This window comes from Hylobates moloch, unplaced genomic scaffold, assembly GCF_009828535.3.
Source record: "Hylobates moloch isolate HMO894 unplaced genomic scaffold, HMol_V3 SCAFFOLD_6, whole genome shotgun sequence".
Classification (NCBI taxonomy): Eukaryota; Metazoa; Chordata; class Mammalia; order Primates; family Hylobatidae; genus Hylobates; species Hylobates moloch.
In genome coordinates, this window is record NW_026652281.1 from 112876853 (window position 1) to 113001383 (window position 124531).

A 124531-nucleotide genomic window follows, 5' to 3' on the forward strand; every position below is an offset into this window, starting at 1 on the left:
GGGGAGGGTGTGTCAAAATGATACCTTACACTGGCACAGTGTTTTATAGTTCTTAAAATGTAATTCTATCCATGGTCTTACTGGGAGGCACAACATATCTTTATTGTTATTATGACTATTACTAATCATCATTTATCAGGTCTGCTTATGAGAACCATTTTATGGCTGAATGAGAGAGGGTAGAAGGTATTAATGTCACTGGATGGCTGTGGCTGTTTCTACGATCTGAATCCCACTGGAGAAGCCTCTGGAGGGTGGACCAGAATAATTCTCCACTGTCTCCACTGTTAACACTGCTTCCATTTGTGGCATCAATCTCAACCCTCCATTGACCCGACCGTGCCTGCAGATAACATACATGACAGAATGAAAATGGATAAACTACTATTGGTTTAATCAGTATTGACCAAGGAATGGGGTGGGAGGAGGGCGGGGGGCAGAGAGTTCTGGGAATGAGGAGAACTCTAATATATGGAAAAGAGTCAGACCTTATAAAGGCATTTTACGGTGTGGCAAGGACCAAAATTGTTGCATCACATGTTTATTGGGCCCCCAGGATCTGCTCTCGCTGCAAAGTCCCAATCCCAATCTCACCTTTTGCTAACTGGCATTCTTGCTGACTTAGCAATTCCTGAGAAATCACCCTGATCCCTCTTGGCATGTTGCAGTTCTATATTTACAGGTGGGATAAGGAATACATTTCTTAAAGTAAGATCTTGGCTAGTTGGAGTGGCAGGAATTCTGATTTGGAGGGAGCATCTAGAAAAGCACACCCCTAAGTATGTGCTGACTAGCTGGGTGGTCAGCAGCACCAAGGCACTCAAGGCCAGGCTTTTGGACAGCTTCCTAGGAATGGACCTGATAGGAGGGTTATCCCACCATCGTCAAAGTGCCCATGACAAAAGGACAAATATACCTTACAGTTTCTAGTCCTTCTAATGGAATGTGGGTTAACACTGAGCACCTGAGGTTCTTTCAGGTGCCTGGACTTTGGGAACAACCCCATGGAGCACCCAGGAGTGGATGCCCTGCGGGAATCATTCCCCATTCCCAGCTTAGCTTGGATCTAGAATGTCCCTGTGAGTTTTGAAATGGACAAGAAGTAGCATTCTCCCTGAAATGTCAGCAGGCCATGTGGTAAACATGAGCTCTGGTTTCATTGCTGTGATTTTAGGATTTCAGCCTGGCAGAGACTTCATGCTGAATGCTGATGATATCTAAGGGCTGGAAGAGAACCATTCGGTTTTCTTGAACATCTTCCACCTTCACTTTTTAAAAGCATTGTTACTATTTAAATGTATTTTTAATAGGTAACGTATGTTCATGATATAAATTTCAAAAACACAAAATGAAAAATCCATGAGCAGTTTTCCTCCTTCTCCTGACTCCCAACCACTCGGTTCTCAGAATTAATCAATAGCCCAGATTCTTGCATGTCTTTCTAGGTGTATTCTTTACACAACTGACAGGTATGTCAGTGTGCAATTCTTTAATTTTTACTCCCTTCTCCCCCTTTTTTGTCCTCCACAAATGGTAGAGATAGCAGGTTAGTTCTAGGGACCTAGACTCGGAGATGGAGATTTGCAGGACAGGAATTTTCCTGGGGAGTGCCTTCGGGATGAACATCTGCAAGGAAGAGAAGGAAGCAGGATTGAGCAGAAAGAGGGAGTAAACTGTATTGCAGTCTCGACAGAGGCCTCCACCAGCCCTGTGGGGAGCTAGGATAGCCTTTAGAGTTGTCTCAATTTGGGTTGGAGGGGAGCAGGCCATTGAATGTGGGAATAATTTTCCAAAGGCCACTCTCTTCAGCCATGGGTAACTCCTGGAGAAGGACTTGACTGTCAGCCACCAACACTCACAGCAGCTGGGGGCTCTGGTTGGGCCCAGCACAGCATCCCCTCCAGCAGCACATGTATGTTGCTTTTTTCACTTTACAGTAGATGTTGAAATTTGTTTCACATAACTGCATAAACTTCTTTATTCCATTTCTAATGGCTGCAGAGAGTTCCATTGTGTGGGTATAGCATATTTTACATAGTCAGTTTCCCATTGACAGACATTTGGTTTATTACCATTCTTTTGCAATTATATCCAGTTCTGCAGTGTAGATTTATCTCTTCATACACATGCAAGTAGTCAACTTACAGGGCCAAAAACTAGGTACACTTTTCATTTGGAAGCTATTATCCAATCCATCCACTGAGGCTGTATCAGTTTACACTCTCGCGAGCAGTGTATGAGCTTGACTGTTTTCCTGACCTTTGCCTGCATTATATTATGAAAAATTTTAATTTTTCCCAATCTGAAAGGTTAAAAATGGTATCTTGTGGTAGTTTCAGTTTGAATTTCTCTTTTTTATGTGTGAGATTGAGGATCTTTTTGTTATGTCTAAAGCAATTTGCATCTCTTTTTTTTCTGCAAACTTTTTGATTATAGCCTTTGTCCACTTATCTTTTACGTTTTTGGCCATTCTCTTGTGGATTTTGTAGAAACTCTTTATATATTATTTTATATATTATGAAATTTTATATATTTTGAAAAATGTTATATATTAAGAAAATTCGACTCTTGTAATAGAAATTGACAAGTTAGCTCTTTATCTTAGGTAGGAAGAAGAAGCTGTTTTAGATGTAAGGACTTTTTTTTTTTTTTTTTTTTTTTTGAGACAGAGTTTTGCTCTTGTTGCCCAGGCTGTAGTGCAATGGTGCAATCTTGGCTCACTGCAACCTCTGCCTTCCAGGTTCAAGCAATTCTCATACCTCAGCCTCCCTAGTAGCTGGCCAGCTAATTTTTGTATTTTTAGTAGAGATGCGGTTTCACCATGTTGGCCAGGCTGGTTTCTAACTCCTAACCTCAGGTGATCCACCCACCTCAGCCTCCCAAAGTGCTGGAATTACAGGTGTGAGCCACCACACCCAGCCTATGTAAGGACCTTTTAAAGAGTAGGTTCTGTGGCATTTCTGATTCCTATACATGACCTGTGTTCTTCCATCCACCACTGAATCCACATGCTGGGATTGAAGCCAGTTGCACCTGTTCCTCTTTCAGTGGTGTGTCCCCTACTTTAGCAGCCCAGCAGGTCCTGCAGATTCCCTGGGGATTTTTGACCCGGAGTCCCTGTTCAGTGGACTTGGTGCCCCAGGCACAACAACCCCTCCCATCTCCCATCTTCTGTCTCTCAGGGTGACTGCTGCAGGAGCTGTAACACATTCTGTGACTTGGTTCATATGAGGCCAGAGCAAGATGAACTTGAATGGAGCTTGTCAGAAAGTATCCTCTCTATTATCATGGTATTGCAGTTGGGCAGCCCTGGGTTCAAATCTTCTCATCACCACTTAACCATCTCATTTTGGACACATCAGTTAATCTCTCTGAGGTGCAATTCCTGATCTCTATAATGGGAAAATTAACAGGTGTTTCTGTGGGTTGTAGAGAGGATTAAATTTAATTAAACAGGTATTTCTGTGGGTTGTAGAGAGGATTAAATTATGTCCAAACTGCTAGGCATGGCTCATAAGGCCCTCAGAAGCAAGCTCCTCTTTGTTCCTCAGCTCCCTGACCCCTACCTTGCTGTTTGCACTCCAGCCACTCTGAGTCTCTTCCAGTTCCTTGGATAACTGTACTTGGGCTAATGCCCATTTATCTTGTATGTCTCAGGGTAGTCTCCTCATTGAAGCCTTCTCTGACTCTGCTGCTCCCTGTTTGGTGGAGCTTCCATGCTACACCCTGGCACGCTATAGTACTTCATGCTTCTCATTTGCTGTGAACCTGTCTCCGCAGACTGAACATGCCATGAGGGCAGGGGCACTGCATCTCTCCCTTGGGCTCAGTCCAGAACCTCACATATATTTAGCAGGCACTAGTGAAGTTTTACTGGACGACAGATGTACGGTTGGATGGACAGCTAGATAGAAGAATGAATGAATGGAAAAAGGGAAGGAAGGATGGGAAGGGATGGATAGAGGGAATGAAAGGATAGAAGGATATAAGTATGGAAGGATGGATGGATGAAAGGATGAATAGATGAACTGATAGATAGATAAGGTGTTTAGGTTATCATCTGACATTCTGGGAAGAGCTTCATTTATTTCTGAAGGCTATGACTTGCTAACTTCAAAGAAAGGGAAAGGGTTGTTTTTTTTTTTTCCACAGAGCAGCAGAATCCTGATATGACAACCTAATGCCCTCTCAGCACAATCCACACCAAGACAATTTTTAAAACAATCCATTAAGTGGCTTATTGGCTTGACTCATCCAGGATTTTCATGCCCAAAGAGCATGAAGTTGTGTGCTCTTCTGTGTCTTGATATCTTCACTCTGATTGGGAACCAGGGAGACTGAAAGAATTCTAACATTAAGGAATCTTATTTACTCTGACATTAAAGAATCTTAGGTACTCTTCAAAAAGGTTACCTACAGATTGAGTGAGAAGGTGAGCACTTTACCACCTATATATTTGGAAAATCATTAGGTAATTTTTGGAAAAGCCAGTCATAATGTATCAGAAGCTTAATCCTCTATGATTTTACAGTGGCACTTAGAATTGCAGTATTTATACATGCAAAATGCTCCATTTATCTGCCAAGAAACATGGTGTTCCATACAAATGAGATTTCTGTGTAACTGAGATTTCTGTGTAACTGAGGCTTGATATTTAAATATTCATTTTATTTTTCTAACACTATCGTTATGACTCAAAGTATTTTTGAAATCTTTTATAATTTCCTTTATGTCAATTCAGGTCAAGTCTTTTTTTAATGTTGCTGTTTTAATAAAGATATGTTCCCTTTCCTCCTTAGTAAATAGCACCTTAGACACAAGTCACAATTTCATAAAGACTTAGAGTTATCATTGTAAACAGACATTGTTTTCCTGGATTCTTGTATTTGGTAATGTTCTCAGGGCTCTTACAGAGTGAAATGGCCTCTGACTGTTCTGTTTTTACTGCAATTCTTCTCCTCTCCGTGTTTATTGCATGGATTTACTTTTGTCTGTCTTTGTCCTGAGTGTAGCTTATTGCATATGGGCTTTCTGATAACTACTTACTTTTCTGTAGCCTTTTTTCCTAATTATTTTGAAATGGTGGTAAAATGCACATAATATAAAACCATATTAACCATTTTAAGTGTACAGCTCAGTGGTATTAAATACTTGACACTCATTAACGTTGTGCAGCCATCTCCCCTATCCATCTTCAGAACTCATTCATCTTGTAAAACTGAAGCTCTGTACCCATTAAACAATAGCTCCCCATTCACCCCTCCCCCAGCCCCAGCAACCACCAAGTCTAGTTTCTGTCTGTTTGATTTTCACTACTCTAAGTACCTCATACAAGTGCAATCATACCGTATTTGTCTTTTTGTGACTGGCTTATTTCACTTAGTATTATGCCCACAAGATTCATCCAAGTCGTAGCCTGTGTCAGGAGTTCCTCCCTTTTTAAGGCTGAGTAATATTCCATCGTATGTCTATATCACATTTTGCTTATCCATTCATCCACCAATGGATATTTGGATTGCTTCCATGTTTCTCTCAGGCTTTTTTTTAACAGCCTCTGTGGATACAGTTGAGTAGTTGACTTTATTGGTGTTCTGATCTCTAGATAATCCAGATATTCCAGCAAGAGATTTTGACTTAGGATCCAAAGTGCTCCTTGTGTTTCACTGCATGAATGTCTATGAAGAAGTTCAGCAACACTGAAGAAGTCACAGAATGATTTATTGCAGCTTAAACACACACACACACACACACACACACACACCATGGAAAGAAATTGCAAAATAACTTATTCCATGAGGGAACATTGCTATCCAGGGAATATTGATTTGAGCATTCACATTCCCTGTAAACATGCTGAAAAAACAAAGGCTAAAACACCAACTGTCTGTGAAAAGCCAACATTCATCCCCTGCAATGGGATTCAGTGGAAAAGCAGGCCCTGAAGGCTGGGTTGGGCATGAGTTCATCGAGATGCAATTCTAGCTGCCACTGGTGCAGAGGCAAGTGGTAAATGGGACAGTGGAGAGATGCTTTCACCAGCAGCTGCCCCCACTCCAGCCTGGCTGAACCCTCACTGGGAGTCAATGTCAATGGGAGCCAATGGGACCATGTCCAACCATATAATCAAATAATAATAATAGCTATCATTCTTTGAATGCTTATTGTGTTTCAGCTCTTTACATATGTTTCTGAGTGCATCCTCACAATAGTCTTATAAGACAATATTATCATTTCTGCCTTACAGATGAGGAAACTGAGACTTAGATTAATTAATAAGATCAAGTCTCCATAGCTAGTAAGTTCATACAGCTTCAGAGTCTGTGAGCCTAACCACCATGCTTTGCTGCTTCTGATCATTGGTTTGCATGAAATCAATGAGATGAGCCAAATACTCTCCTGATGGCCTTTGGCAGCAAGGAACTGGGTGCCTCAGACCCTCTTGGACCTATCAGTCCCTTCTGTTTCATAGGGAGGCCTCATCCAAGTCTTAACAGGGAATCTACAGGCACAGGCATTCTCTTAACTGTAATCCCTGGGAACAGGAGCACCTGCTGTGATTCTCCATACAACAGACCCTCCTTCTACTCCCCATGGTTATGGGGAAGGAATCAGATAATTGGCCAATTGAGGTTTGTGCTCAATATGGATCATCCCAAGCAAGGCAACACCGGCACCTGGTGACAGGATACATACATTATTGAATAAGTGTCTAAAGTAAAAGAAAAGGCCTTGAGAGCTGAAGAGCTGGATGTGCAAGCTCAAACGCTATATCACACAGTCCTACGGTAACAGAGGTGCCTTTTCAAAGATCTATTTTGTGCATTCATGCATTTGGATCTACACAGATTGAGGATTCCAGGTGGTTCTTGCTTAGAAACCTGAAGGTCCTAAAACTCCATTGTGCAGACTCATTTCCTTGTTGGTAAAAGAGGAGAGATGAGCTTGAAAGTGCCTGTCTCTGTAATGCTGAATTGTGCAAGACATTTCCCGAAAATAGCTTACAAGAGCAACCCAGCTATGCTATTAGAGGAAAAGTGATCTTCCCATCATGGAAATGAAGATACGATTTTATTCAAATTGGCAAATATGAACCCACTCCCATTCTATTCCAGGTTATTTTATACAAAAATGCTTTAAGACATAGTTGCTGTCCTTGAGAAGTTTGTGTCTGCCCAGGGACTTGGGGACGAGGATCGGGTAAGGAGAGGAGCAAGGGGCGCTGAGGAAAGAGCACTTATTTGGGTCAGCCAGACATGTGCATTCGAACTAGGATGACCCACTGCCTCGGTTTGCTTGGGGCTGGGGGGTTTCCTAGGATGCAAGACTTTCAGTGCTAAAACCAGGATGGTCCCAGACAAGCCAAGACAAGTTGATCACCCCAAAAATTAGTAAACCTCCCTATGCCTCCATCTTCTTATCTGCAAAATGGAGATAACAACAAATTCTTCAAGCTCATGTATGGGAGAAGTGAATGTGGGAAGACTCATAATGCATGTGGCATTGAGAGCATGGGTATAGGAATCCTTTAATATATTATGGAGGGATGAAAATCACATAGAGCAGTGGAATGTTCAGGAAAGGACAAAGCCAGCATAAGCCAAAGAGAGTTGGGGAAGGCTGCATGAAGGTAAGAGTGCTCCAGAGGGGCCTTGAAGAACTAACAAGGCTGAGTCTGAGATTGTACGAGGAGATTTGATTATCTTGGAATAACACATGAGTGATTCTAGAAATAACTTCTTCCCTGCTACAAGCCACTTGTGTTTTGCAGGGTTTAGCTACTGCTCTGCTATGATTTGCAACCCCAACCTGTCCCTGCTTTTCCTTGGGATTCTCTTATGCTGTGCCATCAGCTGAGCCCTCCCTTCCCAAAACACCTGCTCATTAACAGGCCACCCGCCCCCTCCCCATGAGAGGTGTCTGGTGAGCCAGGATTAGGGAAACTTAAGCTCAGAGAGGTTGAGTGACTTGCCAAGAATCACCCAGCAGATCAATTTTGGATCCAGAAACAGGAACCAGATGTCCACACCTTACTCAGTGATGGCTTTGGAAGGCGGAGTGTGGGGCCCAAGAGGTCCCAACAGAAAGGGTGAGCTCCTCTGGGAGAGACCAAGAATTCCAAAGCTATCCTGTAATTCATGGTCAGAATTTCTCCCAAAGTGTGTCTTCAGGGAAGGCATTTTTTTTTTTTTTAATAAAAATCAGCTTTGAGGATCCCCCACTGAGTTTGGAAGTTTTACATAGAATTTCTGACTTGCCATTTAATAAAAGATGCCACGAGTGAAATCAATGAATTAAGGATTTGGCACAAGCTGTATCAAGTATCAAGTAAGGAGCTTTCCGTTTCCCGTCACACATTCAGTGCTTCTTGATTCAGCCCAAATTGGCAAGAGTCAAGCTGGTTATTAAAGCAAAACCTGGAAGAGCCAATTAAGCACTCCCAGGGTTAAAAGGTTGGATCCAGTGGAAACAAGAGTCATAAATTTTACTCACAGATAGACTTGCTATTCAGAGGCTGTGGCTCTCAAACACAGACAGACATGAGGAGGAGGGCTTCTTGCTCAGGGCTGGGTGATAAAAGGCACGGGTTGTGTGGGAGTCCTTCCTGGGAACCCAGTCCCGTGCTCTGCCCACCTTCAGCAGGAGGAGGGAAGGTGGGAAAGAGTCAGGGTCTCCAGAGCAGCTTGGTATTGCTCTACATGCTTCCCTGGAGGAGCCAGGCACTGCATGGGGCATCTTGTATGTGCCTCTTCTTGGGCATTTAGAAATAGTCTGAGACACCATCTCTACTTGCCCAGGACAGAGGGGTATCCTGGGATGAAGGGCTTTCCATACTATCACTAGAAGAGTCCCAGGCAAACCGGGACAAGTTGGTTACTCTATAAATGACCCTGCTCTTTTTGCAAGATTCCTTATTACCTGCCCCCAAATCTTGCAAGATGTCTAAACCAAAGATGCTGGATTTAGAATTTGTGCCCGCACCTCTAGAGCTGTAAAGTGGAAATCACATATTCCACCTGGGGTTGTGTAAGGCTTAAGTGAGATTAGGTAGATGAGTGCTGAGCACAGGGCACGGACTCTGACACAGTTGCTGAACAGCTGCAGAGTCCATGTATCATCTGGCCCTTGCCCAAGTGTGGTTGGTGTCAGGAGCCTTCCACTCAACCGTGCAGCAGCCCAGAAACATGGCTCAGAGAAGTCCAGAGTCCTGCCCAAGAGCTACGTGAGTTGTGTTCTTCAAGCTAAGAAAATCTTTAAAAAAGAGGTAGGCAGGCTGGGCACAGTGGCTCATGCCTGTAATCCCAGCACTTTGGGAGGCCGAGGCAGGCGGATCCTGAGGTCAGGAGATCGAGACCATCCTGGCTAACACAGTGAATCCCCGTCTCTACTAAAAATACAAAAAAATTAGCCAGGTGTGGTGGCATGCACCTGTAGTCCCACCTACTCGGGAGGCTGAGGCAGGAGAATTGCTTGAACCCAGGAGGCAGGGGGTTGCAGTGAGCCGAGATTGCACCACTGCACTCCAGCCTGAGTGACAGAGCAAGACTCCGTCTCAAAAAAAAAAAAAAAAAAAAAAAAAAAAAAAAAAAGAAAAGAAAAGGTAGGCAGTAGCTTGTGCTAGTTCTTTGTCTGGCAGTGGGATTCTTTTCGGAGGAGCCAACAAGGAGGGCCAGTGTTTCACAGAGAATCAAATGTGCTGCCCTGAGATCGGCTTCATCAGTTTTCTAATTAAACTTATTTTGAATAATCTGCATCATGCAGGTGGAAAAATAGACAATCCAGATGGGTTATAGATTTAAGGAGGCTCTTTTAGTGTTCAAGAATTTGATCCCACTTCGTCCTCTCAGAGGGCTATTTGCTATTCAAAAGTGCCTCAGACAGGGAAGGCATGGGGAAGGTAGGAAATGCTGTCTTTGAGAGCTTAGAGGAGCTGTCCTCTTGCATGTCCTAATCTCTTTGGAAAAAGTTACATAGCAGAGTATCTCACTTCAAATTTACATGCAATGCAGTCATCCATGGTGATGCTGTTTCTGCTAATAATCTAGCAATTAAAATAGAATGTGGCTGCTAATTAAACCTGCCACTCAACTAAGAGATGAATATTTGTTTTCCAATGGAGCTGGATTTGATCCTGCCTGCCTTCCACTGAGCTGAAGACTGAAGATTTGGATTAGAGTATAAGGTCCAACGAGTAAAGGTCCTCTAAGTGCTTTAAATTTTCCTCCTTTGAAGATGAAACCTTAATACCAGTTAACATCAAATTAAATGCTCAAAACAAATTATCTTAAATTTCAAAAGTATTTGTGTTTGGGATGCATTTTCATTGGTTCCCTCGTTCAGTGTACTTTTTCCTTGTTTGATTCTATTTGTGAGTGGAATTTTAATAACTTAAGATGTTCATGGTTTTATAAAAATTTAAACTGTCTTCATATTTATATTTAATGAAAACTTCTACATTTGGCTTGGTATATTAGCAGGGATCTAAAAGCTGCATGGCCTACTGTGGTAAATGTCGACAAGAGGACTCTGGGTTGGAAACCTGTTTCAGTTGCTACACAGTTAGTGAATTTTGCATGAGGTCAAAGAGAGGAATGGGTCAGGCCTGAGTAGGCTGAGCAGTTCTCCTTGGTAGGGGTTGCCCTGTGAGCCCCATGCTGAGGGGAACTGATTGGAATATGGGGACTGGTTCTGCCTAGTGACTCAGTAGCCTCTGAGAGGCTCAGCTACAAAGGAGAGGAAGATGTGGTGGTACACCAGGTCTCTCTAATGTGTCCAGACTTGCCAGCCTTGGGTAGGATTGACACGTGTACCTCCACAATCTTCTCCTGTGCTCAGGGCAGAGATCACTAATCCATCACTTCACTCTTTCCTGTTGCGGCAAGACAGGCTCTGAAGCCCTGTTACCACCTGACACCACCCGTGTCAAGCAGCCACTACCAACTGAATGGAATTGACACCAGAGTGGAACATAGCTGCCCTCCTGGCTTTGCAGCAACCTGTCTGGGCACCTGCCATGGGAGAAAGGAGGGAGTCTGAGGGAATAGAGGAGGAAGGGCTGTTGGGGAGCAACTGTCCACAACCTGAATGAGGCCTGCCGGGTCCCTGCCTCTCACAGTGTGAGGGCGTGTGGGGGGATGGGCCTCCCCAGCCTCCCAGACAAGCCATAAGCCTCTCAGACCCTTTGTCCTGCAGGTTTCTGGGGTCAGCAGAATGAAACATTCTGGAGAAAAAAAAGCATTTCCTTACCAAGTTGTTTAGGAGATACGCTTGAAAGGCTGCGATGAGGGTGTGCCTGGTGAGCTCCGGGCGCCGAGCCCACCTTTTCCACCCTGCCAGGGGTGTCTTCCTAGGCAGAATATCTCACAGGAAGCCAAACAGCCACATGGTGGGCAGGAATGAATGGCTGGGCCTGCACAGAGACTGGGAGGGACTTTAAAGAAGACTCTTGGCTTCTGGATGAAACACCACGGGTCTCCTGGGTGGCCTGGTGTGCTGTATTAACTATTTTTATTGAACCGCTGAGTACACAGATGTGTCCCGCCCACACAGGCTTCCAGAGGCCGCATCCTAGCCACAGGCTCTGTGGAGGGAGGGCTGCAGAGGTTAAAGCCATTTGAACAGTTTTCACCTTGAGGTACATGGAGATGAAACCAGCTCCCCGTTAGAAATATCTAAGCATCCTTTATATATTTACATATTTAGGGATGTAAAATGGCTCCCCAGAAGCGGCTACAAACAATAATGTTAAAATAAGAAGTCTGTCAGCTCCCATTACTCTACTTTGCCTTTTGCTCCCTGGAAATTCATTAGCCACGTGGAAGCCACATTGATGATTTTATTTATTTATTTATTTATTTTTATTTTTATTTATTTATTTTTTTGAGACAGAATCTTGCCTGTCACCCAGGCTGGAGAGCGGTGGCATGATCTTGGCTCACTGCAACCTCCAGTTCCCAGGTTCAAGCAATTCTACTGCTCAGCCGCCTGAGTAGCTGGGACTACAGGTGCATGCCACCATGCCTGGCTAATTTTTGTATTTTTAGTAGAGACGAGGTTTCACCATATTGACCAGGCTGGTCTTGAACTCCTGACTTCAGGTGATCCACCCACCTTGACCTCCCAAAGTGCTGAGATTACAGGCGTGAGCCACCACGCCCAGCCCAGATGGATGATTTTAGAATTTAATTCTTCAAAGGCTTCCCAAGCCACTGAGTGTGAAATCCCAGCTCCTCACTGAGACAACATACAGGCTGGGCATGAGCCAGCCACTCAGGCCCATCACCCACCTCTCGTCCTGGTAGCCCTCAGCTTTGCATTTGCATCTTCCTGCTCCTCAAAGCACCAATCTTGTTCCCGCCTCGCCTCGGGCAGCTGCGCTAGCTGGTCCCTCTGCCTGTACCTCTCTTCCCTGGATACTTGCGGGGTGGCTGCTCCTTGTCATTCATGACACAACTCCAAGTCCCCTCTGCAGAGACCGTCCCTGTCCATCCAGTCTAAGGTAGTGGCCTTCCCTTCCTCCAAAGCCCTTCCGTGCTATTGCCCTGCTCTGTCTTCGCAGCCATCTGAAATTCTTGTGCTTTTTATGTTTTTCTTGCTTATTGTCAATCTCCTCTACAAGAATGTAAGATCTATGAGAGCAAATCTGGTGCCTGGCACCGAGTCTGTTCTCAATAAGAATTTGACAACAAAAAAATTTGCTGGGTTTCCTGGGATCAGATAAATGTTTTCTTTCCCCGTATTTTCCCAGCATGCTTTGCAGGTGGCGGGTTGCAATGGGCACAGCCCCAGCCCTCCTGCCCCTGGTATGCCAAAATGATGCATGCACAGGCCTTGGTGGCCCTTCTCCCTTCAGCCCCTGCTCAACACTGAGAATGCACTGCCTCCCACCCACAGGGGCCTCTCTCTGGCCAGCCCCCCACCTCGGGCAGATGTGCTGGCACTTTCCTCCCATCCCCTGTGCTGGAGGCGGCTGTGTTTCTTCTTGGACCCCAGCCGGAGGACAGAGGCTCCTGGGAGTCTCTCCTCTGATGCTGGCCACATGTTTTTGCTCCTGCCCCGACCTTCTCTCCAGAATATAGGCCCTTGGGTTCAGAAGTAAACAAATTCCCAGCAGCTCTGGGATGGGAGGGAGGTCAGCTCTTAATCTTAGTCACTTGGCAAGAGAGAAAATGCAAAAGTCTCTCCAAAAGCAGGATGTTTGCCCCATCACAACTGAGACAGCCCGTCCTAACCCAAGAGGACACAAGTCTGCAGTCTCTGCCATCTGCCATGACATAGGGCAAATCCTGCTGCACATTGACCTCTCTGAACCTCAGTGTCGTCACCCACAAATGGGTATGGCAATAGCATTAAAGCCCAAGGGTGACTGTGGAAAGTAAACTGTGCAACACATGCACAGCAAGTGCCTGGCTCAAGCTCAGTGTCAAATATCTGGGAATGTAAGGAAGTGTCAGCAGAATGCATTGCAGCAAGACCACCAGGTAGGGACCAGATTGACTTGGTGCGCAGGGGATGAGCCAAAGACGGGTGAGGCAGAGCCCTCCCTTCTGCTACCAGTTGAGGGCAAGCTGGGGACATGGGTCATCTAGGGACCACTTTAATGCAAAACTTGATAGTACTGTCAGGATGTTAGGTGCTCTGAGTGAGAAAGATCACTTATCTTGGATCACCGGTGCCAAATTCTGTGCCAGATACACAGTAGGTGTGAAGGAAGAGAGAGACAGTCCTGGCAGTGAATTCCAGAAGGGCAGGGATGCTCAGTGAATGCTGGGTGAGTGAATGAATGAATGAATGATTAAATCTAGAATCATGGTCTCCTTGGGTCCCTGTGCTCTCTCTGCTGGGCCGTTCCCTACCTGCCAAAGCAAATCCACACAATGGAACTAGGACAGGTCCTGGATTGTCACTGGAGGCAAGTTCTAACCTTGGAGGAGACCCATCTGGGAAACTCTGCCACATTGTCCCAGTTCCTATTGAGGCTTCATTCACTCATTCCCTGTACACCTGTGGGAGGCCTCCAGGTATGCTCAGGGCTGGCCTGGGTCTTCCATACTGGGGAGCAGCTCCAGCCAAGCCTTTCCCTTCCTGCCAATCACTATGCCCAGTGCAGCCACAGGGGAGCTGGGTATGAACTGAAGGAGCAGGGAGATGGGGCTGGGAAAGGGTCCCTGGGGATGAGGCATTGGACAATTAAAATTTCATCTCCCAGTGTTTACCTCAAGGAGAAAAGAAAGGTAACAGAAGGATAATTGAATTTTTTAAGAAGAGAAAGAAGCAGAATGCCTAAGTGTTTAAAAAGCTCTATTTAAATTTCTTGTCTGTGGCATGTACTCTAACCTATAATTATGGTTTTGAAAAAAAGGATAATTATGAAAATTTCTGGGCTCGTTAAAGACATACAATTGACATCCAAAATTATTTGAGTTAGAAATGATGCTGGAATGTGTCTCTTTTAAGAGACTCAGAGGAAGGAACTTTGCTTTTTAAAACTCTAAGTTCCAGATTAACCCTGAGTGTCACAGGTCACCTTAGGTAATGGTTCCCTCCAAAGGAGAGAGGCGACACAGAGGCTGCCCCTCCACAGTGCCAGCTTGGCTTGGCTCAGCTCAGCTCTGCTCAGCTCAGCTCTGCTCAGCTCTGCAAGGGTTGTTGGGCTTGGTAGGTGGTGATTTTCTGGTGCTGCCCACACAGGGTGGTCACAGCTCCTTGAGTCAAGGGCTGTCTGAGAGCTATGCTGGCTGCATGTTTTGCTGGCTCATGACCTTGGCACATCTTTTCCCTTTTTGAGGAGTTAGACAAGTGGGAGTGTGCCCAGCTGGAAAACCTCCTTTGCCAGAGACTGGACCCTGTCCTTCTGTGAGCCCCAACTGCACCCTCTCATCCCCTGTGCCAGTGCCATGATAAGAGTATCAGGTCCTACATAACGGGAAGGTAGACAAGTTGTATGTCAGATGTGCCAGCAGAGCCAGTGGCATTGAGGTTGCAGGCAAATGCTTCCTGGAGACACAGGACGTGCCAGCAGCCTTCTCCCAGGGCCTGAAAGAGAGCTATTCCTGGTGTATCTCCAGAGTGATAGGAATACATCAGCAGGCTCCTGGCTGCCGGGTGAGCTGCCAGGGTTAGGCTCTCAAAAACTGGGCCGCAGGCATTTGTTCCCAAGATCACAACCTCCAAAGGCCTCTCTTCCTGGCCTCATGAGAAACCCATCCCCTCACGGCTTCCCACTGCCTCTGACCCAGGCTCCCACCTCACCTTGCCCTGGACCTGCCACCCCAACTGTCCAGATTGTCACTGGGCCATGCCAGGGACTCTGGTGTTCACAGCAATCAGGCCTCGCCACCTTTAGGTCTGCATCTACCTGTGAGGAGCTGCCTAAATCACATTATCTACCCAGTTGTCAGTGCAGGGAGGCCTCTAACAACCAGCTGGGCTTCAAGGGGGTGAGGGTCACCTGACACCCTCAGTGCTGTCTCCTAATGGTCACCATAAGGCCCTAGGCTGGGACTTGCTATGGTTCTCATGGTCACTGTAAGGTCACATTGTGGTGACTTGAGTTAGTAACAATCAGCTTAGTGCCCCATGGTTGGACACAGGGAAATCAACTTAGCTTTTTCTTTGGCTGGTGGTTCTTAAGCCAGCTCTCTGTGGCCTGTTGTCAGTCAGCAGAACTATGTGGATGGGTCAAAGCCATGACTCTAACAAAAGTCCTTTCTTAGAACTGATACTATCTTCAGCCTGAAGCTTAAGAAAAGTCTGATCCTATAAAGAACTTGAGTGATTCCTTATGGCTCTGAGCAACCACTACAGTTTAAAAAAATAATAATAATTTGAGATGGATCATAAGCCTAAATGTAAAACCTGGAATCAAAAAGCTTCTTGAAGGCCGGGCGTGGTGGCTCACGCTTGTAATCCCAGCACTTTGGGAGGCCGAGGCGGGCGGATCACGAGGTCAGGAGATCGAGACCACGGTGAAACCTCGTCTCTACTAAAAATACAAAAAATTAGCCGGGCGTGGTGGCGGGCGCCTGTAGTCCCAGCTACTTGGAGAGGCTGAGGCAGGAGAATGGCGTGAACCTGGGAGACGGAGCTTGCAGTGAGCCGAGATTGCGCCACTGCACTCCAGCCTGGGCGACAGAGCCAGACACCGTCTCAAAAAAAAAAAAAAAAAAAGCTTCTTGAAAAAAAGAAAGATATTGGAAAGAATATCTTTATAATCTTGGGGTAAGCAAAGATTTTTTAGATAGAATGCAAAGGACACTAGCCATAAAAAGAAACAAGAATAAATTGGTCATCAACAGTAAAAGTTTCTGGTTTTCATCCTCAGAAGATACCAATAAAGAAATGAATAAGTCATTTGAAATACATATATTTGAAATACATACATCTGATCAAGGAATTATATCCAGAATATGTATTTTAAAACTTCTATAGATCAGGAAAAAGGACAAACAAGTTAATTTTTAAAATGAGAATGGAGATCTCACAAAGGAAGATATGTGAATGGCCAATGCACACATGAAAACATGCTCAAGATCATTAGTCATCAGGGAAATGCAAATCAAATCCATCATAAAATATTAATTCACACCCAATAGAATGATGAAAATAAAAAGGATGGATAACACCCAATGCTGGTGAGGATATGGAATGAATGGAACTCTCATACAATACTGGTAAGAACATAAATGATAAAACCACTTTGGAAACGGTTTGTCAGAATATCTATAATATGACCCAGTGATTTGATTTCTAATTATTTACCGTAGGGAAGTAAAAACATATGTCCGTACAGAGACTTGTACAGGAATGTTTATAGCGAACTTATTTATAATAGCCAGAAGCTGGAAACAAACCAAGTGTTCATCAACAGGAGAATAGATTTTTAAATGTGATGTATACATTACAATGGGATATTATTCATCAAGGAGAAAGAACAGACTACTGACACCTGCAACAATATGGATGAATCCCCCAAAAACATCACGCTGGGAAAAAAAAAAAAGCCAGACATGGAATAATGAGGCCAAGAGACTCATGACATGATTCCATTTACATGAAGTACTAGAATAAGCACAACTTGTCTATGATGATGGAAAAGGTTGCCTCTGGGAGCAAGGAGGCAGAGCGTGACTGAAAAAGGGCATGAGGGAACTTCCAGGGTGACTGGAAATTGGGTCTGTACAATTGTCAGCACTCATCAACTGGAACACTTGAGATCTGTGCATTTTATTTTATATAACATGTTCTATATTTCATAACTTGATTTTAAAAGCAACGGTAATAGCCAGCATGGACTGAAGACTCCCTCTGTGCAGCACAGTGATAGACTGCCTAGTGAGGGTCTCAGCAATGCTCACAGCCACCTGATCAGCAGGTGTTGAGAGAGGAGCTTCTTAGTCATGCAGCATGCATTAATATCTGGTTCTTTAATATCCAGTCTCTTATTACACTTTCCAGTGCTCCCTGAAAGCTTGTATCAAAAGCTATCCTGACACCCTGTTTTTACCAATGAGGAGATGGAGTCTCTGAGGGGTTACAAAGCCACTGAATGGTGGAGACAGAATCTCAACTCCATGGCCTGAAGCCTTATTCCCTTTAATTCTGTCTGCCCCTCATTTTGTTATCTCTGAGTCCCCACCAGCATTCGACACATGGCCTTGCAGTCCTGCACTTAGAAAATGGTGTTGGGCTGAGCACTGTGGCTCATGCCTGTAATCCCAGCACTTCGGGAGGCCAACTCCTGAGGTCAGGAGTTCGAGACCAACCTGGCCAACATAGTGAAACCCTGTCTCTACTAAAAATACAAAAATCAGCCCGGCCTAGTGGCGTGCGCCTGTAATCCCAGCTACTTGGGAGGCTGAGGCAGGAGAATTGCTTGAACCCAGGAGGGGGAGGTTGCAGTGAGCCGAGATCATGCCACTGCACTCTAGCCTGGGTGACAGAGCGAGACTGTCTCAAAAAAGAAAGAAAGAAAAGAAAAAGAAAATGGTATTGGACTGAAAATGTGAATTTTAGTCAGCCAAATATTGAGTGAATGCCTGCTAAACATCAAACTCTATGCTAGGGGCTGAGGACAGCAGTAAAGGAGGGTGCCCAGCCTCTAGAGCCCACCTCCGGGAGAGGCCCCCGTGGGCAGATGTCTGGTGGCCCCTGCGTGTTTGCTGTTCCTTGTGCTCCTCCCTGGCGGTCTCCAGCCCTAAGGCCCAGGCTTAGGTTTTATATTTTGTGGCCCAGGTTGTAAATACTGTTCTCAATGGTGCAGGCACACTCCTGTCTTCATAGGCCCCCTGTCTGAGGGAGAGTTCTGCAGTCCCCTCAGGCTCTGGGTGCCTACCTGGGCCTCTGCATGGCTCCCCGTATCTGCAGCTCTAGCAGGGGTGCACCTGCCAGTAACAACACAGTGGATGCCACTGGTGCACGTGCTCCGAGGCCCGCCAGGCCTGCCTCTGCTCCCAGCTGCTAAGGCAGATTTGGTGCAGGTTGAGGCATGACAGGGTCTCATAAATCACAGGGGGCCTGGGACCTGGGGGAGCTCACTTTCCTGCCTTGGAATCAGGAGGCAGCTCTGCTGGGCTCCATCCTGCCTATAGATCGGGCAATGGGCCATCCTCCACTGTCATCTGCACAGAGTGACCTGGGGACACGCAGCTCTCCCCACTCCTAGAGTATTGTTAGCCACCAGTTCCAGTGGTAATGGGCCGAGTAGCACCCATCTTCCTCAGAGTGTGGGCTGTCAGGCCTCCAGTCAAGAACCCCCAGGGACTGATGCTCAGCCTGCCTGCCCTGGTCCACTTGGCCCAGGCTGTGTACCACTCTGCTCTCCCCTCATCATCTCTGATTACTGGGAACCAAATCTTCAGTGACATGGCTGGTGATGGCTCCATCTAGGTCACATCCTGAGGTTCAACACCTTCACATCTTGGGAGTTTTTTTCTGATAATCACCCCTACCCTGTTGTCACCGTCCTTGTTACCAAAGTTAGCCAGACTGCCTATGCCTAAGCGGGGTACCTGGTGACCTGCTGGGAGCAGTATTTTGAGGAACATAACCACCCCCTGCCGCCCCCTGCCACATATACACCCTGAACACTGAATTGCATATTGCAAAGCTTTTGCTGTGCATTTTCTCATTCATTCCCAATGTCATCCTTTAAGGTACACAATAAAGGACTGTCCCACCCACTTTTAAAGGAGACAGGCCCCAAAACTCTTGGTAGCATAGGCCATGGCCTTTGGTAGTGTCTGAGCCAGCAGACTAATAGGCAGCCCATGCTCCATGTTCCCTTGGCAGGTCCTCATGTGGTCCAGATCTGGGCATTCCTCATATGCGGCTGGATGGGCTATATGGAGTGTATCCTTGGGTGAACTCGAGATGGAACCCAGCAAGATCAAAAGAGAAGCTGTCTTGCCCCTGCCAACCTGTCCTCCACATGGAAACAAGAGTGATTATTTCCTTCTAAAAAATTAATCTAACCATGTCACTCTTTTGCTTAACATCCTTATTGTGTGCCCAGGCACTGGGCTCCATGCTTTATATATTTATCTCTTTAATCTTGCAACAATTCTAAGAGGTAGGTGTTAGGATGTTTACATACGGATGAGAAAGATGAGCCTGGAGATACTGCATTTACTAACTTGCTGGAAATCATAGCAATTGCAGGGGTGGGAATTTGGGTACAAAGTCTATACATTGAGCCACCTCATGCACTGCTTCCTGCATTTTCATTTTTCTCTAACTTATCTCTAGCGGGTTCCATAATATCCTCCCAAAAGATGTGTCCATGTCCTAATGCCTGGTACCTGTAAATGTGACCTTATTTGCAAATGGGTCTTTGCAGGTGTAACCAAGTTAAGATGAGGTCATGCTGGGTTAGGGTAGGCCCTATATCCAATGACCAGTGTCCTTATCAGCAGGCCATGTGAAGACACAGAGACACAGGGAGGATGCCATGTGATGACAGAGGCAGGGATGGGAGTGATGCGTCTATAAGCCAAGGAAGGCTGAGGATTGCCAGCACCCACCAGAAGGTGGGAAGAGGCAAGAGTGGATTCTTCCCTGGGACCTTCGGAGTGAACACGGCCCTGCCAATCCCTTGATTTTGGATTCCTGGCCTCCAAACTATGCGATAACAAATTTCTATTGTTTTAAGCCACAGGCAAAGTTTGTGGTACTTTGTTATGACATCTGTAGAAAAGCAATGGACCATTTTATTCTTACAGTCAGGAGAGTCCGGACCATGCCTGGTGCTGTGTCCTTCTCCTGGAGATTTCCAATGCCCAGCCACATAGGAAAGGCTCTGAGAAGTACCAAAGCCAGGAAGCCTGTACAATATTGTTAAATCATGCATTTCCCAAACAAATTTGACCTTGGGATCCCATTCTCACAAAACACGTCTTAGCGTGGCGTGAAGCTGGTGACCAGGAGCACCCTTTGAGAAAGACTATTCAACACCAAACCAGCCTCCTTCGTGGCTCACACAGGGCCAGAATGGAGTCACACACAGGACCCTCTTCGGGAAAACACCTTCTTTTTGACTGAATGTACTTGAGCTTATTCATCATCTCCGACAGCCCCTTCACACTCTCATCAGTGCTGGAAAATAAAAGGCCTCAAGAAATTTAATAATTATAGAAATGGCTATGAAAATGCCATTCACTGTGAGCAGTGAACAAGATGGTAATATGTAATACTGGACAAGGGCCCACAGGCAAATAGCAGAGGCAGATGCACAGGCTTGTGTTGTTTTGTCTAAAGTGTGAAAGACAGAAGTCTGAAATGTGGAGCTGCTCTGTGAGAACTCCACATTAGCTTCTGCAGAGGAATTGCCCCAAAGGCAAACCTGAAATATTCAATCACTACTCAGGGATGCTTCAGCATGCCTCCATCTCTGAGCCAAGAATGCCTCAGAGACAACCCCACAAGGCAGCCCAGTGAGGCCTCCCTTTTGTTTGCAGACAAAGGGTGAGAAGCTGCCTTTTCTTACCCTCTGAGGTTGCAGATACCAAGGCCATACACTTGCTTAGTTTGCAAGGAGCTGTTTCCACACCTGGCCCTGCTGTGTTGTAACAGGGTGGGCATTTTAAAACAAGCTCTGGTAACATACCTGGCATCCTACCACCCACAGTTTTCCCCACAACCCGTCTCTGCCTGGTTAACCTCTCAGCAAAAATATCACTTCCTCCGGGAAGCCTTCCTTGACTCTCCAGTCTACTCCATTCTCCTGCTTTACTCTCTCCCCAGGAACCCTGTGAGTGCCTCCTCCTTTGAGGCACTGACTGACACCACACAGTGACTTGTTCAGTGACTGGCCCTGCCAGACCGTGGGCTCTGTGAGGACTGGATGGTCATGTTCACCACTGTGTGCCCAGCACTCAGCATGAATACACATCTGCCCTCTTCTCCAGGGCCCACTCAATCTCCACTGCCTCACCCATTAGCATCCTTTTTCTGCGTGCTGTGCCCCTAAGATCTGGGGGGAAAGGACCGCAGAGTCATGAGCACCCTCTCGGTTCTCCTTGCACAATGCCAGACTCAGTGTTTGGTGTTTGCAGCAGCCTCACATTCTTGCAAAGATTTCCACCATGAGGTGCAGCAAATATCTGTGTCAATTTGGACCATTCAGTTAGTGTTCTGGCTGTCACATTCCATTTTGGACCTGGCTTGAAGTTACTAAGAAGGCAAAGGTTTCAGTGATGGGTTCACACACTGTTCTGGGCTGCAGAAGCTCAGCGGGAGAGAGGAGCCTCTAGCTGGAGGATGTCGGGACCAGGAGGAAGTCTCTTTGCTATGGAGCGAATTCCCTGAATGTGCATACTGGTGGCAAATCAGACTAAAAACAAGGCTGTTTTCTTCACCAGTTCGGCTTCTCAGTTATATCAGATGCCCCAGCCCCGGGTCCGTCTTTAACCCAGGCTTTGAGGCTTCAGACTTTTCAAAGATCTTTCTTATGCATCAGCAGCATAGATACTTTTGTTAAATATTGACTAGGGAGGGTGACAACATCTCCATCTTAAAGGAGAGAAAGCTGAGGCCCAGAGATGTGTGGTCTTTTGGCTAAACTCAGACTTGAGATTTCTGACTTCCAGACCAGTGCTATTTGGCCAGTTACTTTATGGGACACGTGTAAGGGTCAGATTGGATCAAAATTAACTGGCTTTGTTATTTGTTTGTTTAATATTTACTGTGTTCCAGGAAGTATGTTAAGAACCTTACATGTGTGATCTCATTTAATCTCTCTAGTAAGTCTTGGGGGTAGATATTATTATTATTCCCATTTTACAGACAAGGAAACTGAGGGACAGAGAGGTTAAATAACTTGGCCAGCAAAACACGTTAATAAGTGACAGAGCCAGGATTCAAATCCTGTACTGGCTGATGGCCAGTGATAAAGCTGTGTTCTTGACTGACTTTTCTGGAAGCTTCTACAAATGTCTAGGTAGCTTCCTGGCGTTAGGCAGACTGCAGTGTGTGGTCTGGGTTGATAGTACAAATCCAGCAGTGTCTCTCTGACTGCCATTCAGGTGTTGGGGCTGAGAGGACTGCTGAGCACAGCCTCTGATATAGGTGGGCATGGTGAGGATGGCTAAATGGGGTGCCAGGAGACCTCTTGGCCGAGCAAAGATGACCTGGGACAGGGAGGGATTGGTCACTGTCTCTTGGGTCCTGACTCTTGCTTGCTAGGCTCCGAAATCCCCTGTTGACATAACCCCTGTCCTCCCTGCAGGCCTGTGCTCAGAGCTCTCAGTCCTGGACCCCTTGATTCAGAGCTCCATTCAGGCCTGCATTTTTGAGATTGACTCACAGAGAGCAGCAGCCCTTGTGGCCTCTCTAGCTCAGCGCAGAGCAAGCAGCTGCCGTCATGGCAGTCCCAGTGCTGCTGTCACTGTTGATAAATGGGAAGGCTGGCTCTGCCACCTAGTCATGTGAGGCTTTGGGCATGTTCTGGAGCTTATCAGAGCTTTGATTTATTCATCTATTAAAGTGGGGATAGTAACATTTGTCTCATGAGTCATTGTGAGGTGACAGTGAAATAATATATGCAAGGTGATTAGCACACCGTAAATATTCCATAAGTATTAAATGATGGCAACAATGATGATGACAAAGCATGAGGTATGTTTCCAGCAAGTTTCAATTCGTGCTAGATCATGCACTAACATTATTTAGTGCCTACATAAGTGGTAACCTTGCTTGGAAGAACAGATGACAACATAAAACTACCTGTATATAGTTGGCTGGAGTCAACCTTGTGGTTTGTTATATCTGGGCTCTGGCTCTTAAAAACAGTGCAAGTTTGAGCAAGTTACTCAGCCTCTCTGAGCCCATCCACTCAGAAGAAATTTCACCTGCGGCATGAGGACTGGGCCTTTGTTCCCAGGAGATGGAACTAAGCCTTCCCAGGGTATCGGGGATGTCCTGCTCCTGAGGGGTGGCTGGTCCCCATGGCAAAGTCTCCCACCTGGCCACACTGGCAGGGTGGCAGAGGCTGTTCTTGAGGGTGAGCTGGCCTGGCTAGAACACAGGCTGGTTTGTATGCAGCTGTCCCACCTTTGTTCTCAAGAGTCTCTCACCTGTAACTGCTTTCTTTGAACTGGGCTGTCTCTTCCAGGCTGCCCTTCTGGTCATCAGCCCAACCTTTTGTTTTCAAAGAAAGCCTCTTCTCTGTGAGAAGGTGCTCAGCCTTTGAGGCCGCCCCACCCCACCCTTTACACCTGGCACCTGAGTAAACATGGCCTTTCTGCTGGCCACTTCCGCAGAACAGGGCCTGACTGTGGGCTGGGCAGCCAGGAGGGAGATGTTTGTCATGAGCCTCCAGGACTCCTGGGGACTTGTGCCAGGCCCTGGGTTACAAAAGTGATTTACACTTTCTCTGCCCTTGAGTTGGGTGTGGGAGGTACCATACAGCAAGAGCAGGATCTCAGTGCTCAGGCAAGCTTCGAATCAAATTCTGGCTCTGCTGGTCATTGCTGTTTGTTTTGGTAAAACACTTTTAGCCTCAGGTCCCCCATCTTTAAGCTGGTTAACAATATTACCCACCTCAAAGGATTGATGGGATAAGATGCACTTAGTACAGGGCCTAGCACATAAGAAATACTCAATATAGGCCGGGCGCGGTGGCTCACGCTTGTAATCCTAGCACTTTGGGAGGCCGAGGCGGGCGGATCACGAGGTCAGGAGACCGAGACCACGGTGAAACCCTGTCTCTACTAAAAACACAAAAAAATTAACCGGGCGTGGTGGCGGGCGCCTGTAGTCCCAGGTCCCAGCTACTCGGAGAGGCTGAGGCAGGAGAATGGCGTGAACCCAGGAGGCGGAGCTTGCAGTGAGCCGAGATTGCGCCACTGCACTCCAGCCTGGGCGACAGAGCAAGACTCCAACTCAAAAAAAAAGAAATACTCAATATTTGTCAGCCATCATCAGCACGTTGCCATTCTTTCTTGAGAAGCTCCCAGTTGTTACGGTGGCATGAGACCAGTGCTCTAGCATGGCAAGTACTGGATGTGGTGTGAGCATGGAGAAGGGGCACCTAGAGCTGCCTGGATGCCCAGAAGCTACCACCAAGATGAAGTGTGAAGAGGGAGCCCCTTGGGAGGACCAGAGGGGTAAGGGGCACAGTTCCCTCCCTCGAGCCACTGATGTGCAGACAGGTCTCATCTTCCCGATTGGGTCTGCATGACAGGCAGGTCATGACACATGTCACGAAAGAGATGAGGAACACTGTCAGGCAGTGGTGGGTGAGGGTAGCAACCCCTCTTCACTTCAATAATTGGGAAAATCTTCATGGGACAACTAGAATTCATGACGGAGTCTAAGAACAGCTACTTATTGACCAAATAGGCCAGGTAGAGGAAAGCACAAAGAAGACATGGAAAATGCAGGAGGTGAGGGCCATGGGTGTGCAGGAGTGGATGAGTGGGCTTTGAGAGGGGGCCCTTCCAGTGAGGCGTGACGAAGCCAGGGCTGGGGATATGGGCGGCAGGGGCCCCCATGTGCCGCAGGAGAAGTGGGGTGGGGTGGGAAGCTGTCCAGGGAGGCTCCCAGCGTCCTTTATTCGCTTCTGTTGGGCATGGCCCTGTGTTTGGAGACTGAACTCATGGCCTGTGGACTGCTGAAGGAGGGCGTCACTAGAGCCTGACCCCATGTGATAAGCCAGCTCTGCAGCCCAAAATGGAGGCCCTGTGCACTCTTGCTCCTGAATGTCTCCTCTCTTCAATGAAAACCAAAGTGTCTGTGGCATTTCTTCCGCTCCACTCAGAGTAAATCCAAACTCCTACTGAGTCTGCAAGCGCCTTTGTGATCTGCCGTGCCCAGATCCCTCCCTAAGTTAGTTCCTACTCCTCCCTCCTGCTTAATGCACTTCAGCCACTTTGGCCTCCTTGCTGTTCTTTTCAGACTGCCACCACCCCCGCCCCTGGGCCCCCGCAGCCCACCAAGCACACTGCTGCCCTGGAGCCTTTGCACCTGCTGTTCCCTCTGCCTGGAACACTTTCCAGCTACTTTGTCACAGACTCCCTTTGCTCAGGTCCTTGCTCCAACATCACTCTTCAGAGAGGCCACCTGTGACCCCCTTAGCAGAAGCAGCCCCCCGTTTCCTACCCTCCTGTTTATTTCCTTATGCCCCTCATCGGTCTGAAATGACTTCAAGTATTTGTTCATGTGTTCTTTTGTTCATGTGTTGATTGTCTCTTTCCCTCAGCTTGTCTGCGAGGGCATGTAGCCAGGGAGCATGACTGTCTTGTTGATTGCTGCACTCTGGTGCCTGGCATGGAGTAGGCTTTGAGGTAGGAGAACAGTAAATACATATTTATGAGTTGATGGATGGATGGATGGATGGATGGATTGATTGGCTAGTTGAGGCCTCAGTGCCTGGAGCTGAGTGTGACAGAAGATGAAGTGGCCTGGGCAGCTGGGTGCCTGGGGCTGGGACATCCTTTCCGTGTTGGCTCTATGCCACTGTGACACGCACCCTCCAGCCTTCCAGGCAGCAGGGGCCTGGGATAGGGATATAGATTCTATCCATGAGCCCCTTTTTGTTTCCTAACTTTTTATTATAGAAACGTTTAAACACCTGCAAAAATAGAATAGCATAAACCACACCTATGTACCCATCACTCAGCTTCAACAATGAGCAGCTCCTGGAAAATCTTGTTCATCTGTTCTACACCCCACTTCACCTTGCAAAAGTTATTCCAAAGCAAATCTATGGGCCCCTCTTTCATGTAGAGAGCTCAGAAATACTTCCCAGCAAGTTTTTTTCTGCAGGCTCCCAGTGTCTCTCTCTTCCCCATGTATCCTGAGTCCTCAGGTGCTTTGTCTTCTCCCTGAGTTAAACTAGCTCTCAATAAGAGATCTGTTAAATATATTCCCATTAAACTATAAATGTCTGAGATTTGCATGGTCACTGTGATGGTGCATTCATCCAAATTCTCTATGTTAATGTGGAGTGTCAGGCCCCACCCCGGTCAGGCAGAGATGACCCAGCTATCCCAGGGCAACCTTGGACCACAGCTGGGTTCGAGTCTACAACATTGCTGCTGTGGTGCCCTGCAGAGAATGGGGTGAGGGCAATGGAAGAAGTAATTGCTGTGAGCCAGTCAAGACCTGAGCTGGGCCTGGTTTGGGGAGAGCCCAGGTGTCTTCAGAATCATTCTTCATGACTTCTGGTGGAAGAACATGTTTGAGAGAGAGTGAGTGAGTGAGTACCACGAATCCTAGTGGGGCAGGGCAGAGCAGGCACTGCTTTTGAGAAGCGGGCTGGCTCTCATCACAATCATGGCTTGATGGGCCCCCTTTCCTTGTAGAATATCACATTTGCTTTGCTTATAGTTAGTAAAATACCATTTTATTGGTAGTGTTTTTATTTAGGTTGCTTGACTGTCCCGCCAAGGTGATTTTATTATTACAGAATGTGGAAAACTCCATTCAAAGAAGAAAATAATACAAAACAGATTTTGGTTCACATACTAAAATTCACTGGAAAATTGAGATCTCAACCCACAACTATTCATGACAGTAAAACAAAGACCCCCGACAGCTCCCAAGGTATCCAGCCCGTGAGCCCACACCAGCTCTCTGCACTGCATTGTCCTGCTGCCCACTGAGTGGCAGAACCTGAGAACTGGCCTGCCTCTGGGAAGGAACTGGAATTGGCCTGGACTCCCTAGCCTTGGGCTCTTGGGCCAATTCCTCCAACCCCACCCAAGTCCTAGACTGACTCTCTGGCCAGATTCCCCCTGAATTTTGTGGAAAGCTGTGGGAAGAGCCCTATTGGAAGCCAGTTCTTAACCCACAGGTCCTGGCTTACAACCATTAGGGAGCAGAATCAGCCAGAGAGCCTGACACAAATCTAAATTCTTACACCCCAAACCAAAGGTTCGGACTCAGTACAGAAAGGGCAAGGCCCTGGAATCTGCATTTTAGTAAGCTAACTCTGGTGCTTTTGAAGCAGGGTGCCGTGGACCACATCCCAGAGGCACTGCTACGCCAAGAAGCATAGCGTGGTGTTTAAAGGGCAGGGTTATTGGAGTTTGAAATCCTGTGTTTGAATCTTGGCTTGCTGACTATGTTACTTAACCTTTCTGAACTCTAGTTTTCTCCTTTTAAATGTAGATAATAATAATATCTACATCATATGATTCCTATGGTTTGTATAAGATAATGCCTTATGAGTTCAGCACAGTGCCAGGAACATTGTAAGTACTTGGTTCATGTTGACTGCTTTATTACTATTTTTTCCATCATTCCTCAACTGCACATCTGTCCCCTACCCCCACCTTTCTCAAGAATATTATCACCTAGGTCGTTGGGTTTTTAAAAAGGCTCAGAACTGAAGGAAATAGAGACACAAAAAACCCTTCAAAAAATTAATGAATCCAGGAGTTGGTTTTTTGAAAAGATCAACAAAATTCATAGACCACTAGCAAGACTAATAAAGAAGAAAAGAGAGAAGAATCAAACAGACACAATAAAAAATGACAAAGGGGATATCACCACCGATCCCACAGAAATACAAACTACAATGAGAGAATACTACAAACACCTCTACGCAAATAAACTTGAAAATCTAGAAGAAATGGATAAATTCCTCAACACATACACCCTCCCAAGACTAAACCAGGAAGAAGTTGAAGCTCTGAATAGACCAATAACAGGCTCTGAAATTGTGGCAATAATCAATAGCTTACCAACCAAAAAGAGTCCAGGACCAGATGGATTCACAGCCGAATTCTACCAGAGGTACAAGGAGGAACTGGTACCATTCCTTCTGAAACTATTCCAATCAATAGAAAAAGAGGGAGTCCTCCCTAACTCATTTTATGAGGCCAGCATCATCCTGATACCAAAGCCGGGCAGAGACATCTAGACCAATATCCTTGATGAACACTGATGCAAAAATCCTCAATAAAATACTGGCAAACCGAATCCAGCAGCACATCAAAAAGCTTATCCACCATGATCAAGTGGGCTTCATCCCTGGGATGCAAGGCTGGTTCAACATACGCAAATCAATAAATGTAATCCAGCATATAAACAGAACCAAAGACAAAAACCACATGATTATCTCAATAGATGCAGAAAAGGCCTTTGACAAAATTCAACAACCCTTCATGCTAAAAACTCTCAATAAATTAGGTATTGATGGGACGTATCTCAAAATAGTAAGAGCTATTTATGACAAACCCACAGCCAATATCATACTGAATGGGCAAAAACTGGAAGCATTCCCTTTGAAAACTGGCACAAGGCAGGGATGCCCTCTCTCACCACTCCTATTCAACATAGTGCTGGAAGTTCTGGCCAGGGCAATCAGGCAGGAGAAGGAAATAAAGGGTATTCAATTAGGAAAAGAGGAAGTCAAATTGTCCCTGTTTGCAGATGACATGATTGTATATCTAGAAAACCCCATTGTCTCAGCCCAAAATCTCCTTAAGCTGATAAACAACTTCAGCAAAGTCTCAGGATACAAAATCAATGTACAAAAATCACAAGCATTCTTATACACCAATAACAGACAAACAGAGAGCCAAATCATGAGTGAACTCCCATTCACAATTGCTTCAAAGAGAATAAAATACCTAGGAATCCAACTTACAGGGGACATGAAGGACCTCTTCAAAGAGAACTACAAACCACTGCTCAATGAAATAAAAGAGGTTACAAACAAATGGAAGAACATTCCATGCTCGTGGGATGGAAGAATCAATATCGTGAAAATGGCCATACTGCCCAAGGTAATTTATAGATTCAATGCCATCCCCATCAAGGTACCAATGACTTTCTTCACAGAAATGGAAAAAACTACTTTAAAGTTCATATGGAACCAAAAAAGAGCCCACATTGGCAAGCCAATCCTAAGCCAAAAGAACAAAGCTGGAGGCATCATGCTACCTGACTTCAAACTATACTACAAGGCTACAGTAACCAAAACAGCATGGAACTGGTACCAAAACAGAGATATAGACCAATGGAACAGAACAGAGCCCTCAGAAATAATGCCACATATCTACAACTATCTGATCTTTGACAAACCTGACAAAAACAAGCAATGGGGAAAGGATTCCCTATTTAATAAATGGTGCTGGGAAAACTGGCTAGCCATATGTAGAAAGCTGAAACTGGATCCCTTCCTTACACCTTATACAAAAATTAATTCAAGATGGATTAAACACTTAAATGTTAGACCTAAAACCATAAAAACCCTAGAAAACCTAGGCAATACCGTTCAGGACGTAGGCATGGGCAAGGACTTCATGACTAAAACACCAGAAGCAATGGCAACAAAAGCCAAAATTGACAATGGGATCTAATTCAACTAAAGAGCTTCTGCACAGCAAAAGAAACTACCATCAGAGTGAACAGGCAACCTACAAAATGGGAGAAAATTTTCGCAACCTACTCATCTGACAAAGGGCTAATATCCAGAATCTACAATGAACTCAAACAAATTTACAAGAAAAAAACAACCCCATCAAAAAGTGGGCAAAGGACATGAACAGACACTTCTCAAAAGAAGACATTTATGCAGCCAAAAAACACATGAAAAAATGCTCAGCATCACTCGCCATCAGAGAAATGCAAATCAAAACCACAATGAGATACCATCTCACACCAGTTAGAATGGCCATCATTAAAAAGTCGGGAAACAACAGGTGCTGGAGAGGATGTGGAGAAATAGGAACACTTTTACACTGTTGGTGGGACTGTAAACTAGTTCAACCATGTGGAAGTCTAGTTCTAGATCCCTGAGGAATCGCCACACTGACTTCCACAAAAAAAAAAAAAAAAAAAAAAAAAAAAAAAAAAACAAAGGACTATAAATCATGCTGCTATAAAGACACATGCACACGTATGTTTATTGCGGCACTGTTCACAATAGCAAAGACTTGGAACCAACCCAAATGTCCAACAACGATAGACTGGATTAAGAAAATGTGGTACATATACACCATGGAATACTATGCAGCCATAAAAAATGACGAATTCATGTCCTTTGTAGGGACATGGATGAAACTGGAAATCATCATTCTCAGTAAACTATTGCAAGGACAAAAAACCAAACACCGCATGTTCTCACTCATAGGTGGGAATTGAACAATGAGAACACATGGACACAGGAAGGGGAACATCACACTCTGAGACTGTTGTGGGGTGGGGGGAGGGGGGAGGGATAGCATTAGGAGATATATCTAATGCTAAATGGCGAGTTAATGGGTGCAGCACACCAACATGGCACATGTATACATATGTAACAAACCTGCACATTGTGCGCATGTACCCTAAAACTTAAAGTATAATAATAAGACAATAAAATTTAAAAAAAAAGACTCAGACAATATTTACCAATTCCTGTGGGGTAAATTCTCCCACCATGGTCATTTTAAAGCTCACATGATGACATTGAACACCAAGTTGGGAAGAGATGTGCACAGTTGGCCAATATAAGCTGGTAAAAGCTGGCTCTGGCACACCAACAGGAAATCTCCTTTCACTGTGAGGCCCCAAGTGTGTCACTGCTGCCTTGGTTGGAGCTGGTAAATGCAGAGAGGGCTGCGAGCAGAGAGTCTGATGTAACTCTACCTCCTGCTGCAAAGGGCAGCTGGTTTTCGCACAGCTTTGCAGTCTGTATGTACTCATAGCTGATGCAGGAAATGGGAATTATAGCTTCAATTACTGTCATTGGGAACCTAGAGCAGAAATTATTATCAAAGGGGTGAGATGGCTCCAGCTCACTAATATTTACCATTTGCCATGGATTGCATGAAAGGGTGTGATGCCTCTGAAGCCACTGCCGTCTCTTTTGCTGGTTCTTGTTTTGTTCCATCTTGTTTTGATCACTGACAAAGGCAGGCTTATGTCATGAAACAAGTGTGGGTCTTGGAGCCAGACTGTCTGGGATCAAATCCCAGCACTGCTACATAACAAGATCTTTGTGACTTTGAGCAAGTTGCCTTACCTAGGTTATGTGCATAGGAAAGGACCTGGAAGAGAAAAGAAGCTCAGTGAATGTAACCTCAACCTGTGACTTCCTGGGAAGAAGGCACTGGCCAAATGGTTTTTCTGAAGCCTTTTATCCAGGTGTTTAGATGCTCACTGATAACCTAGCCTCATTTGTACAGGAGAGAAGAGTGGACAGTTTCATAACACCAAGTTTCAAAAGTTTATTTCCTCCTCAAAGTATTTTTTTTCTGCATAAAGAAATATTAAGTTCTTTCCCAAAAATCCATCATGTGGATTTTTTAAATCAAATTTGGAGGATATATTTGGGAAGCTTTGATTTGAAATATGAGTTGAATGGTTACATGGCACTTAGAAGCCTGGCCATAAAATAGGAAAAGCTGCAAGATGGCAGAGCCACAAAAATGGCCAAGTTCCCATTTGAGGGAAATGCCCAAGTTCCCATTTGAGGAGAGCAGTGCAAGAGTTGCCTGACCAGAAATATTCACCGTGGACTTTCTGTGAGAGAGAAATAAGCCTCTTCTGCCTGAAGCCATTGAGATTTGAGATATTTCTGTTAAATGAGCTAACATTAGGCAACCTTGATTAATACATCACACAAGCAACATGCACTTTGGGAAGCTTGGGAGCCAGTCAAAGAGATAGTCGGTCATATTCCAGAGCAGCTCAACCAAGGCACAAGAGGTGTCCCCAAGTTACTGCATTTGTCTTAGGCATACCAGCAGCATCGAGAAGACAGGGGAAACCATTCGTAGCTTCAAATATGAACCCCAGCCTGTGGGAGAAGAATTACAAGCCTCTCCAGGGGCTGCTTCACAAGTTGCTTTTGGCCTCATGGGTATGCTGGTGGGTTCCCAGGAGTGCCATGTGATCTGCTAGATTCATGTTATTTGGAGGCAAGGAAAGCTTCAGTGCTAAGACCATTAGACAATACTCTTTTAATTCACTTCATCTTTCTCCCATCTTTCTCCCAGGAACATATAGGACCTGCTTGTGCATAAAAAATGGAAGACTACTTTCAAGTTGCTATGACCCCAAAGTCTTTCCAGCACATTAAAATCTGTCCCTCCTTTTGTGCCCTCTCCTCAGTGCCTGGACTGTATTCTTCAGTTACTGGGGTTGGCACCCCATGATTGCTGATGTCTCCTGCACCCTCATTCTCCTCCGTTTATTGATTACCCAGCCCTGCTGGCTCTTCCTATGCAGGTTTTCACCTGGATCCCTCTTCCTAAGGGCCACAGCTGCCACTTCCATAGACCTCAGAACTTTTTCACCTGGACTTCTGTAGCCACCCCTTCACTGGCCCTCCTGCCTCTAGCGTCCCGCTCCCACCCAGGCATCCTGCAGGCTGCATTCTTCAGTCCCTCTGAGGCACAGTTCTCCCAACTTCTCGCAAATCTGCTTGAAAACTTCCCACGTCTTTGTTGGCCTTGACCCTGAATTGTCGATGATTTTCTAATGGAATCAGAGCATCTTTTGTTCCAAAGTTTTCTCATTGTTTTCTTTCAGTGGGATTGTATCTCCCGCCAGGCACACCCTACTGTTTTTGTGAAAATTATAGGCTGCAAATAACTGCTTAAGTAAACTGCCAGACGAGGTACATTCTTCACATGGAAAATTCCAGCTGTTGAACAAGTTTATGGGCTTTATTTTTGGAGCAAAGAATTCATCAAGTGAAGAACAGAATCTTCCAGGTGCTCCACCTCTACTCCTATCATAAAGTGGGAGTATGTCTCTGAGTTGTCTGTGTCTTTCAAGGTCAAATTTATGGCCCTAATACTTATTAACTCTCTCTTTCTGGTGACTTCCTTGGGCCCTTTCTGCAGCCTTACAGTAGACACTTTGGAGAATACACAATGAGAAACAAGTACAAGAGACAAGAGAGAGGGCCTGAGGAAGAGATCAGTCTCCAGCCGGCTTTCCCTGAGACTTGACTGTGTTCACTGCCTCAGGCTCCAAGAGTTGATACCTCATCATGAGGATACTTCTGGCTTATGCCTGGTTATTCCCTCAACCCAAACAGTTTCAACTGAGCCTCACCAAGAGATCAGCTTCTTCCCCTTGAATGCTTGTGGGGAGGAGAGGGTATTCCAAAAGAAGTATCCAAGGTTTGTGCTCAGACTGCATCTGCCCCTTGCACTTGGGGCAAACCTGCCTTTCCACAAAGCATTCTAGACATGACTGAGGAGCACAGGAAGTGTGTTTACCTGTTCCCTTCTTCAGACTCTGTTTCCCTCCAATGCCCCTGTGTCTCACTCTGCAAAGCAACTACACATGCATAGACCATCCTCCGTAGCCACCATTCAGGGAGGCCCTGTATGCCAGAACTTGCCCAGTCTCAGGCACCCCCACCATCAGAACTTATCCATCCTATGTTCCCCTTCTGCCAAATTCTGCAATCAGCTGATCTGATAAACCAACTTATATTTTGGGTTTAACGAACAGTGATCGCTCAGCATTAACCTAAGAACTTGCTATGCAATATATGTTCCCTAGGTTAGTAGCAGTGCCATCACCTGAGAGCTTGTTGGAAATGCAGAATCTCGGGCCCAGCCCAGACCTTCTGAATTGCAACCTGCATTTTAACAAGATCCCCGGGAGATTCAAATGCACATTAAATTCTGAGAAGTACTCACCTAATATATATTTTGCTCTTTTCAGCAGTATAATGGCTTTCAACGCTAGGCATTTCATGTTAATGATGCTATTAGTTTGGTATTTCATACTTTTATGAAACTTTTTCACAACTATGAGCTTGTATGGTTATCAGAGCGGCTAGACTGAGTTCTCAGAGGCACCAGGGGCCCTTCTGAGGCCTCCCAGCAGCCCTGGTGAGGCTTGGCATTGGAAAATTGTTTAGCAGCTGAACAAATGAATAAACGTAGAACCCCCAAAAGAGACAGGACACGGGACATTATATATTTTGCACATGAAGAAACTAAGGCTCAAATAGGTCAAGACTGGCTCTGTATAGCTTATAAGTGGCAGTACTGATGCTCCAACCCCAGGCTTCCAACTTTGCGTCTCCAAGTGACTGAAGTTAGTTCTGAGGGTGAGGAGGAGTTTTGAAGCTCTGTAGCAGACAGATTTGAGCGTTCCTCCCTCCCCCATCATATTTCAAATTCTACAGTGAGTCTTGAATTTGTGTGGAATGACCCTCCTGCTCTGGTGGGGCAGAGAATCCCATGCACTTTGCACAGCCTCACCGGGAGCCTCCCTCCTGCACTGGTGGCAGGCCTTCTGTCCACAGGATGTCTTCCCCTCGAGGAGCCTCCGTTGGGTTGGTCGTGGTGGGAAACCATGCAGGGAGCTGTTCCAGGAGATGGGAACACTTGCTTCTCATCCCCTGCGAGCGAAAGGAAGCAGCCCCAAAGGCTGGAGCAGGAGTGCAGGCGAGATGCAAGGCAGGGCTTATTGATAATGGTCTCCCGGTTGTGAGGCTGATGAAGTTAGAACCTTCTATGCCTGCCCGCCCCACCCCTGCCATTCCCTGGGGGCGCTGGGCTCCAGCTATCCACCTGGAGCTGGTGAGGTGTGGCCAGAGTGCAGAGAGGCGCATCGGCTGAGGGGTTGGCATGCCCCTGTTGGGAGGCCAACGGATGGACAGTGTAAAGGAAGGGCAGGGAGGTCTGAGTGCGGAAACCCTGGACCACAGGAATGCACCTAGTCTCCCTGGGGACCAGACAGAAGCAGATGAGGGCTTTGTGGTCCACAAATTCCTCCAGCCCCAGCCCTCAACTTGGAAAAGACGTGCTCCAGATGTCTCTCCCCATGCAGTGCCCTCTCTGCCCTGTTCCACAGTCCTGGCCCATCCTCCAGAGATGTCCTGCAATCCATTCAGTGTGGTGCCCGCTGGAAGCTCCACCGACCGTATCGGTCTTGCAATGGAAGCCAACAGCGGTGAGGCTGCTCAGGACATGTGCGGTTTGGTGGATATGGGGTCCAGGGTGTATTACCTTCCCTTGAACCTTCACCCACGCTTTGACTTAGGTGCCCTGGCTGCAAAAAGCAAATGGACAAAGTTCATAATTGTTAGTGCTACTTAACACTGAGCATTTCCTATTCCAGGCACTGTTCTAAACGCTTTACAGGCATTACATCATTTGACCTCCAGCCCGACCCTGGGAGACAGGAAGGCCATTATTATCCTATTCTATAGATGGAGCAAAGGAAGCACAAAATGGCCAAGTACTTGCCCAAAGTCACTGGTGAGTGGAAGAGCCCTATGGCCCTGGCAGAGCAGTAAGAAGACCTGTGCAAAGGTGACACACAGACCATTCTGTTCAGTGCCCTGAGCTCAGGCCTGGGGTCTGTGGGCGATGACATGGAGAAAGGATGCTGAAGGCAGACTAGTGAGTCGGAGCTTCACCCTGTAACAAAGGGGAGTCCCTGGAGGGGAGGAAAGAATCTGCCCCATGGTTCAGGTCAGCATTTCTGGGGCCACATTGGAGAGGCAGGAGACAGGAGGCCTGGAGGCCCCAAGAAGGCTATTGCAGCAGGGCAAATATGAGGAGGTGAGGGCTGAACTGGGGCAGAGATAGTGAGGCTGATGAGCCACTTTGGAAAAAACAGCAGAGGTGCAATGGATAGAATTTGGCTGCTGATTTGATATTTACAATGGGTTCCTTGTCTAGGCTGGGGTTTCTGGTGCAGAAGGGGCACATTTCTGTCTCTTCCCTGCATGAGCTGTGAGTCATTATAGCAGGGGATGAAGTGAGTGGGGACTTCATTCAGGTTTCTGGGGTTTGACCCAGTGGCCCTAGTCCTAGTCAGGGTGGTATAGCTCTCCCCAGCAAGCCTGATGACACAGTGGGTGTGCCTTGTGCCTTGGGATGGCTCCTATTGACTTTTGTGGCCTTTCCCACCCCACCACTCTCCCAGCATTGTCCCTTTGTGGGCTGTTACAGACACTTGTAGCTGCTGGGTGAACTGCTGCCCAGGAGCAAGTTGGGAGGCTGTGACTGGTCAGAGGTGACTTCACCTTACAGAACTCTCTCCAAAGCCCCAGGAAATGAATGGGATGTTTGGGCACTAGAGTGTTGGCATGCCAAAGGGCATTTGTAGGAGAAAACAAATTTCTTAAATTACTAATCCGTCAGCTCTATGCTAATGCCTCCTGAAAGAAAACCTTCAACCTGGATAACGCTGCCTTTTCTCTCTTGGATCCACTTGTGCCTATAATTAGGCAGCAGTGCCTCATTAAAGCCATTTCCTGTATTATAAAACTGAAGACCTGGCTTGACCAAGGTGTGGCTTTCTGAGGCTAAAATCAGCTTGACATGCCTGTGCTGTGATGTAATCCTGTTTCTCTGGGCTGTGGGGCTCCACTTTGTACTTCCTGGCTTTTACTTGGAATAAGTAAGTTCCTGTGAGATTTGATTCTTTATTCCTAGCACTAATAACTGCCAGTTATCCAGAAGTGCAGTTTCCAAGGGTTTCAAGGCTTTGTGGTGCCTGTAGCTTGGACCCCTTGTCACCTGGTGGTGTATTCCTACATTGTGAAAAATTCTCACTGTTGACAAGGCATTTTGGCTGAACTATCCTCTTTTCCTCAAGATGGAGGCTGCTTCCTACAGGAAAAAGTGAACCTCATGCTTACCTGGTCTGGGACAGCCAGCAAGATCTCCATCAGGGGAGAGAAGCAAAACTTAGCACAATTACTGAGAAAACTGGGAGAGAACTGCTCCACTCCACCACCCGCTCCACTGTGCACATGGCTGCTGCATTGGCTTAGACAGTTGGGTTTTTTATCAACTCATTTATATGGGCCAGCAGGTGCATGGTAATCTGGGTTTCAAGAAGAGGGTGAGCCTATTGCTGACTTAAGCTCTCTGAGAATCTCTTAGGCTTCCCAAGAGATTGGGGTAGATAAATCTCCTCAGAGGGACCAGACATTCTCTGCTCTCACTGCGGATCATTTCCTGCACCTTAGTGTGAACGAGTTTGCCTCTTCTCCACCTCCCTTAGTAGATGCCCGGCCTTGTTTCCTCTTCAAGAGGTTACAGGCATCTGTCAGCCAGTATCAGGTAAAGAAAGGACTCTTGTCCAACAAGGAGTCTTCTGAATAAAAAGGCAGTCCCTGATTCTATCTATGTAAAAGGCAATTAGGGCAAGGCATTGGGTCTGAGGCCTTAAATTCCAAACATAGGATTTGGGTTGTGGAAAGCTCTGGACTAGGAAGGATGGCCTTTGAGACCACTTATCTCCAGCTCCGGCCAGCATAGCCTTCCCTCCGTAGCAGCGTCTCTCAGCCTTTTTTCTTTATTGCTCCTGAAGGAGCCTATTTAGAAATGTTTCCCCTAATCACTCCTTCCCATAAAATTTTAACACCACAAAAACATTGTATACCTGTTTATGTACTATGGGCCTTTGGAGGGCATAACCATTATAATAGCTAAGATTCTTTGCAACCCCCAAGCATGATGTTTTGCCCTGTTGGGGCTAATCTCACCCTCCTTGAGAAAGTGTGCCTGCTAGCATATCCCTGATCAGTAGCTGTCCACCTCCGGGCAGATGTCACTAGCATCAGGGAGCTCACTACCTGCTCTTCCTCAGGGCAGCCAGGTCCATTCACAGGTGGCCAGCTCTGGCAAGAAACTGGTCTCCTGCAGGTCCTGCCCACTAGTCCTCTTTCTGCTTCTTGCGGTCACAGAGAGCACATTGCCTACTCCCTCTGCCCTGTCAACCCATGAGCAGATTGTGAGAAATCGCCACAGGCCACATCTGTGCCCTGCTTGAAGGTGTCACTCCAGGCTGTCTTGTACCAGGGCCAGTCCACCCCAGAGCAGATGCTGAGATATTTGTGGGCAATGTGGTGGGCTGAATTTGCCCCCAAAAGATATGAAATATTAACCCCAGTACCTGTGAATGGAACTTTGTTTGGAAATAAGATCTTTGCAGATGTAATTAGTTAAAATTGGTCATATTGGATCAGGGTGGATTCTAACTCCAATAACTGGTGTCCTTTTATTAGAGAAAGGAGAGGGAGACTCAAACATGGCTACACAACGCACAGGGAAAAGCGTCGTATGATGAGGGATGCACAGGTTGGTGTAGATACAAGCCAGTAACTCCAAGGCTGCTGGGAGCCATCAGAGGTGGGATGAGAAAAGGGAGGGCTCTTCCCAGGACCTTGAGAGGGAGCACAGCCCTGCTGATACCACAATTCGATTTCAGACTTCTTGCCATCAGAACCGAGAGAATACAGTTCTGTTCTTTGAATGTTCTCAGTTCTGGTCCTTTGCTGCAGATCTAAGAAATGAATATGAACAGGTAAAAGGAACGTCAGGTAAAGGGCGTCTCTCCTCTCTGCCTGTCTCTCAGCATATGGCCACATAAGTCAAATTTAAAAAGTCAATTTTCTGGAAATGAATTGTGGGCTTGAGACTCTTTTTTTGCTGTTGTTGTTGAGAGGGAGTCTTGCTCTGTCGGCTGGGGTGTAGTGGCATGATCTCTGCTCACTGCAACCTCTGCCTGCCAGGTTCCAGTGATTCTCCTGCCTCAGCCTCCTGGGTTGGACTCCTTGTCACCTGGTGGTGTATTCCTACATTGTGAAAAATTCTCACTGTTGGGACTACAGGCGCGCACCACCACGCCCGGCTAATTACAAGGAGTGACCTCAGGCTTTGGTGAGGGGTGAGGCAAGCTGAGTCCCCTTGGCTCACCAGCAGGCTTTACTTCATGGAACCCTGTGGAAACTTTGCTGCCTCTATCCTTCATGAAAAGTAATAGCCAGGCACCAGACTCACATGACAAAGCCTTTTCCTTGCATCAAGCCTGTGAGTCACTGGTGAGGACTGTGGTAAAGATGTGACATAGCTCATCTCAAACCATGTAGGTTGCAACAACCTAGGAAGAATCTCTCTCTTTGAGGATCACCTTGTTAATCTCTTTGCACCTCATCTGTTTCTTCTGTAAAATGGGAATAACAATAATATGGATCTCTATGCTGAAATGAGAATTATAGAAGAATTTAGCACCATGACTGGCACACAGTAATAATGAATATAAGTGTTTTTTTATTATTATGATGATTCTAATTGTAAAAAGAGAAATCCCTTTATTAAAAAGAACGGCCTTGGAATAGTACCCAGCAATTAAAAGAACAAACTATTCATACATCCAACAACTTGAATGAACCTCCAGAGAAATATGCTGCTTGAAGAAAAACCAATCCCCAAGGGTTACTTACTGTATGATTCCATTTATGTAATGTTTTTGAAGTGATGAAATCTTAGAGCACAGATGAATAGTTGCCAGAGGTGAGGGGTGGGAGGGAAGTGGATGTGGTTATCAAAGGGCAAGGGGGGCCCTGTGGCTTCGGAGCTGCCCTGTGTCTTGACTGTAGTTGTGAGTACACAAACCTATATGTGTGATAAAACTATTGAACACACACATAAATGAGTACAACGGGAGAGGTTTGAAGATTATCCTGGTTGTGATTTTATACCATGGTTTTACAAGATGTTGTCACTGAGGAAAACTGGGTAAAGGGTACACAGGATTTCTCTGTGTTATTCCTTACAAGTGCATGTGAATCTGCAATTACCTCAAAATCAAACATTTAATTTAAAAGAAGGGCTAACTCTAAAAATAGAAATGTAAACACAATAAGTTGAAGAGCCTGTGTTTACATCTTACAAATCTGGGATATATTTTTCTCTTTGAGATTTTCCTAGAACTCACTCTCTCATTGCATTCAGTCAAATTGACTTGAAAGTTGTGTGTTTGGGCTCACTTGTGTACCGGAGGCAGTAGGTGTGTATGGGTATGTGTCAGTGTCTCAGGAGTGGGCTGGGGATGCTGAGCAGGCATGCCGGAGAAGCAGAAGTTGGGGAGAAGCACAAAGAGTGGAATCCTGGCTTCCACCCCTCCCCATGGAGCCCGAGGGAAGGGATGGGGAGAGGTAGTGGGGGGACACCAGGAGAGGATGCTCCCTATGCCAGGGAGAGAAGGCACCCTCATGCTGCTACATGAAGAGAGAGCCTGAAGAACCTTCACCCAGGGGACCTGAGCCCAGCCCTGCTCAGGAATGTGTCCTGGAGTGTGGGACAGGAAGGGGAGGACTGGGAGAAAGGAGGAGAGTGCAGAGCTGTTTGTGGCTGGTCTTGATTGCCAGCTGAGGGTACGGCCTCTCTCCCTGAGGTGGGCTGAGAAGGGGCTCGGGTCAGCATCCCTGTGGATTGCATCTGCATTGACCCAGTGCCTTCCTGCAGTCCATCCCTGGAGGTGGCACCAACCACCTGCCCCTTGCTGCCATCTCCTGCAGTAGAGATGACACCACCTTCCACACTGACTTGGTGGGAGGTCAGGGTTCAGAGGCACTGTCTAGCTGCCGCCAGGGCATGGCTGCAGTCCACCCAGCAAAGCTTTCTTTGAAGCAAGTTCTGAAGGGGCTTGTAGATGAGCTGGATCAGTAGTCTCCCCAAAACCATTTATTTTATAAGCCAAGTATAAGCCTTTCAATATTTCATTTTTCATTTAGTCAGCTAAAGGCTGAAAAATGCGGTAGCTCAAAGTCACTCCACCTCCTGCTCGTTGTAGCAGTGGAGCGCCTGACTATGGGGTGGGATTTCCCTCCAAGGGTTCTCTTCCACCCTGAGTGATTCAGTTGACTCAGACCCATTTCTTGGGTCCAGGGCAGCTGAGATAAGACAGCTGCTGGGACCCACAGGAGGGGTCTGTGTTGCCATGGCCCAGAAGGGTGCTTTTGAAGCAAATGTGGAAGCCCCAGTTGGCACAGAAGCACTGGCTGGGCCCAGGCCCTTTGTGAAAGGAGGATGTGGAGTTGGTGATGGGCACCAGGCCATGTGACGCATGCAGCTGCCTCTACTTAGGTGTCCTTCCACCTAAACTCTGCCACCCCTTTGGTGACCCGGCCAGCCTGTGTGACAGGACACATTTAGGAGTCAGGAGTAAAGTGACTTTTCGTGAGAATCAATGACCCTGTGAATCCAATGTTCACTGTTACTGATATTAAAGAACCATGGGTTCCCCAGAATGGGTTGATGCTGTGGTTCCTGATATCCATCTGCCCCATGCATAGCCCAGTCCTGGCAAAATCATGGTGGATCCTGGTCACATGATCATCTCCCCCAATCCATTGCACAGAGATACCAGGGTAGAAAAAAAGGGAAGAGAGGAACATAAGCCAGGCCTGGAAACCACTGAACAAAAATGGGGAGTGGAGAAGGGTGGTGTAGGGAAGGGAGAAGCGTGCACTTTGGAGTTCTCCTGGTGGTGGAGTGGGGTGGATGTGGTTGAAGTCTCTGGCTGGACCTGGTAACCCTGGGTTCTGGCCCTCCCTCTGACACTGGCATGTGAAATCCTAGCATTCTTGAGTATATCAGGAGCACAAATGATGCTTAAAGAATGGGGTGCTCTTAGGGTAGGTAGCGGAGGGAGACCTGGCTAGAGGGGCTCTGAGTTCCCATTCCCTTTTTTATTTTTATTTTTATTTATTTGAGGAGGAGTCTCTCTCTGTCACCCAGGCTGGAGTGTAGTGGCCCGATTTCAGCTCACTGCAACCTCTGCCTCCTGGGTTCAAGCAATTCTCCTGCCTTAGCCTCCAGAGTAGCTGGGACACCATACCTGGCCTTTTTTTTTTTTTTTTTTTTTTTTTTTTTTTTGACAGAGTCTTGCTCTGTCGCCCAGGCTGGAGTGCAATGGCGTGATCTTGGCTCGCTGAAACCTCCACCTCCCGGTTCAAGCAATTCTCCTGCCTTAGCCTCCCAAGTAGCTGAGATTACAGGTGCCCACCACCACGCCTGGCCAGTTTTTTGTATTTTTAGTAGAGATGGCGTTTCCCCATGTTGGCCAGGCTGGTCTCGAAATCCTGACCTCAAATGACCTGTCCGCCTAGGTCTCCCAAAGTGCTGGGATTACAGGTGTGAACCACCGCACCCAGCCTCCCACTCACATTTTAACTGGAGTTGTTCCACTTGTGTCTCATTACACTTTGGGACCCGTATAAGATTGATTTCCAAAGGATTCCACAGCTGAAGCTGTGTAAAAGCTACCAGCTGGATGGTCTGAGCACTGCATAATTGAAACAAATCCCTGCTCTCCAAAAGCAAGTGTAAGAGCTGGGAGGGCTAGAGGGCGACAGTTCCTGCAGAAGGAGGAGACTTCTCAAGGGGTGCAGGTGAAGCGGAGGGAGAGGGCAGCAAAGAAGAACCGTGTGTCCACAGCAGACTGCTGACAGCCCTGCTCACTGACTGGGAGGGTGCCAGAGCTCTGGGAAGATGAACCTGGCCACAGTCCAAGGAGGATGGGGTTGTGATGCCCTGGAATTCTTCTTTATTATAAGATGTGCTTTGGTGACAAACATGTTGCTGAAAACCAGAAATGACCCTCAGAGAAGGCACTGAGTCCAGGTATGTGGGGCCTGGGGCCCCGTGTCTGCTTCCCCAAGACTGTTCCAAAGCAATCCTCAGAGTTTAGTCTAAAGGGCTCTCTGGACTCCATGTTGTTGTGAAATTGTATACTGTGGTTTTGCCGTTGTTGTCAACAATATCAGCAGGCCTAGAACAGAAATAATTTAAAATGAAGTATCTTCTGAATCTATGTAGAAACATGCTAACTGAGCAGCCATGGGTCAGGAATCTGTTCTCTTCTCTTTCTTCGAAATATCTCACATTTACTTGTGCTTGCTCTATCTGAAAGCAGCACTTTGCCAGGCTGTTTGGGTATTTGTCTCTCTGATGGTTCAACTATCTGAGGTTCCATACTACCTGCCCCAAGCTTCTTACACTATTAGCAGCACTTTGGGCAAACTGCTAGGCAGTTTGATTGTGTAACCTGACTGGCTGAGGGACCTATGAATTTGTGTGTTTGTAGCAAAAGGTATTTGCCTGCGATTTTTATTTTCTTTCTCTTTTCAGACATCTTGCCACATGTTTACATTTTTTATTATGGTGAACAGGCAGGAACATGGTGTGGAATTGAATCTCATTCTGTAATCTACTAGGATGTGTGGCCTTGGATCTTAGGCAAGTTACTAGTCTCTTCGGAGACTGTTTCCTCACTGGTGAAAGGGAATTTACTAATGGTGCTTTCTTTACAGTATTATGAGGGTTGAATTGAATAACGCATGTAAAGCTTTCAGAACAGTGTCAGGCCTGTAGTGAGGTCTCATGATTGAAACAACAGCAGCAATGACCTCATCATTGTCCGGACAGTCAGGTGATCTTAGAGGGTGCTCTGGAATGCCAGCTTTGTCCTCCTTGTCCCTGGTGTCCAGTCAGGTTGACCTCAGCTCAGCTGTGATGGGCTCAGGCTTTTCACCTCATTTAGCTTTTCCCAGGCAGAGTCCATAGGCCATCTAGAGGGAATGAAACTCTCCACGCTGGCTGCCCATGAGGGGGTCACCCCCAGATAGGGCCAGACCACATGGTCTGATGTTCCTGCATGACCGCTTTGCTCAATACAGAGCCCCTGCCCCTCTTTGGAGAGGCCCGCATGGCTAGGTATCTTCTTGCTGAAGAAGGAGCTAGCCCCTGTGGGCCCCTACCTGAGGGCTCAAAGCTTCCTGACACGAGGCTTTTAGCAAGCTCAATTCCATAGTCTGGCGCCCCAGACTGTGTATTTGCTCTTAAGTCTCTTTAACTCCCCAGTGCGCTGATAAGCTTGAAGACAAAGCCCAACAGTGGGTTTTCATTGGCTAATCAATTCACTATTCATTCAGCTGCTAGAAATTTGCAAAAATCCCCATTCAATGGGAGCTGAAACCATTCCGAATAGTACGAGTGGAAGGGAGTCTGTCTCTCTCTCTCTCACACACACACACACACACACACACACACACACACACACACACACACTCACAGAATGGGGAGGGGGACAGCTCTGATGCATTCCCCTGCAATCCTTTTTCTCTTTTTTTAATTTAAAAAAGGCACAAACCATAGTGCGACAACTGCAATCCTCTTTTTTTTTTTTCACTAAAAAAAAAAAAAAAGACACAAACCACACTGTAAAACCATAACAGAAATGTTGCTTTAATCACTCCTAATCCCATCACTGAAGCAAATCAACTGTTTTTAATCTTCCCTTCCAGGGCCTGCCTGTAAGCAGACATGTTTCTAAACAACTGTAATCATAACACAGTTTTGCATTCTGTTTCTCCCTTATATCTTAACCCTTGCCCTGCAGTCTTCATAGACATCGTTTTTAATGGCTCACTCAATTCCATCAAGTGGGGCTTCTGGAATTTACTTATCAGCCGCCTAGCTGACTATTACATCATTTCCTGAAAGAGTCCAAATTAGCTGGGAAACAAACATCTAGGTGATTTCTATAATTTCTCAATGTTATTGAGCTCTAGAAATACCTGGCCTTAAAAAGCTTCCTTGGGAAAGATATATTATTGACCCAAGACTGGAGCTCTTCTCTGCTTATTTAAATAAATGTCTTTGTTTTCTAAGGAGGCTCAAGCCCAGATCCCTTATACACATGGTTTTGTCTTTTTCAGCAGCACAACCAGAGACTGTCTCTTTCAATGGCTTTTCTCAACGGGAATTCAATTTGTGCTCCATTATCGTCACCACCACCATTATGATCATTTTTCTAAGAGCTGCCATTTATTGAGCATTTTCCCTGTGCCAGGCACTCTAAATATTATTTTTGCATCATTATTTTGTTTAATCCCATTAGTTGCCACTGTTATTGTCCTCAGTTACAAATGAGGAAACTGAGGCTCAAGATGTTGAAGTGGCTTGTCCAAAGTCTAATGGCTCTTAAATGTCAGAGGCTGCCTGCCTCATCCCATCCCACACCTCCTTGGAGCCCCCTCAGGTAGGCGTGAGCCTCTGCGCCACCCAGCTCCTTGAGTGAGGGCCTTTCCTGCAGGGTTGAGTTTGGTCTAAAGCTCCCAAGATGGGCTGCTAAGCCCAAGGTGCTTCCCCACAGTGCATCTCTCTTTGGGTAGAAAAGCCAGCCTTCCTCCACTCCACATGAACGCTGGACAGGACAGTGTGTGCCTGGCTGACAGGGGGACTTGGAGGCCTGTGTCTGGCAGAAGTTGGGGCCCAGAGACAGGAAAAGCCTTGCCTAAGGTCACAGGGTGAGTCATTGGCCCTGATAGGCTATAATCTTGGTCTCTTGACCTATGACCAGGGTTCTGTTCTCCTCGTTGGGAGATGATTTCAATAGACTGCATCTGAAATTGAAGGAGAGGCTTTAGAGTTGGCCAATAGCTCTGCCCTTGGAACAGGCTGGTGCCATCATGTAACCAGACAGCCCAGGGCAGAAACTGGAAAGAAGGCAGTGACTGGCCAGTGTGGTGAACAGAGGTGGAGAAACAGCACAGACTCGGGTGTGTGAGGAACACAGAACAGGGCCCAGCCCGGCCTTGGCTACTGGCCTGCCTGATCAGGCTTATCACAAGAGCTCCTGCCAAAGGGATTTCCTAAAAGGAAAAGGCTTTTTGCTCTTTTGAGTCTTCCACAAATAGTAAAAATCCGAAAGGGACCTTATGATGACCATACCTTTCCTGGGCAGAAGCAGAGACTGCTACAGGAACAGGGACAGCTTTTGCTACTCATTCTTTCAACAGGTATTTATTGAGGCTTTCTGTGTCAGATAATGGGGTTAACTGAGGGAATAAGACAGACAAGCTTTCTATCTTTATGAAACATCTATCTTAGCACAGATAATAAACTAGTCAACAAGCAAGATACTTCCTGAAGACAAGTGACGTAAAGGAGACAGTCTAGGAGGTGTGGCAGAGACTGTGACTGGAGTGGGGGCTGGTGGAGTGGTCAGGGATGGCCCTTCTGAGGAAGTGCAGATCTGGGGCAGAGCACTCAGGCAGGGGAAACAATGCGTGCAAAGGTCCTGAGGTGGGAAACAGCTCAGCAAGTTTCAGGAACAGAAAGGAGGCTGAAGGGACATATTTTATTCTAGGTTCAGCATTAGTGCCATTTAGAGTAAGAGGATTCCTAATCTGCATCTCTCAAATGGCCTCCCTCTCCTTCCTCAAGTTAGCTGTTTGGGCTGTATTCCTCCTTTGCGTCTATAGTCATTACTGTTTCCCCTTCGTGGGCTCCTGTGTTGGCATTCAGCAGTGAGAGGTGTTAGCTATAGCTCTAGGGCAAGCAGTAGCTGTTCTAAATGTCATGCTTCCTCCAAACTTTCAGACCTCTCCATCTGATGGCACGTTTATATCTCAGATAGCTGTGTCCTCATCAGAGGCAGTTAACAGATCAAAATAGCATTTCTTGGACCTTGCAAAGTGACAAATCATGTTATGTTTACCTTTTGGTTACTAGGAGGAATGCTAGGGTTTGCAAAAAAACTCCCCTGTGGTTATTTAATTGGAGAAAGCTACTCTTGTTAATGGCTCTTAGCTAAACACACCATTAGTGCCAGGGGAGATAGCACTGACAAGCTGCGCCTACTCATTGGCTGGTTGCTGATGGACACTGACTGACTCGAGGATCTCCCTGTGAAGCGACAGTGTAACTGTTGCAGGGTTGATCCAGGTGTGCACCACACTTACGACTATAGCCAGAGTCTGGCCCTACCAGGCCGGCAGTGCCTGACTGCACACTGGAGGCCTCTGATGAAGCCCCAGCAGTGTAGTAGCAGGGCCATGTCTGCCAGTTTTCTGGGGACAGTCTCATGCTATGTCCTTTTTATTTTAATTAAGCTTTTAATTTTGAGACCATTGTAGGTTCACATGCAGTTGTAAGAAGTAATACAGAATCTACATACCCTTTACCGAGTTTCTTCCAATGGTAACATCTTGCAAAAGTATAGTACAATATGAGAATCAGAATATTGACCTCCATACAGTCAAATAGAGACATTTCCATTTCCATAATCACAAGGATCCCTCATGTTGCCCTTTTTGGCCTCACCCACCTCCCTCTTGCCTCCATCCCTTCTTAACCATTTGCAGCCATGAAACTATTCTCCATGTCTATAATTTTGTCATTTCACGAATGTTGCATAAATGGAATCTTATGTTATGTAACTCTTTGGATTGGCTTTTCTCACTCAGCATAATGCTCTGGAGCTCCATCCAGGTTGTTGCATGTGTCAATAGTGTGTTCCTTTTTATTGCTGAGTAGTACTCCATGGTATGTGTGTACCACAGTCTGTTTAACCATTCACCCACTGAAGGACGTCTGGGTTATATCCAGTTTTTGGCTACTATGAATAAAGTTGCTATAAATATTCATGTACAGATTTTGGTGTGAACATCTTCACTTCTCTGGAATAAATACCCAGAAGTGCAGTTGCTGGGTTCTCTGATAGTTGCATGTTTGGTTTTTTGAGAAACTGTTTTCCAGAGTGGTTGTCCTATTTTATATTTTCACCAGCAGTGTATGAGTGATCCAGTTTCTATAGATCCTCGCCAGCATTTGGTGTCACTATTTTCAGTTTTAGCCTTTCTGACAGGTGTGTAGTGACATCTCTTTGTGATTTTAATTTGCATTTCCCCAATGGCTAAAGACGTTGAACATCTTTTCATGTGTGTATTGTTCATCTGTATATCCTCTTTGGAGAAATGGGTCTTCTTGTCTTTTGTCCATTTTTAAATTGGATTTTTTTTACTGTTTTTTACATATATAGCCACAGGCTATATATATATGTGTGTGTATGGTAAAAATAATATAGATATCTATGTATGTGTGATAGTAAAAAAAAAACACTCTAAAATACATATATGTGTGTGTACACACACACACATAGAGTCTAAATTCTAGTCTTTTGTCAGATATGTGGTTTGCAAATATTTTCTCCTGCTCTATAGCTTGCTTTTTAATCCTCCTAGCAGCGTATTTTTCAGAGCAAAAGTTTTTAATTTTGATGAAGTCCAATTTATCAGTTTTTCCTTTTAATGATCGTGCTTTTGATGTCAAGTTGAAGGACTCTGCCTTACCCTAGGAAAAGATTTTCTCCTATTTTTTTTCTAAAAGTTTTATAGTGTTTCGTTTTACATTTAGGTTTATGAGCCATTTTTAGTTAATTTACAAATAAAGAGTGAGATTTGGGTCAAGGGTTTTTTTGGCTCATATATTGTCAATTGTTCCAACATCATTTATTGAAAAGACTATCTTCTCTCTATTGATCTGTGTTTGCACTTTTACCAAAAGTCAGTTGGACATATTTGTGTGAGTCCCATTTTTGGGTTCCCTTTTCTATTTCATTGTGTGTCTCTCTGCTAATACCACAGTCTTTATTGCTGTAGCTATAAAAGTAAGTCTTAAAATCAGGGAGAGTGACTCCATTTTATTTTAGCAATTCCAGTTTCTTGCTTCTTTGCCTTTCCAAATTTTAGAATAATCTTGCCTATATCTACAAAACAATTTGCTGGGATTTTGATAGAAATTTTGTGTTCTGTCTTTTAAGGGAATGTGACTGGCCATGCACGGTGGCTCACACCTGTAAACCCAGCACTTTGGGAGGCCGAGGCAGGTGGATCACCTGAAGTCAGGAGTTTGAGACCAGCCTGGCCAACCTGGTGAAACCCCATCTCTACTAAAACACAATTAGCTGGACGTGGTGGTGGGCGCCTGTAATCCTAGCTACTCAGGAGGCCGAGGCATGAGAATAAGTTGAACCCAGGAGGCGGAGGTTGCAGTGGGCTGAGATCGCGCCACTGCACTCCAGCATGGGCGACAGAGGGAGACTCTGTCTCAAAAAAAAAAAAAAAAAAAAGAGAATGTGGCCTTCTATAGCTAGCATGTATTTTGTATTTTTAATAGGTTGAACATTTAAAAATAGCAAAAAAGAACTAAAAACTTCTGTAAATCTATCACAGTGTATACAACCTATATAGACCGCTTTATAATCATCTTTCACCCAACAATATAAGTAAATATGATGACCCTTTTTCCGTGGTGATAATTGTAATTTTAAATCATTTCATACTATTCTCTTGTGTGGATACAGCATCATTTATATGGCTAATCCCTCACTGTTGCATACTTAAGGGTGTTTCTTTTTTAAATTTCTTGTTTGTGTATTTAATTTTTCCTGTCATAGACAAACTGTGATAAATATCTTTAAACCATGTCTCTGAAAACATACTCAATTATTTCCTCAGGAAAAACTTCTTTGAGTGAAATTGCTGGTGCTTTCTTGATTCTTCTGTTTTTCTGATGTCAGATGAAGATCCAGTTCTTTGAAGTGAAACTAGCATTTAGTTATCAGCTCAGGCCACTTTCTACCTCTGACTTGCCTTTCACCTCAATTTCATCCTCTTGGAATTTCCCCTGAACACACACACAAATACACACACACACACACACACACACCCACACACACCCCAAGGCTTCGATAGAGGAGTTACAAGAGATGAGAGCTCCACATTCTCTAAACTCTCTGTTCTTAACATCTTCTTTGAGGCTCTTCCTGTAGTTCAGAGCTCTGTGTCCTACTGCTAACCCCAGATGCAAAACAGATGCGAAATGGGTCCTGTGCTTTACTCTTTTTAGAAGATTTCCCCACACCCTTTCCATGTGCCTAGTAATTCTCTGGGAGCTGCTCTTCCTTTCTGAAAGGAGGTACATGGGGACTTCTGGGGCCCTACTGTAGAGCTTCGACTCCCATTGCCACTTAGGCCCTCTCCACACCCTGAGTAGCATGTGACTATTTTAAGAAAATTCCTTAAGGGCTTCAAAGAGTAATAGGATAGTTTTCTGGGAAGCTTGTTAAAATTCTTGAATGTTTAAGGGATATACACTTTCAAAGAGAGAATGTTTTGTTTGATGTTGAGGAAAGATTTTTTTTTTTTTGTCCCTGGGAATTTAAATAATTTGCTTGACTTTCTAGTGGAAAGACCTCAGTGTTCTTACATTCTGAATGTGGCATTTGTTAGAATCCTCCATGATTGATTGCAGGGAAAATGTGTGTAAATGATTTTGCAATACATTTTTAAACCAAGGGTCATCTGTGAGTTGTCAGCCTAAAAAAGTGGCATCTTGCTTGCATAGGGAAATTTTATTTCTTGGAAGGAAACAGTTACTTAAAATGAGAAATATCAGTTTTAAATGATCATTAATGATGACCCCATGGATACCTTCCAGAAGAAATGGAATCAGTCTACCCCCTTGTGGATAGCTCGGAAAGTACCTCATTTTCCTCACTAAAAGTTACATGTGAGAGTTCTGAGGGAACCACAGGCTATATGAGTTTCCTTCTCATCTAAAAGTAATAGGAAGTACATTTTATATAAAATTTGTGTTAAAGTAACTAGACATATCTTTGTAATAGCTAATTGGCCTTATGACTGGTATTTTTAAATAACACAATAAAAATAAAATGGTGATGTTATACATTCATTATATGTAATATATATTATTTAGTGTTTCCTGTCTCATGTGCTCAGAGCAATGGGCAACTTCATCAGGTAAATCATTCTTCATGTCCCTGCCCAAAGCTCATAAACTGACAGGTGTAAGGTATATAAGGAGGTTGCAGGAAAGAAGCTTTGGGGCTCAGACAGAAGGGGTGATAAATAAAAATCACCATAATCTTGGGGGAGATTACTAGAGTCCAAGTGCTATTCTTATTCTTTATGACTATTCTCTAAATTAATTCCCATAACAAACCTATGCTGTTACTGTTCCAATTTGATATGGTTTGGCTGTGTCTCCACCCAGATATCATCTTGAATTCCCACATGTTATGGGAGGAACTTGGTGGAAGGTAATTGAATCATGGGGGCCAAGTCTTTCCCATGCTGTTCTCATGATAGTGAATAAGTTTCACAAGATCTGATGGTTTTAAAAAGAGGCATTCCCCTGTACAAGCTCTCTCATTTTTTGCCTGCCGCCATCCACTTAAGATGTGACTTGTTCCTCCTTGCCTTCTGCCATGATTGTGAGGATTCCCCAGCCACATAGACCTGTAAGTCCAATTAAACCTCTTTCTTTTGTAAATTGCTCAGTCTTGGGTATGTCTTAGTCAACACCATGAAAATGAACTAATACAGATTTTGGTACTAGTAGAGTGGAGTGCTGCTGAAAAGATACCTGAAAATGTGGAAGCAACTTTGGAATTGGGTAACAGGCAGAGGTTGGAATAGTTTGGAGAGCTCAGAAGAAGACAGGAAAATGTGGGAAAGTTTGAAACTTCCTAGAGACTTGTTGAATGGCCTTAACCAAAATGCTGATAATGACATGGACAATGAAATCCAGGCTGAGGTGGTCTTAGATGGAGATGAGGAACTTGTTGGGTACTGGAGCAAAGGTGACATGTGCCTACAAGGTGAGTATCATTATCTCTGGTTTACAGAGGAGGAAACTGAGGTTCAGAGGGGACCAGTTCAATAAGTGGGGAATAGAGCTGGGACATAAACTGAGATCTTCCGGCCCCAACCAGGGCTCTTTCCAGTACACCACAGGGCCTGCTGTGGAGTTTCACTCACGTCCACGTGAAGAGACCACAAAACAGGCTTTGTGTGAGCAACAAGGCTGTTTATTTCACCTGGGTGCAGGTGGGCTGAGTCCGAAAAGAGAGTCAGTGAAGGGAGATGGGGTGGGGCCATTTTATAAGATTTGGGTAGGTAGTGGAAAATTACAGTCAAAGGGGATTGTTCTCTGGCTGGCAGGGGTGGGGGTCATAAGGTGCTCAGTGGGGGAGATTTTGAGCCAGAAGGAATTTCACAAGGTAATGTCATCAGTTAAGGCAGGAACAGGTCATTTTCACTTCTTTTGTGATTCTTCAGTTACTTCAGGCCATCTGGATGTACACGTGCAGGTCACAGGGGATATGATAGCTTAGCTTGGGCTCAGAGGCCTGACATTCCTGTCTTCTTATATTAATAAGAAAAATAAAACGAAATAGTGGTAAAGTGTTGGGGCAGCGAAAATTTTTGGGGGTGGTATGGAGGGATAATGGGCGATGTTTCTCAGGGCTACTTCAAGCAGGATTAGGGGGCGACGTGGGAACCTAGAGTGGGAGAGATTAAGCTGAAGGAAGATTTTGTGGTAAGGGGCAATATTGTGGGGTTGTTAAAAGGAGCATTTGTCATATAGAATGATTGGTGATGGCCTGGATGCAGTTTTGTATGAATTGAGAGACTAAACGGAAGACACAAGGTCCAAATAAGAGAAGGAGAAAAACAGGTATCAAAGGACTAAGAATTGGGAGGGCCCAGGCCATCCAATTAGAGAGTGCCCAAGGAGGTTCAGCATGGCCCTGCCAGCAAAGATTATTTATTTACTTTGAAAGGGAGTTAAGAGTGGCGGTTTGGGGATAGCACCAGGAGATATCAGCTGTGATGGCTTGGAGAAACAGTGTAAACCAGCAGTGTAAACAAGAGTAGGGCATTTATGAGTAGTTGAGTACAGTGAATAGGAGTATGACTAGACAGAAGATAGTAGGGATGACAAGTTTTTGGGGTGCAGTCCAAGTTGTGCTGGTGTCTGGAATAAGACTGGGGCCTAATAAAAAGGAACATCCATACAGGAGCTCAAATGGGCTGTACCCTGTAGCATCCCAAGGACAGGCCCGAATTCTGAGAAGGGCAAGTAGTAAAAGTATTGTCCAGTCCTTTTTAAGTTGGTGGCTGAGCTTGGTGAGGTGTGTTTTTAAAAGACCATTACTCCGTTCTACCTTTCCTGAAGATTGAGGACCGTAAGGGGTATGAAGGTTTCACTGAATACCAAGAGCCTAAGAAACTGCTTGGGGGATTTGACTAATAAAGGCCGGTCCATCATCGGACTGTATAGAGGTGGGAAGGCCAAACCGAGGAATTATGTCTGGCAAAATGGGAGAAATGACCTCAGTGGCCTTCTGAGACCCTGTGGGAAAGGCTCTACCCATCCAGTGAAAGTGTCTACCCAGACCAGAGGTATTTTAGTTTCCTGACTCGAGGCATGTGAGTAAAGTCAATTTGCCAGTCCTGGGCGGGGGCAAATCCCCGAGCTTGATGTGTAGGAAATGGAGGGAGGCCTGAAAAATCCCTGAGTGGTAGTAGAATAGCAGATGGAACACTGAGAAGTGATTTCCTTAAGGATAGATTTCCACGATGGAAAGGAAATGAGAGGTTCTAAGAGGTGGGCTAGCGGCCTGTAACCTACATGGAAGAGGTTATGAAATGATGACAGAATAGAATGGGCCTGTGAGGCTGCAAGGAGATATTTTCCTTGGTGCAAGAACCATTTGCCTTATGTGGGAAGAGATTGATAGGTGGAAGTTTCAGTGGGGGAGTAGGTGGGAGTGACCAGAGGAGAAGGAGAAAAACTGCCGTGAGGGATACAAGTTGGAAAGCTAGCTGCTTTTTAGCTACCTTATCAGCATAAGCATTGTCCCAGCGATGGGATCTGATGCCTTTTGATGGCCCTTGCAGTGAATGACTCCAGCTTCCTTTGGAAGTAAAGCGGCTTCGGGGAGAGTTTTTATTAAAGAGGCATTAATGATGGAGGACCCATGCATAGTGAGGAAATTTCTTTCTGCCCATATAACAGCATGATGGTGCAGGATATGGAAGGCATATTTAGAGTCAGTATAAATATTGACGCGTAGTCCTTTTGCAAGAGCAAGGGCTCGAGTTAAGGCAATGAGTTTGGCTTGTTGAGAGGTAGTGGAGGGGGGCAGAGTGGTAGCCTCAATGATAGGTGTGGAAGATACTGTAGCATAGCCTGCCTTTGCTGGTGAGTGGCGATTAGGCCTGGTGGAGCTGCCATCAATAAACCAATGTGATCAGGGTGAGAAACAGGAAAGAAGGAAATGTGGGGAAATAGGGTGAATGTCAGGTGGACAAGAGAGATACAGTCATGGGGGTCAGGTGTGGTATCTGGAATAATGTGGGACGCCGGATTGAAGTCTGGGCCAGGAACAATGGTAATTGTGGGAGATTCAACAAAGAGTGAGTATAGCTGAAGGAGCTGGGGAGCAGAAAGTATATGCATCAGGTGGGAGGAAGAAAATAGATTTTGGAAGTTATGAGAACTGTAGAGAGTGAGTTGAGCATAGTTTGTGATTTTGAGGGCCTCTAAAAGTATTAAGGCAGTGGCAGCCGCCACATACAGACATGAGGCTAAAACAGTAAGGTCAAGTTGTTTGGATAAAAAGGCTACAGGGTGCGGTCCCGGCTTTTGTCTAAGAACTCTGACCACACAGCCCTGCACTTCGGCTGTGTGTAATGAAAAGATTGGGATGAGTTAGGGAGAGCTAGTGTGGGAGCAGCTTTTAGGGCTGTTTTTTAAGGAATGGAAAGGGGAGTGGGGAAAGGATTTAGCATTTATGGGGTCAGCTAGGTTTATCTAGGACAGAATGGGTTGTGGAGGGAGGTATTGAGGATAGGAGAGTATATGGGTTTGGCACCATGGGGTGGATAGGCAAAACAATTTGGTTGATAAGGTGCAGATCCTGAACTAACTGGTAAGGCTTGTCTGGTTTTAGGACAGGTAAAATGGCGGAATTGTAAGGAGAGTTTTTAGGCTTTAAAAGGCCATGCTGTAACAGGTGAATAACAGGCTTCAATCCCTTTAAAGCCTGTTGTGGGATGGGATACTGGCATTGAGCAGGGTAAGGGTGATTAGGTTTTAATGGGATAGTAATGGGCATGTGATCAGTTGCCAGGGAGGGAGTGGAGGTGTCCCATACTTGTGGCTTAAGGTGGGGGGATATGAGAGGAAAATGCAAAGGAGGCTTTGGGTTGGGAAGAACGGTGGCAATGAGGTGTGGCCGTAGCCTAGGAATAGTCAGGGAAGCAGATAATTTAGTTAAAATGTCTTGGCCTAATAAGGGAACTGGGCAGGTGCGGATAACTAAAAAAGAGTGCATAAAAGAATGTTGTCCAAGTTGGCACCAGAGTGGGGGAGTTTTAAGGGGTTTTGAAGCTTGGCCGTCAATACCCACAACAGTTATGGAGGCAAAGGAAACAGGCCCTTGAAAAGAAGGTAATATGGAGTTGGTAGCCTCTGTATTGATTAAGAAGGGGATGGACTTACCCTCCACTGTAAGAGTTACCCAAAGCGTCTGTGATGGTCCAGGAAGATTCTGAGGCGATTGGGCAGCGTCAGTCTTCAGCCAACAAGCCAAGAAGATCTGGGAAGGAGTCAGTCAGAGAGCCTTGGGCCACAGTTCCAGGGGCTCTGGGAGTGGCTGCCAGGCGAGTTAGACAGTCTGATTTCCAGTGGGGTCCCGCACACATGGGACACGGCTGAGGAGGAATCCCAGGCTGCGGGCATTCCTTGGCCCAGTGGCCAGATTTCCAGCACTTGAAGCAAGTTCCTTGGGGAGGCAGTCCTGGAGGAACACCTGGCCGCTGCAGTTTAGGCGTTTGGAAGTTCTTATGTGCTGGAGATGTGGCTAGGATTTTGTCTCACAGTGGAGGCAAGTAATTGTAACTTTTCTCTATTATTGTACACCTTGAAGGCAAGGTTGATTAATTCCTGTTGTGGGGTTTGAGGGCCGGATTCTAATTTTTGAAGTTTTTTTCTAATGTCAGGAGCTGACTGGGTGATAAAATGCATATTTAGAATGAGACGGTCAGAAGGCCTAGGCCTTCAGGGTCTAGGGGTGTAAGGTGTCTCAGGGTTGCTGCCAAACGAGCCATGAACTGGGCTGAGTTTTCATCTTTACCTTGGGTAGTTTCTTTAAGTTTGTCATAATTAACAGCTTTGTAAGCTGCCTTTTTAAGCCCTTCAACTAGGCAGGAAATCATGTAATCTCACCTAGCTATACCTGGGGAATCTGCCTGATAGTTCCATTGGGGATCCTCTCAGGGAACTGCACTAATGCCTTCCTGGAGGTCTGGTTCATGGAGCCGGTGGTTGTCAGTGTGAGATTGGGCCAGAGAAAAAACTCTTTCCCATTCATCTGAGGAGAGGGTAGAAGTTAGGATGACATTTAAATCACTCCAGGTTAAACTGTAGGACAGAGTTAGATATTGGAATGCCTGTATGTGTTTAGTGGGGTCTGATGAGAAAGAGCCTAAATGCTGACTGATCTGAGAGAGGTCCGATAGAGAAAAAGGCACATGTACCCTGACTGTGCCTTCAGCTCCAGCCACCTAAGAGGAAATTGTTGGGCAGCTGGGGAAGAGCTAGTCATGGAACCAAACTGTAAGACAGACTGTGTGTGAGGAGGGGAGGTGATAGAAGGATTATAGAGTGGAGGAGCGGAGGCTGAGGAAGAATTGGGACCTGGCTTAGCCTGGCAATGGGCAGCCTGGGGAGGAGGGGAGAGGTCAGATAGGTCTGTAGAAAAGGAAGATTGGAAAGACTCAGTGATACTTGGGGTTGGGACTGAGGAGACAGGAGGGAGGGAAAGAAGGAAGATTTGGGAGGAATTGCATTGGGAACAGAGACTAGGGAGGAAACAAAGTGTGAAAAATGCTTGGATGTAAGGCATCTCAGACCATTTGCCCATTTTTTGACAAAAATTATCTAGGTCTTGTAGTGTGGAGAAATTGAAAGTGCCATTTTTCTGGCCATTTAGAGCCACTGTCAAGTTTGTACTGGGGCCAAGCAGTGTTGCAGAAGAAAATAAGGCATTTAGGTTTTAGGTCAGGTGTGAGTTGAAGAGGTTTTAAGTTTTTGAGAACACAGGCTAAGGGAGAAGAGGGAAGAATGGAGGGTGGAAGGTTGCCCATAGTGAAGGAGGGAAGCCCAGAGAGAAGAGACAGCAGAGACACGGAGAGAAGGAGTGGGGAGTATTTGCCCCTAAGAAAAGCAGAAAAGGGGTAGAGACATGGAGAGAAGGGGTGGGGGGTGCTTGCCCCCCAGAAAAGCGGTGCTTGCCGCTAAGGGTGAAGGACCAAGGCAGGCATCCCCGCGTGATCAGACACCTCTGAAACGTGGGTGAATAATTAAGCAGGCATCCCTGCATGATTAAATACCAAGGGAAGACTGTCTTCCCAAGTCTGTGACTGGTGCCGGAGTTTTGAGTTCCCGGATAAAACGCATCTCCTGTCTCTACTAGAAAAGGAAAGGAACTGAAATTAAGAGAAGGGAGAGATTGAAAGATGGCACCAAGATTGAAAGGAGAAAGGGCTTGAGGGCTAGTGAGAGAGGTTGGAGAAGAGAGTAAAAAGAGGCCGCTTACCTGATTTAAAATTGGTGAGATGTTCCTTGGGCTGGTTGGTCTGAGGACCCGAGGTCGTAGGTGGATCTCTCTCATGGAGTAAAGAGCAGGAGGACAGGGGATTGATCTCCCAAGGGAGGTCCCCGATCCGAGTCACAGCACCAAATTTCACTCACGTCCGTATGAAGAGACCACCAAACAGGCTTTGTATGAGCAACAAGGCTGTTTATTTCACCTTGGTGCAGGCGGGCTGAGTCCGAAAAGAGAGTCACTGAAGGGCGATAGGGGTGGGGCCGTTTTATAGGATTTGGGTGGGTAGTGGAAAATTACAGTCAAAGAGGGTTGTTCTCTGGCTGGCAGGGGTGGGGGTCACAAGGTGCTCAGTGGGGGAGCCTTTGAGCCAGGAGAAGGAATTTCACAAGGTAATGTCATCAGTTAAGGCAGGAACAGGCCATTTTCACTTCTTTTGTGATTCTTCAGTTACTTCAGGCCATCTGGATGTATACACACAGGTCACAGGGGATATGATGGCTTAGCTTGGGCTCAGAAGCCTGACATGGAGGACAAGAGTGGAACCTCTAGCTGAACCCTGACCAAACCCTGCTTTCCTTTGATCCTGAAGGTGAATGATGGTTTAGGCTAAACTTTCAAAACAGAAACTTAAAGTAAGATGGAAACCTGGAAGAGCTTTTTGTTTGTGACTCAGGTGCAGCTTCAGGTGACTCCTTCCATCCCAAGCCTTCCCCTCTGGTACAGGAGGTCTGAGACAGCCTTCTGGAACATTTTGAGAACAGGGCTACTATTCATCTTGAAAGCTGTAATGACTCGGATCCAAAGTGCTGCACCTCCGGGTCACTTTTTAACTTGCCCCGAATTAGTTTCTTGCCTTCCTCTTCAATTCTCTCAACAAACCCAGCCTCCTACTTCGTCAGCACCCAGTGGTGTCTCAAACCTGTGCATGGGAAAATGCCATCCACAGACCAGCGCTGGCCTCGGGCACCCTCTATGGGACCATCCGAGGAGCTCAGCAGAGCGACATCATCGGAAAACCTGACTTGTTCTCTCAGGACCTTGATACTTGGGATTGATGTGTCAATGATCCACGGGGAAACGACACCATCACTATGACTGTGATAGAGACTTTCCTCGATACTCCCAGGTTTCTAGCTACTCTGTCTCCATGCCCTTCCTTCAGGGAACAATTTAATCAGTTCCCTTTAGAGGAATTTCACTTCCTTGGGGAGTGAATCTTGAGCAAAATGATGTAAGGATGCGAAAAGCAGATCAAGCGCACTCATTCCTGTGGCAGGCCCAAGAGGCTGTTGACATGCTCTTGCTACCCAGATGGCCAGGGTGGCCCTGTGTCCTGTCTGTTCAGACTTCCTGTTGATCCTGTTACTACCCTAAAATCTGTTCAATTAATTCTGCTTAGGTTAAGCCAGAGAAGCACAGTTGAGAGGAATGGCCTGCATTCCTCCACACCAGGACCCCTGGGCCCGTGTTTGCAGTTGATGGGAAGAGGTGACATTTGCTGCAGAAGGTGGAGGGATGGGGATGCTGCAGGGCTATCAGGACCCAAAGCATCTCCTTTACTCGTTTTACTCCCAAACTGCCCCTGATAAGGAGGATAGGTGATGACGGGTTTAGTCCCAACTTTTAGTGCTTGCACAAGTTGCTTCTGCTCTCTAAGCCTTGGCTGTCTGAGCTTCTGATCTGTGAGACGAGTGCTCCGGGATCATCAAGGCCCCTTCCAGCTCTGCAGTCCCAAGCCCCACAGGAGGGCCTTGCACACTCAATCCTGAAACACCCAATGCTGACCTTGTAATGATAGTTTGCCTTTCAGATCACAAAATCATAACTGTTTAATTTATGGTGGCTGGGCGCAGTGGCTCATATTTGTAATCCCAGCATTTTGGGAGGCCGAGGCAGACGGATGATCTGAGGTCAGGAGTTCAAGACCAGACTTGCTAACATAGCAAAACCCTGTCTCTACTAAAAATATAAAAATTAGCCAGGCATGGTGGCACACGCCTGTAATCCTGGCTATTTGGGAGGCTGAGGAAAGAGAATCACTTAAACCCCGGAGGCAGAGGTTGCAGCGAGCCGAGATCATACCACTGCACTCCAGCCTGGGCAACACAGCAATACTCCATCTCAAAAAACAAACAAACAAGTTTAATTTATGGACTTGTTATTCATTGTTTTTGAGGTAGGGTCTCACTCTGTTGCCCAGGCTGCAGTGCAGTGATGTGATCATGGCTCACTGCAGCCTTGACTTCCCAGGCTCAAGTGATCCTCCTACCTCAGTCTCCTGCATAGCGGGGACTACAAGTGCTCACCACCATGCCTGGCTAACTTTTTTATTTTTTGTGGAGACAGGGGTCTCACTTTGTACCCCAGGCTGGGAGTTGGTGACTTTTGCAGTGGAAGATGTTGTGTTACTCTTTGCTGTCTCATGGCTCAGGCTTATGCTACAGAGGCTCCTCCTGCCTTCACCACAACTTACACACTCCCTGGCCAGCCTGTGATTCGTCAGGGGTGTTTTCTAATTCTGCTCTCTCTTGATCCAAGGCCCTTTGGCAAAGAGATGACAGACACCTGCGTGCCTCAAGCACTAACATGGAATGGCCTTGCATAGAGTTAGAGCCAAGCTTTCACAAGATGGCAGGCAGAAAAGGGTCAGGGTGTGTCCCATCATCCTGCTGGATTTAGGGCAGGGAGAAATCTGTGCCACTTGACTGTAATCAAGACATATTCAGCATTTTCCATATGTTGACACTTTGCAGATAGTGATGTCACTGTCATGAGTAGTTCTGCCTGGGGAAAACACACATTCCTAAATGCTGACTTCTTTTTTTTTTTTTTTAAACTACCATTGCATAAAGAAAAACGCTGATCTAGCCATATTTCCACACTGAATGGTGTGTTTTCCTTCTGTATATTGCGAAGTCTAGACAGGCATGCAGCAAAGACTTCAGAACATAATTACATGAAAGTGAATGATATAAACAGTTGTCTACTCACAAGTGCGAGTGGCCAGATGAAAGCCCATCTCCAGTGAGCTGTTTAAGAATATTCCTGACAGCTTCGAAAAACAAAGATTATTCTAAATTATATAGACAATCTGAGAAAGCAGATTTCTTAGTGAGCCCACTAGGTCAATATAAATTTGACCCTCAAATGGAAAGAGATTGCTAACAGAATAATGAATCGGCAAGTATACGTGTGTGTGCGTGTGTGTGTGTGTGTGTGTGTATATATATATATATATATGCATTCTTTTTAGACGGTGTCTCGGTCTCTCACCCAGGCTAGAGTGCAGTGGGGTGATCTTGGCTCACTGCAACCTCTGCCTCCTGGGTTCAAGGGATTCTCGTGCCTCAGCCTCCCAAGTAGCTAAGACTACAGGTGCATACCACCATGCCCAATTAATTTTTGTGTTTTCTAGTGGAGACACGGATGTAGATTAAGCTGAATTAAGAGACAGGCGATGATCACACGTGTTGGGTGCTTGGGTGGAGTCTCCATGGCAACAGAGCCATCTGGCTTTCTTGCCTGGCACCAGGCCTTATGACTTCATGATGGAATCTTCTCTCAGCAGGCAGAGGGGGATTTGCCAGGGTAAAGAGGAGGCTGGGAGGAAGAGGCCTGCTGAGGGAGGCTTTGGCTTTTCAGCCAGAGTTTGACAATTAGGCTTCATCATGTCATGATGTGGTGCTACGGCTGACCCCAAAACAGGACGCCGGAAGTGGTGCTCACTAAAGACTGTGAGTGGCATTGTGCACCTGCCGTCTTGCTGAGGCCTCCCAGGGGAGCTCAGAGGACACCTGGCCTCCTTCAATCCAGGACTCACTGTTGAAGTGGAGCCGGGGCCCTGGCAGGAAAGAATGAGCTATGGGAGGGCCGCTGGTCCACCACAGGGAGTCTGTGCTGTCCAGTGCCCACTGGATGGCAGGAAGGGTAGGGCCTTAGGTGAGCCCCCCCGCACACACAGAGTGAACCTCAGCCATGGCAATGGGACCAAGCTGTTCACAGGGTGGTGCTGGGAGAGCCCTCAAGCCTGTGCCAAATCCCTTTATCCCTACAAATGAGCCATCCAGCAAACCTACACGAGTTAGTGTCCTAGGGCTGCCAGAACAAATTAACATAAACTTGGTAGCTTAAAACAACACACATTTATTCTCTCACAGTTCTGAAGCCCAAAATTTCAAAATCAAGGTGTTGGCAGAGTTGTTTTCTTCTTGGGGGCTCAGCAGGGAATCTGTTCCTTCATGCCTCCCTCCTAGCTTCCCGTGATGATGCAATTCTTGATGTGCCTTGGTTTGTGGCAGCATCATTCCAATAGCTTCCTCCATCGTCACGTGACATTCTTCCTGTGTGTCTGCATCCAAATTTCCCTCATAGGGACAAATCATTGGATTTAGCCCCCCCCCGACCCAGTGTGACCTCATCTTAACTTGATTGCATCTGCAAAGATCCCATTTCCAAATAAGGTTACATCCACAAGTGCCAGGGCTTAAGACTTGAATGTGTCCTATGGGGGACACACAACAACATATAATTCACAGCTTCAGAGTGGGTCAGACCTGGGTTCTGCCATTTAGCCTATCCCGTCTCCTTGGCACAGTGAGGTTGGAAAGGCAAGTCTATCCCAGTGGGCTTCCTAAGGATTACCTGAGAGAGGGGACCACAGAGCTCTGCGGAGTGTTTGGGAGTGGTAGAAACTCAGCCAAGATGGCTCTGAGCTGGGTCTCTCGGACTTGGAGGAGGGAGCCTGGTTCCTGCTCACCAGAAGCTGGCAGTCTATGGGCCAGTAGACACTTAACAAGGGGTCCGGCTTAGGACAGGGACCTCAGTGGTCAGGCTGCCTGCAGGGAGTTGGGGGACAGCATGGACCACAAGAGCATGTGTCAGGGGCAGGGACTCAAGGCCCAAGGGCTAGGGTGGGAATCAGAAAGGCCAGGGTGGGAGTCAGGAAGGCTGGGGGCTAAGCCACCATAGGTTCTTCCATGGGACCGGAGTCCACAAGTGGAACAGCCTGGGTACTTGCTCAGGATCAAATGGACCCCTTGCCATGTTCCTGATGGGCTCCGGGTCTGGCACAGTCAACGTGGGAATGAGCTGGCTTTTCACTCTCTGGTACTCTGGGCCATGTGTCCCCTCTGGGCCTGGGAAGTAATTCCTCATTCTGCTTCTCCACCCTCTCCCCAAGATGTGACTTCTCCCTCCTATCACCGTGGAGTCTGATAAAGACTTCGTCCCTGGCCAAGGTGTTCTCTTTTTGTCTACCTCTTTCCTTCCCTCCCACCCTTCTTTCCTTTTTTCCAATACTTGGTATCTACCATATGCCAGGGTTTTTCTAGGCCTTCGGGACACAGAAGTGATCTAGACAGATGGGCCTTGCCTTGGTGGAATTTGTAACTTACAGGATGAGAGATATTAATCAAGAAACCACACAGTCAAATATTTCACAGCAGAGGAATGGGTGCTCTGAATGAGGGGTATGAGGGTGGCAGCAGTCATGAAGAAGGTGATGCCACTAAGCCAGGGACATAAGGGAAGTGACCTTAGCCAAGTGCTGAGGAAGTCACCACCTAGGAGAAAGGAGAGGGAAGAGACTTTGGGCAGAAGCATTAGCCCATGCAGAGCCCCCATGGTGGGAGGATGCTTGGCGAGTTAGATAGACCAAGAGAAGGCCTGTGTGGCTGGACTAGACAGAGTGAAGGGACTATGAGTTGGATTGAGAGCCAGCAGACTAGTTGAAAAAGTGTCAATTGAGTGTCTGTTATGAACATGAGGCACCAGAGAGATAAGACCACCCCACACGTGAAGAAGGCCGACCACACAGCCCAGGAAGAGCATTCCAGTGATGAAATGATCTGGAGTCGCCCTGCAGGGAGGCTGGGGCTGGGAAGGCTCTTCTGGGCTGAGAGTCCAGGAGCAGATCTTGGCACAGGCTCTAAGGGAAGGCCAAGTTTGGTATGACTTAGGAATGGCAAGAAGGCCTGTGTGCTTGAGCAATCTAACCATGGTTGTGGCCCACTGCTGGCTTTTCACAGAGGAGAGCCATGGTCAGGTTTGGGCTTTGTAAGACCCCTCTCGCCTCCATTGTAGGCAGGGACTGGGGACAGAGCTGGTGTGGTTAGGAATTCAGGGTGCAGTAACAGATGGAACATCCTTCTCTTCTCAGATGTGTCAGAAGAACTGTGACGCTGAATCTGGAGCTCTAACCTCTCCTAGCCTCCTGGAGGAGGATGACCCAGGGCCCCTGTCCTCCCAACAGCAGGCCACCAGTTCAAGGGACAAGAAGCCCCTAAGCTCCCTCCACCTTTCACATAGAGCCCAGGTGGCCTTGGAGTACCTGCCTTTCTTCTGCACCTATGGGTGCCTCCTGGAAGAGGAGGGGTTGGTCCTGCAGCCCGAGACATGGCTCCAGGAGGACTCAGAACTGCTCAGTGGGTTCTTCCCTTACTACCGCTCTGAGGAGGAGAGTTTGTCCAGCCTGGCCCTTCCTGGCTGGTCACACAGGGGCTCCCAAGATCTGCCCACTGAGAAGGAGGCACAGGCTGGCAGCTTCTGCAGGACAACAGTCAGGGACGAATGCTCTGTGAGTTGAGGAGGCCATAGAGGGTGGGGGGTGCAGCACAAGGCCCCCGCATCCTTCAAACCTCTCTGTCCTGGGGCCCAGATTCTAACAGGCCCCTGGACAGGTCCCTGTCAGGCTGCTGCAGCTCTTGGAGCAAGGTGTCACTGGTTGGGAGCACAGAGACTGCAGGAAGACTGTCCTGTTCAAGCCCAGCTTGACCACCTGCTAGGAGAGCGGCCTGGGGAATGTGGTTTCCTTATAAAAGAGAGAACAGCAGCAGCAACGATAGAGCCATTGTGAGAATTACATACAACCACGTACCTAAAGTGCTAAGTGTGATGGTGAGCTCACAGAAACATTTATTTGGTCCTTATGACTGGCTAGGCTCTCAGACAAATGTTTCATTAGCATCCTCTCATTTAATTCTAATAGTAATCCTATAAGATAAGCCGTGCTATTATTCCCATTTTATGAATGAGAAAATGAGTCTCAGAGAAGTTAAGTGACTTGGCCAAGGGCACACAGCTAGCAAGTAGCAAACCTGGGATTTGACCTGAAGCTTGTGATCTATAACATTCCTAATCACCACCATGCAGCTGGGCACTGTGGCCCATGACTGCAAAGACAGAGGAGGCAAGGCGGGTGGGTTTTAATCCCAGACGCACCCCTCCCAGCAGGGTGCCCTTGGATGGGTGAGTGACATCGCTGAGTGCTTCCTGGGCTGTAGAGCACACCTGGGCCTGTCCTCTTCTGGGACTACCACTGCGGTGTTGCAGGCACAGGCTGGTCCCGGGTATCTGGGCCTGAACCTGGGAGGTGGGCTTGCATCAGGCTGACCCTCCTGTTCCTTCGTACCCAGGCTGTCTCGGCACACTCGGACCTCATCTCTGGGTCCCCACACTCACTGGCTTGCTGCCCCGTCCTGCAGGTCTCTGCAGGGTTCCCCCATGACAGTGACCGGGATGCCCCTCTCTCCAGGGACCATGGTCTTTATGCCCCAGGATTTGTGCATACTACAGAACCCCTGAGGAGGGGCTACACACTAGCCCTGGGCCTCCTGCCTCTCCATCTGGGATCCAGGGGCCCTCAGGGTCTGCCCAGGGCTGGTGCAGTCACATCACGGGGAAGCTGGAGCTGACTGCAGCGGAAGCCACTGGAGAGCAGGCCCCCAGCACCCACTGACCATCGAGGGATGAAGGTGATTCGGGGGAGGCTCACAGAGGTCAGTCAGTTTGCCCTGGGACCAGAGCTGGCCTGGGACCCTGGCACTCAGGCCTGTATTCTCTCTGTCTCAGTGCCCATGACCATGGATGAGAGGCATCCTACCCCCCTTGCCCAGCAGAGCCAGCAGGAAGAACCCAACCCTTGGCAGATTCTCCCAGCCCCTCAGCCCACCAGGCTGCTCCCTGCCAGCATGAGGTGTCCCACTCCACAGGCCTAGGGTTTGCCTTTCTCCTCAAGCAGCAGAGGGGAGAAACTCAACCTGTGCCCCACGTTCAGCCACTCCACCCCCAGGAAGAGACCCATCCCGCCCTAGGCTGCCACCTTCCTGTTCTCCTAGCTGGAAAAACTGCCACATGAGAATTGAACAGCCACACCAAAAGTGGCTTTGGAGAGAAGTGTCCATCTTTCCAGCACTCTGACCTCAGACCATTCCTTTTGTAGCCTGACCCAAGCTCAGACAGAGGAAGCAGGAGCCACCTGAACAACTGAAGGGTGCAGACACCCAGAAGCTGGTTTTGTAAATAAATCATGCACCTTGGAGCTGGTGCACTAATTGGATGCTTTGGAGTAATACTTGCAGCTTCCATTTATTAAGCATTTACTTGGTATTAGGCACTTTACAGAGATCATCTCCATAATCATTGGGTGTAGACACTGGTGTCATCTCCATTCTGCAGCTGAGTAAACAGGCTAAGAGATGTTACATAGGGTGCCCGAGCTCACACAGCTAGCAGACAGCCAGGAACAGTGGAGCTGGGATTCACACCAGCTCTGTCTGACCTCGGGCAAAGTGCTTATGCACCTCCTCGCTACATTCTTCCTCAGTGGGTCTATGCATAGCAAGAAATGAGCCAGGTGCTCCCCTAGACCCAGGCCTCCCCTAGACCCATCTCGTTCTCTCTTTTTCCTCATTGCCTCTGCACCTTTCCTTCCCCTGCCCCTGCCCTTGGGTAGAGCGGGTAAGCATGGTGACTCTGCATGTGTCTGCTAGGCCCTACCTCCTTGGACCTTGTGGACCTGTTTTCTGGTGCTCCAGCCCAACCTCCAACCCCAGGCCCACCTGGCGCATGGCTGAAGCACACTGGGATTTTGAGAGTATGTGCTCATCCCACCTACTCCGGGACCAGACACTTAGATGTTGATTCCTGTTTGAAACTCCTTTAGTGCCAGCCACACTGGCATGTCCCACGTTCACAGCCTCTCTGTCCCGTGGCGCTGGTTTTATGTCTCCTCCCCGGGTGTGGGTTCTTTGTTTGCTTTGACGCTCAAACACCTCTGACCCCTGGATCCCTGCTCTTCCACACAATGGCTGCTTGTCTGGAATGCCCTCGCCTGCTCACATGCTTCCTGAGGATGAGGACTTTGAGAAGGAGAGAGAAATCAATGGGTCACACTAGAGTTACATCAAAGAAATTCTTTTTAGAAAATCTATTTTTTACTATTTCCAAGGCACTCCTATGACTTCCCACTGGGTTTGGGGATTTGGGGTTTGGAGTATGATGGGAGTATGAAGAAATAAAGGTACCCTTGCCAGGAAAACTCAGCTTTGTTCTTGGGGTGAGGCAATTGGACTGTTCCCTTTATTTTCCACAGGGCTGGAAAACTCTTCCCGACTCCCCTTGCATTCTCCCACCTGGCACTGCTCAGGCGGTTCCCTCTGCCTCTGTGCCCTTCTCCACTACTCAAAACTTAGCTTGTCTTTTTAGTTCCAGCTTAAATGCTGCTCCTTCCCAAGACTTCTGGGTTCTGCCCTCCAAATTTCCTATGGTCCTTCCTGGCCTCTATTTGAGGTCAGGCCTGATGTGAGGTTTATGGGTCTCCCCCAGCGCAGCAGCTGACGTTTGATGAGTGCATGACAGAGGAGACCGCCACATGGCAGAAGATGGAGTAGGCTGTCCCCAAACACTGGCTCTTCTGTCACTGTCAGCACTCAAACTCCTCCGAGTCCCAGGAAGTTTAGCATATAGCAGGCGCTCAGCCAGGCTTTCAGATGGGAACTTGACAGCAGCAAGCAGCAGTGTCTCCTCCTACACTCCCACAGAAACCCCTTGATTCCAAACCTCTCCAGCCTGGGCTACCTGGTCCAGTGACCTGCCTGGCCTTCAGTCAGACGGACAGCAGCATTTCCTGTTCTCAGATGTCCAAGAGCCAGCCTCAACCCGCAGGATGACGCTGATGGAAAGGAAAAGGAGCACCTACGAGTTTCAAGCTGATATCTCCGTGGCCCAGAATTTCAGACTTCTGTGGACCCACAGGACCTGTCAGGGAAGAAAGCATGGAGGGCAGCCCAGGGCACTGGGATGGTATTGGGGAAGAGATGTTTTCCCTCTGATTCAACTGTTGCAGGAGTCCTATGAATGTGACACAGTTGGACAGTGTTAGTACCATCACACTGATAGTGGAGAAACTGAGGCAGAGAAGTTAGGGCATTTATGCAGAGGGGTGGGGGTGGGGGCAAGGGTCTTTGGGAAAGTCACTTCTACTTCCCGAGTCTTGGCCAGGAGGCAGCACTTTTTTTTAATAGCATGGACCCTGGGGTCAAACAGCAGGTGTGACTTCATCATCCTCCACTGACTGCTGTGTGGCTTTAGAGAAACTGCTTGACCTCCCTGGGCCTCATTCTTCTCACCTACCCAAGGAGGACTTGCCTCAGAGAATTCAACAAGATGGTGTAAACAGAGCATGCAGCACTGGGCCAGCTCGGAGCCCTGAGGTGGAAGAAAGCCTGGGACATTCAAGGCTTCGATAGATGTACACAGGTACAGAGACTGGGGTGTCACCTCCCATCCAAGCACACAGCAAACACCTCAGATGGGTTCTCATCAAGCTCCTCAGAGGTTTGCTGTGGCACCTCAGACTCCACTCTGAGCCTCCTGGACCAGCATCTCCTCCACGGCCCACACGTATACTGCGTGTGGCTCTCTGCCAGCCAGTGCCAGGGAAACCGGGCCAGGAAACTATCCAGAACGGGCGGCCACGCTTGTCTTTCCGCCCGAGAGCCTCAAGTGCTGTGCAGCAGCGCCCTCTCCTGGCGCATCTTGATGAGACCTCCGCAGCTGATATCCCTGTGGCCAAGAATTGCAGACTTCTGCGGTCACCACCTAAGAGGAGATGGTTCTTACCTTCCAAAAAATAGAGGAAGAATTAAGGCCTGGACTTTCCCAATATGCCCAGAGAGGCAGCAGCAGCACTGGGACCAGAGCCCAGGCAGCCTAGCCTTCCCGCCAGCTGCTTCACCTCCTCACTTCACAGCCACTTACCTCTATTTCTTGACTGCCAGCCTCAAGCTGAATAGGTGATGGGCCAGATTCAGTCTGCACATACCTTCTCAAAGTGCCATCACCAAAGGAAGAAATCCTGCTCCCAATGAGAAGCTCGAAAATCGTGTGCTCCTTTTCCTTCCCATCAGAGTCAGGGAGGGAGCTCAGAGCTCCCACTGTCTGAGGCCAGTGCAGGAACGATGCAGCTGGGGCAAACACTCAGAGAAAGACGGCACAAGCCTGCGGTCCTGTTTCATTAATCCTTTGAACTCAGTCCTGAGTAATTGCTGTCTGCCTGCTCTGTGGCAGAGCCCGAGAATGTCATGGTGGCAGGTAGGTCAGACGGGTCCTATCTACCTTCCTGGAGCAACCAAGCATTGCACAAGGACCGAGCGGCATGCTGAGAGTTGGAAAAAGAAGCAGGGGTGCCTTGAGAGAGGGCAACGAGGTCTTGACCTCCCATGAGGGGCTTGGGGAGGCCTCCTCATGCAGAAGACGCTTTGGCATAGATCTGAAGGAGGTAGGAGTTGGCTATGAGAAGGGCAGGGAAAGGGAGCTGCAGGCAGAGGAAGTGATCAGTGCAAAAGCTCTGTGGGGGAAATGTGGCTGGTACCTTTGAGGGCCTGAAAGAAGCCGGGCTTCTGTGATGCTCCAGGAAAGGCCAGGGAGAGTCCTCATACCCGGGAGTGATGTGGCCACCTCTTCAGCTCTGTCTTGTACCCAGACACCCTCCTTGTCTGCCAGCCACCGGCAGGACCTTCAGACTTTTCCCCATGTCTCCCCATTTAAGGCCCAGGTGACTGAGCAGTGACTGCCCATCAGGCCTGCGCCAGGCTCTGCAGGTCCAGTGCAGAATGAGGCAGTACCCTATTCTCAGTGGGCTCACAGTCTGGATGGGAAACAATCAACCATTGAGTCTGACAGCAGTGATACAGATATGCTCAGAATATTCAGGAAACACAGCTGAGAGCTAGCGGATCCCATGTGGCATAGGGTGATGAGAAGGCCTTCAAGGAAGGCCTGTCAGGAGGTGACAGCTGAGCTGAGTCTTAAAGAAGAAGGGGGCAGGGGTTGGGCACGGGTTAGCCAGGGGAGGAGGGAGAGGGTGTTCCTCGCAAGGGAATAGCACGTGCCCAGTCACACACATGCACAGAATGTGAGACATTGAGGTGCAAAGTGGAAAAGCAGCCAGACCTAGTCCCACTGAGCTACACACATCATACTGGGGAATTGGAATTTATGCTCAAGATCACAGAAAGTCATCAAAGTTCACTAAACTGAGCAGATTCAAGGTTTCAGAAGCTCACTGGGGCAGCAGCTGGAAGGTGGACACAGGACTGGGGCAGAGGGACCCAGGAGCCCGTGTCCACTGTGATCCAGGCAGGGCAGTGGCACAGGGCTGGGCTAGCCACATTCAGAGACACCAATGAGGGCTGGGTGTCATTGAGGGGATGGACACTTGGGACTTTGTGGCTGGTGGGATAAGACCTTGGGAGAGAGAAATGGAGGATGGCGTCCAAGGTTCTGTTTTGGGTGGCCACTGGGTGGAGGTGTGTTTCTCTAAGTTGAAGAGACACTGGAGGAGGAAGAGAGAGTTCATCGAGGGATGTGCTAAGATGACCTGAGCCACCCAGGTGGAGGTGTTGAGTAGAGGGATGTCGACTCAGAAGCAAGGTGTGGGGGTTATACGCTGAGAGATGGGAGGTACGGGTGGGTGAGGGTCCAGATGGGGCCCTGAGGAATCCACACCTAAGCATGAGAAGGGGCCATGGCACCAGGGAAGAAGATGAGAACAGCTGGAGAAGCAGGAGGAAAGCTGGGTGAGGGCAGGAATCTGGAAGCAGAGGGGAGCAGGTGGCATGGGCAGTGCCTTCACTGCAGCAGGTCAGGCGTGCACAGCTGGCCCAGGCCTTTGCTGCCCGAGTGTGGCAGGTGGACCCAGGGAGGGGATTGTTGGCTTGCCTGAGAGAGTGGTTGGGCAGGTGGGAGCTGTGGGGCTGTGTAGACTAAAGGTGCAGCCAGGAGACTCCAAGTTTGGAGAGCCTTCCCTGATTCCTTCCTGGAGAACAATGGACTCCCTCTCCAGTGCTCTTACAGCCACCTCTGTGTAGCATCTCAGATGGATTGTCTCCTCTCAAACAGAGACTTTCCCCAAAGCAAGGCACTAGCACAGACTGATGCTCAGGAAATTGCTGTGGCCTGAAAGGGTAAATAAGAAATGGGGAGTGGGCCACTCGTTAACAAATGCTAGCAGCATAGCCCATCTGCATGTCCCGCTACAGAGGAAAGTGCTCTGAGAGGTCATCATCGGGGAAGGAACTGAGGGAGAAAGAAAATGGGGTTGCTTTCTGGCCCTAGTCACGCAGGGAGTGGATCTCTGTGGAGTTTCTTTCTCTGTGTAATGGCCAGTAGCTGCCCTGCTCTCTCCCGAGCGTAGAATGCAAATGTGAATGGCAGCACACTGCAAATGGTGCTCTGAAGTGCAAAGGCCAGGAAGAAGGGATGGTCTAGATCCTGGCCACAGAGCCAGCATTCCACCTGGGCTCATAGCCCTGTCGTCTGGGATTCTCCAGGCCTGGCCATGGTTGCTGGTAAACCTAGGGTCCTCCCCTCACTTCCCTGGGTGATGCGCCCCATGGGCAGGTTTGTGGCATGCATTTGGGAATGGAGTGTAGTAATTCATTTTGGAAAGCAACCCACTCCTTCTGCTCTGCTCCAGCTCGTTAGTAGTTCAAGCAGCAGCTTTCTGGGCCTGGGAAGCCATCCTGGGGCTGCCAGGGACACTGCCTGCCAACTTAAGACCTCCTCAATTGGTGCTGACACAGGACTGAGGGGATGACAATCTTCCTGGCACCCCTTAGGTGGTCTTCCAAAGGAGTGGGCTTTGAGAATTGGCAGGCTTTCCACTTGTGGATGCATTCCAACGGTGAACTCACTAAAAGGCCACTCTTCAGAGACCTGCATTTCTCATAGCAGCCCTAGGCATATATCCCGGGCATGGCAGGGCACAGCTTGGGGTTGATGCTGATGGCAACTCTGAAGCCTCAAGACTGAGTGGGTCACCATGTGCAGCAGGAAGCTGAGGTGCGGGAATGGGATGTGATGCTTCCACTCCTCCCTGGAACTTTGCAATACTTCCCCACCCAGGCTGGCGACTCCATCCGGGGCTGTCCTCTCCCGGTACAGGTCCACTCTTTGTGTGCCGGGGCAGGGGAGGGAGTGATGCTGCAGGAAGGTCCCTTCACCTCCAAGTCCCCACTCCTCAGTGGAGAGGGCTTTGTAGGATCAAGCTTCGGTGGTCAGGCTCTGTCTTGCTTTGGAAGAAGGAGGTCTGGCTGGCTGTCACTGCATATTAACCTGGATGACGTGACATGGATATGCCCAGTGGGACAAGAGCAGGCCCAGCAGAGGCCCCTTCCTCCTGACCATACCATTTGCCATTCTTGTCAACCTTGGGGTGTTTTGGCTGAGACCCACAGCTGAGTCCCTGCTGGAAACTAGCAGAACGCTGGGGGGCTTCGAGTCTTCTTAGGAGGGGAGGAAAGAAACTCTCATTGAAATCAAAAGCCTCTCCGCACAGCAGGCCACTTCTCCAGTGAGCAGGGACCCCTGGCCTGGGGCCTGGCTGAATGTAGGGTCTGCCTACAGAGAGGGAGTTTGAGGTAGAGAGCACCACCTCTGCCTTCTGTTGGCCCAGGGAGGACAGTGTAGGCTGAGCCAGGGCCAGGCGGGGAGCTGGGCCCCTAGAGAGCTGTAGCTGAAAATTAGACATGACCTTGAACCACCAGGTGCTTGCTCTAGGCACGGGGTACTGAGTGGGACATGGCTGAGATGAACAAAAAAGGATCACTGCCCAGAGTTGGGATGGGAGAGAGTCCACCGCTGATTGGAATCAGCATTGTCAGCACAGCACAGCACAGGGAGATATGAGCATTGCCATCTCTGGATGGGCGGCTGGCACTTTCACTTCAAAGGCGCTGAGGCACTGAAGTTGGCAAGGAAGAGGATAACCCGGAGAAGGGAGGACTAAGAATTTCACTTGATGACCTTTGCCTCTTTGGGTCTGGGATGAGCCGCGCGGAGCGCACCCTTATCCACCGGGAGTGCTGTGCCTTTAAGGTCCACTGGGGGCGTGATGTCAGCCGCCGTCCGGCACTTGGAGAGGTGAGCGCGGCAGCCCGCGCAGCCGGTGACTCGGGTACTGGGTTTGGAGTAGGACCTGCGGCGTGCTCGAGACTCCGACTTCGGTCGCGCAGCGCGCTCGTGCCCGCGGGCCATGCCCCACTGACTCTAAGTGGGCACTGCCCCGGCTCCGGGAGGGCGAGACCGAGCACTGGCCATGGGAAGCTTCCAGCTGGAAGACTTTGCGGCGGGCTGGATCGGAGGTGAGTGTGCTTACCGGGGACCCCCGGTCAGAGCGAGCGAGCCTGGCGGAGTTTGCCTCTGTGCTCTGAGGAAACTTTGCGCCTCTGTGCGCTGCCATCCCGCTCCCCGTTGCGCGCGCAGCCTGCTTTGGGGCGTGCCTGGCCCCGAGATCCCCCTGGTGGTCTTGCAGTTGCCAGGGCTAAATTCTGAGAGCTTCACAGCGATTCGGGCTGAGCTTCTGATTTGCTCATTAAGTTAGGATCCGTGGGACTTGATGAGGTAATGATTAAACAGCTCGTCAAAGCCCACAGCCAACGGAGGCTCCTGGCGGCTCACACACCCTTCAGTGACCTGGTGCACACCTGAATTACGGACGTGGCTCGCGGGGAACTTATGTATGAGGGTAGCGCTTGGCTGCTGACCCCGGGGCGCAGGGTGGTGGGGAGCCAGGCTTCTTCGACATCAGGCCAGCCCAAGGAGGCGTCCCGACTGGAGGGAGCAGAGCTCTCACAGCAGGGAGCGGTGCGCCGGCTGCAGGTGCCCATTGCCAGGCTGCGAGGAACACTTACTGCCTTCAGCCGCCGCCAACCGTCAGCCATCGCCTACCTCCAAGGCCCCTTCTCCGGGCACTGTTGGGTCTGCTGGTCCCTTCGCCACAGCTCCCGAAGCCACTCTTTTACTGGGCCTGGGACGGGTTGCCTGGGCGAGAGTTGCATTCATTTCCGTGATTCTCCATTTTTCTTTCCAATTGGTCTATCCCTCTTTTCTCAACTATTAGGAAAGGGGGAAGTTTGAGGGACTTTGCTAATTGTAAAACAACAACAACAACAACAACAACAAAACTCTTTCTTTGGACTTATCTAAAAGGGTTATCCTAAAAGGGATGTTGGCAAACGTAGCCCCTCACCAAAGGGGAAAAAAAATAAGATGAAAAGAACAAACAAACCAGATTGGATCCCAACTCCTCCCCTCCTACCTAGCAGGAGACCACCTCTCTCCCCCGACCGGTGGCTGCAGGGCCCTGCTTCACACCTTCCTGAGCAGAGGTGGCTCCTTTCACCTTGAGTAAGTCTGTTGGCACAGATGCCCTTGGGTGGAGCTGAGACCCGCCTCTCCTAACTTTCCCAGTCAGGGGGCTGCAGCCTGAGGCCCCCTGGGCATATCCAGGCCCTTTTTGACAGGACAATTATTCCACCATTCAGCAGGGCAGGCAGAGAGAGGAGACACTTCCGTGGGCTGCCCCTTAAATAAGCAGACCACCTTCAGCAGGGATGCAAATGGCTTGGTTTGAGAAATGCCCTGGAAGGTAGGGCTGAGTCAGAGTAGTTCCAAGACTCTGATACCCCTCCCCACCCCCAAACGTGATAACACGTGAACCCTCCCCAACTCACAGCAAGTGGGGCATTTTCGTGCTTTATTCTGGTATTGTCCTTTGGTGATGTTATTGAAAGTAATGGCAAAAATCGCAATTACTTTTGCACCAAACTAATAACATGCCTTTTTTTTTTGGCTTCCATGAAATGATGGTAACTGTTTACTACACTTGAATACTTATTAGGTACCAGGTATTGTTTAAGTGCTACATGTATTCTTTTAAAACAATTTTATCAAGGTTTATTTTACATATTATAAAATTCACCCATTTCAAATGTACAATTCAATGTCTTTTAGTAATTTTACAGAGAGGTGCAACCATCACCATAAATTTGTTTTAGAATATTTTCATCCCCCAGTAAGATCCCTCATTTGAAGTTGAATTCTGTTCCCTCTCCTTAATCTCCTTTCTGTAAATTTGCCTTTCCTGGATATGTTATGTCAGTTGAATCTTGCAATATGTGATCTCTTGTGTCAGTTTATGTATAGTTCTTTAATTATTATAACAACCCCAAAGAGGTAGGTACCGTTGCATCCTTATTTTACAGATGAGGAAATTCAGATACAGAGAAATTCACCGACTTGCCTAAGACCATGCATCTAGCATTGGCACTAGGATTCCAACCCAGGCTGCCTGGCACCAGAATCTGCCATCTTAATTTCATCTTAACTCTTTCTGAATAACCTTGCATAACAAAATTTTGCCCTTTTTTTGATATTACCCCCCCCCCCCCGCCACACACACATACATTTTGTTTGAGATTTTACTGGTTTGTGAAGTGCCAAGGTCTGGAAACCACTGACTTTATAATCCCATTTTTTAAATCTCAAATCCTCTGCTTTCAGATGGGTGGGCTAATAAGTGGAAGGGAGATGTTGGCCCAAGGCTGGATCTAAGCCTGCCCTGAGCTGAAGGATGTGTGCACTCACTATGAGGGAAGCCATGGAACCTGAGGACCAGTGCTCCTCCCCCCACTACTGAGAAGGGTTAATTACTGCCATCACCTCTCTGCCTCTGCCCAGTTTAGTAGGTAGGAGGGGATAAGAGGGGACAGGTGGCTCTGGACCCAGGGAATCACTGTTCTGGGATTAGCTGGTTTCTTTGTCCTTATAAATATCTAATATTCCAGGAGCCCTTAGCGAACTTACCTGGTTAAATCACCTCTACTAACACAGATATTTCCTTCCTCCTCAGTGTTCTTGGGAATTTGTCTTTGAAGAGCAGTTTCCCTTTCAATTTCAGTCACCAGCTGCTACAACAAGGCTGATATGGTTTGGCTGTTTCCCCACCCAAATCTCATCTTGAATTGTAGCTCCCATAATTCCACGTGTCATGGGAGGGACCCCTGTGGGAGGTAATTGAATCATGGGTACAGGCTTTCCCATGCTATTCTCATGGTAGTGAATAAGTCTCATGAGATCCAATGGCTTTATAAAGGGGAGTTCCCTACACAAGCTCTCTTTTTCCCTGGCACCATGTAAGATGGGACTTTGCTCCTCTTTAACCTTCTATCATTATTGTGTGGCCTCCCCAGCCATGTAGAACTGTGAGTCAATTAAACCTCTTTCCTTTGTAAATTACCCAGTCTCAGTAATGTCTTTATTAGCAGAATGAGAATGGACTAATACAGTAAGTTAGTACCAGTAGAGTGGGATGTTACTGTAAAGATACCTGAAAATGTGGAAGCAACTTTGGAACTGGGTAACAGGCAGATGTTGGAACAGTTTGAAGGGCTCAGAAGAAGACAGAAAAATGTGGAAAAGTTTGGAACTTCCTAGAGACTTGTTGAATGGTTTTGACCAAAATGCTGATAGTGATATGGACAATGAAGTCCTGGTTGTGATGGTCTCAGATGGAGATGAGGAATTTGTTGGGAACTGGAATAAAGGTGACTCTTGCTATGTTTTAGCAGAGACTGGTGACATTTTGCCCCTGCCTTAGAGATCTGTGGAACTTTGAACTTGAGAGAGATGTTTTAGGGTATCTGATGGAAGAAATTACTAAGTAGCAAAGCATTCAAGAGATGATTTCGGTGCTGCTAAAAGCATTCAGTTTTATGTATTCACAAAGATATGGTTTGGAATTGGAACTTATGTTTAAAAGTGAAGCAGATCATAAAAGCTTGGAAAATTTGCAGCCTAATGATGCAATAGAAAATAAAAACCCATTATCGGGGGAGAAATTCAAGCCTGCTGCATAAATTTGCATAAGTAACAAGGAGATAAATGTTTGTCACCAAGACAGTGGGGTAAATATCTGCAGGGCATGTCAGAGACCTTGGCGACAGCCCCTCCCATCACAGACCCAGAGGCCTAGGAGGAAAAAATGGTTTCCTGGGCTGGCCCCAGGGCCCCCCTGCTCTGTGCAGCCTAGGGACTTGGTGCTCTGTGTCCCAGCTACTCCAGCCATGGCTAAAAGGGGCCAAGGTACAGCTTGGGCTGTGGCTTCAGAGGGTGCAAGCCCCAAGCCTTGGCAGCTTACATATGGTGTTGAGCCTGCGGGTGGATAGAAGTCAAGAACTGAGCTTTGGGAACCTCCATCTAGATTTCAGAGGATGTATGAAAATGCCTGGATGTCCAGGCAGAAGTCTGCTGTAGTTGGCTGCAGGGGTGGGGCCCTCATGGAGAACCTCTGCTAGGGCAGTGTGGATGGGAAATGTAGGGTGGGAGCCCCACACAGAGTCCCCACTGGGGCAATGCCTAGTAGAGCTGTGAGAAGAGAGCCACCATCCTCCAGACCCTAGAATGGTAGATCCACTGACAGCTTGCACCATGCACCTGGAAAAGCCACAGACACTCATTGCCAGCCTCATGGGCATTATAATTTTTTATAAAATTACTTTTAAAAAAAGAAACCCCATTTCCTATCCTCCCTCAGTTCCTTCCCCGATGGTGACCTCTCAGAGCACTTTCCTTTGCAGCGGGGCATGCAGATGAGCTATGTTGATAGCATTTGCTAACTCCTGGGAGACACACATGCCAGCAGCTGGAAGGAAGGCTGTACTCTGCAAAACCACAGGATGGAGCTGCCCAAGACCATGGGAACCCACCTCTTGTGTTAGTGTGACCTGGATATGAAACATGGAACAAAGGATATCATTTCAGATCTTTAAGATTTGGTTGCCCCACTGGACTTTGGACTTGCATGGTGCCTGTAGCCCCTTTGTTTTGGCCAATTTTTCCCATTTGGAACAGGTGTATTTACCCAATGCTTGTACCCCCATTGTTTCTAGGAAGTAACTAACTTGCTTTTGATTTTACAGGCTTATAAGTGGAAGGGATTTGCCTTGTCTCAGATGAGACTTTGGACTATGGACTTTTGAGTTAATGCTGAAATGAGTTAAGACTTTGGGGCACCGTTAGGAAGGCATGATTTGTTTTGAAATGTGAGGACATGAGATTTGGGAGGGGCCAGGAGTGGAATGATATAGTTTGGCTGTGTCCTCACCCAAATCTCATCTTGAATTGTAGCTCCCATAATGTGTCATGGGAGAGACCCATGTGTCATGGGAAAGACCCAGTGGGAGGTAATTGAATCATGGGGGCAAGTTTTCCTGTGCTGTTCTTGTGGTAGTGAATGAGTCTTGTGAGACCTGATGGCTTTATAAAGGGGTGTTCCCCAAGTTCTCTTTTTGCCTTCTGCCATGTAAGACATGACTTGCTCCTCCTTCACCTTCCACCATGATTGTGTGGCCTCCCCAGCCATGTGGAGCTATAAGTTGATTAAACTTCTTTCCTTTATAAATTACCCAGGCTTGGGCATGTCTTTGATAGCAGCGTGAGAACAAACTAATATAAAGGGCTTCTTAATCTAAGTGGCCTTGGGGCAGCCTTGGTTCTCTTCAAATTGTACAGGTCTTGTGAGTGTGTGTGTGTATAGGTATTTTTTCTGTGAAAAGATACAGTGTATTCATCACTTTTCCAAAGAGGTCTTCTTTTAAAAAAATTCTATGGTGACATCACTCACATTTGAGCATCCTATAGGTGTCAGGCTCTCTGCTAGGTATTTTATATGCATTACTGAATTTCATTCTTACCATGGAAGCAGGAGGTAGGTGCTGTTATTATTCCCACTCTATGCATGCTAAAAGTGAGACATAGAGAAGTTAAGTAACCCGCAGGTAACTGAAAAGTTTTCAGGTTTTTTCTTTACACATACCCTACCCCACTTTTTGAGCTGAAATTCATATAATAGAAAATTAACCATCTGAAAGTGTATAATTCAGTGGCATTTATTACATTCACAACACTGTGCAACCATCACTTCTGTCTAGTTCCAAAACATTTTTCTCATGACCAAAGAAGATGCTGTATGCTTCAAGAGTCACTCCCATTTCCACCTCTTCCCAGTCCTGGCAACCACTAATTTACTTTCTGTCTTTATGGATTTACCTATTCTGGATAATTCATATAGGTAGAGTCATACAATACCTTGCCTTTCATGTCTGGCCTTTTTAATTTAGCATAATGTTTTGGAGGTGCATCTATGCTGTAGCATGCATCAATAGTTTGTTTATTTTTATTGCCAAACAGTATTCCTCTGTATAAATATCCCACATTTTGTTTATCCATACACTAGTTGATGGGCATTTTTGGCTATTCATACACCAGTTGATGGGCATTTTTGGCTATTGTGAACAATATTGCTGTGATGTGTGTGTACTTGTAGTTGTTTTAGTATCTGTTTTCTGTTATTGGGTATATATGTAGGAATTGAATTGTTGGGTCAGATTGTAACTCTATGTTTGGCTTTTTTGAGGAATTGCCAAACTGTTTCCACCATGGCTGTACCATTTTACATTTCTACCAGCAATGTACAAGAGTTCCAATTTCTCTCCATCCTGGCCAACAGTTCTTTTCCACTTTATTCAATTATAGCTATCCTAGTGTGTGTGAAGAGGACTCTCATTGTGGTTTCAATCTGCATTACCCAAATGACTACAGATGTTGAGCATCTATTCGTGTGTCTGTTGGTCATCTGTATATCATCTTTGGAGAAATGTGTGTGCAAGTCCTTTGCCCATTAAAATTATTTTAGTCAGTTGTAAGAGTTCTTTCTATATATGAATACTAAATCCTTATCAAATACGTGATTCCCACACATTTTCTCCCATTCTGTAGGATGTCTTCACTTTTGTGCGCAAAAGTTTTCAATTTTTATGAATGTTATTATTTCTTGTGTCATGTAGGGGAGTTAGAGATAACCTCCAACGCCCTGTTTAGCTCCTACTGGGCTCTTCAGCTGAATATAAAAACCAAATTGACACCAGGCTGATTAACAAGAGAAAAATAATACAGATGTTGTTAGTTTTTCATGACATAGGGATCTTCAAAAGAGAGTGAAGTTGGGAGAAGTGGCCAACGCAAGATCTTTTCATACTTTTTAGACAAAGAGTGATCAATTTGAGAAGAAATGACAGGACAAAGAAAATCTGGCTAGGGTGGTGGAATTTTGCTAGAGGAGTCACTAGGAGATGTGTGGGTGGGGGGTATAAAACAGGTGGAAGACAAGGATTACTTCATTAAGTATGAATTCAGGGCCACTGCAGGCTTCAATTCCGAATCCCATCTAATAAGGGCTATTTTCTTACCCTAGTATGGAGAGGGTACCCTTCCCACAGGAATCTTTATTGCTTGCTGCATGCAGGAAGAGGCAGGTCAGCTCACCCTTTCAGAAGTTATGATTTCTCAATGTTTTCAACTTGAGATAATCAATGTACCCATCTGCTATATTTGGTATGGCATGTCCTTCACTCCTTCAGTTGGTTATACACTTGGTATCATATCTAAGAGTCCATTGCAAATCACAGGTCAAGATTTTTTTCTATGTTTTAGTTTAAGAATCTTATAGTTTTGCTCTCCCATTTAGGTCTTTGATCTATTTTAATTTTGTATATGGTATGAGGTAGGGGGTCTGTCTCCACTCTTTCACTCTTTTGCCTGTGAATATCCATTTGTCCCAGTCCCTTTGCCTTCTTTTTATGGAGTGATTGCTTGTTTTACTCTATTTTCTCTGCCTTCCTTGGTGCATGGGCCAGTGCCTAGCACATTGGAGCCCACCCACTCCCCCTACCCCAGCAACTGACCATTGACTAAATGAGTGCCTGTTTTGTCCCAAGAGCTGGCTGGTGCAGGCCAGGAGTCCAAGGGCGGCTGAGTTACCAGGCATTCTTTTTTGATCCACAGGTGCAGCCAGTGTCATCGTCGGCCACCCTCTGGATACAGTCAAGGTACAGTAGCCATGTTTCCCATTACCTCTTAAAAAGAGGCATGGAGCTGACCTGCCTCTGGGACTATGCCTGCTGTTTCTAATCTCCCAGAGAGTCTTCTGCCTAGGGCAGATGCTCTGTTGCCAGTCCAGGGGGTGTGGGGTGCCAGGAGGTCTGGTTTAGACTCAGAACCCTCAGAGGTCCAGGTAGAACTTTAGAACTAGATTGGAGATGGGAACCTATCATTACCTGATAACGCACATGGGTGTGAGGACTCTGGAGCTGTTGGGACCTTCCTGGCATTGGGATTATCCAAGTCCCTTGTTCTGGGATGTTCCCTAGAAAGGGGAAGGGGCTCATCTCGGATCATACAACAAGTTGCAAACTGAGGTGCGAGATGCTGCAAAGGAGCAGTCTTTCACCCCATCCTCACCCCTGCACCCGTCCCCAGTGGTGAGCAGAATTTAGAGCTATGCTCTGGGAACGGAGCCATAAATTGTGCCTCCTCACTGCTGACTGGCTTCCAGATCCATTTCTAAAGCTCTGCCTGGATTGTGCACAGAGAGGAGCCTCACAGACCCTTTTCAAATGGCTGCTGCATGTCCTTTCTCCCCCATCTTGCTCCCTGTATGAAAATGAACCCTCTCCTAGGTCAGGGCCCATACTCACCCTCTTGATGGGAAGATCAGCCTACATGTTTTAAATATTTGAAGAAACACTTTAAGTAGTAAAGGGGGGCGTTTAGGCTCCCCAGGGGACATCCCAATGCAGGGGGATGGCAGGCAGGACCCAGTGCTGGGAGATGGTCACACAAAGTGATGAGTGAAGCAGGCTTAGTCTACCCTCCTGAAATCGTATAATCTTCCCATTTTATGTAGGGGGGGGGTAAGGTGCAGAGTACAGGAACCTGCCCCAGACCTCAGAGCCGGGCATTGTAGTGCTGGATTCAAAGCTCCAAAGTAAACTTTACTTCCAGGCTGACCTAGGCTTTGAGGACTCAGGAATGAGGGAGGCAGGCAAGGAGATAGATATTTTTAGGACACTGATGGACAATAATTAGGGAACACAACAGATGCACAAAGCAGTTATGGACAGTGGTAGGTGCTGGGGGACAATAACACAAGGTGATGGCAAAGACAGTGATGAGAGCCTTCTCTATTTTGAAGAGTCAGGGATGGCCTCTCTGCCAGGGAGGCAGCTAAGTTGAGACTCAGATGACACAAAGATCCAGACACGCAGAACTGGGGTCAGAGTGCTATTCACAGAGCGACAAGCTAGTGCAAAGCCCCAAGGGTGGGAACAGGCTGCAATGTACATTCTCCAGGAAAACGAAGAAGGCCAGTGTGTGTGTGGTGCACACAGTGAGCTGAGCAAGTGGTGTGGTGCAGGTGCTGGGAGAGGCCCAGGGAGAATGGGATTGCAGAGTGTGCTAGAGGCCTTGCTGCATGCCTCCTGCCAGCCCTGCACACCCAGGCCCTGGGTCCCAGAGCCCACCAAGGAGGGCTGTGCAGCAAGTTCATGTCTGAAGTGGACTTACTAGCATATCACGGCTGAGCCATTGCTGCCCAGAGTTAGGGCCCATGTCTGGCACTCCCCAGGGCTGTCCAGAGCTAAGCCAGGTCCTTAGAAACCTTTCCCACCTCTGTGGTAGCTGCCTACTGAGCCCTCTCCACCCTCCATGAGAGCTGGATAGTTACTGTGCCCAGGCCTGGCTTCCCTAGCCTGTGGCCTCTGACTCTGTCCCGTTCAGAGTGCAGCTCAGCACAGAGCTGGGCACAGCCTACCTGGGTGAGTACCTGCTGAATGAGTGGCCATCTCGGACTTCAGCCAAGTTCGAGGTGCCTGCTGCATACCTCTCCAGGGCTGGGCCTTGGGGAGACTTGGAAGACTCAGATGTACTCCCTAATGTCTCCATGAGAGTGCTGGTTGTTCCTGGCAATTCTCACCCTCCCAAACTCACCTAAGTCATTCCCAGTGTGTCTTCTCCGGGGCTCATTCAACAAACCAGTTCACAAGAATGGATCAGTGGGGAGGCAGCACGGCCAATCCAGAAGGCATGGGCTTTGGAACCACGCAGGCTCTAGGTGTGAATCCTGTTTTTGCCATTTCCTGATTGCATAGCCTTCTGTTAAACGCGATACAAATCCTTGGCTTACAGGGTCAGTATAATTATAAGCATTGTTTCTGGTACCCAGTAGGGATTCAAAATTGGTAGCTGCTATTTTTATCAACATCATTCGATATATATTAAGTTTTGCTCAGTTACCACATCATGTGACAATGTCCAGCAAGATTTTAACCAAAATTGGAGAATGTGTTTTCAATTCTCTGATTTAAATGGTATTTATAAATTTCTCTTTGGGGGTCGGTGGGACACCTCAAAAGATGAACAAGCATTCTCCAAGTGGCATGCTCAGTCATTGACCATGGAACTTCCTGCCAGAGGCCCAGCATCTCAGCAAGGAAGAGGGCTGTTGTTTCTGTAAAACCCAGGCTGACTTAATATAAGTGAGTTGATAACAAGTCACTGTTGGGTGTGAGAGATTTAATGGTAAAAATTTGAGGGTATGGATTAGTTTCCTTGGGCTGCTGTAACAAATAACCACAAACTGGGTGGCTTAAACCAGTAGAAATTTATTTCCTCGCAAGTCAGGAAGTAGGAAGTCTAAAACCAAGGTGTTGGTGCCTTCTGGAGGCTCTGAGGGAGAACCTGCCACATGGTCCTCTACCAGCTTCCAGTGCCTGCTGCAGTGCTCGGCATTCCTTGGGCAGTGGCTCCGTAACTCCAGGCCCTGCCTGTCTTCACATGGCCTCCCGTCTGAGTCTCTGTGTGTCAGATCTCCCCGTCCTTCCTAAGGACGCTAGCCATTGGATTTAGCACAATTTACAGGAGTGGAGCTCCCTGGCCACAGTTGCTGAAAAGGCTGGGCTTTCTCCCTTCTCTGCACTCTGCCGTGAAGCTCTGGAGGGAAGCCCTCCTGAAACATGACATCCAGTCTTTGTTTGGCCTGAGTGCCCCTGTTGCACTCCAGCATACCTTCTTTCCTTCCTTCTGGCTGATGTTTTCTCAACAGGCGCTGTCCACCAAGAAAGGGCCAGGCAAGTCTGAATAACTGGAAATCCAGTCCTGGCCTTATCACCTACTCTCCAGTGACCTGGGCACAGCACTTAACCTTCCTGAGCCTTGATTTCCTTGTCTGTAAAGTGGGCAAGTAGCACCTCCCTGGTGGGGCTGTCATGAAGATTGTTCATGGAGGTACTGAGGATACAGCAATGAGTGAAATGATGCTACTATTAAGAATAGACAAGCTGGGGTGCAGGGAGGCAGACAGTCACTTGTCTAGGGTCCCGGGACTCACCTGTGGAAGAACCCGGCTACAAGGGCCTATGCTGCTGACCCAGGTGAAAGGCTTATTCTGTGCCCTTGGCTGCGTGGTCTTAGGTTGAGGAGGCCTGGCTGGTGCCTATGTCTGATACAGCGTGGCTAGGTTTTCTAGTCAGGGCTTGGCTGCCTCTAGACCAGGGGTCCCCAGCTCCCATACCATACCAGTACCAGCCTGTGGCCTGTTAGGAACGGGGCCGCAGAGCAGGAGGTGAGCAGTGGGTAAGTGCGCATTACTGCCTGAGCTCTGCCTCCTGTCAGATCAGTGGCAGCATTAGATTCTCGTAAGAGCACAAACCCTATTATGAACTGTGCATGCGAGGGATCTAGGTTGCCCGCTCTTTATGAGAGTCTGATGCCTGATTGTCTAATGGTTTCACCCCAAAACCATCACCCCACCCTGGTCCTTGGAAAAATTGTCTTCCACAAAACTGGTCCCTGGTGCCAAAAAGGTTGGGGACCACTCTTGTAGACCACTGGGACTGGACTGCAATGGGCAGGCTTTGGGAGGGGGTGTCTGCCTCCTTCTCATGAACATTCCAGTGGGGGTTCTTGTTTTGCTTCAGCATACTCCCCACCATTCCAGGCTGCCCCCTCACTACCCAGTCCAGTCTGGGGCATGCATGTTGGCCCAGGACAGCCAGGGCATGGCTTGCTCTGCCAGGTCAGGGGCAGGCCAGGCAGTGGCTCAGCTCTAAGCTCTGAGGCTTCAGCCATCTCACCTCTGACACTGAGCACTCATCCTCTTCTCCTTGGGTTTTCAGCTCTGGGGTGCTGAGAGCTTCCAGTGGGAGGGAAGCCATGAACTGGAGTAGCATGAGATTCATAGCACCCCTGACATGAAGCTCATAGTTTTGGGCTAAATATTGCATGAAGGGCCATGATCTTCAAGATGTATCCACTGCATTCACAGAATCCAGGGCTCCCATTCTCTATAAGGACCAAAGAAAGTGTCAGAGACCTGAGAAAATAGTATAGTATATAAGAAGAAAAGTACAGAATCAAAATTAATGCTGCGCTAAATATTTACAAAATATAACCTCATGTTAAATAGTCAAATGCAACTCAGCTTTCATGGAGGTCTATGTGGATGATATTAATATGGGATGTACATTAAATATATACAATTATACTTAATTTTATCTTACTTGACACGATATGAGCAGGTTTGCAAAAATGAAAGAGTCCAAAATCTAAGCAAGTCTTAAAATGGCCTTGATTCTATATAACCAGGAGAGACGAGAAAGATAATGGCAAGACCATCAATTCTGTAGGCCAGAATGAGGGCTCTGGACACCTCAGATATGGAGATATTTTCCCTAATAACTAAAAGCACTGAAGCTGGGCTAGGGAACCAAGCTCTCTTCTCTCTTGCCCTTCATAGGTGTTCATTGAGTACCTACTATATACCTAACACTATGTATAGGTCAGAGAACCCAGCCCTCAGGGCAGTCACACCTGGTCAAGAGCTTGGACTGGACTTGTTTTGGTCTGAGTAGGCTAGAGGTTTCTGGGAATAGCAGCCTCTGAGGTCCTGTGGTGTGAAATGCCTGAACCAAACGAGGGGGCCAGGTTCCTGGGGAAACCATGTGAGGCGGGGTGGTTGACTGAATAATGGTCCCCAGACGTGCCTGTGTCCTCATCTGTGGAACCTGTGAATGTCATCTTATATGGCAAAAGAAAACTTTGCAGGTATGATTATGTTAAGGATCTTGAGATGGGAAGATGATCCTGGATTATCAGGGAGGTTCTTAAATGTAATTACAAGAGTCCTTATGAGAGGGAGGTGGAGGGAGATTTAGATTTCTTCCTACAGAAGAGGAAGAAAACAATATGACAACAGAAGCAGGGAGAGAAGAGGATCTGTGATGCTGGGGCTCTGGGAAAGAGGCTAAACCCCAAAAGCTGGGGGAGACAAGAAAACAGATTCTCCTCAAGAGCCTCCCCGAGGGAGTGCTGCCTTACCAGCACCCTGATCTTAGCCCACTGAGACTCATTTCAGATTTCTGGTCTTAGAACTGTGAGATAATGCATTCATACTGTTTTAAGCCATGAAGTTTGGGGTAATTTGTTACAGCAGCAACAGGAAACTAATATAAGTAGTCAGTTGTGTTCATCTGTAAGATGGGACCAGTATCCGTGCCTTAGAGCATCTGTGGGATTTAGTGAGGTCAGTTTTATATGATGGTCAGTATGCAGTTTGTGCATAATAAATGCCTTCTCCTGCTATCACTGGGGGCCCTAGAGACTTGGGCTTTTCTGCTGGCCTCAGTGCCAGCCTACCTGAGTGTTCAGCATGCCTGACAGACCTTTGCTCCATGGCGTTGAAATTATTCTGTGATCCAGGTTTGGCTCTCAGGTTGAGTTCCTTCATGTATTATTGGCTTGAGTGACTCAACCACTCAACTTTCTTCGCAGGAATGTGATTACTTGTTGCAGGGGGTGGGTGGCAGTCAGCCATTCTGTGGATTCACTTTCCAGGGACAGCCCTGGGAGAGTGTTGGGCCTCATGACAGCCTTACATGGGGCACAGAGAGAGACCTGCACCCCTTCACCACCTGGCCCAAGTCATTGTCCTGGTTGTGGACATCCCACTCCGAGGTAGGCCTCTGTGGTTCTGCTCAACAAGAAGACCTTGAAGGCCCAGTTCTCATCTTGCTGCATCTTCCAGGGAGTCTCCCCCACCGAATTTAAAATTACCTTTTCCTTCTTATCACCCAGCTCTTCTTATCCTCGGTTTATTTTCCTCCATAGTACTTGTCTTCATCTAAAATATATATTTACTTGGGAATTATTTTTTATTGACCATCTTTCCTGACTCCACCAGGTTGTATGTTCCATGAGGGGAGACTCTGGTTTCTTTACTGCTGAATTCCCTGAGATTGGAATAGTGCCTCCAATAAAATAGGCCCCGAACAAATATTGGTTGAGTGAGTCAATAAACACACTTCTCTGATTATGAAAGTAATAATTATGAACAGGGTGATACTATTTCCTATATTTTTCCTATGGCTACATATGTTTATAAAACTATTCAAATGGATGCTTCTCAAACTCTTGGCCATGTTACTAGCCATGGTCATAAACTCAGGAGAGGAGTAGGGTGAGAGTGAAGGTGGGTCCAATGAGGCTTTAGCCTTACATGTGACATTAATTTGTTGTTGTCGTTGTTGTTTTTGAGAGAATTTATTTCCATATGAGTTGTGTACTTTACATTAGTTTTAAACTACATAAACTAAAAATAATGAAAGTAACATCTGCTTATTGTAGGAAAGTTGGAAAATGCAGAAAAGTCCCATGCAGGAAAACATCACCTGTGATCTTCCCCTCTGAGATCACCATTTTAACTATACGTACCCTTCCAGGGCCTCCTCCACTTGTCTACAGAGCTGATCCCAGGCAGCTTGTGGGAAGAACTAGCCTTCTTTTCTGGGTCTCAGCCCCTCACTGCACACTGGGTTCCATGGGGATGGGCCAGTATCTCCTCTTCGGTAGTCTCATGGCTCCTTCATGCACAGGCATGACATGCTGTGCGTGCTGACAAAGTGTTTTGATGGAGAATTACAGGCTACACATCTTAAAAGAACTGGAACCCTCTAAGGCTAGGGCAGGGGTATTCTTCGGTGGGCTTACTCAGACCCTCTATGCCTGTCAGCTGCTGCCCCTGTTCACCAAAGCCAGCTTCCATCAGAGGCCACCACACATTAGCCATACAGTCCTTGTTCAGTCAGTGCAAAGGGGCCGCTGTACCAGGGTTGTGCCCAGCTCTGGGGATGAAAGGAAAGTAACACAGGTGGTCCTACCCTGGTTGGGTGATCCAACATAAACTCTATATAATTAAACACATAGGGCCACTGCGACATTTCGACTCAGACTTAAAAGATGGGCAGGAGCTGGAGGAAGAGGCTTCCAGAAGTGGGGAACAGCAGGGGCAGCTGTCTGGAGGCAGGAAAGAATTGCTGCTCCAGGGTCTGGGAACATACAGCTCATGCAGGGCTCGGGGAGAGGAGATGGCACATGGGGTGAGAGACAGGTGCCTTCCAGGCTCAGGGAGAGTGTGGAATTTATCCTACATTTGATGGGAGGCTACTGGAGGCTTCATTGACCTTTGAAAATGATCAGTATGCCTGTTGTGTAAAGAGAAATGGAGGAAGTGAGGGAGAAGCAGGAGACTTGGGCTTTGCTGCTGGCCTTAGTTCCAGGGAGGGCTTCAGGCCATGTTTCTGGTGAGAATGAGGAGTGAGGCCTAGGGTGGTGGTTCTAGGGACAAGAAGAGCAGGTCTCCCCCAAGGATATTTTGGAGAGTGGAGCGACAGACAGCAGATAGGGTAGAGTCCCAGTTTAGGTTTTTGTATTCAAGAGGCGGGGATCATACAATTATTGGGCACAACTAGCTGGCCTCTGCCATTCTCTCAGCAAAGCAGGCTTCTCTGCATTGAATGAGTCTGAATGGGATATTAGAGGGAGGCAGTGCAAGCTGGAGACAGAGCACCAGCCTGGCCAGGACTGAAACCCAGACCCGTTGCTGGCGAGGGTCACTATGAGCAGGGCCTTTCCCTCTGGGCATCTTTGGAGCAGTAGGGCTATGAATGATCTCTGAGCTGACCCATGCCCTTGCCTCTCTCCACAGACTCGCCTGCAGGCTGGCATTGGCTACGGAAACACCCTCAGCTGCATCCGCATGGTGTACAGGAGGGAGAGCGTAAGTGCCTCTTGGGCAGGTGGAGTGATGCCTGCCTGGGCCCCCACAGGCTGGGGACCAGGGCCACAGCCCCACACCAGCATGCAGGTGGGGGCCTCTCATTCTGCTCTTCACACTCAGCTTGATTTTCCCTACTTCATCTCACACCACACCTCAAATATTACGTGTTACCTAAGCTCACCCCTGCCACTACCACAGCATAACTGAGGAAAAACTCCGGTTTTGTGTAACCTCTATGGAGAAATCCTGAAGAATCTGGAGCCGCAGTGTGGAAAATTCCTGCAAAAACAAGGTGATCGTTCAGTTTTTCACAAAGGAACGAGTGACTGGCAAACCGTGTGCTGATAGACCTCCCTTTATCTGGCCTGGCGGGAGCCAGGTGTGTCTGAGCCTAGACACCAGAGTTTACCTGTGCCCAAGTCACTTGAGACCATGCGACCTGAGGTGTTCCTTTTCCAAAGGGAAAACTGAATGATACTTTGTAGAAGATGCATCAGGCTCCCTTCTTGAGAATTAGCATGTGCTTCAGGAAAGCCTCCTGAGGCCCCTCTTTGTGGAATTTAGAATAAATTTTAAAATTTTGAATGAAATGACCTGATTTAAAGAAACCATCAGGTGGAACCCTGTCTCAGCCCTCTGACTTTTCCCTGAGTCACTGGAAATGTGGCCCCATTGTAGCCACTGTCTCCACCGGACTCCATCTTAACAAGTGCCCTGGGGCTCGGAAGCCTCCCGCAAGCACCTAGAGTTTTCCCACAGATGAAGCGTGTCTTGCGTCAGGGTGGTGTTGTAACTCCCTTGATCGGCTGCTTTAAAGTTGTGGCAAGCACTGCAAGCCTAGCCCTTGGTGTTCCCGGGTGATGCTGTGGGAGTCCACAGTCCCCTGAGAGTGGCTGTTGATTCTCCTTTTGGCACGTGTTCCCGACAGTGTCTGCCAGCCTGCGTCGCAGCTCTGGGGTTTTGGTGGGGACTGCGGGCGGTTTCTCTGAGACATAGCAGCCCATGGCTAAGCCACATCCCAAGTTATCTGAAGGATCTTGTGATGGAAGAAGAGCATGAAGCAGGGTGTGCTCACATGTGTGTGTGCATATGTGTGTATATATGCACGTGTGTGTGCGTGTGCAGGTGTGTGTGAGGCATTCTGCCTCTGGCAGCCAGGGTACAGTGTGCACAGTGAGGACTAGTGGGTTTGTACACAGCCTGGAATCTGCACAATAGCTTCCCAGTACTTTCTCACATTGGATTTGGCACGCGTGTACTGCCCTGACTCCTCCAAGGGCCTGTGGAATTTTCCGGTTTTCCTCAGCACATCTGTGGTGTTCATCAAGAATGCCGTGTGGAAGGGACCGAATCCAGCCTGCAGCACCCCCTCCTCAGCCTCCTGCAGCCTGTGTGTGCGCATCCCGTGTCCTTATGTGGCCCCTTCAGCCACTTCTGTCAGGAGACACCCATGCTTGTGGGCACTCACCTACAGGCTGGCCCAGGCACCCCTCAGGGGTCTAGGGAACACCCGTCTTACACCACAGGCTTAGTAGACTGCCTATGTGGTAACTGCCTGTCAATTTGTCTGTTCTGCACCTCACTTTCCCCAGACTATGAGCTCAGTGAGGGCGGAGGCCGTTTCTTCCTTATGGTTGCTCTCCAGGGCCTGGCTCCTGGCCAGTGCCTGGAGAATGTTTTTGTTGTGGTATATGAGGTGGGGGCGTGTGGTGCTTGGCCAGCCCGCTGCTCCTAAGGTCTCCTCAGGATCCCCCTTGGCCACAGCCTGACTTCTTTCTAGCCCAAGATCACTGCCCCTCCCGGCGCATGCATGGCATGTGTGAGTTCCAGGCCAGGACACCACCCACAGGAAACAAAGTGGCCTGCAGAAGCCGGGCTGTCCTCAGAGCAAGAATGCCTGCCCCTGAGCAGTCCCCCAGCCCCTACCTCCTGTCGCATCAGCACCTTCTTCCCATCTCTTCATGGACACATGGGCGGATGTGTCCGGTGGTATCCCCCGTCAGCCTGCAGGCTCTGCGACGGCAGCCCCGAGTCCTCACGCCCCTTCCTTCTGGTTTTCACTGCAGGCGTTCGGCTTCTTCAAGGGCATGTCCTTCCCCCTCGCCAGCATTGCCGTCTACAACTCCGTGGTGTTTGGGGTCTTCAGTAACACGCAGCGGTTCCTCAGCCAGCACCGCTGCGGGGAGCCCGAGGCCAGTCCTCCCCGCACGCTGTCGGACCTGCTCCTGGCCAGCATGGTGGCCGGCGTGGTCTCCGTCGGGCTGGGAGGGCCCGTGGACCTCATCAAGATCCGGTTGCAGATGCAGGCACAACCGTTTCGAGACGGTAAGAGGCCAGGGGAGCGGAGGCTTGTGTCTGGGACTTGTGGCCCTTTCCTGGTTTGTGGGATCTGGGACATGGTTGTTAAAATCCTTTTATTGAGCAAGGCATCTACCTTGTCACCTAGTAGTCCGTAATTACGGGCATACCTCGGAGACATGGGTTCGGTTCCAGACCACTGCAATAAAGCAAATAGCACAATAAAAGTCACATGAACTTTTTGGTTTCCCAGTGCATTTAAAGTTATGTTTAGACTATACTGTAGTCTAAGTGTGCAATGGCATTATGTTTTAAATATATATATACCTTAATTTAAAAATAGTACTAAAAATTATTGACAATTATCTGAGTCTTCAGTGAGTTATAATCTTTCTGCCAGTGGAGGGTCTTGCTTTGATGTTGATGGCTGCTGACTGATCAGGGTTGTTGCTGCTGAAGGTTGGGGTGGGCTGTGGCAATTTCTTAAAATAAGACAACAATGAAGTTTGCCACGTCCATTGACTTCCTTTCACAAAAGTTTTCTCTATAGCATGAGACATTGTTTGATGGCATTTTACCCACAGTAGAACTTCTTTCAAAATTGGAGTCAGTCCTCTCAACCAAACCCTGACGCTGCTTTATCAGCTAAGTTTATGGATATTCTAAATCCTTTGCTGTCATTTTAACAACATTCACAGAATCTTCACCACTAGTAGATTTCATCTCAAGAAAAACATCTTTCTCATCCATAAGAAGTAACTCTTCATCCGTTAAATATTATCATGAGATTGCACCATTCAGCCCCATCTTCAGCCTCTACTTCTCATTCTAGTTCTCGCTTTTTCCACCACATCTGCAGTTCCTTCCTCTATGGAAGCCTTGAAGCTCTCGAAATTATCTGTGAGGGTTGGGGTCAACTACTTCCAAACTCCTGTTAACATTGCTATTTTGACCTCCTTCTATGAACCCCAAATGCTCTTAAGAGCATCTAGAATGGTGAATTTTTTCCAGAAGGTTTTTCAATTTGCTTGGTTCAAACACATCGGAAAAATCACTATCTATGGCAACTATAGCCTTAAGAAATATACTTCTTAAGTAATAAGACTTGGAAGTCAAAATCACTCCTTGATTCACGGGCTGCCGAATGGATGCTGTGTTAGCAGGCTTGGAAACAACATTCATCTCCTTGTGCATCTCCACCAGAACTCTTGGGTGATCATATGCATTGTCAATGAGCAGTAATATTTTGAAAGGAATATTCTTTTCTGAGCAGTAGGTCTCAATAGTGGACCTAAAATACTCAGGAAACCATGCTGTAAGCAGATGTGCTGTCATCCTGGCCTTGTTGTTCCTTTTCTAGAACACACAGGGCAGATTGATTATCATTCTTAAAGGCCCTAGGATTTTTAGAATGGTAAGTGAGCACTGGGCTCAAGTTAAAGTCACCAGCTGCATTAGTCCCTAACAAGAGAGTCAGCCTGTCCTTTGAAACTTTGAAGCCAGGCATTGCGTCTCCTCTCTAGCTATTAAAGTCCTGAAGTCATCTTTTTCCAATAGAAGGCTGTTTTGTCTACATTGAAAACCTGTTGTTGAGTACAGTCACATTCATCAATTCTCTTAGCTATATCTTCTGGATAACTTGCTGTAGCCTCTACATCAGCACTTGCTGCTTCACCTTGCACTTTTATGTTATGGAAATGGCTTCTCTCCTTAAACCTCATGAACAAACCACTGCCAGCTTCAAACTTTTCTTCTGCAGCTTCCTCACCTCTCTCCACCTTCAGAGAATTGAGGAGAGTTATGCCCTTGATTTGGGTTAGGCTTTGGCTTAAGGGAAAGTTGTGGCTGATTTGATGTTCTATCCAGACTACTCAAACTTTCTTCATACCAGCAATAAGGATATTTCACTATCTTATTATTTGTATGTTCATTGGAGTAGTGCTTTTAATTTTCTTCAAGCATTTTTCTTAGCACAACCTGGCTAACTCTTGGGCAAAGGAGGCTTAGCTTTTGACCTGTCTCAGCTTTCAACATGCCTTCCTCACTAAGTTTAATCATCTCTAGCTTTTGATTTAAAGTGAGACATCTATGAGTCTTCCTTTCACTTGAACACTTAGAGGTCATTGTAGAATTACAAACTGGCCTAATTTCAATGTTGTTGTGTCTCAGGGAACACGGAAGCCTGAGGAGAGGGAGAGAGATAGGGAATGGCTGGCTTGTCAGTGGAGCAGTCAGAACAACCATGATTAAGCTGACTCTTTTATATGGACACAGCTTATTGTACCCCAAAACAATGACATTAGTAACATCAAAGATCACATATCATCATAACAGATATAATGATTATGACAAGGTCGAAAATATTGTGAGAATTATGAAAATGTGACACAGAGATATAAAGTGAGCACATGCTGTTAGAGATATGGTGCCGATAGCCTTGCTGGACTCAAGCTGACCACGAACCTTCGATTTGTAAAAAATGAAATATCTGTGAAATGAAATGAAGTGAGGTACAATAAAACAAGCTATGGTTTTATTACTATTTAATCCGAAGAAGTAACTGTCATTGATTAAGTATTTGGTATGTGCCAAGTACTCGCTAGGACCTTTGCATATGTTCTCATAATTCATCTTGTAACAATTCTGTGAGGCAGATGCTGCTATCTCCATTTTACAGATGAGAAAATAGGCTCCCAGAGTTGTAGATAGTTACTCAAGAACACACGATTAGCCACTGTGAGTGAGAGCCACTAGTGAGAGTGAGGCATGGGAGGTTTCTGCAGGCAAATATTGCAGTACCCAGTGCAAAATGCTAAGGCCGCTTGTTCAAAAATTATGTCATATTTTACAATGGCAACAGCAAAGCACTAAGCCAAGCATGGTGCTTGTGTGAACACGCTGGTCTCATCCGCACGAAGCCAGCCCCAGCTGAGTTGGGACTCATACGCATGTATGTCTCATCCAAAAGCCCAGAGTCCCGACCTCACCTTGCCCACATGCCAGGAAGTGCAGCAGGCGAGGCCTTGCTCCTGACCACCCGTCTCCTGCCCTTACCCACCCTTGCCTGTCCTTCAGCCCTTGCCTTTCCTGTTAGACCTTCACTTCTTGTGTGATGTAGCCATTTCTGCACCACAAACCTTATGCCTCATTCCTCCTTGCTGGGAAAGAGTTTTCTGCGTCTTTCCTGGCAGTGGCTTTCCCAAAGGAGGGTAGAAAGAACAGGAAGGCACTTGCTGTGCAGAGCAGAGAGAGTGCCGGCTCCAGAGGAAGGATAGGCTTGCAGTAGTAGGAGATGTGTTTCAGTACCTTGAGGTACTTTGATTCTCTGCTCTACCACTCAGTTCCCTGTCTCCTCAGGTTAGATACTGCCCTTCCTGAGCCTCATGCTCCTTTTCTGTGTAATGGAAAGGCTGGACCCATAGTCCTTTCCTGTGTAATGGAAGAACCGGACCCAGAGTCCTTTCCTGTCACCTCAGACATCTGATGGGGCTGACAGTTTCCAGCTTGATCTTGGCCCTTGTGGAGAAGACTTCTCTCCCTGGCAGCCTTCTGAGTAGCCCCTGTGTGACCCCTCTGCCCAGGGAGGCTGGGTTTCAGCATGTATCACAGCCAGAGCCCCAGCAGCTCACTCAGGAGCATCCCAGCCTAGCATCCCCTGCCCCAGCCCCAGAGCTGCCCAGGACAGGGTCTGCACATGCTCTAAGCATGGTGCTGCTGCTCCTTGCTGGAGCGCATGGAGGGCCTGAGGCCTGGCTGCCCCAAGGCTGTGCGTCACGTGCTCCAAGGCTCATGGCCACTGCAGCCCGTGGGGAGATGCAGGAAAACAAATGGGGCCATCAGGGAGACACAGGGCCGGCAGATCTTCACCTTCATCTTCAGCATATCGAGTCATGTCTTGGTACAATTCAATTTGATTCAAGGGTGGCACCTCTGAGGAATGTTTGCTCATCTGTCCCATCCCAGAGGCATAAGCAAAGATGTAGAGGAATGAAGGCTGTCATAAGCAGGCTGAGAACCCAGGCATCCAGGCCCCTGTGCTGGCTCTTTGCTCTATCCTGACTGCTTCAGAAAAGCTTGCCTTAGGGGAGAGGAAATCTCCATACGTCTTAAAACTGTTTGGGGTTCAGGTGTTGGAAAATGCTCAGCAATGAGGCTTTTTGGCTGCTGGAAGAAGCCCCGCCTCCTTTGCCACCTGGCACCTTATCCCTGGAAGGGGAGGAAATGGGGATAGCTTTGCAAGTATCTGTTTTCAAGTATCTGTTGGGGGCCCTCAGCCAGCTGGGATACCAAGGGAGGTGTTTCCCAATAAATACTTTCCTTAAGAAGGTCTGGGATATTTGAAGGGTTTCTTGACAACATTTTGTTCTATCCTCTGTCCTGCCCACCTCCATCCCAGCTTTCCCTGTACAGTATGCTAGAATGGTGTCATTTCAGGCCCTGAGTGATAGGGGATCCTGAAGCCAGGCTAGAAGCATTTGGAGACTAGAGGAAGAATGGGAGGCAGCCAAGGGAGTGGCTGAACCCAAGCATGGCCTCCAAGCAGGGTGCACAGCTCCTGGCCAGTGTTAGGGAGCTGAGCAGCCACCATTAGCAGCTGCCAATGTGACATGCTCACTCTATGCCAGACACCACGTAAGGTACTGTCCACCCATCACCTTCTTTAATATCCACCATGACAGCATGAGGCAGATATGATTGCCATCTCTGTTCACTTATCTCCAAGATGATAGTTATGCACCTACTGGGTGCCAGGCACAGGGCTATGTGCTGAGAATGCAGTGGTGAACAAAAGACTGCATCCTGTCTCTGTTACAGTGCCGCATCCAGCTGAGAGCCAGAGAGGAACTGGGTCCCTACAAACCATGATGGTAGGGAAATACAATGGGCTCTCAGGCTGGAGTCAAGGAGGGCTTGGGAGCAGGGTGGGAGAAGGGCTGGGAGGAAAGCCTGGAGGTCAGGGCTGTGCACCTGCCCAGGTAGTGCTGAGGGCCACTCAGGTCTGCCTTGCCGAGGTGTAGGAGCCTGGGATATGGCCTACCTGGGGCCCTTCAGATCTCCCATCAGGGAAGTCCTTAAAGGGATCCTTAAACGGCCTTAAAGGGCGCTTTACCACCTGCACCTTGTCCTTAAAGGGCCTTGTCTTTTGGGGAAGCCTCTGAGCAGTGAGAACACAAGGACCCTGTCCTTCCACCATGGGGAGGCGCTGACATGCCTCAGGATAGGTGAGATTCCCTGAGCCTCTTGTATGGCAAACTGCCCATGGCCTGTGGCCTCAGGTTGTTTACTCGTCTGTGGTGCCAGAAGGAAACCAGTTCTCTTAAATAAACCCCCGAGGCAGCAACAGAAAATGAACATGTGTTTGTTCTGTTTTTCCCTGTGTGCCAGGAGACCAGCCTTTTGGGAGCTTGGAGAAGGCTCTTAGTAAGAGGCATGGGAGGTTTCTGCAGGCAAATATTTCTCAACCCTGCAAAGCTTTGAGCCATTAGAACCTGGGCTCATGGGCTTAGCACAAAGAGCAAAGCCAAAGCCAAAGATGGTTCACCAAGTGAGTGGAGGGAGAGTAAAAGCCAAGATTGGAGGACCCACCTCTGCCGTGCCCCCACAAGTTTCTGTAATCTGGGCTGAATAAGAATGGTCTTGGCAGTAGTGGCTGAGTGGCCAGTGTTTACTGAACCCTAATTGTGTGCCAAGCACTATGCTAGGAGATTGGCATATGTTTAATCTTCACAACGACCCAATTCCTGGGGATTTACTATGGGGAGACTGAGGAACAGAGAGGTTTCATACCCTGAGGTCCCTCCCTTAGTGGGAGGTGGAGGAGGTCTGATTCAGAGGCACTGATGCCATCTCTGCTTTTGCCCCAGGATTTGTAGAAGCTGAGGTTATGACAATGTTGATAACATTGGGCCACCTGGGCCTTTGTACAGAATTGTCATGCACACAAATAGCTTCAAACTTTAGGGAGAAGTGAGCTGGGAGCATGTCTCCAAAATGACGTTGTCCAAGTAATGGGCACAGCTTGTGGGTTCCAAGGGATGGGTGTGAATTCTGTGGGATCGGGCTGCCCCCTCTGATCTCCCTTGCCCTCAATTGCTTGGGGGAAGGACTTTGGTGACAGCAGGTGCTGGACAGGATCAACTACTGGGGAAGGGAGGGGAGGCTGACGAAAAGTCACCAGGCAGTGTTTTCTGCCAGGAATCCCTTCAGAAAATGAGAAGGAATGTGGTTTTCTTCCAGTTGCTCCTCAGGAACCCTCTAGGCTAGAGATAGAAAACTCAGAGACTCATCAGGACAGGGAGCTAACATACATGTAACCTATATTAGTCCTTTCTCTTGCTGCTAATAAAGACATGCCTGAGACTGGGTAATTCATAAAGAAAAGAGGTTTAATTGACTCACAGTTCCACATGGCTGGGGAGGCCTCACAAACATGGCAGAAGGTGAAGGAGGAGCAAAGTCACATCTTACATGGCAGCAAGCAAGAGAGCGTGTGCCGGAGAACTCTCCTTTATAAAACCATCAGATCGCATGAGACTTACTCACTATCATGAGAACAGCGTGGGAAAGACCCCACCCCCATTACCTCCTACCAGGTCCCTCCCATGACACACGGGGATTATGGGAGCTACAATTCAAGATGAGATTTGGGTAGAGACACAGCCAAATCATATCACCTCCCATGGCATTGTAGTAAATATAGAGTTTATTTGACACAAGGCCAGCCACACCACGTGGGAGACAGAGTTATTCCTCAAATCAATCTCATAGGAGGCTTATAGGTTAGGGCTTTTTCAAAGGCAGTTTGTGGGAAGGGATGGAGATGGCTAGGCAATGGGGGCTTGCTGCTGATTGGTTGGCATGCAATCATAGAGGTGTGGAAAATGGTCCTCCTATGCACGTTGTTGCTTCTGGGTGAGGCCACAGGAGCAGGGTTTGTGGGTCCAGGAGCAGGGCTGGTGAGTTGGTGCCACTGGTATCAGACATGCAAAAAGCCTGAAAAGATACCTCAAAGGGCCAATCTTAGGTTTCACAATACTGATTACTCCTGCAGTGATGTTATCGGCAGGAGTAATTGGGGAAGTTTGCATATCTTGTGACCTCCTACATAATGGCTGGCAATCCTTTATGTCTATACCTTAGCAGAATTCAGGCTCCTCTCCTCCCTCTAGCCTGTTGACCTCTCATTACTTTTAGGGAAGGGCGATTATCATTTAAAGTATAAACTAAATGTCTGGCAAAGTTAGCTCAGCCTAAGCCAAGAAATAATCAAGGCAGCTTGAAGGATAAAGTCAAAAGGGGGATTGGCTAGATTAGGTTGCCCCCACTGCCACAATTTTCTCACTGATCTAATTTTTGCAAAGGTAGTTTCATAAGTGAGAAAAGGTGTCTGGGGAAGTGAATCCTCTCCCATTTTTCTTGAGACCACAGCTCTCCTAACCTGTTTCATTTTTCCTTTTTTGATTGAAACCTGGACACAGAACATATTTTATCTTCTGCCTAATTCTGCTATTAGAAAAGCAGTGGTTCGAGCCTAATGTGTAAGCTTCAGTGTCTGAGAGGCAGTTGGGAGTGGTGGGGACTGTGGCAAGCTGGGCCCACATCCTGTCCAAGGGAGTGGCCACAACCCCATTTTAACTGACTGTTGCCCTGTGGCCTGATGTGCTTCGATCCTCTGATTTTTAAGAGAAGGCAAAAAGGTAGATTTTTTCGTGAGATATTTTGGTTGGAATGATCATGTAATTCAGTGAAAACCAAACAGAACACTATAGAGCCCAAGGCTGTGTGAATTACATAGAATGGGGCTGGGGCTGGCTGCAGTCCTGTGGTCTGCGCCCTGGGTCAGGCCCAATCCATGTGTTGACTATGCTCATGTGGGCATTTCTAGGCAGCCTTGGGCAGGGCTTGTGAAACTGATCGGGTTTTGTGGTTCTGCCTCAGGATTGCCAGTCCACTTCCAGGGTGATCCTAGGTGATATGAGAGACAGTACTCACATACGGAAGCCAGGTGCCAAGAGGCCTCTGGCTTCTTCGCTTTGGGACATATGACAGGTGGACTGGTGGCCACATTGAGGTGAGAGCCCAGCTCAGGTGGTTGGGGGACTGGCAAATATACAGCCAATGTATATTCAGCCAGCCCCTCCTGATTGTCTGTTAGTGGTGATCCATGGTTGAACATCTACAAGCTACAGAACATTGAAAGTAGAGGTAGAAAGTGCCCATTCATGCAATTACAAGCACTGGTAATATATTAATGTGTTTATTTTTGCATTCTGTATACATAGATTAAAGATTTTAAGAAGCTGTGATCATGCTATATGGACAATTTCATGTCTTGTTTTTAACTCAGCATTATAACAGAAACACTAACCATGTTATTAAAATAGCATATAATTTTTTTAATTAGATGGGCAATATTTAAAATGGATGTGCACTAGTCCATCAAATACACACGCATGCACACACACACACAGACACACACACTGAAAGGGTCTATGTAGTATGGTAAGAATTAAGCTTCCAGAATTAGACTACCTGCTTCTAATTCTACTTCCACTGAACCCAAAAAAGGTTAGACAGCTCACCTAATGTCACCGAGCCTCAGTTAACTCATCTGCAAAGCAAGCATAACTATAGTAGCTACTTTATAGCTGGGATGCAATGAAACATATTATACATGAAGACTTTAGCACAATGTCTGGCATATAGAAAATGTGAAATAAATGTTAGCTATTAGTAAATGTATTATTTAACAGTCTTCCTAATGGTGAATATTTAGGTTGTTTACAGTTTTTCCTCTTAAAAATAGTGATGTGATCAGCGAATATATTCATAAAGAGTTCTCTTTATTTAGGGTTATTTCCCTAAATGTGTGGGCTGTTTGATTCATGAGTGGGTTAAGGGGTGCGGCCATTTTTAACATTCTTGGTACATACTGTGAAATTGTTATCCAGAAGATCTTTACCAAATCATATAAGAAGTTGCTTACATTTAAAGGGAATTTCCATTTGACACTGACTACCATTGCACAATAACCAGTAGTTATGCCCCATGTGAATGCTTCCAAATTAACAGAGGTATTCTCCTGGGGCCTCTGCCACTTGGCAAGCAAGGAGACACTGGCCTGTGTTCAGTTGGATGTGCCTGTGACAGTAAGGCACCTGTGAAAAACCCTTCCTTTTAAAATCACTGCCCTTTGCATGGGCATGAGCCTAACTAGGTGGCCTGTTGAACCTGAGCTAGAAGTCAGGGCTGTGGCCCTGCAGACCAGTAGTCACTCTGCTGCCTGAGCTATGTCCTTCCTAGAAGTTCATGGCTAAAGACACTCACTCCTCCCCCATCTGGGAGTGTTTAGATCTGTGTTTCCATTTAAAGACTAATTAATGTGCAGATCACAAAGCCCTCTACATAGCAGGAGGTTGGAGTTGGGAGGATCAGGGAAGGACTGAACATTAACTCTGTGCTGACTATCCTAATCATTGCACCAGGCCCAGCTGGAGGCAAGGAGATGAGTGTTACACCTGTTCGAATTCACTGTGAATTGTTCATTCACAAGCATTTCCTGAGCCCCTGCTTTGAGGCAGACACAATGGGTAAAGAAGTGTTGGAAGCCCCGGCCTTCAGGGTGCCCACAGTCCGGTGGGGAGCCAGATGTGTGCTTCTTCAATGAGAAAGGCCTCATGAAAATCTTTGGAACCCCTGACTCTGGCTTGGTGGATCAGGAAGCCTCCAGAAAGGAAGAGGCCGTTGATTGGGTCTTTTAGTTCTACGTAGCATTTAGAGATGGGGACAAGGGATGGAGACATGTTTTAGTACTGTGGGAACAACATAGGGGAAGATTTAGTGGCAGGAAAATGTAGGCACATGGTGGGACAGGGGAGCCTTTGGTTAGCACAGACAAGCAATGCAGGGATGGTGGGGGTTTTGGAAGATGTGGAGTGAGTTGGGAAGAGCTTGGATTTCTTCGCCGAGGATGGGCTTAGATGATATTGAGCAGGTGGTGAAGCATTTTGGACACCAGAATGATGCAATCAGAATTGTGTTGGAGAAGAGAAAACTGGCCTCTGGAAGGGGTGGAAGAGTGGTGGGAATTGTAGAAGTGGGTAGATTGATTTGAAGGCTACAGCCACAGACCCAGGGCCCTGGGCTTGGGAACAGAGACAGGTGGCAGATGCAGAGGCCCTGATGATATAGAAGCAGCAGGCCGAGCATTAGGCATAAGCAGGAGAGAGGAAAGTGTCAAAAATGACCAAAGACCCTGAAGTTGGATGACAATGAGACAAGTGGAACCCCGCACACAGGGAATTAAGTAGCAAATGAAACATGTAAGACGGTTCTTGGCATGGAACAGGTAATCAATCAATGCTTACTGTGGCTACTGCTGGAGGGGCAGACTTGAGTGAGAAGAGGACGAGTTTGGCCTGGTCTCTGTAGTGTGAGGTGTCTGTGAGACTACACCTGGAAGCATCAGGGCTGCAGGTAGAGGCACAAGTGCAATAGGCATAGAAGTGACAGTGGAGGTCGTGACATTAGATGCAAACACCAAGCGAGCTGCAAATAAGGCAGAGGATGGCAGCAAAGAGAAGACTTAGTGAAGGAATTTGGGAAGGAGCAAAGAGTTACAGTAACACTAATAACTACAGTTAAAATTGTCGAGCTCATACCATGTATTGAGCTATACCACGTTAATGCCCATTCCATTATCATCACAGCAACCCTATGAAATAGGCCCACTTATCATCTTTATTTTACAGATGAGAAAACCGAGGCTGAATTACATAATTTGTCCATGCTCACATAGCTGTCCCTTGGGGAGGTGGGGAATTACCCCAGGCCGTGCAACTCTGTGACCCCTAGAAACTGAGTCCTGAGAAATTGGTGTTACTGAAGTAGGAGGAAGGAGTGTGTGGAGGGGAAAAGTGCTAAAGTTGGGGTTATGATGGGGACAGAGACAGAGGGCAATGGAGAAGGAAAAGGCGTTCATTTCCAAGTTGGGAGGGAAGAAGAAAGAAATTAAAAATGCAGAGAGATTCTTGAGGGAAAGTGGGAGGAAGTTGAGGGAATTGATGTCAGAAGCCCTGGCTCCATCATACTGAAGACCATCTGGATAGAAAGGAATCAGAGTGTGGCCAGATTTGAGGTGAAGAAGGTCCTAATTTCTGGACATGCCAAGAGCAGACAAGCTGGGCTGGATGGTAACAGCAGAGAGGGTCAGCTGAGAGGTAGGTCTCAGCCACAAAGCCATCTGAGCCCAAGAATCTGCATGGTGACAAAATAAAGCAAAAACATTTCTCCAGTTTCCCTGAGTCCTCAGAGATGCCTGGCTGGGAGGTCATCAGCTGTACCTCTGAGGCCCTGAATGCATCCATTTGTCTCTTTAGCAACATTTTATTGCTACTTTGAAGATGTGTGGCAACCAAGGAAAATATTCTTCTTCGGGCAGGTTGACCTTGGGAAGGAACAGCAGATTTTCCAAGACTTTCCCAGTACAGGGCAGGGGTTATTGATGTTAAGATCCCTGAAGGGACACACAACCCTTAAAGATGAAAGCTTATGTAGAAAGGCAGGAACCCTTGGAGCATGAAAAGGGACCCAAAATCCTGAAGACAACCCAGGCCTGTATAGTCTGGGCCTTCTCAAGTAGGCTGTGAGTTGCCAATAGCAAGTGAGAGCTGGAGCAATGGCAGCCCAGGAGTGAAGGGAGGAGGTTTGTGGAGAGGCCAAGCATATGGCCATGCAGTTCCAAAGAAGTCCTTGTTCTGAATGGTTTGACTAGTTTGAACCCTTTGAACAGTTTGTCCTTTTCAAACAGTTGTCCCACACGGTTACCAGACATTAATGGTAGTGCATAATACACCATTGTGCAAATTAGGTACATTGGTGACACATGGTTTATTTAAAGCAATTGACAATAGCAAGTATTGTCCTGATTTCTGGACTTAACACCAGTATTGGTCATTCTTGGCCCCATGTGGGCAACAGTGATTTCCCACAGTAGACTTGGCTGCAGGCCACAGCTGCCTGAAGTTGGCAGGTCCAGCACTTCCAGAATCCAGTCATATAAGGACACGGTGATAAAAATAGGAATAAGAACTACTCGCCTTGAGTAAGGGACATTTGCACGGCATGCATTTCAGTGAAGTACATTTGTCAACATTCCCTTTTCATGTTCATAAAAGCCAAATGAGGTGGACAGGCCACTTATTCTCCACCTTTCACGATGATGAGGAAACTGAGACCAAGTGAGATTGAATCTCTTGCATGGAGTTGTAAATAAAAAAAAAATTAAATAGCAACTGAACAGGAATGCAAATCCAGGGCTCTTTCTATGAAAGCATCTGCCTATCTTAGGCCTCTCAGGTCATGAGGAGACTGCTGGACTCTTAGAAACAGGAAGTAGGTAGGAGCTTCCCAGCTCTTAATATCCCGGGAAGTGATCTGAGGGGTCCACCAGCCTGCTCAAGCTCAAACCCAAACTGAGGATGTTACAGCCAGCCTGTCTGCTGGAGGATGTACAGCCATGTTACTGAATGCTTCCATCACATCTAAGCAGTGCTGTAGGTGGGACCCTGATTTTGGAATTTCCTGTAATATCTAAAGCCTCTGACCCAAGGATCAGTCAGGGCCAGCCTTTTGATGAATGCCAAGGGTGTGAGTCTTGGGAGTGCTGAGACCTGCCTAAGTCAGGTGCTCCATTGTCCACGGAGTAGATGCTGAGATATATATGGAACTCGGGCCACAGTGTATGATTCCTGTCATCAGGAAACTCACCGCCACACTAAGGGCAAAACAACATGATCAGAAAACAGTAGCAACAGTGGCAAGCCATACTAGGGAGCACAGCGTCAGGCATGGGCTGCAGGCCCCTTTTTCTAAGATCGCCTTGTTAATATGGAAAATGTGGTCCAACCCATCGAACAGCAGCTGTACTTTTAAGTGTTCATGGACTAAGAAAACAAACATGTCAAGAAGCTGCTATGGATTACTAATATGTTTATGTAAAATGGTGTTACCTGTGATAGCACCCACACATATGAGAAAAATGGGCACATCTGTACGTGTGAGACATTGCAGGAATTCTGTGATTGCATAATGCTCATGGATTCTGGGGTGCCTTGAAATGACTCCCACTGGCTGAGCCTTACTGGACATAGTACCCTCGTGAAAACCCGCACATCCCTGACTAGTGACCCACAGGGCCTCATTTGTGGATGGCTGATTTGTCAAGGATTTTCTGTAGAAAGTGGCCTCTTGAGAAATTACACTGTGTTCCCTGTCCCACCACCCACATACCCACACAGCAGAGGAGGCTGGGAGCACTTCCCCTTCCAGCGAGTGGCCAGGCCTTTGTGCTCCTGAGGGCCAGCCCTGCTCCCCTCAGTGGCCAGCCATTGTGTTTCTGCTGGCCTTACTGTTTCCAAGGTCATGGCCCACTGAAGACATTGAATAGCATTGACTGAGAAAGGAAAATAAATGGAACATCTTTGTGTTTGTGTCTGAGGAAGGCACAGTGACTTTCTGTGGCTGGGTCTCTGGGTTCTGGAAAAGGGGCAGTAGTGGCAGATCTGGTGTCCTCAGGCTGTGTCCAGCCCAGCTCAGCCTTTCTGAAGTTGGATGTCCCCTAAGAGACAGCTGCACTGGTACCTGTTATGATCGGCCAAACCTGGACCTACAACCACCACACCCCAAAATAAAACTCCCTGAAGAGGCATCTACCTTCTAAGGGACCTCCCAGGCCAAACAGGAGGCCAGCAGTGAGGCACTAGCACTTCACAGAGAGCTGCAGAGACAGATAGCCATGGCCTGTGGCTTTAGGTGTGCTGGCCGGGACTGAGCTGGACAAGGCAGGAGGCCTGGGCCCTCCTTCACTTCCTAGGGCAGTAGGTTGCTGTTTTCATTGACTTTGAACATCTTGCTAGTCTTGGTTACATAGGTGCAGGGGGCCTGAGATGGCCCTAATTGAAGTTGGGAAAACGAAGGAAACCACACGCATCCTGAGTTTTTGAGGTACATAATCTGTATCTATCCTAATAAAAGGTAATATGCCCTTGATCTAGAGAGGCAGCAAAAGTTGGTCTCAAATGCAAAGCATTCATGATTTTAAAAAATCAAAATTTCATTAATGTTTTTCCTCATTACAGAATAAAAAATAAAAAAGAGAAATTAGGTACACTTCACTTGAGAAGGAAATATACCTAATGCCAATCCTTTCACATATACATGTACACCCTGAAGGTTCAGGAACAATGGGCTGGGAGTTGGCAGTTCCCTGTGAGCTGTGTCCTGATCTGGCACCTCATAGTCTTCCTCAGGTTCCTTGGACAAAGGACATGCAAGTCCACAGATCTCAGTTGTGCATATTTCCAAGACTGACTTTCCAGTAACTTTCCAAATCAGCTTTTAAGAGTCATCAAAATTGGGTTTTCACAAACTAAAATTGGTCCCATGGTATCAGAGTACCAAGAACTCCGATTCAGTATTTTCCTGAGGCTATCTGCTGAGGCTCCTGGCAACCCCCCGGCTCTGCCACCCCCACAAGCCAGAGAGCACTTAGCACCACATGGGCCACTGGTGGAGATTTCTGCGGTTTTCCAGAAGAAGGCTCTTCTGTTCATTCATCAGCAGGGCTATTTTATACTGGTCATAGTTTCTACGGCTCCTACTCTTGCTGTTGAATTGAAAATCAGTATTACTATAAGTGCATCATCATGTTAGGTTTGTCGGACTTTGGACCTCACCAATGGTGGTGGTGTGATGCATTTTTATCTCAGGTATATTTATGCTTAGAATTATAATAACTACCTTTGGTGACATTCTGCTCTGTGGACCCAATATGAATCATCCATACCACTATTGGTAGTGCTAGTGCTGATGGACTTTCAAGTTACAACCACTGCCCCAGAGAAAGGTTGCTTCTCAATGAGTGACACCTCATGATATCACAGAGTTCTTTTACCTTGAAAATCAGGAGAGGGTAGTTAGGCTGTGGAATCACTGCTCTCCCTAACTGGGCTGTAAACAAAACAGTTTATTTCAAATATAAGAAGTCACTTCCACTGTAGAGTGTGATGACATAGGTGAATGCAATTGTAAAAACTCATCAATTGTGCACTTGAAAGCTTTACCTTTTATTGAATACAAAGTATAGCTCAATTAAAAAACAAATTGATAAAAAACAAAAATAAGAGGCCAGAGGAGGAGAACAGGGACTTTTGAGAATGAGACTTAAGAATGGGACGGAGGTCCAGCCAAGAATGCATGACCACAATGTAGTAAGGAAATGTCAGACAAACACCGAATCTGGAAAGCTCTATTAACAAGCAGAGGGGTTGTGTACTCTTAAAAAATGTCAGTGTCACAAGAAACAAAGAAAGGCTATGGAAATGTTCCAGATTGAAGCACTGGATCCTGTCCTGGAGGGGAAAATGCTATAAAGGGCACCATGAAGATCAAATGACAATTTGATTATAGGTGGTAAAGTATTGTCAATGTAGCTATATGAAACTGATAATTGTGCTATAGTTATGTAAGACAATATCTTCATTCTTAGGAAATATGTTTCAACATATTTAGGGGTAAAGACCCACCAAGTATGTAACTCACCCAGAAATAGTTTAGAAAATGAAGTTATGTATGAATGTGTAAAAATACATCTACATGTACACACACACACACACACACACACACACACACACACACACACACATTCTCTATTGCTTACCTTGGGAAGAAAAGAAGAAAAAGGATAAGTTTGGGTCTTGTTGCCAAAGTCAGTTCAAGTTTTGACAGGTGTTTTTGCAACATCTGCACCTCCAAGCAAACACAATGTTATCAGAATCCCCTCTTTCAATCCATAACTCCTGAAAGCCACATCATACCCATAGCTGATTCATGAAAACCTTGACTCCTGGTCAGGTCACTGTTACCTGGAAATGAATGGGGCTTAGGCAAAGTTTAGACACTGGGACAATTACATCGATTCCGTTGAATTGAACACAAATGAGTGAGAAGGGAGGGAAGTGAAGAGAGTGGGAGAGAGAACCCACAAACAATAAGCAAATGGGCAAAAAGGTTAGCAATAGATAAATCTGGGTAAATGGTATGTATGGGCATTCTTTATACATTTTGCTTTTTATACTTCTTTTGCAAATTTGGAATTATTTCCAAATAAAAAGTTTTTTCAAAAAAAAATATTGAGAATGAAGGAGCTAGAAAGAATTCCAAGAGCTTCACAGTATAAACTTGGGTCGGTTTGGAGCTGTGTCAGTATCCTGGTGATGGGAGTCACCATGATAATTATACTGCACCAACAGCCATAAATGGGTAATTCCAAAGCAATAAAAGCTAGATTGGTTATGTGGCAAACCTGGGAGAATGAGAGAGAATTTCCTTATTGCTTACTCTGCAGGGAAAAGGAAAACAGTACAGGATTTTTGTTGACAAGGCCAGTTGGAGGTTTGGTGAGTGCTTTCCCAACATCTGTACTTTCAAACAAGCAGAATGTTATCAAGATCCTCTCCCTCAATCAGTAACTCCTGAAAGCCACTATTTACCCATAGTTGCTTCATGAAAACCTTGACTCCTGGGTCAAGTCAGTGTTGCCTGGAGATGAAAGCAGTTCAGGCAAAGTTTATACGTTGGGACAATGACATCTATTCTGTCTAATGGCAGAATTTCTCCAGATGAACCAGGCAGTAGCACCATGGGTCTGGAAGAGGAAGGGGTGCCTAGTGATCTCTCAGTGGGCTTTCAAAGGCCATCATGTCTGATCTTGCTCAGAGGGGCCTCGTGCCCCCAAAGGTGGCTACCACTCCGGCTCACCTCCTATAGGATCCACTGTGGAAGAAGTTGGCTCCATCTCCTGCCCACACTGAAGTTGGCCTAATGGATATGGCAGGGGTTTACTCCCTTCGCCACTGGAAGATGGATAATACAGCATGGGTTTGTTCAAGCACACTTCCCAGGGACACAGAAACCACCCTCTCAACCTCACCTGCTTCTGGGATGAGTTAAAGTACAGATTGCACTTTATTCTCCAATCTCCAGACTGTGGAGTCATGAAGCTGAATGCTTCTAACCTTTCCTCTGATAAAGATGGACTGTTTGGGGGACTTGGACATTGACCTATATGATGAAAGCTGTATGCCTGTTTACCAGCATGTGTAAAACCAAATTGGAACACTGTACAGAGAATTAAACTCAAGTAGCAAAATAGGCTTGTGGTCGCAGACACTTTATTCTATTTCTTTCCTGGTCATGTCACATTATGTTATTTCCTGGAGAAGAGAAAGTCAAGAACAAGAGCCTACTTTATCTGCACTGGGTCTAGAAGTTCTGTCTGGTCATGAGTCAAAGCCTCATAGCAGAGAAGGATCTATAGCAGAGAAGCATCCACAGCAGAGAAGACAAGTATCAGAGCGGGAGATGGGTAGCAAATGAGAGAGAGGCAGAGTCACTGCTGGCTATGTGCACCCCTAGAAGAAGCTGGAGACAAACAACCCCTGAGTTGCTGCCAGCATAGACTACTGAGGTTAGACAAGAAGATAGCAGCCCTGGGTCACAGGACTTTGAGGGGCCAAAAGCCCCAGTGCTGCCCTACGACTATTTAGGGCACAGCCTGGCCAGGGCTGGAGTGAGTCACTGAGAATATACCCAGCTCTCCAACCTGTGGGTCCTGCCACCAATTCATGTCAGCAACCTTGGTCTCAGTTGATAACTTTTTAAGCCCCTACAATGTTCAAATCACCATCTTGAACACTATACATGTATTACTTTATTTGCACTCATGACAAGCTCTCCCTCTTTTAACATAAGGAAATGGGCTGAAAATGCTGCCCTGCCAAGGTAAACTTCGAATTATTTCCAAATAATTTTAATAAAATTATTTAATTTTTATAAAATTATAAATATTAAATTATAGATTTTAAATTTTATATATAATTAATAAATTATTTTCAATAAGTGGTAGAGCTAGGATTTGCAGCCAGGACAGTCTGGCTCCAAATCTCATATACATTTTGCCCCGCCACACTGTGCATAAATAAGTGTGTACACAGACATATACACACATACACACACACACACACACACACACAGCATGTTGGATTTTCTAGCTTCAAAGAAGAGCTTAGTGTGGCTTGTCATAATTGATTCTAGACATTCTGAAGTCACATCTGCTTTGAAAGAAGTAGTAGTATTGACCTAAAGTAACTGGTGTTCTATCACTTGGCTGAGATTGTCCCCAGTCTGGCTGTGTATATTGGCAGGGGCTCTTGTTGGGACCTCAGTATCCTGGTTTGAGCTGCCAAGAAGGTCAGATTTGGTAAAAGCTGATGGGCTACATGAGAGGGAACTGTCAAAGGGCTGGGCTGGCTCCAGTGTCAGGGAATGTCCAGTCTCTTACACCCTGGGTCATTTGCCACCTTCTCTCCCCTGTCTTTGCAGCCAACCTTGGTTTGAAGTCCAGGGCAGTGGCTCCTGGGGAGCAGCCAGCATACCAGGGACCCGTGCACTGCATTACAACTATTGTGAGGAATGAGGGCCTGGCGGGGCTGTACCGGGGGGCCAGTGCCATGCTGCTGAGGGATGTCCCAGGCTATTGCCTCTACTTCATCCCCTACGTGTTCCTGAGTGAGTGGATCACACCTGAGGCCTGCACAGGCCCCAGCCCCTGTGCCGTGTGGCTGGCGGGCGGCATGGCAGGTAAGGGCAGCAGCAGCTGGAGCCGCACCCCTGTGCAGGCCACAGCTGTGGGACAGCTGGGGAACTGCCATGCCCTTCTCAGCCCAGGGGGAGGGCAGGACACATTTAGGTACTCACCCAAAAATTCTTTGTTAGGTACCTACTCTGTCCCCGGCCCTCTCCCACCTCAGTCTCATCCCTTTCCCTATGCAGCTATGAGAATGGCAGTTCCCATTTGACTTTCAGGCAACGGATATATTTTGAACACATACTCTGTGTCAGGCATTACTAAGCTTTGGAAAGGAAATCCATTATCATGGTTCAGTTTATTAAATGCAATCTTTGTAATGTAAGGATGCCATTAGTTCTACAAGGTAGGAATCAGTCTGCCTGTTTCACAGATGAGAAAACTCAGGTCCAGAAATGTTAAGTAGCCAATCCCAGGTCATACAGCTGGAGCTGACAATATAGCAGGGACTCTGCAGCCAGAAAGATTTAAGTTCAAATCCACACTTCATCATTTTGTGATCATGGACTGGTTGCTTAACCTCCCTGCTCAGAATCCTGCACCACATCCCTCTTTCATTTAAGGTAAAAGTTGATATCTTTGCAATGGTTTTCCAGGCCCTCAGTGATCTAGCTCCCTGTTCCCCACCCACCTCACTTCTACTCCTCTCCCCTTCCTCACTTTCTCCAGTCACACTGGTCTTTGCTGCAACTTGACCATGCCTGGCCCTTCCCCGACCACAGGGCCTTTGTACCTGCTACTCGCCACCTCCTGAATTTAACAACGTGGAGGCGACTGGGGATTTTGGCAAGGGCCATTTGATGGAGAGAAGGGTGTAAAAACCTGATGGAGTGGGATAAAGAAAGAATGGGATGAAGGATATTGGTGCACCCAAGTATACTCAACTCTTCTGAGGGTTCTGCTATGCTGTAATGAGGAACAGATAAACACAGCCATAGCCAGAAGGGCCTTTGGAAGCCAAGAGAGGATGCTTTTTAAGAAGGTTGACATCATGACATGTTTGATGTGATGGGAAAGATCTAATAGAAAGAAGAAAATCATGAATCATCCTCCTTCTCCCTCTCCTCCTCCTCCTCATCACATTTGCCATGCTGTCAGCTCATAGCAAACACATAACGAAGCTCATGTCAGCCACCTAACTACAGTTTCACCTTCTGGCCCCCAGGTGCCTGTGCTCGTGCCCAGCTCCTAGTAAGAGCTCAGTCAGTACCGACTGGCAGAGAGCATGGCAAGGCCCCATCTGCTCTCACTTCTGCGGAGAGCAGGTGTGAATGGCCTGGCAGGCAAGTCCCATTTTGTGATGCCCTCACCCAAGGGCTGAGGGACAAGGGAGTGCACCAGGGCAGTACCTGGGGAAGTGGCCCCATTGTCCTGGCAGAAGGCACAGGTTTAGAGTGGCTCCTGGAGGACCAAGGGCAGGAGGCTGAGGGGACCAGAGGCCAGGATAGGCAGAGGGCCAAGGGCAGTCTAAGGTCTCCTTTGAGAGCTACTGGGCAGCAATTACAAAACCATGCAAACCAGTTGCCCTGGACTTTAACATCAATTTGTTTTTCTCTCCCCATCTAGGAATGTACGAATTTCTGTGTTTCTATAATAACCTGGCATTGTTTTCCTAGAGTTCCTTACCTAAGCATATCCCATGAGGATGACCTAGTGGCACGTGATCCCAAGGCTTCTATTCCACATACTTGAAAAAGAAAAGAGATTTTTCAAAAAGCTGTCCCTGCTTTGTTTTTGCAACCCCCAGGCTGGCCCTTCCTTGGTGAGCAGGCTGTCTGCCTGTGTTTATTTAGCTTCTCTGTGTTCAGAGTAAATTCTGCCCTCAGTGAGCTGCAAACCTTCAGCCTCATGCCTCACCCTGGGCTCCCTTCTGTGCCCTGGAAATGTGCTGCCAAGTACCTGTGGAGCCTGTTACTCTTTCTCCAATAAAAACTGCTAATAAAGACTGCCACGTCTCGAGCACTGGCTGTGGACTGGCACTGTGCCCAATGCTTCACGTTCATCAATTAATATGGTCCTCCAAACAGCCCCATAAAGATAGGTACTGCCGCCCCATTTTACAAATGAGAAGCCCAAGGCTTAGAGAAGGGAGGAAACTTCTGCCAAGTCTCACAGCAAGTGGTGAGGGAGGATCAGAAACAAACTTTGCGGGTTCTAAGCCTGAGCTCTGTCCCTTCTCCCAGCTTAATGAATCTCTAAATGGTAGAAATCCACAAGGAACCAAGCTCCTCCAGACCCTAAGGAGCCAGCCCCTGACACCTGTTTCTTTCTCTTTGCAGGAGCAATTTCTTGGGGGACAGCGACTCCTATGGATGTCGTGAAAAGTCGACTCCAAGCTGATGGGGTTTATTTAAACAAATATAAAGGTGTCCTGGACTGTATCTCCCAGAGTTACCAGAAGGAAGGTCTTAAAGTAAGCCCACAGCAGGCCTGCGGGGTCAGTGTCAGTCCCTGGAAGGTGGTTCACACATTTAGGGGGATGTGGGACTATAGAGAAGGGAATCAGGAGACCAGGGGGCTGCTGGTGATTATGTATCAGGTGCCACAAGCGGGTGCTTTGTCAAGCACTTCACCTGGGTGTTCTTTTCACGTGGCCAGTGGAGGAGATAGGTACGTGACCTACCTGACAGAGGTTCAGAGAGGGCTGGTAACCTGCCTGCAGCCACACAGCTGGTCCATGTCTGTCTGTCACCGCATTTTGCCCTCTCAGCAAGATAGGTTGGGCAGCCCTTCCTCACTCATGGCTTAGTGCCTTCCTCACCCCTCCTCCCAGTGGGAAGTGCCAGAGCCGCCTTGCCTCCTTCCTGTCCTCAGTCAGCTCATCTCACCAGCTCTAGGCCCTGTGAACTGTCTTCTGCTCTCCCACCTGAGCCCTGACCCCACACCTCTGGTCGCGGCTGAGGAGGCAGCCTCCAACACGTTTCCCTGGGCTGTGTCTCCTCTGTTCTTCCTACAGCTCAAGAGCTTAACCTAACACACACCCCTTCCCACCACCTGAAAAGGTGCTGCCCCAGGATAGACCAGACTTCCATGTCTGGTATCCAAGGTTATAAACAGATTCATCACCCTCCGGAGAAACCATCCTGCTGGCTGTTCCTTGCACGGGCTCCTTGCTTTCTTGGTGTGGCTCTTAGAGTCAGCAGACGTGGGTTCAAAGTCAGATGTAGCTACTGTGAGCTGGCAGGATCCAAGCAAGCAGCTTCATGTCTCAGGGCCTCAGTTTCTCCCAGAACGATCATCCCTTCCATGAAGGGCGGGGCATTTGTGGGTTAATACAAAAAGCACTCCATTCAATATGTAACCCATAGGGGAGAGTTAACCCTTTCTCATTTGCATTAGTATTATCAGTATTGATTTTATTAGCACCAGTGTTACCCTGGAGTTCTGAGTCTTTTCTCACATGGCTGCCCCACCCCAGGCCCTGCCAGATGAATCCGCTCCACCCTTCCAGGCCCAGTGCAGTCCACTGCCATTCCCAGGATCCATGTCCTTGGCTTGCTTCTCCTGTACCTCTCTCAAGGCGCTTCTCACACACCACCACGGGCGACAGCTATTTCTATACCTGCCCCTCCTTTGCCTCTTACAGCAAGTTTTCTGAGGTCCTGTTTTACTCTCTCCCCCAGCTTGGGAAAGATCCAGAGTTGGGATGACCCAGTGTTGAGATAAATAACTAACATGCCACATGAGAGGGACAAGATCCAAAAGCTGGATCAAAGGGCCACATCTAAGGGACAGAACTACCAGAAGTCACTGTAAAGTCCAGCCCTTAGTATTCAGTCATGGATCAATCATCTCTGTAGAGGATGGGGCAATCTGACTTGGTGAAGCCTCCTAGGGAAAAATGCATAAGGGCTTTAGTTTTCAAATGCTTATTTTTAGAGCACCTAGTATGTGGTAGGCACAGTTCTAGGAGCTGGGGACAGAGCAGTAAACAAAAGAGAAAAAGCCCATGCTCTGATCAGCTAATGTGCAGTGAGCCAACAGTGAGACCTGTCCCAAGGTTGCATTAATAGAAGTATAGTGGGTAGAATAAGGGAGGTGGAGGCCTCTGCCCTGACCAGATTACAGCTGGAATGTTGCATCCGCCTTTGGTCACTACCCATTAAGCAAGACCCTAGTGGTGCCCTGGGAATGAAGAGCAGGATATCATAGCGTGTGAGGAGAGACTGGACCCTGGTTAATATAAGAAGATGTGATACGGAGGAAACTTGAGTTCTGTCTTTATGTTTTAAGGATGGATAAACTCAAAGCTTTACTATTCTCATTATTTTAAATTCCTTTTTTAAATTTTTAACAAGAGCTGCTCTGACAGAAGGGTGAAGTCCAGCCCTGGTGCAGCCTCAATTGTCTTTAGTATCTTTTTTCTTTTTTTTTTTCTTTTTTTTTTTTTAGCAGAAGTACAGTTTATGATTCAGCCAATGAGTATAGAGGGATATAAAAGTGTTTCAAATGGATGATTCATTTTTATTTGAGATGTTTTTGTCTACTTCCCCAAATATTAATGTGTCATAATTCATAAAAAGTATGTAGAGGCAAAATATATTGCTGATAGTATTTCCTCTGAAAATTACTGTGCTCTTTTAAAAAAATGAAGTCCCGGAAGTCAGCTGAGGTCAGACAATTGGTTTCTTAATCTCGATAGCGTTTGGTCCTCACTGTTGGTTCAGAGACAGGTTTTAAGTCAAGATAACAATACTCAGCTTGAGTAACCACTGCATGATCAGACGGTTCAAGGTTAATTGTTTAAATTTTGTATTAATTGGTCAAAAATTGGTAATATATGAACATAGGAAGCTTCCAAAACTACACGAGGATATACTGTCTCGATGCCCTGCCTGTGGTCCCTGTCCTCGCTCAAAGGCAATTACCGTAAAGTTTCTTGTGATACGTTTCAAAAACATTTACAGTGTATATAAGAATATATGTGTATGTACATATCTATGTATGCTTGCATATGTGACTGTTTACTTATGAATATAAATAGTAACATAAACAAAAATAACCACACCATCTAGAACAATCAGGTTGTCTCAAAGGCAGTTTTCTGGCAGCGGCAGCAGGAGGAGGTAGAGAGGATTCCCCCGGTGCCCCAGGGATGGCTCCAGTTCCCAGCTGGCTTGGGCTCTGGCCGTACGGAGCCCCCCTCCCCAAGCATTCTTGACTGTGGCTCGCAGAGGCAGAGTGCAAGGCCCCAAGCCCGTCATCATCCAATCTGTTCTCACCTTGCTATGGAAGGAGAAGTTTATGAAGGAAAGAATTAGAAAGGCATTAATAATGACGATGGTGACCAATCTGAGTAGCTCTTTGTAACCCACTTAGGGATGATCAGTGGTGCAGCCTTTGTGGTGGGGGAAATCAAAAGTCCATGGACTTGTGGAGGCATCCCCAAGTAGAAACAGAAGAAAAGTCTGGTAGTTTTGGAGCCATTCTCTGCCCACTGTTAGGGTCGTCTCGGGCTACATGGACCATAGCTCTGACTTGGAGAGTTCCTATCTGAAATAACCAGGCTGGTGAAGCACTTTGGTAACCTTGGCTCCATGGAAGCAGTTGCTGTGGAGGGGCTGTGGCAGTGAGATGAGGCTGAATGGCAGACAGACGGGGCATTTGTAGGTAGACATCTTCCGGAGGCACCAGGGCTAGCTGCCCTGGGTTGCTGTCCCTGGGGAATCTGGAGCCTTCCTCTCACTCCAGGAAACCTGAACTGCAGCCACCAGGACTCTTTCACTTCAGAGGCTCTTCCTTTTACACGTCCAAAAGTTCATTTATTCATTCATTCATTTACTCATCCATCCATCCATTCACTGATTGAATTAATGTGTTTATGGAAGGTCTACTCTGGGCTAAGCGCTTGCAGGTGCTGGGGTTTCAGAGGCAAGCCACCCACATAGCCCTGCATTCACTGCTCTGACTGTGATTGCTAATCCCACCCCCACCTCTGTTGTCTGTCCTTCCTGACAGATAAGTCACGGACACTTGGAGAACAGTGTGAGGAGTGCTGTGATGGGGAGACACCGAGTGCACAGAAAGTGAGGGGCCATCATCCACCTGGGGGTGGCCATGGGGACACTGCCAGACTGCAAGCCAGGCCTGGGAAGCACTCCAGGCAGAGGGGACCAGAAGAGGCCCAGTGGAGGAAAAAGGCTGGCCCCTTAAAGGAATGACAGGCTGTTAACCTGCCCAGAGTGTCAGCTGTGAGATGCCGCCCAGAGAAAGTGCAAGGGAGGGCATGTGGGTCCTTGCAAGCCAGGAAAGGGTGTGGACCTGACCCTAGGCCGTAGGGAGCCATTGAGGCTTTGTAGGGTGGGAGTGAGGGGGGACTCGGTCTAGAGGTCATATGCTCTGAAAGCTCTGGGGAAAAGCTGGCAGGTCTGCACTTTGTTTGCCTTCTGTGGGCTCTGCAGCAGAGCAGGCCACAGCTGCTGGAGGGGGTGCTGTCTGCCGGTCTGAAGTGGCCCACAGCTCCTGCAGGGCCTGGGGCTGTGGGACAGAAGGCTCATACTCCAAGCTGGGCCCCGGCTGCCTCTGCCTTGCAGAGCAGAGCCAAGCCCAGACCCACAGGGGAACTTCTGTGGGCACCAGCATGGAATTTTCCTCTCAGAGTTTGACCCAGTTCCTGGCTGTTATTCAGTCACTCTGGATGAGCTGTGGAATTCCAGAAAGGTCAGATGTTAGAGAAGAGTGTTAATATTACCAGGATCTCACTTGCACCCTGCCTGAACAGCTCGAGGGCTTGGCTGAGCCACTTGTTCATCTCTAGGGATCCTTGTCCATCAGCCCCTTTCCCAGGGTCATGTCGCACCCTGCAGGCTGCTGCGAGGTGCAGGCACCTCTCCTGAAGGAAGGCCACCTGATATCCTAGCCAGTGACAGAAGCTTGCACCAACTCTGATACCACAGTGCCCAGAGACTGAGGAAACTGGGGAAATGAAAAGGTTTGGTTTCTACTTTTACAAAATGACCACTTCTGTTTCTTAAACTTAGAAAATCACAAAGGAATCAGAGTCGGTTTCTACCTGTGCCTGACAGTTCTCAAGTCATTTACATTTGTGTGGGAACTTGCTTATTAGATGGTTGTTTCTTACCAGAGGATGCGTTAAAGGCCAGCTCCTCCCCACAATCCCCCTCTCCAAAGCTCTTATCTGCTCTCGTCATTTTCTGGGTCATGTTGTTATTGTTCCTGAAGGGGCCTTGTCTCTGCTAATGGGTTATAACTGCTTGAGAGTTGGAATCACATCACATTTATGAGCCGACACCCAACACCAAGCAAGAAGATTGAGGGAGGAAAGGAAGATCATAGGCAGTGTTTGGGAAGCATCACATAATACTCCCTAGGGATGGAAGACAAATACAGGTGTCATGGAGCAGCAAAGGCAGAGTTCATCAGCTCATCAGCACAGGCCATTCTTCCTGAGCACGCGTGCTAGTGATGGAGGTTGAGTCCTACTCCCTATTAGGTGATAGACTATTGATAAGAACAAGGAGGGTGATGATGATAATCAGCAGTTAATGCATGCTTATACTGTATGCCAGGCACCGTGCAAGTGCTTGAAAAACCTTATCTCATTTAGTCCCTCCAACATTCTTATCAGGTCAATTATATTATTACCCCCCTCTTACAGTCAGGAAAATTGAGTTCCAGAGAGTTTGTCGTTGGCCCAAGTGACACAGCTACTCAATGGCAAAGCTGTGCCTCAACCCCATGTCTGCAGTCTTAAGCACAGCTCGAGTTCTGTTCTCTGCCACTTTGGGGATGTCCTGTGAAGCCCCTGCTACAGAGATTGGGCATGGCTGGGTGCTCTGTCTACTTAGGGCTTCCAGATTCCTGAGGAGAGTGTGTGTGTGTGTGTGTGTGTGTGTGTACGTGTGTGTGTGTGTGTGTGTACATGTGAGAAAAGAAGAGAGAGGGGGAGAGAGAGGGCAATTTAAAAAGCGTATGTAGGTGTTTGCCTGACCCAACAGCTTACCTATAGTATTTAGTGCATGTGTATCAGGGTCTGGGAGGAAAAGCACCATCAGGCATGACACGGGTCAGGGCAGGGCATGACTGGGACTTCCCTGTGTGGTCTCTGCCTGCACAGGTCCTTTGGGCTCTGGCGGGGCACGGGGCCTGGTTGGGCAGCACCACGAGCCATTCTCTGCCCCTCCTTGGTGGCCCTGCAGAGGGTGTGGGTCAGTCCCCTGCAATAACCCGGCCCCTGTGCAAAGGTGTTTTTCAGAGGCATCACTGTGAATGCGGTGCGGGGCTTCCCCATGAGTGCGGCCATGTTCCTTGGGTACGAGCTGTCGCTGCAGGCTATCCGCGGGGACCATGCAGTGACGAGCCCATGAGCGCCAGGTCAGTGTGCTTCCATCCCGGCCAGTTGTGCCTCCCAGGAACTTGAAACTCTTTTTTTTTTTTTTGTCATGAGAATGTTGTGGCCTTCTGAAATGTCCTGTTGTTTGTCACATATCTAATCTGTGGTAGGCTGGGGCTAGAGCTGCCACCCTTTTCGTCATCAAACAGCAGTTCAGAAATGCCCACCAGTGACTGGTGGTGTGCTGGGTCCCCAGGGACCAAGTCTGGTACAGAATACACCTGTTTCCAGGCAGCTCGCCTCTCCATTTTCCCATCCAGCAGCTTCAACAGCCCTTGCAGGAAAGTACTTTTACCTTCACTGTGCAGATGCAATGACCCAGGCTCACAAGTGAGGACAGCAACCAGGGTACCTGCAGGGGGCACCGTCTCCCCACCTGCCTGCTGAACTGCACAGCCTGACTCTGAGAGCCACCCACAGGCCCCCAGAGCCCTAGAGGACAGGTCTCTGCCACCATTCTTTGCCTCCCATGCCCTCTTTTTCTTTCTCATTGCCAAAAGATCATTGTAGCCTGAGGACTCTTCTGAAGACAGAAATCTGACTCCCGTGCTCACATGCCCTCCTTGGCTCCCCATTGCCCTCTAGATAAAGCCTTCACCCTGCTTCCGCTGGCCTCACCCCTCACCACTGTTCTGAATGCCCCACCCTCTCTCTCGCCCCTAGGTCTTTTCTCAGGCTGTCCCCTCTGCCTGACATCCTCTTCTTGCTCCTTTCCCACTTGTCCTTGGCTTCACCAGTTCTTTGCCATCCAGGCTGTAGAAGTCTCCTCCTCCAGGATGCTGGCTTGCTTTCTCAGCTGGGGTGAGTCGCGCCATCTGCAGACCATCACCCACCCCCACCCCCACTGCATCCTAAATGCCAGGCACCGTGCAAGTGCTTGAAAAGCCTCATCTCATTTAGTCCCTCCAACATTCTTATCAGGCCAATTCTATTATTACTCCCTCTTACAGTCGGGAAAATTGAGTTCCAGAGAGTTTGCCATTGGCGCAAGCATCCGCCCTCACTCCCCAGGCGGGGCTGCTGCGCTGTCCCTACCTTTGCACTAATGGTGCCTGACACAGAGCCTGGCACACAAAGGACCACTCAGCAGTGTCATTGGATGGGTGGATGGCCAGCCCCCATATCCCCTCAGGCCTCCTCTTCCTCCCTGTGCTTTTTCTTCCTCATTGTCTGGCCCCATACCGGCTACCTGCAAAGCTCAGAAGACAAAGTGAGTGTGGACTGAACTTTCTAGTCAACCAAGAAGCCATTTGACATCAGTCTTGGTTAGCACAAATTCTCCTGGGAAGGATGATCTTTGTCTATAAAACCTCACTGCTGCCTCCCCTGTGAGCTGTCAAGGGCATTCTCGGGACAGCAGAGCCCTGCCGGGGTGCATGGGTGGTGCCAGAACCTGGACAAAGGCAGGGGGCCTGACCAATCAGGCTAACTGTAGTTAGCCCAGGACAAGCCCCAGAAGCTGGCTTCAAATAAAATGCTCTCTACTTTTTGCTAAAGTGGCAACATTCACAGCTTTTCTGGCTATTTGCCCTTTCTTATAAAAGGAAAAGGGTAGCAACACAGTTTGCATAATTAAACATCTTGAGTGAAGAGTTACTGCATTTGGGTGGTATCCAGGACAGGGAAGGAATTCGTCTTATTCTTAAAGCTGTGCTTAGATATTGGCCATTTCTCCCTTTTAACAGAGAAAAGTAATTTCTTAAAAATCCTATAATAAAAGCCAGGCATTTTTATTGTAGACGAAAATAGAAAATTTATATAAATAGAAAGAACAAAATAATAAGACCTGTCATCACAAGACCTTGTTGTTATTCTTCCAAGTATGTCTTATGTGTATTTTCAAATTGGGATCCTATTCTACACAGTGTTTTACAGCCCTCTTTTCCCATTTAGTAGTTTGGGACCATTTTCCTATGTCATGAAATCTTCAGCTACAAGACGGTTTTAATGCCAAGACCTCCCAGATCCCAGAGTGGCTGGATGCCTGCCCAACCTGTCGTACCTGCCACTGTGACCATCCTGGTGATTGACTGCTTCAGGACAAAGGAGGAACTTTCTAGCAACCCAATCACGATTGTCCTGCATTTAGCCTTTCACAAGCAGTGACCAACCCAGTTGGAAGCTTTTCTTTATGAAAGCGCTCTTTCTTGCAAGGGGCATGGACGTCTGTCTCCCTTAGGAGGGAGGAGTGCTAAGGCAGGGAGGAGGCTGTTGCCTCCTGGTGGGAGAGGGAGGTCCCCAGCCACCGGTCTGCAGATTCATCTTAAAAAAGTCTTGCCCATGGCATTCAACTTCCTGCTCTAACCCCAAAACACCAAGGCCTTTTAACAAGACTGGATTTTAATTTACAAAGTAGCTCTGAGATTTGGAGAAGGCCGTGCTCAGGCAGCAGTCACACCCACTCTTTGAATGCCTCCCTCATTGTCTAGACCCAGGACAGAGTGAGATGACATACATTAGAGATCCAGGGAGCCAAGCCGTCCCTAAGAAGTGGCGGGATGGGGACCATCTTGAGAGTTCCTGGGTACAGATGACAGGGATGATTGGAGAATTGTTTCTAAGAGCCTGCAGGGGATAGATCACCCAGCTCCCAGCAGCTGCCAGGTGCCTTCCAACAACCAGGCATGGAGATCTCCCCAGCTTTTCCAAGTCCCATGCGGGAAGATCAGTGACCTTTGGTAGTGGAAGTGGCGTCCCGCTCACTCACCAGTGGCTGGCTCCCAGACTTGTCTGTGGCTCATGAATCCAACTCTGCCATCCCTACCTGTTCAAGACCAGCCCCCAGAGCTTCCTGGAATAGTGCTGGTCTGCCCTCTGTCCTGACATGCATGTTCCAGGTCTCATTAGCCTACTTTCAGTTTCAGGAAAACTGATTTCCAAGGAAAGAAGACATAGTGCTCTTATGATACCTTTTTTGAACATTTACAAATAGCCCCGGCAACCCTGAGAGCCTCTGCCACTCTGTACTTTGCCTCTTGGTGCTTCACAAACCCAGTCTCCAAATGGGTTGTTTGACCCCAAGATCCAAGATTTCAAGACTCCCGTTAGATGTTCTTGTCTTTCCTCCTTCTTCCCAGGGTCTCATCCCATTAACAGGTCAATGCTAAAAGTGTCTGCAGAACTCATGGTGTGAATTTACTGAAGAGAAAGAAAGACTCTCCGCCAGGTGGGCTTTCAGCCAAACAGGCTGTCCTTGGAACCCCTTCCTTCCTTCACAATTACAAGCATTCTGATCCCCACCCCGGCTGGGGCAGCAGAGCTTCTGCCTTGGAGGGATTCAACTGACCACTGGTCAACTGATCACCAACTATTTCAGCTTTGGACCTGCACCTGGTAACAAACAAACGAACAGAACAAAACAAAACTGGAGTAAAATAGACCCTCCCCCCATGGCTATTGTAAACTCACTGTGAATTCATGGAAGAGCTGGAGTTGGCTCTAAGTTTCAAAATAAAAGCATTAAAAACCTCTTCACATTGTTTCTCTGTCAGATGCCTCTGCCTGGCTTCCAAGAGGCACCTGGCCACTGTCATTCCTCTCTCTCTGTTCAGGCCTCTGTGGGTGTTGCAGTCCCGGAGGGAAAACCCTCCACACAGGTGAGGAGAGAAACTGAGCGGGGGCAGCCTGGCTTCCTTTTTCCCAGATGCCTAAGGTCGGCAGCAGAGGGCGTAGTGGTTGAAAAGGGTGATGAGGCACAGAAACCTTCTAGGTGTTCTCCCACCCTGAGCAGTGGCACACGTTGGTGACTTGCTTCAGAGAGGTTGGCCCTGGGCTTGGTTGGGGTGGGCACTCTCTGGGCCTTATTTTTACATGGAGAACAAAACAAAACAAAATACTTGATCCACAGTCTGGTTTCCAGAGTGACTTCATTGTTCTAAATTTTATTCCTTACTAGAGCTGCGTGGGGAGGCCATTACTATTTTGCTGTTATGTGGCTTGTGTCCCTGCAGCCTCTCCCAATTCTGTGCCCACAACAAGCATTCCTGGTCAATCATAGAGCCCTTTCTTGATGAGCTGAGTGGCGCCTCAGAGTCTTTCTCAGCACAGTGCCGTGGCAGCCACCACCAGCTGTGCAGAACTGTCATACAAAATGAATCTATTTGCCATCCCTGGCTTAAATCCCAGTGAAGGAAATGTCCTCAAATTTGTTCTTTTTTCTTTCTCTTGGAAAGGTCTTCCTTGGTTTCTCCACTACGCTGTTCCCCCACCACCCCCTGCCTTTGAATGATTTGGGCCATGTCTCTGAAAAATCTCTGCTTTAATAGACCCAAGACCAAAGCAATGCTATGGTGCAAAAGAGTTGAAAGTATTCCATCTCTTCGGTGTGAAACCTGTTACTGGAGCGGAGGGTTCCATGCTTGAAATAAAACCCTCAGCATGCCCTCCTCAGTCTTTCTCCTTCACAGCCCCTGGGACTGCAGGGTCCCCTGGGTATCTCTGCAGGTTACCGTTCAAGCTGCCCACCCTCCAGCAGTGGGACGTTCATTAATTTGTTCAGTCATCAAACATTTGTTGAGCAGATGCTGACCTAGGTGGTGAGGACAGCCATGAGGGACTCCAGTGGCATGTCATTCTGGTGCATTGGAGAGGCTCTATTGATGGGAGAGACCAGCCTGCCTGTCTGCCCCAGTATCACTGGGCCTGGGTGGGCACAGAGGATGTGAGTGAAGAGATGCTTCTGGCACCTGGTTCATCCCTGGGCAGACCTGAAGTCTCTGCTCTAACACATCCTAGAATGTGTTTCTTAAGTCTGTCTCAACTGGACCATTTCCTGGTGCAAGGCGTGCTTGCACAGTTTGTTTAGAAGTGGTGCTGTGTCCACAAGGCCAACTGGGGTCTTCTACTGGGTGCTCCTGATGAGGCTGAGATGCAACAACCACCTTCTTCAGGTGTCCGAGCCTTTCCTAGTTTCTATTAATCATCATGGCACCTCTTGATGGTAGAAGGAGGCAAGCAGAGAGAAGCATTGCTGATCCAGTTTACAGATGAAGAAACTGAGGCTTCAACATACCTGAGCCCCAGCTCAGGACTTTACCACCAATCCCATTTGATAATCTTCCTGAGGCTACACTTCCCTGCTGTCCAGCCCAGGGAACATCGCCAGCAGCCATGATGATGGCTATTTTATGGTGTAAAAAAAGACAAAGTGTTGGGACACATAAGTATGGAGTCTGAAACTGCTATTGAAGGCCTCCCATCAACCACATCAGAACTGCCCTTCTGGACCCACCTCCCATTGCTCTGGTCCAGGTTCCCTGTGCTCTCATCATTTCCGCCGTCTCATCCAGTGCCAGGCATATAATGGGCGTTTAAATGTTGCCAAAAGAGTTCCCAAGTGATCCAACAAGCCTGCTGGGCCAGCTGCTGTCTGCCCAGCACCCTCCAGGCTTCCCTGCCTCTATGCTTTTCTTTAACCTATAGGACACTCTTACTCCCAGCATCACCAGGGAACAGGAATTCTTCCTGTTTTCGACCCAGCTCAGATGCTTTAAGCCCTTAGATGTTAGGGCTTCCTTGATTCTCTCTCTCTCTCCCCCAGCAGCATCCATGGCCCTTCCACCGACATGACCCCTCTGGCACTGTGTCCCTCCCTGTGCTACAGTCATGTCTGTGCACCCTCTCTTTCTCACTGGCCTGTGCCCCTCTTCAGAGCCAGGGCTGAGTCTTCCCAATCCTTAGATTCAGCATAGCAGCAAGAATGAACAGGGTTTAGAATGAAGGAAGCATAAATTAATGGGCATAAATGCAAGCATGACCATGTTAATTGAGAATTGTTTGTAATAATGAAAATTCAGAAACTTTCTAAATGCCTATCAACAGAAGAGGGGGTTGAACAAACAGCCACTAAAAAGAATGAGATAGATCTCACATATATTGTCATGGAAATATGTCAGCGACATTGTAAGTGAAGAAATGGAGGGGCGGAATAACATATATGATGTTATTCATTTTCATTTTAAAATATATATCATATATTGGTAATTATATGGGCATTAAAAAACCCTTGAAGGATGCACACCAAATTTAATAGTGGCTATTTCTGGGATGTGGGATTGGGAGAAGGCTTTCAGTTGCGACTTTGATGTTGGTGATTTCTTTGTACATCACTATAATGATAGTGATTTGATGATGTTGTTTATTGTAATGTTTTAATTTTTTTACAGCAAGCATATATTGTTTTTATAATTTCTTAAAATAAAAGCACACATTATTGCAGAGCTAGAGCTCCCTGCTGGACACTTGTTTTCCAGGCTGCGGGCTGGCTCTGCCTCGCTGCCCAGCCTCAGCCTGGCTCGGAGTAACAGCCCCTGCCACACCCCCTCCCCCTGCCCTCCTCCATGCTGGGCAGACACTGCCTCAGCACATCTTCTGCACTTTCACTCCCACCCAGGAGCACCTGGGCTGCAATGAATGAAACTCGGCTTTATTGAAGAAACTCGGCTCCAACCCAAACAAATCTCATGTGGTAGCCAGATCTGGGAGGGGTCAGCCAGCAACAGATCTGCTGCCTCTTAGATTTTTCTGGAGAGGGCAATCTTGTGGAATAGTTGGGGCCAACAGCTTGGGAGTCTTCCTCCATCAACACATTATGGTTCTATTTAACCGAATATATATATATTATTTATATATT

At 47.4% G+C, this 124531-nt stretch overlaps 2 protein-coding genes across 8 annotated transcripts; both read left to right on the forward strand.

Moving 5' to 3' along the window:
- The first annotated feature begins 61043 nt into the window (after nt 1–61043).
- LOC116470464 (uncharacterized) lies at nt 61044–65809 on the forward strand. Of its 7 annotated transcripts, none has more exons than XR_009214084.1 (4): nt 61044–61208; nt 63632–64048; nt 64956–65225; nt 65693–65809. XR_009214084.1 is itself a non-coding variant. In XM_058440681.1 (4 exons), exons 2-3 carry the CDS (start codon nt 63632–63634, stop codon nt 65207–65209), a joined length of 621 nt encoding a protein of 206 aa, XP_058296664.1. In that variant the 5' UTR covers nt 61050–61208; the 3' UTR covers nt 65210–65249; nt 65693–65809. The 7 variants fall into 7 exon arrangements, 2 of the variants coding, with proteins under 2 accessions (XP_058296664.1, XP_058296663.1); XR_009214082.1 differs by having other exon boundaries at nt 61050–61208; nt 64887–65249; XR_009214081.1 differs by having other exon boundaries at nt 61050–61208; nt 64887–65225.
- Nucleotides 65810–80461: 14652 nt separating this feature from the next.
- SLC25A48 (solute carrier family 25 member 48) lies at nt 80462–121282 on the forward strand. The gene is made up of 7 exons (XM_058440297.1): nt 80462–80480; nt 88472–88543; nt 90610–90868; nt 109283–109540; nt 111827–111960; nt 117752–117881; nt 120978–121282. Exons 2-6 carry the CDS (start codon nt 88523–88525, stop codon nt 117872–117874), a joined length of 795 nt encoding a protein of 264 aa, XP_058296280.1. The 5' UTR covers nt 80462–80480; nt 88472–88522; the 3' UTR covers nt 117875–117881; nt 120978–121282.
- The last annotated feature ends 3249 nt before the right edge of the window (nt 121283–124531 follow it).

What these genes read in the sequence shown, in the direction of transcription:
- SLC25A48 (XM_058440297.1), top strand. Translation starts at nt 88,523, where the DNA reads ATGGTGTACAGGAGGGAGAGC. An exon ending in GCTGGCGGGCGGCATGGCAG is followed by an intron (nt 109,541 to 111,826) that starts GTAAGGGCAGCA and finishes TTCTCTTTGCAG; the next exon opens with GAGCAATTTCTTGGGGGACA. An exon ending in ACCAGAAGGAAGGTCTTAAA is followed by an intron (nt 111,961 to 117,751) that starts GTAAGCCCACAG and finishes CCCTGTGCAAAG; the next exon opens with GTGTTTTTCAGAGGCATCAC.
- LOC116470464 (XM_058440681.1), top strand. Translation starts at nt 63,632, where the DNA reads ATGTGTCAGAAGAACTGTGACGCTGAATCTGGAGCTCTAACCTCTCCT. An exon ending in CAGTCAGGGACGAATGCTCT is followed by an intron (nt 64,049 to 65,005) that starts GTGAGTTGAGGA and finishes CCCTCTCTCCAG; the next exon opens with GGACCATGGTCTTTATGCCC.